Source organism: Larus michahellis, chromosome 2 (assembly GCF_964199755.1).
Source record: "Larus michahellis chromosome 2, bLarMic1.1, whole genome shotgun sequence".
Taxonomy (NCBI): Eukaryota; Metazoa; Chordata; class Aves; order Charadriiformes; family Laridae; genus Larus; species Larus michahellis.
The window spans coordinates 155,090,972-155,212,093 of NC_133897.1; the positions used below are offsets into that span (position 1 = coordinate 155,090,972).

The 121,122-nt window shown below is 42.5% G+C and overlaps 2 protein-coding genes across 4 annotated transcripts; one reads left to right on the forward strand and one right to left on the reverse strand.

Moving 5' to 3' along the window:
• Nucleotides 1-3,032: 3,032 nt before the first annotated feature.
• On the reverse strand, nt 3,033-17,399 carry DSCC1 (DNA replication and sister chromatid cohesion 1). Of its 2 annotated transcripts, none has more exons than XM_074577735.1 (9): nt 17,161-17,399; nt 14,366-14,534; nt 11,793-11,927; nt 9,216-9,306; nt 7,741-7,879; nt 6,710-6,762; nt 5,465-5,619; nt 4,753-4,901; nt 3,033-3,974 (listed from the first exon to the last, which is right to left on the reverse strand). In XM_074577735.1, exons 1-9 carry the CDS (start codon nt 17,328-17,330, stop codon nt 3,866-3,868), a joined length of 1,170 nt encoding a protein of 389 aa, XP_074433836.1. In that variant the 5' UTR covers nt 17,331-17,399; the 3' UTR covers nt 3,033-3,865. The 2 variants fall into 2 exon arrangements, with proteins under 2 accessions (XP_074433836.1, XP_074433835.1); XM_074577734.1 differs by having other exon boundaries at nt 5,465-5,622.
• A 14,757-nt stretch (nt 17,400-32,156) lies between these two features.
• On the forward strand, nt 32,157-111,086 carry DEPTOR (DEP domain containing MTOR interacting protein). 2 transcript variants are annotated; one of them, XM_074577736.1, is made up of 10 exons: nt 32,157-32,487; nt 32,670-32,765; nt 60,200-60,378; nt 62,383-62,506; nt 69,129-69,307; nt 84,139-84,324; nt 84,943-85,077; nt 88,196-88,266; nt 88,933-89,037; nt 108,047-111,086. In XM_074577736.1, the coding sequence occupies exons 2-10, from the start codon at nt 32,680-32,682 to the stop codon at nt 108,173-108,175; spliced, it is 1,194 nt and encodes a 397-aa protein (XP_074433837.1). In that variant the 5' UTR covers nt 32,157-32,487; nt 32,670-32,679; the 3' UTR covers nt 108,176-111,086. The 2 variants fall into 2 exon arrangements, with proteins under 2 accessions (XP_074433837.1, XP_074433838.1); XM_074577737.1 differs by lacking the exon at nt 32,157-32,487 and having other exon boundaries at nt 32,494-32,765.
• The last annotated feature ends 10,036 nt before the right edge of the window (nt 111,087-121,122 follow it).

Below are 121,122 nucleotides of genomic sequence, written 5' to 3' on the forward strand. Positions count from 1 at the left end.
TATTTTGGATTATTTTTTTTTCAGAAGGGTGGTGTGACGATGTCAGAGGCAGCCATAGGCAAAAAACATTTAAGAAAATGAAATACCAAAAATAATCTAAAGGAGGTATACGGGGCTGGATCATGGACTCGTGCGCATGCGCGCTGCCGGCCGCCAGCGCAGGCGCGGGGCGGCGCCTCAGGGAGGCGGGAAGGGGCCTGTCGGGGCTGGTGCTGGAGTCGCAGCTACCTGGGGAAGCCCCGTCCGGAGCGCGGGGCCTGAGGCCGCGGAACAGCAGCTCGGTTCCCGGTTACAGCCTGGGGTCGACGCCAAGCGCAGCGGTGCGCTCGGCTGCCCCCCTCCCGGTCGGTGGGGCTCCCCGCGGCCCTCGCCTCACAGGCCGCCGCCGTCATGGCGGCTGTGCCGCTGCTAAACTCGCCGGGGGCCGCCCGCCAGGCCCTGGACTGTGCGCACCGCCGGCGCCTCACACACACCTGAGCCTCCCGCTGCCTGCGCTGGCGCTCACAAGGGTTCTATGGCCAACAACGGTTAAATACACCTGGATGCAGGAACTAAGTAACCTGGACTTACTCAGGGGCCAGGGCACATCCCACACAGGCTCACAGGAAGGTACTTTTGAATCAAAAAAGGATTTCAGACAACAACGACGCTGCTAGAAACATGGCACAGAGCCGCAAAATGGGATTAGGGCCAATAACTTCTTCCCTCCCACCCTGGTGGTGCTGGGCAGCGTCTGTAGTTACAGATTCAGGAGGACAGAATATGAAGTTTCTCCATAACCTAGGCTTCATAGAATGGTTCAGGTTGGAAGGGACCTTAAAGATCATCTAGGTCCAACCCCCCTGCCATGGGCAGGGACACCTCCCACTAGACCAGGCTGCTCAAAGCCCCATCCAGCCTGGCCTTAAACACTTCCAGGGATGGGGCATCCACAAGTTCTCTGGGCAACCTGTTCCGGTTGTCTCACCACCTTCACAGTAAAGGATTTCTTCCAAATATCCAATCTAAATCTTCCCTTTTTCAATTTAAAACCATTACTCCTCATCGTATCACTACATTTCCCGATAAGAAATCTCTCCCCACCTTTCCTATAGCCCCCTTTAGCTGCTGAAAGGCTGCTGGAAGGTCTCCCTGGAGCCTTCTCTTCTCCAGGCTGAACAACAACAGCGCTCTCAGCCTGTCTTCGTAGGAGAGGTGCTCCAGCCCTCTGATCATTAATTTGTTCTATTATAAGCAAGTTTTGATTCACCTATTTTATGTTAGAATAAAACGCTTGCAAAGAAGTTAATGGAGTTAGCCCTTTTGGCAACAGCAGAAATTTAGAAACCATCATCCAATTTTGAATATCTAACAGGACTAATTAGAAGCACTGTGAACACATAGGATGATTACATGTGCAAAAATAATTTAGATAAACCTGAATCATTACTTTGGCATTATGATACACTATTCGTTTCACCAACAAAACCCAATGTAAATATACCCCCTTGTATCACAGACTACAAGACTAGTAATTCTCTTGTCTATTTCAACTATGGAACCTTAGATGGTGCGGCAGCAGTTATTCCAAGGCTTCCACATTCATGTAACCGCTGATCTCTGTGAGAGGGAACCTTCTGCCGCTATTGAAGAGATCACAGCTGTTGAGCTGTTGAGCCCAGGCCACGAACAAGGCAATTCCTCCCAGCAGAGCTGTTACGTGCCAGCCAAACCCCACACTCGTACAGCTCGGAGCTGTGGAGCACAGGGAATTGATCTTGCATCCATGGGCACGAACAAGCAGAGCTCAGGAAGTTGGTTTTATTCAGCTTTTTACATGTAACAAAGTTCCAAGGATGCACACGTCCATCTTATGAGTTACGTTTGATTCATAGTTTTTCCCCCAGCTCACCCTACATTCAGCATGCTAGCAATTCCAAGGTTTTTCATACCTTACATCTCAGTTTGATGCAGCAAATGCTTTTTGTATTAAAAAAAGCCCACCAATCCTACAATTGTTAAGTTAAAAAAAATAATCTGAAAAACGTCTAATATTAATCATAGAATGTGTTGGGTTGGAAGGGACCTTTAAAGGCCATCTAGTCCAACCCCCCTGCAGTAAGCAGGGACATCTTCAACTAGATCAGGTTGCTCAGAGCCTCAGCCAGCCTGGCCTTGAATGTCTCCAGGGATGGGGCCTCCACCTCTCTGCGCAACCTGTGCCAGTGTTTCACCACCCTCATTGTAAAGAACTTCTTCCTAATGTCTAATCTAAACCTACCCTGCTCTAGTTTAAAACCATTGGCCCTCGTCCTATCACTACATGCCCTTGCAAACAGCCCCTCCCCAGCTTTCTTATAAGCCCCCTTTAGGTACTGGAAGGCTGCTATAAGGTCTCCCTGGAGCCTTCGCTTCTCCAGGCTGAACAACCCCAACTCTCTCAGCCTGTCCTCATAGGAGAGGTGCTCCAGCCTTCAGATCATCTTCGTGGCCCTCCTCTGGACCCGCTCCAACAGGTCCATGTCCTTCCTGTGCTGAGGACTCCAAAGCTGGACACAGTACTCCAGGTGGGGTCTCACGAGAGCAGAGTAGAGGGGGAGCATCACTTCTCTGGATCTGCTGGCCACAGTTCTTTTGATGCAGCCCAGGATGCGATTGGCCTTCTGGGCTGCAAGCACACATTGTTGGCTCATGTCCAGCTTTTCATCCACCAGTACCTCCAAGTTCTTTTCCCCAGGGCTGCTCTGTATCACATCATCCCCCAGCCTGTATTGATAACAAGGGTTGTACCAACCCAAGTGTAGGACCTTGCACTTGGCCTTGTTGAACTTCATAAAGTTTGCTTGGGCCTACCTCTCTAGTTCATCCAGGTCCCTTTGGATGACATCCCGTCCCTCTGGCACTCTGGTTAACTGACAATTAAACTCTGGTTCACTGACAAATGCAAACAATCATTTCTAATGATTACAAAATTTCCATTTCAGGCACTTCACTTTATGACAATATTATAAAAATACCCTGTTTCACTGCTGTACACAAAATAATATTCCACCTTAAGTTTTCAAGGCACAATTTAAACGTGCATTTATTTGCCATAACAAAGTTTTAAAAAAAATAATCATATTACAAGGTTTTATAAGTTCTCTTTAAAAAGCAAAGGTAGCCTTCTGTAAAACATTTTACCACAGCTACATTCTAATGGCCATTATAGGAAGTTCATAACACAATGTCCAACTATTCTCTCATATCTTCACGGTTGATTGCAATTTGGTTTTTTGTAATATTTAAAAGGCAATTCTGCCAAGTGTTAAAGAGTCAAGAGCTTGTGCCAATGTTATACACAGAAATGACCATAAAAAGAACCACCTTCCAAAATTAAGACTAGTGTAGTCCTAGACAGGAATAACTTGTTCGTGAGCTTGTCAAGGTCTGCAGCATTCAAAATGTCAACACTGCAATGAAATGGTCATCTTTAAGAACGTTCACTAATGGGTAAAAGACTAAGCATTCCATTTTGCTCTTGAAATCAGTTCGATTGATTTAATTATTATCAAGGAGGTTTTATTTTTTAATGTCAGACTTCAGTTTATGGATAGAAAGCTGAAGTGTATTCAAGTAGCTTGGCTTCTGGCATAACTACAGACACACAGGAAAAAGAAGGTGGGCAAAGGAAGTGGGGCATGGCTGTTTACGCTATAGTTTCTTAGAAGACGCAAGCGCCCTCACATTCTACTTAGCTGAGCAGAAAACACAACTTGTGCAAGCTTAGCTCTTTAAACTCAAGAACACTGTATGATACCAGTTGACAACTTTCCCCAGAAGGCAGCAAGAAGCAACATTTGTTGTTACTCCAATTCCGCATTCTCAGTTCTTAAAACAATATTTGTTATGAGATGGGTCTTCTAGAATTATACACTTTAACACCATTCTGCGTTGAGGAGCGAGCGTATTTTGTCAGAAGAGCACCAACTGTCTGCTTCTCTGCACATAAGTCCCTATAGAGGAAAGAACGCAGATGACAAGGGCATTAGAGATATTCTCAGCCAAAATGAATCTGTGATATTTGTAAATATAGCAATAAACTGGATTAGGGTATTGGGAGAAAAAAAAAACACAACAAAAACCTACCATAACTGTCACATAATGTTTTAAATTGCCTGAAGTTTAGAACTTGGCTTGACATTTAAGTAACAGGCAAAACTACATCATTTACTTCAGAAACAAGGATTTGGGGGTTGTTTGGTTTTTTTTTTGGTTCTCTAAAGGGTTTCCAATCTAGCAAAATGGTTAGCTTTGAACTACTTAATTATATTACAATAAATTTAGAGCCACTCATAAAGGTTTGATGCAGTTACGTCTGGGTTACCATCTGTATCAGATCACATGTACCCTGGCTGGGCCTTCCAGGTAGCACTGTAGTGTGTGCGTTAACCACCAAAAGAGCAAAGGATACAGTATAGGAAGCACTATTGCTCTACAGTTCTTGTGTTGTAAGTAGAGACTGATTGTGTCAGGGGGTTTATCCTTTGAGTCAAGTCTCCCTCAATCAAATAAGACAGAGTTATCGCCCATTTAAATTTAGTAGGATCAGCATTTTACACAAGTTTAAATCCAATGAATACAGCTACAGTTCCCACAGCTAGATTCTATTCATATAGAATTCTTATTCATTTAAAAAGGAAAGTGGCAATCAAAGTTGTTAAGAAGTCAGCTATGCAAAAAGGGAAGAGTATAACACTAATTATATTTTAATATAAAGAAATATATGCTTACTGTATATAAGGGGTAATGTCCACTTCTGTCCACTTTTCCCGTATGCTGAATAAGCTGTTGAATCTTTCCTGATTGTCTTCAGGTAAGTCTTCTACTTTTAGCAGAAAGATGGTCTCTGGTCTTGAGGTTTTATCCACAAGAGCCAAGCCCTGTAGATAAGCATCAGAGAGAAAGTGTTAAGTAAAGACAAAACAATTAAAACTTCCTTCTTTCTGGCAATAATCCATACAAGTTGCCCTTTGCACCTCCAAAGCCGCCTAAAACTGCAGCAGAGGCAGAGTGAAAAAGTATCTTAAAGGTGCTGTTTTACAGGCAGTATTTGTCATTTCCATTATGACAAGGAGGGGGGAGGAAATTCATGAAGTCCCAACATCTATGTCTCCTCTGAGCAGAAGGATTTCCACAGTGCTTGCTACTTTACTGGCTGTCACTACAGCCTGCTTGACAACTGCTTCAGCTTCTGTTCTAGTTACAAGTACTAACTGTACAGCTGCAACTTTCCTTCAAACAGTGAAACATGCCAGACTAACAGAAACCTGAGCTGTCGTGATTCCAGACTACTGATGCTCCTAGAGGATATCATAAAATGTACTTTAACTCAAAAGCTGACAGAAATAACACAATCAATCCCCATTAATTGATAAAATATACATATGACACGTCAGTTAGCAGCCTTCCCACGAAAAAAATCCATGCTTCTTTATGTTTTTACCTTAAGCTGATCAAGCCTTGCTGTCATCCCTTCAGGGACACTTTGTTGCCAGACTTCTTGGAACTCTGATAGATTGAATTTAACTGCATTTTGCAAAAGCATTTGTGCTATAGCTCTGCATATTTTGTCTTCATGCATTTCAAAGTAAACCTCCCCTGCTGAGAAACAAAAAACAGTGTATCTTGGGTGCTTGCTTTTTGATAAAAGAACAGAGAACAGCCTCATATTACCGTTCTGTTCTACTCTTCTACAAACCAAGTATCCTGGTTTTTCTTTTCCTCAGGGAGTAACCTAACTTGGTATTACTTTGGATAAATGATGGTATCTTCTCATTCTCAAGAACAGATTAAGCAGAATATTACGTGTGTGTGCAGCACTGTCCAAGCTACAGTATTTATTCATATCAATACATGTTTTTGCTCCCCATCTTTTCCCCTTCAACAGTAACACTGTTTCTCCTACAGCTTTCATTCCTATTTCTGAATGGCTTGTTTTAAAGTGTTTACTCTCCGTGGTTGAGCAATTAAACAAAACCTTCACTCCCTTAATTGCCCTTATAATACGAGATGATGAAGGGAATAATGAGAATTTACTTTCTTCCACACTGACTTGGCTAAAATTCTCTGAACAATGTCAGGCATAAACACATCCTTCCACTTTTTCAGTTATCTGGGCTTCCTGCAATTCAAACTTGCGCCTTGTGAAACCTGCCTAAATATACTACAAAGTATTGTATGGGCTTCAGTCCAATAGTGGGACTATTGTATTAATCAATACAATTGATGGATGTTGTGGTGCTGTTCAGGGGACCAAAAGCAGATGTCTACTTCAGACAAGCTGAATTCAGGGAGATCTATATGCCACTGACTATTCACAATAGCACAATTAATTGCTTAGATGTGTGATATCCGAGACCTCATAAGGTATCTAAAGAGAGACTACATCTAAATTTTACAAGTGATCTGTCTTTGGTCACAACATTGTGGCTTGTGGACATCTAATAAATCACTTCAGGTACCTCTGATAGTTCCTGATTTTCCCCTGTCTTGTACAGCTTAATAGTCCTTTTTCCTATGAAACTTTCTCTAACAATTTTACTGATTTTTGGCTCGTTATTTGCTCCCTTCTTTTACTGGCATTGTAGCAAGTTAATTTGTTTGGGCCATCCTCACAAAATCTGCATTTACTCATGAATAACTCTTTCCTTTATGCAAGATTAAAATATGCTTGCTTCCCCAAACTTACCATCATCAATGTATTTCCTTCCATAGCTTAAAAGAATATGTTCTATCATCTCTCTGAAAAAAAATTCATAAATCAAGTTTTAAAAATGTTCATAAGGACATTACAGAAACAATTACCAAGATGAAGGAACAGGTAAAGTAAGAAAAAATAAGTCAAAGAAAATGGAGGATGGGACACATCTTCATGGCTGAAATGAACAAATTGATACAGACTTAGAAGTAAGTTAAAAGAGGAGAAAAAGGGAGAAAAAAGACAGACGGGAGTTAATTCAGCATGTTATCCCCAAACATCTGTTCCACTTTCTTGTTATAACTAACAAAGACTAAAAGGCGTAAGGAGAATGGGGAAAGAGAGACTCTTGCAATATCACTTCTTTCCAATGAGAAGTAACGCAAGTCACAAATTTGGCAGTTAATTTTATCACTCACTGAATAGCAGGCATTTTTCTAGACCTCTAGCATAAAATTACAGCCTAACTGCAGACACTAATAGTAAAGCAAGATTTCTTTTTGAACCAAAAGCCAAATAAATAGAAAATGCCACATGTTGTAAACGTAAGACTTTGTTTGAATGATAATCTTAAATTATTTCATGACTCCAAATGGCAATACAATGAACTCAACTCTTGAGATCTGAATTCAGTATTATACCAGAAAATATAACCCCATCTCAGACAAGAGGTAAACTAAACATATTTGGCTAGCTACAGCTTCAGAACAAGTATTTCAAGATGGTCAGTAATTTGTGGCTTAAGTACATGCTACCTCCATCATTTACAATTCAGCAATAATGTTTCTACTATTGAATCAATGGAAATATTACCAATAGACACTAAAATCAACAAACCTGTCTGTCTAAAGTATTAGTGCCCTTGTATATTTTTGAGCAAAAGAAAATCTATCATTAACACCATGGTAACTGGAATCTAGAGTTATAAGACTGTAATTCTAATAAATAATTAATAATGATTGCAATTAGTAATAGTTAATAAAGATTGTAGACAATTTTCATCACTAAAAGTAATTGCTTACCTGGGCTCTAAAGGTCCAAGTTCCTCAAGGCAGGTACGTAAAGGAACCTTACTTAAAGACCAGGACTCTGAGTCTATTAGCTGAGTCACGTGATTCAAGAGTTTCATCTCATAGTCAAATTCTAGAATTCGCCAGTATCCTGCGAAATAGAGAACCACAAAGCAATGTTAGAAAGAAAACATTAACACTTTAATGCTATTCCCCTGAAGATATATTACAGGACTCTGGACATTTAGGTCACACCTTTACAAAGCACGGTGACAGCATTCTGTCCTTTTCAGGATTAAAACTGAGAAAAAGAACAGAATAGCAAAAGCAAATGTAAAGAAGACAGAAATAAAATTATCTCAATTATTCAGAACTGTTTATGTAGATTGACTGCCATAGATACAAAGACACTACAAATCCCATCTCAAGATGAATCAGATCTGGAAAAACTAATAATTAATTCAGGCATAGACCTGCACAAACAGAACTGATTGCACTGGCACTGCAAAGTGGCAGTTCAGGTCCAGCCAAGTCCACAGAAATCCAGGCGTGACAAAGCAGAGACCTGGTACAACGGTGCTGTGCAGCTGTAAACAACAAGGAAAGTAATCTGTGAGCTCCTCACCTACCTAATGGGACAGTATAGAGAAGACAGAACAGGAGTCTTCCCAGTGGTGCTCAGTGATGGGGCAGGAGGCAACAAGCACCAGCTGCAACACGGGAAATCCCAGATGGTTATTAGGGGAATTTTCTCCCCTTGCAGATAGTCAAACATTGGAACAGCCTGGACAGAGGTTATGCAATCTCCATCCTTGGAAATGCTCAGACCTTGACCAACTGAGGCCCTGAGCAGCCAGCTCCAAGTTGGCCCTGTTCTAAAGTAGGGGTTTAGATCTGATAACCTCCAGAGCTCAGTTCTGCCCTGTATTATTCTATAACTCCAGGACTGCTGCGACCAAGTGTACAGGTAAGGGTTTGTGCTTGGCCAAGTAAAGGATGAACAGGACCTGTCCCAAGGTGAGGCGCTTGCTCCAGCCTTGCCTCATACGGTAGGAAGACTACTGAGATAAACCCAGTCTGGGAGGAAGAAAGGACTATGAAAGGGCTGGGGTTACCTAAGGATCAGCTGGTTTTGCCTCTAGAACTGCAGAAAGCAGTAACGACTCATCCATGAAGAGGGCAACCATCCAAAAAATATTCATGCTGTGGGTGAGATACTCTGACGCCCATGTTTGTAGAAGCAAAGAAGGAATTAACCTGGAAAGAACCAGACTGGTCGATGCCTGCTGGTTTACCTTTTTGATTAGCTTCACAGTAGCAGAGGATATAGGAAATATGTGAGCAGATCTTAGTACTTCAAAGGAACTGGCACACTGAAAGACGAGGATGTGGAATGGGCCTTAGAAAAAGGAGACGTGGATATTTTGGGGGAAAAAAAAAGCAGGGTTATTTCCTCTTAGGCAATAATATTCTTTAGAGACAAATACCTTCAATTTTGCAGGCATCTATAATCTGCAATTGGTGCAGTATTTCTTCTTCACTTGCTTGAATCAGACTTAACAAATCCTCTGTTGTATACTGCAACAAGGGAAAAAAAAGAAGAAAATAAAACAGGTTATCCTTACTCCTCCTTTGCTTCAGCAAGGATGCTAAATGCATTATAAGATATAATAAAAGAAAAAAGATTGATCTTTTTTTCCCCAGACTCTGAATTTTCTACTGTTTACCACACTCTCTGAAACTTTTCCTGTAACTTACAACACTTTCTCAAAGAGTTATTCAATATAAAAACCAGTCTAACTACAGGGAAGTCTTTGTGCCATGCATAAGTAATATACCTGTATTCCCAGGATGTCAAACTAGCACAAGTAGGCATCATAAGTAAAGCATCACAGCAAGAATGAAAAGTGAATGTGTTCTGTCTTTCCTAAATCACATATTTCAAAGAAATTCGAAGAAAAGGCAAAACAAGAATCACTTATCACTTTTGGAGAGAAGTCAGAACTCCAACTTAGTACCTCCAGTGAGGGCAAGCCTCCTCCAGCATGACCTCAACAGTTGTGTGTTGTGTTTTGGCGCTTGCTAACCAATTAGCAGACATGTAGCACAGACCCAGCCACCGTACATACAGCTCCCTGGAGCAGAGTTACTCCAGGAGATGGGCGGTTGCTGTGGACACTGTGGTAAAGGTTTAGGAAACGTGGGAGGAACAGAAGGTATCATGAGGAATGAAGTAAAGGGAAGGAACAGCAGACTTAAATCCATAGGAAACAGGGCTTCATCAATTCCTTTATTCACCTTACAGCCTTTTTAATCAACTCTAATATTAAGGTTTTGTTGATAATAGCATAAGACTATTTCCTATCAGAAAAGAAAAAAAAATTGATTAAGTTCTTGAGATATATTAGACTATGGGAACACAAATGGAACAAACCAACGCTAAGTCTGGAACATCCACATGTTAAAAAAGCATTTAATAAATACAGAAAAGTCTCCTCTTCCTGCTATGCCGTTCCTATTAGACAGTATGTTGAAACATCATCAGGCTAAGCAGCACTGAACTCACATCAGTTTTTCGGCAAGTGATGACCATATTATACAGTATTTTAAAAAACACTGCTAGCAATTTAGAGCAACTATATCGCCAGATCAGTATGCAAGTGTGTTTGCAAGTTAGATACTGCCATTCAGATAGGACCCTAGACAGGAGTCCTTGGCATTTGTTCCCTCCGAGGCTGGGCTAGCACTCCAACGGCTCTTTTACAAAAATCACTGCTCTCAGCTATGATGCTTTTATCAGCAACATCAACCTTGCAAACATAAAGTGGAATGGATTGACTTGCATCATGTCCATACCAGCAATTTCCAGATACGGATAAGAAACATATTAAAGACACTAACTCAGACGCATTCAATCATTTTAATATGCCTTACCATCTCACTGAAAAATCCAGGATTTTAATTTGGTGTATCCTAAGCAAGCTGTGTACTAGCCCCACATCACTATGCATCAGGCTTCCTTACAGTCATTCCTCATAGTGCGATAGTTCCTTATGGTTCCTTTCCTGTAGTTCTCCATGTATGATACAGTACGAACTGAGAACCATGAGAAGCTTACAGTAAGCCAGCAAAACACAGTAATTTGTTTTCAAACAGATTAAAGAGTGAGAATTAGTCCCACAAAAAAGAGAACTTTCTCATGGAGAGCTTTCGAATTAAAGTTCCACTAGTGGAATAGCTAAGATTCGTCTACATTTATCAGATACATCTACTTGTTCTTCAGTAAGCCAATAAATGAAACATTCTCCTTCAAAACAAATGGAGAAGATCAGTCCTCAAACTAGGCACTGATGTTTGCGGGGACGTTGACGTGTTTTTGTAAAAGTCATTTAATATTATCAATAAATACTATTTATTGCATATGACATCTTTTTGTGTTGCTAGCCTTTGTCAATGCTTATAATTTCTGGACAATTTAAGCCCTTTTCTCTCTGCCATCCTGTATTTTGCCGCTATGTCCTTCTATACCTAGACCGGAGTAGGTAGGAAAAATGAAAAGGCAATGCTGGGGGAAAGATTCTGAAACTTATCAGAAATTAGACTGTTAATCATCCAGAGAGAGGCAGCATTTCTCTCCAGGGGAGAAAAGTAACATCTATGCTTCTACATGCAAGCACACACAGATGGTTTGTTAGTATCAGCTTCAACCAAGCCTCAGTGTAAAATACTTTGGAGCAACCATTTCTGGTTTTTAAAGTCAAAAGGAAAACCAACCAAACTAACAAAACTACAGGATTTTTATAAGCCTTTTATCTGAGATCCTATGCTGCACAGTCCAGATCTCTCCACTGGTGATTAGCACTTAAAAAAAGGTTGCTTATACCTGCTACTCCATGGAAGTGCTAATAATTACCAAATTGTTTAGAATAGTAGGCTTAAAAAAAATTAACTCAAAGCAGCACTGTGGAACATGGGAACAAAGGTATTTTTCTAGTTAAGAATGTATCTTCACTTTAATTTGCCCATTATCAATTACAAGAAAGTAATTTACAGAGCTGACTTACCTTTGAAAACGTCGAAGTCTGATCTTTCCGACTATCTGGCCCTTCATACGGATCTTCCATTAAAAGCTTTCTCAATTTCTTCAGTTTAGGTCGGCATCTCCTTAATTCCCAGTAGTTATTGGAGAAGCCAGCAATCTACAAGAAAAAAAACAGTGGCTCCTAAAACATCTTAATCTACCACTTCGATTCAAAGCTTACAAAAAATTATCAGCAAAAAGTGTTAATCTAGTCACTGAGAACAAGAATTTATTAATAGGGTAATTACTTTAAAGATGAAACAATCATTGTAATATTTTCAATAAAAAAGTCTACCGCAGGCAATGAAGAATAAAAATCCACTGGTGGCTGATAAAAATATGTTCCTAGTGCACATGACAAAGGGAACACCTCATCTCTACATGCAAATGACAGAATATCAACATGGGATATATTCCTGCACAATTCTCAACATCTCTTTTCCTCTTAATACTAAGTTATATTACTGCCATAAAACCCCTCCTGTATTACCCTGTTTCTATCTTCCCCACTTCTTCCCGTGCTTGGGATCTACTTCGTTGTCTTTTTCCACCTTAATGAATCATCATACCACTAAGCTCAAGTAAAACAGACATTAACGAGACAGGAAGCTACACTTGCACACAACTAACAAGACACCTCTGTTCCTTACTCTAATTCAACATACAAATTTAAAGCATGCAACAGGAAGCACAGATGTAATCTATTCAAAAACACTAATCTAATAAAACTTTACCTTCAGAGTAATCCTGAGGTGTTTCATGGGGTACAGCTCAGACTTCCTAGAACATTCTTTGAAGAGGACAGTGTATCAGAGGCCTTTCAGCATTGTTTCTGCTATTTACCAAACCAAGAGAAGTGGGTACAGAATGGCAGAGGCAGAACAGGCTCCAGGTCTGTGACTCCTGACCCAACCACTAGCCCCTTGTAAAAAAGCCTCCATGAAAAAGCCTCCAGACAGTACTTTAAAGTACCCCAAATGCTTTACCAGGCTACTTTTTTTTGTTTTTAAAGTCATCCATTAAAAAAACCCAAACGGATCTTTAAAACATTTCTCCATTTAAATCAACCATAAGCAAACCACCTATATGTAGAAGAAGTCCTATGCAAATTCTAATACAGAGAAAGCTCTCCGTTTTTAATCTAACTATTCTGTAGCTTGCTTGGCACAAAATTCAGGTAAATACTAATTTCCTGATAAACTTCTAAGCTTTTTTTCCTCCATGTCAAATAGCATTTACCAAAGTGTTACATTTTTTTTCCTACCAAGTTCTTTTCTGAGCAATTCGGTAATGAACAAGAAGGTACTCTGCACAGAAAAGAAGATAAATAATTCTAATTTATAATCCAAAGCTCATAACTGGAGCTGAAGTGAATAAAATGGCAGATGCTTTGACTATGAGTGTTACCCTTGCAAGTGGTACAAAGAGCAGCACCAAGACTGCAGAAGAAAAGCAGTTAAGCCCCAAAATACTGAGTAAACGTAGTATCTTATGCTATGTTTCACAATTTGCAATGTCAACACACCGTGTAACATTTTTGAAAACATCAAGAAAGCTCTTAGAAATAAAACTCTAAAAAGAATTCCTTAGCAAAAATCACATTTACATTATGTTGACACACGTGACTTCAGAAGACTAGTGAGATCATTAAACATAGCAAAAAAAGAATATGGAAGAATATTACTTTCTCATTAATTTCTTTAGTTTGAATTAACTTTTTCTATTAGCTGAACTGATGACTTCACAGAAGAAATTATGCTGGTTTGATTATTACGCTCATCTAAGGACAAGCAGGATTACTCCTCAATGATGTCATTATATACATTACAGCAAATAATGACTTAATAATAATTTTTGCCTAACTATTTTTAGCAGAATTTTATTAACTATGCTTCAGAAGAGCACAGAACAATTAATTCTTTAAACTGAAAACTCTAAGATCATTAACTCCAACAAATCTTTCCAGATGCTGGTTGAAAGAGTCACCTCTGAATATATTTCTGTATTTAAAAAATAATATTCAGGCATGACATGGTATAATCTGTCTTTTGGCTAAAGCACTCCTAAGAATCAATTTGCAAACAGCTTATTTTAAAAATAGTTGCTAATATTGACAAATTAGATTTTCTTTGAAAGCTTTCAATACCTACCACAAGTAATTACGATCCACTGAAAATAAACTGAAGTTTTAACTTCTTAGAAACAATAATTATCATACATTATGGATAAAGTTCAGTGGCCTAAAGAAGGGCCCTAGAGCCATTTTGGATACCCTAAGGTATAGCGTGCCCCCTGTGTATAAAGCATATTTATAAAGACATCCTTCTGGGGCTGTTCAATATACAAAGAAATTACAGGAGACTCACGTCCTTCTGGAGTGGCAGCTCGAAGCTAGACCAATACCACAAGGCATCTAAAATGGCATTAGTAGCCTATGTTTAGGCAACTGAATCCCAGCTGGGTTTCACATAAGCATCTTGGATAAAATGCAAGAAATTATAGAGAATAAAAAAGTAGAGAATTAAAGCAAACAAACAAAAACCCAGAGAGACATACCTGTGAATGAATAATATCACAAGACGCTTGATCTCCATTCAGCTCTTCCGGAGTTTTGCAACCAGGAATAAACAGCAACATATTTGAGGTATCTGCTATTTTCATGTCATAAGTTTTATCTTTGCTGCACAACACTGCTTGTTCATCCTTTTCACCACGGATTACCAGGCTGAAAAAAAAATAGCCAAAAATAAAGATGTATTTATACCTCTGTTTCAGGATGAACACCTATTAAACTTGTCTGATATTTTTTCACATTTATGCATTGGTGAAGAAGTTATAAACTGCAGTTCAATTTGGTAGCAGCAGTCACAGTATACCAAAATATAAAGACATAATTGTCAATTAATCTAAAATACATATCTATTAATGTAAGTACATGTTTTTCCGCTCCTTTTTGAGTTTTCCCACTCTGAAAGACTTTGAAAGGTTTTTATACAGATCACAATCAAACCTCCTAATCTGCCTTTTCACACAAAAACCCCTAAAACACTGATTAGGTGATGCTTAAAGCCTGAACTAGTTCACTAATCTTAGAAATTAGATTACAACTAGAATTGTTGTTTAATAACATGCTTTAACTTGGTCAGCCCTGAAGTGGTCAGGCAGTTGGGACTAGATGATCATTGTAGGTCCCTTCAAACTGAAACAGTCTATTCTATTCTTTATGAAGACTGAAACTGGCCCATTGTGAAATGAGAAAGCAAACAGAAATTGTGTCTATTGTGCAGAGTCCTTCAGATTATTCCCTCTCAAAGAGCATACACATTTTCTTGCAAGTAATTCCAAGCAGGAAAGAAAACCATCGTCTAGAGCATTTCAGTACAAAGAATCAATGCAAACCCCCATTTTGAGCTCATATATTAGATTAAACAGAGATTCCTAGTGAGAACATAGTAACACTGAAGCAGGACCAGAAGAAGGTCCTTCCACAAGAGGGAATTCAGTTCCTCCCAGGCTACATTAAATTAAGTGCTCGGATTCAATTTAATCGAACTGTTCATCTTGCTTCCAAAAGCTTGCATGCATGAACAAAGCTCAGCTGTTCCGCAAGTGGTCCTCAGCGTGATTCAGGCCTCTAAGCAATGACACTTTATCAATATTGCACTATGGACAGGCTTAATAACATACTTCTCTGAGGACTATTTTCTTTAGAGTGAGTTCTAATGTTGTATAATTTTAAGTATTATGTCACTGGCATTGCAACAAAGGCAGAAATTTTAAAACAGTATCAAAAGCTTATATAGATCTATTCTTGGTCCAGAGTTAGATGTCCTACCAAATGCCTATGCTAATACTGTTACAAAATCATAGAATGGTTTGGGTTGGAAGGGACCTCAAAGATCACCTAGTTCCAACCCCCCTGCCATGGGCAGGGACACCTCCCACTAGACCAGGCTGCTCAAAGCCCCATCCACCCTGGCCTTAAACACTTCCAGGGATGAGGCATCCACAACTTCCCTGGGCAACCTGTTCCAGTGTCTCATCACCCTCACAGTAAAGGATTTCTTCCGAACATCCAATCTAAATCTCCCCTTTTTCAGTTTGAAACCGTTACCCCTTGTCCTATCACTACACTCCCTGATAAAGAGTCCCTCCCCAGCTTTCCTGTAGGTACTGGAAGGCTGCTGCAAGGTCTCCCCAAGCCTTCTCTTCTCCAGGCTGAACAACCCCAACTCTCTCAGCCTGACCTCATAGGAGAGGTGCTCCAGCCCTCTGATCATCTTTGTGACCCTCCTCTGGACCCACTCCAACCGGTCCATGTCCTTCCAGTGCTGAGGGCTCCAGAGCTGTTTGCAGTACTCCAGGTGGGGTCTCACGAGAGCAGAGCAGAGGGGCAGAATCATCTCCCTCAACCTGCTGGCCACACTTCTGTTGATGCAGCCCAGGATTCCGTTATGTCCTTTGCTGTCCTGTTTGTCTAACTTGTAGGCACCCTGCCACCCACCCAACCTCAAGAGTTCCAGTAGGAAAATCTGAAAGTCAGTGGGATTCTTTCAAGGACATAATCTCCTTTCCTAACCCTAAATTTTTAGGAATCTATCTTCATATGCCTGGCAAGAAACTGTCCTCTGTTTTGGCCGGAGCAATTTTTCCATGTTAAAACAAAACAAAACAAAACCAAACAAAAAGAGAGAACAGGGACCAATACAACAGCCTACAGAAGTGGGAAACTTTGTTATTGAAGTTGGTACTCTAATACTCCATCAGATTGAAGACTCTGGGAGCAGGACCCAAAATTGCTTTCTGGCCTTGTATTGCTGTAGCAATACTTAAATCGTCCCCAAATCCCATCTCCTCTTTTTTTTTTTTTTTTTTTCAATGCACACAACAACTGTTTTGCTGAAATAGCCTAGATGTGTTATAAATATCCAGCACAAAGTGCTGGATATGGTTGCTTTGTCCAGTTTTTTATGGAAGTTACTGGTTTTCCAATTAAACTGAGACAGGTTTAAGGGACAAGTCACAGACTTTCATGCGAACAGGATGAGAAGAATAAAAATCTGGAAAAAGCCACGTTTAAGAGCCACGTTAACGCTGAAAACGGGACAGCGGGAGGCCCTGCCCCACCTCCACCCGACTCCCTCACGCACGGGCAAAGGGGGACAACTCCAGCCTCCCGCCGCGGGGCGGGCCTGTCCCGGTCCCTCAGGCCCTCCTCGGGTCGCCGTGGTGGCCACCAGGCCCCAAACGGCGACGGGGCGGCGGTGGGGGGGGGACAACGGGCGACGGGACGTGTCCCGGCCCGCGGCGACACACACCGGCCTGCAGGGGGCGCCCCAGACCACCCGTACCTGCGTCCCGCCTCCAGCTCGGCGCAGAGGCCCGGCTCCAGCTGCAGCAGGCAGCAGTCGCCGGTGCCGGCCTGCGGGCCGAAGCTGAGGCAATGCACAGCCGGCAGCAGCTCCGCCGGGTTGAGTTTGGCTGTCTGCAGCGTCGCATCCACCTCCGCCCGGCTCCGCATGGCGCCCGCCGCCGCCTCACGGCCGCTCCGAAAGCCCGCGGCGAGGCGGTGCCGGGGGCGGGACGGCGCGGGAGGCGGGCGTCGGTTGGGTTGATTCTCTGGTTGACTGCGATGCGCCCGGCCGTAGTCGGTGGGGCGGGCGGCAACACTTTAGGGGTTACGCTGAGGGGACTCGCTTTCCTCAGCGGAGCGGCCCGGCCCAGCCCGGAGGGTCTGATCCGGGACAAACATCCTGGCCTCACCTCGAATACTGTGTCCAGTTTTGGGGCCCTCACTACAAAAAAGACATTGAGATTCTGGAGCGAGACCAGAGAAGGGCAACGAAGCTGGTGAGGGGTCAGGAGAACAAGTCTTACGAGGAGCAGCTGAGGGAGCTGGGGTTGTTTAGCCTGGAGAAAAGGCTAAACCTTATCGCTCTCTACAACTGCCTGGAAGGAGGCTGTAGCCAGGTGGGGGTCGGTCTCTTCTCCCAAGTAACAAGCGATAGGACGTGAGGAAACAGCCTCAAGTTGGGCCAGGGGAGGTTTAAATTGGATATTAGGAAAAATGTCTTCCCCGAAAGAGTTACCAAACATTGGAACAGACTGCTCAGGGAAGTGGTGAAGTCACCATCCCTGGAGGTATTTAAGAGACCGGTAGACGTGGTGCTGAGGGACATGGTTTAGTGGCGGGTTTTGTCAGTGTTAGGTTGATGGTTGGACTTGATGATCTGAAAGGTCCCTTCCAACCCAGACGATTCTAAGATTCTGTGATTTCTGTCTGGCTGCACTAGAGCCAGGCTGGGCTGCGATAAAATCCCACTATATGCCAGTAAAATGCCATAAAAATCCACAAAATGCCCTAAATAAAATATAGAATACAACAAAAACAGGCCCAATATGGGAGTCCCTGCCCATCTCTGACTGAGGTAGCACTCTCTAGGTATTCCCTTTCCTCCTTCCAGCCAGGAGGCTGACTACCCGAGCTGCCATTACGGGGCCTGGCTGTGGGTGGGAGGACTCCGGCATCACCCACCCCTGCTCTGTCTGTTACAACAGCTGTGGGGATAGCCTGAGCAAGGACAAGTATCTGCTGCCTCTTGTTGCCACATGATCCCTAGGAAAGGGATTGCACGGCCTCCACGGAGGGGTTCATCTCCCTGTGACTTGGGGCCCAGCTGGGTCCGTCTGCTTGAGGAAGCTGTGAGGAAGTGCCTGAGCTAAAGCTATGACAGATGAGTAAAAACCACAGGCAAGCGTGATTATTACAATGGAAATAGCCCACAGCTCAGAGATTCAAGAGGAGCTCTATTGACATCTGTAAACCATAAGATAAAAACAAAAGCGGAGGCTCAGAAGACAGCAGCTCAGCATCACTGGGAGTTAGTCCTCTGCAAGGAGCAGCATGGGATGCATCTTCCCCACCTCATCCAGCATGGTGAGCTCCCCAAACGTTCACTGAGATTTGCTGCAGGGCATATTAACACTTAGCCTCGTAGTGTGTAAGTCTGCTGTGTGCATTAGATAAAAAATAATTATTTTGTGCTCCTAACACCACATGACCCAGACAAAGAGGTTGTACCACATTTGTTTTGGAAACAGAAGCGGGAGTCAGTGGGATGGAGCTGGCTCGGTTCTGTACCCACCTGGCAGAGAGCAGCTGCTGTTATATGTGACTGAGTCAGGCATCTTCAGCCTTTAGAAGGTCCTTTGCCTGAGCGGCACCACTGAGACAATTGGCCTTGGAGAAAACTGACTGAAGTAATGAGGCAGTTACCTCTATCACATGTGCAGTGGCTTATTTAAAGACTCAGACATGTATCATATCTTCATATTTTATTTCAGTTATTGGAAGGTGAAAATACAGTCATTGTGTACACAGGAAACCTGAGGCACTCTGACTTTGGCTAGTTTCTACTAATGTATAGGTGCAAGCTGGTATGTGTACAGCCTTATTTGAGAATGTTACATTTTGTTTTAATGTAAATCTGTTCCTACACACGTCTAAGGTAAACCAGAAAATCACTGTTCTGCCAAGTAAATGCTCACACAGTCATTAACTCTTTAAATGGCAGCTTAATTATGCTGGTTTTAATTTATACCTTAATGTGTGCAATTTTCCAATGATCTTGCATGCCTGCTTCTACTCCTTTCTCACTTTCATTCTGCGGAATAAAAAAAGATATGCTGATATAGCCAAGGAACTGAATCCAAGGCATGAATTCATGGAGTTTGTATCTTAAGAGTTGTACTACGTAACAAAAACCCAGTGAGAAGAAAATCACTAAATGTTATTCACGAGTTGGGACTGATCTGTGGTCAGGAACATTTGTACTAGTTATTAATTTTTTCAACCAGTTTTGTTTATCTTACTAGTTCTGGTTGTAAATGCTTTTTATCTTGTTTCCTAAGGAGCTGAAACGTACATGCTTGTGCTGCCTGACATCTTTCTCTGCCTGTCCCTCACTTACCACTCTGGATGTTGCTGTTCAAGTTCAGGCAAATTTGGCAGGTAAAGTTCATAGAAGCTTTGTGGAAATCGGTGGCTGGACAATATATTGGAGCCCCTACTTAGGGGAAAGCAGCTCTAATCCATTCTGAGGGGCAGAAGCCAACTGGCCTATCAGCAAAAACATGCATAGAATTATAGAATCATAGAGTCATAGGGTTGGAAGGGACCTCTGGAGATCATCTAGTCCAACCCCCCTGCCAGAGCAGGGTCACCTTAGAGCAGGTTGCACAGGAACACGCCGAGGCAGATTTTGAATGTCTCCGGAGATGAAGACTCCACCACCTCTCTGGGCAGCCTGTTCCAGTGCTCTGCCACCCTCAAAGGAAAGAAGTTCCTCCTCATGTTTAGGTGGAACTTCCTATGCTCAAGTTTGTGCCCATTACCCCTTGTCCTGTCCCCGGGCACCACTGAAAAGAGCCTGGCCCCATCCTCCTGACACCCACCCTTTAAGTATTTATAAGTGTTGATAAGATTCCCCCTCAGCTGTTATTTTTCCAGACTGAAGAGACCCAAATCCCTCAGCCTTTCTTCATAAGAGAGATGTTCCAGTCCCCTAGTCATCTTCATAGTCCTTTGCTGCACTCTCTCCAGCAGTTCCCTGTCCTTCTTGAGCCGGGGAGCCCAGAACTGGACACAGTACTCCAGGTGCGGCCTCACCAAGGCAGAGTAGAGGGGGAGGATGACCTCCCTCCACCTGCTGGCCACACTGTTCTTGATGCACCCCAGAATGCCATAAATCTATAAGAAACATGTCAAATTTCTCAGGAAACAACTTGTATTATGCTTCTGTTTTCACTGAGAATGCTCTAGAGCAGCAACCTAACTGACAAAAACTGGTTTGCATAGGAACTCATGAAGTTAGTTTCTTGAAATACTGAAGAATCATGCAATGAATTTGGATTGCAGAGAAAATGAGGAGATACTGAACTCAATGTTGCTGTCAATTTATAAGGAAATACATGCTATGATAAGGGAGCTTGATAGGATCCTGAAATTATTTTATAATGATGCTATGGGATTATTTATTTGCTCTGGAGTTGCTGTATCACAAATGATTACTGTTTGCATTTTGAGCTGGTATGATGGGCTGAAACTGTCAGGGTTCAGGAGCATGTAATATCCTCGTACAAGCTGTGATGAAACTTTCCTGCAGCAGAATGGAAGAAAGACTTGAGGAAGGAATTAATTCAGACATCCCAATTTAACTGATCACCAACTGAAGTCAGTTCCCCCAGGTGCACATTTGAGGCTTTAAGTGACTGCTGTGAGCGTGCAGCTGAAAGGTACACTTCTTTTAACAGGTCTCAGTATAAGGTAGACTGAACTGCTAAACAGCCTGTACCCTCAGCTAGGCTGGGGAGGAAAGCCAGGAATGAAGTCAAGTCTCAAGAAAGATGAGGTTTGGTGTAGTTTTTCAATTGCCTAATGTTAATGGAAATTAGTGTTAACGGAATCTGGTTGACTGAGGTTGAGTGATGTTAGCATAACAGAAAATGGATTGTTGAAGATTATTATAGTCTTGCCTTTGAAGTTCCTGGCCCTGTATAATGTTTCCCAGGACTCAAACATCAAGGATGTGAACAGCAAAATAAATGAAGGGCAGCTGTGACAAATCAAAGAAAGGAAGTTCAAATAAATCCAAAACTCCACAAAGACATAAAACAATGAACCGCAAGATAACATAACAGAACATATGTTACAACAGTGCACGTTACCAGTGTCAGGCTCTAGTCATCAGGCAGCACGTTAGGAGGATGACTTCCCAGGTGTGATTTCAGTTCAAGAGCTTGGGAGCTCTACAGTAAAATGTAGTGAGAAAATTGGGCTACATGAAATGGTCTGTTTAAACGTCAAAGAAAGATGTGGACACTAGAAACTTCTGAATGTCCTTCAAAGCACAACCTAGGTAGCTGTGAAAGTAAAAATATAATAAAGCCAGCACTGGAAAAACTGGCACAGCACCAAAGTTGAATACTGTAACATGTTATCAGCCTGGTGATAATTACAGAATTCACAGTTACAGTTCTTGGAGATTATTCCACAAGAGAGGCTCAGTTTGATTAAAGCCTCACAAAACTTAGTTCAAGGGTTTATTTTTTCAGCTGAAATGGCATCTGCAGTATTTAAAATTAGCATGCATGTTATGTTTTCACCCATTAAATGACATATTTTCACTGTCTAGAAATACCTGTCGGTGAATGTGCCCATTTTGTTTCAACACAGAAGGTGACCGTGGCAGCTGGACCTGTAGGTGGGACTGGAGTTAGAGCACAAGAGCTCTGAACGTCGTTTCGGCATATCGCAGACTCCTGTGAGACACTGGGAGAATAACTGTCTACAATGAATGTACTACATTTCCTTCCTAGGGAAGCAAGAAAGAGGAAAAAAACAAACAACAAACAAAACCCAGGAAGTATATTTGTGACATTGTATAAATCCATCGTGCACACATATCTTGAATAATGATTTTCTAGTCTGTCTCAAATGTAAGAACTGGGGAATACTGCTGAAATGAACAGAAAGTTATGGATAACAGGAGAGAAGGCCTTTCTGTGCAACACATCGTGGACCTTGTGATATGTGGTAGAAGTCAAAATGAGTGTTATCCACAAAAGAGTTAGCCAAATTCATAAAGATTAGATATGCTTGTCTCTGTTAATCACAATGTTCAGGTTTTAGTTGTAACTCAGGACCCTAAATGAACTCAGATCCTCTAAATATCAGAGCACACGCTCTTCTGCTCTCCGTTGGTTATTGAGTTAGACGTATTTTTACTTTTTTTAAAGTTTCTTTTTAAAGAATAGCTAAAATAGCAAAGCAATGACTTGCATATTTTATGCTCCAGTAGTCCCAGTAAAACTGCCATACCTGATGATGTCAGCCAGCAAAGCACCACAAAGCAGAAGGTAACGTGTCCAAGACTCCATCAGGGAGAATTTCAGCCAATTAGTAGAATAACCAGATAGCTCATTGCTACCTCAGATAAGTGCTGTCTTGTCATTCTTAATAGGCCAACAGGGTTATATTCAGTTATATTCAAATTAGGAGAAAATAAACAGTTGGAACCAAACCTAAATATTTGTGTAAACTCTACAACAGCTTGGAGTATCTCAGTGACATAAAATTGGTTTTGTGCTGGAAACAGCGGAGAAGAGACACTGAAGCACAAAGCTGGAGAGCACATGCTAAAATAGCAGGGGCACAAACACCATCACCACAGTTAGGAAATGACTTTGAGAGTTTCACAGCTGCGACAAACAAGAACCCAGATGCCCAAATACTTATGGGACAACTAATGCTTAGATACCTGTTTCATTCTTTCGTCATTTCTCTGCAAGGACAGCATACACAATTGCAAACAAAGCCAGAGGATCAGTCATGCCACACGGATGTCATTCCTGATAAGGCAGAGTAAAACCTGAACAAGCTGGTACCCAGCCTACATTCATAGCTTCTCCCAGTCTCAGCCAGTCATCCAGGACATTCTGTGCTACAGAGTAAGTGTAAACGCTGGTGCACTGGGTGGGAAGGTGCTATGCTTTTTCTTAACCTTGGCATGAAAGAGCAGGACATTTTTTTCAAGAGTACGTTAATTATACGGACTTTCTAGATTTACAGTATATGACAGGTGTGGATGCCATTTAGTGCATGAGTACATGAAAATCTTTTGCTCCATCTACATTTTCTGGATAGATCTCCAGAGTGCTTCTACCATAGCAAAAATTGTAATTCCAACTCAGCTTATTTTTCTAGTCGGCAAAATTAACAGCAATACTTTACTGCGAGCCCTAAAATTTAATCACATAATACACCTGCTGCTAAAATAATTTGAAACAGTGTTATCATTAGTATTTAGGAGATAAATGTCTACAGGTAAATGGAATTAAATGTAATTTTTAAAAAATACTGTGTAGAGTGTTTTGTGGCTAATTTCAAGGCTTGTTCTGGAGACCTTATTAATAGTGACATAGTAGACATCAGTATGTGTCATGTGGCAAATTATCATCTCACTGCTTGATTAACTAGTATCTACATAGAATAATCTCAGAAAGTTTTTTTGCAGTTAATCTACTATTATTTTTGAGGCATTGCTAGGGCTAAGCATTACAAGTATATCCCAGCAAACTACATACCTATAATATCTGTATGAATCTAAAATAAATAAATAGTGTAATTAATGTGAAAACCATAGTCATATTATGCAAAATTTAAAAAAAGAAACAACCAGGAAGATGCATAAAAATTTCTATTTGTGAAGGGAATACAATGGAGGAGTAGAGTGGTGCAGGAAAATGACAGTGAAAAATAGCAGTATGAAAATTCAAATGAGGACGGTGAAGAAGCCAATATAGGAAAAGCTCATGTAACAAAAGGAGCAGAAGCCTTACACAGGGAAAAATTCAAAAAACAATACAAATGAGCACATCATAAGAATTCTGTCCAAACCCCCCCAATGTTGGCATGATCTATAAACTGCAGAACACATATCTGATTCTGATAAATTCCAGTTGTTTCTCTTGTTTCTGCTTGTAGGGCCTTCTAGTCTCACCCTCCTTCATGTTGAATAATGAAATTTCAGGCTGGACCCTTCCAAGAATTACCAGTTGGCTCAATTTTGTCATTCCCAGATTTCCTCCTGGCACTAAAATGTTAGATTAGCAGGCTGGACCCTTCCCATCCTGCTCCCCAATATACCTAGGAGTCCTTCGAGTCCCGTGTCCTTCTTAGTCCCAAACCATCTGCCTGACATGAAAGTGGAAAAAACTCTGCAGACATCTCTGCAAGAAACACTTTGTTCTGAAGGTTTCCATCTACCCGCCCTCATCAGGTATTACTAGGCCCTGTGCCTAATGCATGAATGATCCTGTATCAATTATATTTTTGATTATATTTTTGATTTTTTTTTCTGTGTAGATCCTAACCTTCTCCACCTGTAGGTTTTTTTATCCTGCTGCTGAATACTGGAGCTTGTCATGGGGCCAGACATTTTTCCATTGTGATCACTGTGCCAATGAGTAGGTGGAATTTTTGTCTTACAACTCCGTGAGTAATGATTAGTAGGGAGTATATCGCAAGGGATATTAATGTCTTGAGATGCTAAACAATTTGACATCATGTGGTAAGCTATAACCGGGACAACAGAAGTAACTTTCCATTCAATGGATGTTTTGGCCTCTCAGATCTGCAGTTACTCTTGACTCAGAAAATAAATTCATTGCTCGTACGGTCAGGAGAGAACCTTGTCCTCTCATCTTCTCCCCTCTAGGTGTTGGAGACTGGGGCATCAGCTTTGGCACGGACCTTACCTAACAGAATTGCCTTTCCTCGAGAAATTGTTGGGTAAGTGGATGATGAGGCTGTTCTCATCATGGACTGCTTCAGAAGAGATGTTGTGTGAGGCTTGAGGGGAGATACTGCCCTGTAACCCCTCTTTGGAGAGCTAAATGAGTTTCCCCCCACAGATTTAACAATTTGAATGACAGAAACATCAAAGACAATTAAGAAACTTAGAAATCTTTAATTAAAAATTCAGCGCAAGTTCCATTCCTGGGTGAGTGGGTGCTGGGGTCTGCCAAATTGGGTGACAGGAAAAGGACAGGTGTAGCCAATCCTATTCCATGGTGGGGACGTGCAGTACGTGGGTCTCCTGAGGTGCTGCCAGGCCAGTTTTCTATACTGACATCTTTAAGGGTGACAATTTGGAGGGCTCCTCTCCAGAGAGAGGGAGGAAAGGTCTGGTCTCTCTGCTGTTTGCTGTGGAGACAGGCAGCATCCACCTGCAAAGACAGTGTAATACAGAGGGGAAAAGCTCTGAGGGACATCACAAAGACAATCTATATCTTCCACCTCCTACCTCAGCCTGGCTCTGTTGCTGCTGTCTTTCTTCCAGCTTCTTCTCTTCCCTTCCTGATTCTCTCCCCCTCTTTTCTTCAGCTCAAGTCCCACTTCTGTTCTTAGTAGGACTCTCTTCTCCGCATTCCTTTTCTGTTCACTGCCCTTTCCTCTACCTTTTTATCCTCATTTCACCCCTCTTCCCTCAGTGAATGCACGTTGGTGAAGTTTTCTTCCCAGACACAAGTAGAGACTGATTTGCAGATGCTTTTTTTTTTTTCTGCTGAGACATTGAGAGCAGGACAGCGTTCCCACTGCAGTTCAAGAGTTTCTGCATTTCAAGAGACCCAAATTCTTCTGAGAAGACCTTGCTTTGCTTCTTGCTTTTGCTTGTCTGTTGGTGCCTCCTTCCACCAGATCCTTTGGTACCCAGTTTCCTGGTGCAGAGCTGCAGCAAAGCTCTTTCTCCATAAAGAATTCTGGTTCTCTGCAGCAACAAAAATACCTTATCTTTGGTTCAATAAAGGGACTGGTCATATCCAATCGCTTTTATATATTTCAGCACAATGTGCTATCTGATTTATTTTAGAAGCATGTTCTGCAGAGTTTATCTCATTGTTTCAGCACTCCAAGAAATCTGTAAATGTTTTGAGAACCCAGGAGGTCCCAGACAAACACTTCCTTGCAAAGACCTTTCATAAAAGAGAATGTTGACATATCTAGTATTTTACTGGCTTTGATTTTTCATTTTGACTGGCTTCGCTGGTTACTTTGGTGTTTGCTGTGGCAGGAAATTAATGGTGGAGTCAAGTATGTTTGTGTTTGTAATTCTGTGCAAAAGTTCTATGGTCTAAAGATTATTCCCTTATAAAATTACCATTAGCTTAATTTAACAGCCCTTTTCTTTTGTCGAACATCAGTTCACAGCAATATTCTAACAGGCATTTTCATATTTAAATTCTTGAAAGGACCACAGGGTGGCAGAGTGATTAAACAGATATCTGCTGGAAACAGTTTATTTCACAGGCATAAACAGACCGCAGTCAGGCAGGCCAGAGTAGCTGCTGGTGGTGATTATCCCAATGGAGCTGAGTGATGCTGTCGCTTTGTAGCGTTTCTGAAGTCTCGCAGCAATGGTGGCATCATTGCAACGTCAGCCTGGGGAGCAGCTTTGCTGGCGGGTGTTCCTCAGCTGCGGGATGTCTCTGTGTGTGCCACACAGCCTCACCTAACGACAGGATGTGATGTGGTTAAGGATGGAGACAACGCTGAAACCTCTGCTTTGTAGAGTACTGTTTGACAAAGACAGTTTTTCTTTATTGCAAGCCTCATCAATCATAGGGGAGTATGATTCTGTATCTCTTGGCAGCAGCTGTTTTGGCATCCTGTCAAGCTGCTTGCGTCTGTTCCTGCCACCAGAACCACATATCCACAGATAGGTGTGCACTGCATGCTTGCACCCACCGCCCACCCCAAACTGTGGCTGTGCCGCTTACTCTAGGGCATGGAAGAGCCAAATAGCCTGAGGCAGAGTGTGCTCCATCATGGGCAGCGTGGAAAGAGCAACAGCCAAAAGAAACTCAGGCTGAGAAGCAGCAATAGGTAGCAAAGGACTAGTAAGGAACAGTGTCTTAGACTGAGTCTCAGCTCATAGGTGTTGTCTCCCAAGGGAGAAAAAAAAAGGCGCCTGAATGGTCAGGGCTGGTTACAGTGAAGAGTCAAACCGTCAGTTCAAGCCACAGTGATTTAAGTAAAGCTTTTTGATCTCACAACCAGACATCAACACAGATGGAGCGGAGGGACAGCTTAAGAAGCTGCCTTTTGCCACTTAGCTAGTAGGTGTTGTCTTCACACTTGAGATGTGGTTTAGAAAGCAGTTCCTTTGCAGCTCTTAGTCACACGTCCCAGCTGACTCACACCTCCAAGCCTGTTCACTAAGCTGGATACTACAAAAGCCCCAGACTACAACCTGGGCTAAATATACGATGTAGACACAGCTCAGGCTGAACAAGTTCATAATTGCTATCAGTTAAATGCAGAATAAAATAAAGAGAAAAGAAACCAAAAAAGAACTACTGGAAATACATATGAAATCTTGAAAGGTTAAGGTTTCTGCCAGTTTTACAGGTGCTTTTTGACAGGTAAATATTTTTGTGATGCTCAAAATCAGAAATTATTACAAAACTACTGAATACATGAAGTAAGAGAAAATGGAAAATGTTCCAGGTATAACAGATAAATATAGGGACTTGAGTGTATAGAACAAATGGCAGCACTGGCATTTTGGTTTAGCAGTTTGGTTTGGTTTAGCAGACCATGCTGTCAACTTGAGTTGTTGGGTCTGCTAGTCTGATGTGAATTTCTGATCTTTTTTCTCATTGAAGCTGTTTGTTTCCATAAAATATTTATCTGTTCACAGGAGCAAGCACGAAAACATGTAGCCATCTCTTGGCCGTGCTTTAGCTGTCAGTCTGCACAAGAATCTCACTGTCTCTGGCCCAATGAGTGTTAGGACATTTAACGCTAAATGGAAAAGCTGAGTAAGGACAGGCTTAGAAAGCCCCTTTCAGATTGTCTCTGCCTATCTCAGGATCAAAATGCCTTTTTCTCTGCACTTCGGCTCACTATTATAGCGATTACCAGGTCAGTGTCACATGAAATGCAAGAATCTAAACAGATAAGAGTCTCACTGTAGTGCTGAAATGTTGGACAGGTTGTGCAAAATTTCTCCTGTTATCTCACCATGGTGGCTTTTGCAGGAACTTGGATGTTATAATAGAAAAAGAGAAGTTTAAAACATGCCATTTTTTTTTCCTGAAAACTTACTAACTTTTCCTGTGGTTTATCACAAGACTGAAATTAGCATGGCCAGATGCATTCAGTCCTTTGAATCACACAAGCACTGATTCTTCTGACCGGTTTCTAGCAGACAACTTAAATTGTTGGAACGTCGAGCAGCAAATGAGCAGCAATGAATGTAATCCATGCACCGCCAAGAATGGGAAACACTATTGTACGTAGCCTGAAAAGAGGAGGGGAGACTGGACAATACCTGGTAGTTCCTCTGGTTCCACTTGCCAGGCCCTTAGTGCTAAGGAAGTGAACCAGTTGAAACACAAAGACAAGGGAGCTCTCTTTGCAAATAAGCATGGGAATATAGAAAAAAAGTCCTCGCGCTCATTTTCCATGAGGGTTGCAACACCTACGTAAATGAAAGGCCAGCTTAAAAGCCAAAACCCTATTTTGTATTTGTCTTCCTCAGTAAGAGGGACCAAGTATTTTTAAATTTGATGTTTACATAATGCTGGCTCTTATACAGAAGACGTTAGGAAAAACAAAACTGTTAACCCATCGAACAGCTTACCTGCTAACATCTTTTCTCCCTCAAGTGCTTCACCATCTTTTGCATGAGGTGATCAATGACTTAATGATTTGTCTGTCATTTTCCTGTTTAAAAAGGTCTTGTCATCCCAGCAAAGGAAAGACAAATAACCTTATATGGGGCTCAGAAACAATACTATAGGAGAAATAAGAAGTGTACACATGATTGTTAATTTTTTCATATGAATGTCTAATGCTAAAATAATCCTGCAGAAAATTAATTAGTGAGACTACAGAATTAATTTATCAAATCTCAGGTTAATTTATCAAGTGAAAATGTAGATCGCATGCAATATTCTTTAAAGCAGTGAAAGCAATAGTCTGATTTCACTAAGTAAACATTCAGCATTTCAGCACTTGGGCATTTACTCAGTGAGATAAGAAAGTTTATACAAATTACTAGAATGTTTTCTAAAACCAATACTCTGATACAATGTCCCTATTCATGCATGATGTTCCACAGAGCGTTATGACCTTGGGGGTTCAAACGTGTAGCCTAATACCTTACTGCATGCCAGAGAGACTCCAGCGTCATCAAAAGTCACTGGAAAATACTTGATGTTCCCCTCATGCCTGCGGTACTGACTCTCCACCAGACCTATGCGGCTCTTCTTGCTCTCTTGATGTTGTGGAGGATGAGTTTTAAAGTGTCCCGGGGCTCTAGCTTCAAGCTCTGTCATGCTCTGGCTGAGCAGTGCCTTCCTGTTAGCCAACTAACTTCACCTCCCTTAACTCCGGCTGTGCTCAGGTAAAATGCAAGTGTGTATTCATATCTAAAATAGACATCAACTCCTAAAATTGATCCAGCATTTATAAAAGAGAAATGAATCCACTTTGCAGAGATTACCTCAGAGGGATGTCTCTGTCAGGATTTCAGGCTCTGCACGTGCTGTCCCACCTCTTAGAGGAGCATCTTAGTTTTGGTGGCTGGTCTCCCCTGGGATGAAGGGTCAAGACAATTTAATCTTTTGCTAGACCTTATGTTCTGTAGCAGTCTGTACATTAAAAACAAACAAGATACAAACATATAAACAGGCTATTTTATATAGCTCATTACTGGGTTTTGGCTGAAACATGACCCTTTGGGGTTACGTTAATTAACCATTTTTGGGTGACAGCAGGCTTGGAATGGCTGATACCCAATTCCCTCCTCTTAGGCACTCTGTAACTGTAAGAGATTTCAGTGTGAACATGTGGAACAAATTAAAAATGGGATATCAGTGCACAAAGGCAAACATGGCCATGTATAATCATTAAATAATTCAGTGCAGGAGCTTGCGCTGGCCTGCATTTCCCAATTGCAAGACTGTGCAAGGAAAGATAGGCATTTCAGGCTGCAGACAAGCACCCGGAGTCAAGTTTGTCACTGCCCAAAGACAGCTTCTTCCCTCTTTTCCACTCCTTCTTCCTCCTCTTTTGTTCCTGCTCCAAGCTGCCCAGGACTGCTGCACTTCGGTGCCAGCTCTGGTGCTTGTTGGACCCCACAGCCAACAGTACAGCTCTGCCCACTAGCCCAGAAGAAACTCTCCACTTTCTGGTACTCTTCTTCCTGTTTAGTGAATTGACTTTCAGCAAGTAGAGGTCTTAAAAGTGGGAAAACTAGCATAAGACACATTGCAGATTGTGCCGCTGGAGCCGAGAACGGTGTGTCCCCTTTTAGCCAAACCCAGGTGATGGAGCCAAGGGCTTACCCAGAAATGGTCTGCAATGTACAATAACGTTCTCTTGAAATTGTCTTTCCTTCAGTCATGTGATAAAGTGCTTGATAAAAATTACTGTGTAAATTCTTTGTCCTAAAGATAAGGTCAGATGAGATGGTTGTTTCAATTCCCTTTTTGTTTCCAGCTCTGTGAATCTGTACTTTGTATGTTTTCAGTATGAGTGGAATTAGATGGTGTTTGCGAGTATTCAGTTTAAACACGACTTCTGAATTTACAGCAAGCAAGCTCAAGCTGTAGTGTTTACAGTCTTAAGGTATCCGCTCTCCCTGGCCCATTCCATGAATGAAATAAAGGCAGATTCCGGTTTTCTCCTTTGCCACCCATGGATCTCTGCTGCTCTTTGAGACCTGCAAAGGTGCTCATTAAAACAACGCTACTGGGTTGAACCAAAGGTCTATCTAGTCCAGTATTCACCTCAGTGGCTATAAACAGATGCTTAGGGAGCAGCAGGGAAGGCATATATGAAACATCTCGTGAGTGCTTGCCTAGCTTCCAATTATTTTCAGCAGAGAGAATTTCCTGCGCTGGATGTGGCTGCTGCCTGCTTAGTAACCCTCTGTAGGTTTCTTTTCCAAGCACTTGTCGATTTTTATCTTGACTCTTAAGTCCTTTCTTTTAGATCCAGAGCCTCCTTTGGTAATAAATACCACAAGTGTACTATGGGCTGTGCAGAGAACCGCCTTCTTCCCATTGTCTGCAGCCTGGTTGCTACTAGGTCCACTTGATTCCCTCTTAGTTCTTCTCTTGATTCTGAAGTTATCGTCTTGGTCCTGAATCGATGTATTGCAAACACTAAAGCATCCGCAATTTCCATGCACATGGAGTACATGCAGGCAGAAATAAAGGCAATGAGTAGGCAATCAACATATATCTTAATCGCATGCGTTTGTAAATGAAAACCATGGCTGGACCACTACAGGACCACTGCTGCCTCGGGGGTCTTCTGCAGGAGGTGCCTCCTGTACTTTTTTAAAAAAAGGCTGTTGGTTTTTTTTTCCCCATCAAAACCGTTGACAAACACTGATCATGACCTTGCACTTTAATTCCCACTGCCAGGACTAAATGCTGAGAGAAACGCTCCTCTGCCCTTTCAGGAATTCTGCATCCGCTGTCGCCTGGAGACAAAGAGGTGAGGTGGGAAGGGGACCAACGTCTGAAAACAGCCCCTGGGGAGCAGGTGAGCAGAAATCGGGACGGTGGGAAAGCAGCAGCAGTTTTTGAGGGTGAAAATCAGGACGAATAGCTCCCTCTCTGTGTGTTCCCCCCCCGTATCTCTGAGGATGAGTGCCAGGCGCAGCGCGCGCTACCTGAGCGGGCGGCCGCAGCATCCCCAGCCCCGCAGCCCAGCGCCGACCCCCGCACCCCGGCCGCGCTTCTCCTCCCGCGTTGAAGGGCGGACTTTGCACGGGAGGGGAGCGCTGCGCTCCTCCGTGCGCGGCCCCTTCCCGCCGCCCCCCTCCCGCCCAGGGGCAGGCGGAGCGGCCGAGTTGCCCTCGCCGCGGCGGGGCCGGCGGGGAACCGGAGCCGGCCCCTTCCCGCGGGGACCAGGCAGCGCCGACCCTGCCGTGTGACAGCCGAGGGGGGACGCTGCTGCCTCGGCGAGGCTGGCTGCGGCTGCGGCGGCTGCAGCCATGTGTTTCTCCGCCTGCCTGTGACACAATAACACGGGAAGCGGCGCGGGGGGTGGGGGGGATCCGAGCTTGCCGAGGGGAAAAGTGACCTGCCCCGCTCAGGTGAGCCGAAGCGGCGGGGGACGGCAGCCGCTGTCCCCCACACCTCCGGTGACAAGCTCTGCAGCCGCCGGGGCCAGGCGGGAGGCGCTCGGAGGAGCTGCCAGCGGGGGCAGCGCGGACGGGGGGGTGGGGGTGGCAGGTCCCCCCCGGTCCCCCCTCACCCGGCGGTGCTGTGCCCGCAGGCCGGCGGCGATGGAGGAGGGCATGAGCAGCATGCAGCAGAAAGCGGCGGAGCTGGAGCACATGGCCGAGGTCCTGCTCACCGGCGAGCAGCTCCGGTAAGCGGTGCCGTCCCCCCTCTTTGCCGGGGACACGTCCCCGGGGGACAGCAGCAGCCCCCCTGAAGGCGGGAGGGGGGACCTGCGGGGCGGAGGGCGAGGGTCTGTCCCCTGCGGGGCGGAGGGCGAGGGTCTGTCCCCTCGGGCTTTCCCTTGCACCGGAGCACCTGCCCGGCTTCCAGCGCGTCCCCGGGCTCCGGCCCGCTTTCCGCAGCGCGGAGCAGGAGGAGGAGGAGGAGGAGGAAGAGGAGGAGGAGGGGAGGTGGCAGCCGGCGCTGCGAGCCCGGGGAAGTAAGTCACCGCCTCGGGGGTCTTCTGGCCCGGGCACCTTTGCTCCCCTGCGTGGAATTGGAGGCGCCTGGGGGGCAAGGCTGCTAGGATCCCTGAAGGGATCAACCGATGCAGAAGGAGACTTGCACCTTTAAAGATTAAAAAACCCACCCAAACAACCCCTGAGCGCGGGGAACCGCTCCCGCGCAGTCCCCGGCTCCCGCCGCCGTGCCGGGCGGTGACACTCCAGGGGGGGCTCCTTCTCCGAAGGACTCGTTTTTATTTTGCATCAGCTGGTCCCAGCAGATGGAAGGGGATCCCTACTGGCCGCACCAGCAGTAATTAACAGTGCTGTGCGACTGGAGTTGTGTGCAGCACAGAAACCGTTAACAAAAATGCCTGACTCAGTTAATTTTTAATATCTGTGATGTGTTTAGTGTGCCATCTGTACCCATGCACTACAGAGGAAAAAAAGAAATTTTAAGGCTTTTGGCTTGTTGTTGGAACATCTTGTGATTCAGGAAGAAAATTCCTATTATTGTGTGTTATATGTGTAACTAGAAAGGGACTGTAGAAATATTCTCACGCTAGTTTTTGTTTGAATTTTCTTGGAACTTTTTGCTCAAATGCCAAACAAACACTGCAAAATGATAGAAACGTTGCTTGATTTGGGAGGTGCCATCATTGCTGCTCGTACAGACACTGACATTGTTACTGGTCGTATCCATATGGTAAGGACCATTGTCACCCTGTGATGCACACTAGTGATACCGTGTTTGGGGAGTAAACTTTGCTGTAGTGGTCTGGCTCCTGTACACACCAGTGTCTGCTGCAAGCTTGAGATTCCTCTTCAAAGTAGCCTGAAGGGAAACCTAAAGTGACAGGGTGTACCAGCACACAGGCTCTGCATGGTGGACTTAGCGCTGAGTTGTTTGTCCAGGTACCTGGTAAGAACCCTGCTGTTCCTAATTTATGTCACTAGAAAATGAAGGTTGAAGGCAAATGCAAAATTTCTATTAAGATCACATGAAGTTTTTCTATATGCGTCATACTTAAACATAAAAGCACAAGCTTTGCAATCTTTCCCTAAGGAGAAGACTGAGGAAACTTCAACGTGTCTGGCTCCTAGAATCAGCTCAGTAGTGTCACAATCAAGTATAAGAGTTGGTGTCTTATTTATTAAGGTAATGAAACATGATGCTATTTTTGGGCAGGATGATCTACAGATATAAAATAATTATTCCCCATCCCATGAAGTTACCTATGGACATTCCCTTGCAAATCTGTAGGAAGTGGCCGAGATCTCCTTGGACTGTGGTCCAAGGACAACTCAGCCTGCATGTTTAGCTACTGCTGAATGGGAGGATCCGCTCTCCCCTCCAACCCTTTTCCTACTCCCCGCTCCCGGCTGCGTAGTCCCTCCTTCTCTGTCATGCCTGCTTATGTAATTCTTGTACTTCTTTGGAGCAGATCCAATGTGGTGAAGTGGTGGGTAGGTTAGTTTTCTGATCTGCTGACTGCCAGAACCCACAGGAGATAGATGGTGGGAATGTGGAGCCAGGAGCAAGAAGAGGAGGTAGTGGAGAAGAAGCGACACCTCCCATTTTGGCAGCAGTGAGCTGTTGGGTCAGCTGGAACCGTCTTGTGAAACTGCACCCAAAATTGCATTCTGTTTCTCTGTCAGCATGCTCTGCAGAGGGTTAGTTTTCTTCAGTTTTCCAGACAATAAAAGTCACAAAATATGCGATAGAAAACTGGCTGGTAGACAAGTTTTAGCCAACCCAGCATTTAAAGTTTCCCTTTTCCTCTCCAAGATAAGTGTATAATTGTTAGGGCTAAATGGAAACGTGGAGGGTTTTCAGGATCAAAGACAGGCTATCTCAGCAGCCTTTGGGCAGGCAAACAGATGATAGAAAACCAGCACACGCATGCATTCAAGGAAACATACTGTACTCTATTCTTAGGGATGCTTACAAATGCAAGATAAGCTCCCAGCGGGAGTGATGCAGCCAGACAGGTGATTATGGGTGTATTTGGGTGAAAGTGCATAGGAGCAAGTGTTGCATACTGCGAGAAGAATGCATAACTTAGGAGTAAAAGTGTAAAATGAAACTGCGAGCATGGTGTTGCTTACATAAACCCAACCAAATGTAGGTATTTAAAGCACTCTTGTACTAGACCAAACAGCACGTGTGTCTAATCTCAAATACTTATGAGAGCTGCTTGATTTAAATTCTTTACAAAGTTCTTTTTGCCCGTCTTGCTTCAGCCTCACATGTTGCCTCATGGCCCCCGTTCCTGTGGCCTGTTTTTTGCACATCTGTCCCTCTCTGGCAGGGACCTCCTCATGCAGTGAGGACTGAAGTCACCTGAGCAGCGCCTTGGTGAGCCTGGCTTTGCACAGGGGCAGTGCTGGTGGTGGGGATGGAAGCCCTCTGCCCCCTCCCCTCCCCAGGCAAATGCACGCTGGCTAGCGGAGGGAGAGGAGGAGAAGGCCAAAGAGTTTTTTCCTTCTTGTCACTGTCCCTCGGTTGCTTGTGATCTGTGTTTCTCCTTTGTGAGGTCAGGAGCCTCTGCCCTGGTGTGTGCCATGGCTGCTGGCACCTGGGGAGCTCGCTGCTGGCACAAGCTGGCTTGGGGCTTTCACCTACCAGCTTCGGTCATGAGCAGTTTGTGGGAGCTGAGGCCATGATGTAAATCCTGGTCCATGAGTGGGGTGATTTATGGAAAAAAACCACCATGAACTTGATCTATATTTTAGCTAACATGGTAAATTTTTACATCCAGTAGTGTCCTTTGCCTCTATACCCGGTAGCTGGCTAAGCAAATATCTAACTCTTACTTTTAGTGAATAGAAACATATTTTTTTAAAGTGAGGACTTCTGAAGTTTAGTTCTTGATGAGCCTTTAAATTATCAGGCTGAGAGCCTGATGAAACAAAGCTGGAGATCTCAACAGCATGGTACTTCAGGACAGCCCTTTGGCAGGTTCTCACTGCCATGCAGAAGACTAGGAAGAACAAGGTGGGAGCTGGGATGGGCACAATCCAGCTGCGGGCTCTTTAGGCACCACGAGCTCTGGACAAACTGCCAAGGCTCTGGCTGCCTGACAGCTCCAACCACCCAAAAACCCAGCTCTTCCCCCTGTTCTGCTGCAGTTCCAGAGAGCCTATAGCTGTTTGGTGGTGAGCTCGGTCTTTTGAGGTTATCTGCAATGGAGGTGCCCTTCAAAGGCTCCACAGGTTACAAGTGACCCATATGGACCTCTCCCCTGAAGTAACCATGAGCAGCACTTGAGAGGATCATGGGGCCTTCAGCTTCCTTGGGGCTGGGAGAGCCCTTCGAAGCCTCCACCCCGCTACGTCCCTGCCTGCAAACACTTGCCTGGGGGCAGCCCCAGGGAACCGAATGTCCCTCAGCTTCCTCGGTCTCACATGGTGTCCCTGCAGGAAGGGATCACAGCCTTACTGCTTTGGATAATCATCATTGGAAGCTTAATAATGGGAACGTATAACGGCACTACTGAAGTTGATGATAAGAGTTTTATTGGAAGCAGAGCGATTCCAAGTTCATTTCTCTCCTGGTCAAAGGCAAGAGGCTGTGCCCATTTCAGCACTGTTTGGCAGAAGGATTAAAGTATCTCTGTCTGGGTTTGAGCATTAACTTAGTTAGAGCTGATCTTGCAACCAAAAGCAGTCTGAATGGGCGTGTTTTGATATGCTTGCTGGCTGCCTGTCTTACAAGTCAGAGGTGCTTGAAATCTTTCTTGTCTGCTAATTGTTTCCTGATGCCAGATTGTCACCAAAATCTGGTATATCTTCCAAGAGTCCCTCATTTCTTGCAGAAAATGTGCCTAGTCATTCAAGGTATCTTCAGGCTTCAGTTGACCAAAGAGCAATATTAAAGAGCTCATTTTTTTTCCCTTTTAAATAAGAAATTGCTATTGTATATATGGTGCGGTTCTCTGTAGCAGGTCTAACTTGAATGACATTTAGTGTCTCTTCAGACTTTTGGATACCTCTTTGCGATCAGCCTTTACACGAAGCAACACCTTTCCCAATTCCCATTTCTGTTAAATAGTTGAGTAAATAATTAGTAAAATTATTATATAATACTAGGAAATATTATATATTTCCTAGATTATTATATAATATTAGGAAAATTATAAAAACAAGGAAACTTGTTAGATGAGACAGTGATTTTGATAGAGTAGTTCTTATAATTCAGCATCTTCTTTCTTTCTGCTTAGGGAAATATGAAGCATGTTTCTTAGAGAGTTTTCTTTCTTTCAGAAGAGACAAAATGCAAGATACAGTTCAACAGAAATTTGTTTGCTTTTTTATCAGAGCTTGTATATGAGTTTCATTTTACAAAGGCGGTTTTATGTGGTAAACAGCTATACATTTTGAAGCTGCAAGAGAAAAGTCAAAACCAGTTTTCACTGGTCTTCTGAAGGTCTCACTTCAGGAAGATTATCACTTTAAGAAAACTTCTTAATATATTGACATGCATAACTTTCAGAGTCATTAACTTCTGAAGGATGATAGCATCTACAGGTCTAGAAATTTTTTTCTTATTCTGAGCAACAAATAGTCAACCTTTTTCACAGTGGTAGGGTTCAAAAGTTCATTGGCATTCTAAGGTGCAAAGAACCCAGGACACATAACAATGTTTCTAGAGATATGTAATCAAGACAGCCTTTGCGTTAATGTATTGCTATAATATAGAAATATATTAACATATAGTTATATCATTTATTAAATGCTATCTCTGTGGTTGAAAGTATATTAAGACCCTAGTGATGCGCTACTACAACTGTGTAAGATTATTCACTAAAAGGAACTTAAGGATTTAAGATATATTGTTGTCTAGAAGTCAGTTCCTCTCAAGTCAGGTCCTGACCGATCTTCAGGTATTAAACAAGTGCATATGCCATTTTTAGATGAGATTTTGTGATCTGCCTAAGCCAATCTAATATTATACTTCCACCTAAAGGGCTGATGTGCTTTTCCACCCCCTACACCATGTTTTTGCAACTTTCTTAGTTCTCCAGCAGTGGTTGCATTTTCCTTAGCCAAGAGCTACTGATTGGGCTCAAAACTAGCCCTGAAAAAATAGTTTTCAGTCGTCTCACTTGGGAAGGCACTTGTCTGCTGACTTCATTGGGGCGGAAAGGACACAGGAGATTATATCATCAGATCTCTGTGGAACAGAGTGCTCCAGAACTCTCTGTCCAAATAATTTCACTTTCATTAATTCATTTTCTAAAATCAAGAAACCAAAAACTTGGCAATCTTTTCTGTGAAGTTCCACCAGAGTAATAAATACACTGAAAGAAAAGGTTTGAATGTGAAGGTTGGTAAAGCTGCAAAATTAAGTGCTCTGAAATCAAGAACTTTCCTGCTAACTCTACCCTATCGCAACACTTTCAATTATATATTTTATTTAATACAAAGTATTTAAATTTTATAAAAAGCATGTGTTCCTCAGATTAATATGTTCATTTTTCTAGAATCTTTGAGACCGGATGCACCTTCTCACATGTTTCAGTCTTGCCCGTTTGTACTAATTTTAATGACATCAAATGCCATATGTATATATAAGCATGCATGCATGCAGATACATACATGCATGTATATATGATATATGACATATAATATATGGTATATGTATTTGTATATATATATACATGATACATACATATATATATATGATTCCTGGGCCAGGAGTTTCAATTTCTCATGTCCTTCAGCAAAGTTTGTGGCTATTCAACATTTCTAGAAATCAAGATGTAGGGTTTTTGTTTGCTTAGTTCTTTCCTTGAAGCTATGCCTTTTAATAATGCAGTCGTTCCCATCAGCAGCTTTCCTCAAGCACAACTCAGAGATCAAGTAGTTAACAACGCATGTGCAAATAGCAATCACTCTTTCACTATTTACACAAGAAGGCGGATGTTGTATGAGTGGTTTGTGCTGTATATTTTATGTATTCTATTCCAGATGAAGTGAATCATTAACTTCTGTCTCAGGTTAGCAGAAATCAGCAGGCAAGCAAGAGATCCTGGATGTGGGTAGCACATGCAAGAATATTTTTTATTTATTTTTCATTAGAGGAACTTCCCATGAACAGGTAAAGGAAACTGTTCTGATATTGATGCTCCTGCAGGGAAGGCAGAATTAATGTGCCAAAGGCAATCTAGCTTTGCAGTCATTACACAATCCCTGCTCCTGGAGGGGCAGTGGCCATAGGCTCGCACTGTGGCAGAGAAGTCCTCAAGTCACTTGTCATTATTTACTATTTACTAGCTATAGCGCCTAGGAATTTGAGCTATTTATCAAGTCCCGGCAGGGGTAGGCACTGTATGCTCAGAAGAAGAATAAAGCGTTTGCAAAGGAAACCTTGGCTGCAGTTGGTGGCGGTTTCTTGCAGCAGTAGCAGGCTCTGGCCAGCGAGAGAGGGTCTGCGTGAAGCCACAGATCTTGGGGAACCGAAGTGAGACTCTGTCGGGATTGGGATTTCTGGTTTGAGAGATCAGGCACCGAGCCCAGGAGTGGCATCCCTAAAGCACAGAGAAAAATACCTCCCACGTGTGGAGATGCAGAGGTGATGCTGTGAGTGCCGGAATGGATGGGGAGCTTTGGGTACTGTGTTCAGGAAAGGATCTGTTTTTTCTCCCTCCAAAGTCACATCTGTAGAGTAAGAGAGAGACTGAAGCCAGGAGGGAGGCCAACCGGCTTTCACTATTGGATAAATGGACAAGGACTAGGAAGGAATCAGTGCATCTCACTTTAATTGAGGTATTTCTTGTATCTGTAGACTCCAGTACATTTTGAAGTGTAAAATTTTAAGAATTTCAGTTCTTTCTGTGATGTAAAACTTAAGAAAGTGAAGGATATTGTCACAGCCAGCAAACAGTAACCTCTCCGCAGTCCAGCTAAGTTCCTGACATAGACTTCTTCATCCCCATCACTAAGTGTCCAGGCACTGAGTGCTGGCTTGGGTGGTAGTTCTTGGCTTAGGGTCTGCTCTCAGGAGCAGAGATTCCCTCCTGAGGCTCTGGGCTCTTCTACCTTTCTTGCCACTTATTCTGCTTTTTATTTTCATAACCCTTGTATTGTGGCTGTGCTAGCTCCTTTGCCTTTTTCTTCCTGGGAGAGCAGACTTGTGTGAGTACTTCTGTTAACTGAAAGATACTTTTTTTCCTGTGTTCAAGGCCAGGGTTCAATACAGTCGTCTCCTCAAAATAAGCTCTTGTGGGAAGAGATTAAATTGATGAAGAACTGTCAAAGGGGAGGAAAGATTGGGTAAGAAGCAAGAGCTAAGCAGGTTTGGTTTGTGTACCTGGTCCCTGAAGAAAAACTGCATTGAGGCTCTAAAGGTTAATAATATGGCAGAAACTGCAAAGCTTCAGGTCTCAGCAAAACCGCTGGCATTCACTGAGTGAAGGATGAGCTTCACATGTTAGTCATGGGTTGTTGGTTCTTTTCTTCTTAAGCAAGAGCAGAACATAGAAACCATATATTTTAAATTATTTTAATGTATAAACTCCTGGAGTTAAATACAGCTTAAACCTACTTGAGCACAGTCTTACAACCGTAGTTACACGGATCGACTAAAACTGTTGGTACGCTTTTCTGGGCAAAAAACTGGCTGGATGGTGAGGCCCAAAGAGTTGTGGTGAATGGAGTTAAATCCACGTGGCGGCCATTCACAAGTGGTGTTTCCCTGGTGCTCAGTTCTGGGGCTGGTTCTGTTAAATATCTGTATCAATGATCTGGATGAGGGGATTGAGTGCACCCTCAGTAAGTTTGCAGATGACACCAAGTTGGGCGGGAGTGTTGATCTGCTTGAGGGTAGGAAGGCTCTACAGAGGGATCTGGACAGGCTGGATTGATGGGCTGAGGCCAATTGTATGAGGTTCAACAAGGCCAAGTGCCGGGTCCTGCACTTGGGTCACAACAACCCCATGCATTGCTACAGGCCAGGGGAAGAAGGGCTGGAAAGCTGCCCAGCAGAAAAGGACCTGGGGGTGTTTGTCGACTGCTGTCTGAATATGAGCCAGGTGGCCAAGAAAGCCAATAGCATCCTGGCCTGTATTAGGAATAGCGTGGCCAGCAGGACAAGGGAAGTCATCATCCTCCTGTACTCAGCACTGATGAGGCCCTACCTCGAATATTGTGTTCAGTTCTGGGCCCCTCATTACAAGAAAGACATTGAGGTGCTGGAGCGGGTCCAGAGAAGGGCAACGAAGCTGGTGAGGGGTTTGGAGAACAAGTCTTACGAGGAGTGTCTGAGAGAGCTGGGGTTGTTCAGCCTGGAGAAAAGGAGGCTGAGGGGAGACCTTATCGCTCTCTACAACTACCTGAAAGGAGGGTGTAGTGTGGTAAAAAGCGATAGGACAAGATGAAATGGCCTCAAGTTGGGCCAGGGGAGGTTTAGATTGGATATTAGGAAAAATTTCTTCATGGAAAGGGTTATTAAGCATCGGAACAGGCTGCCTAGGGAAGTGGTTGAATCACCGTCCCTGGAGGTATTTAAAAGAGGTGTAGATGTGGTGCTGAGGGACATGGTTTTGTGATAATTTGGCAGTGCTAGGTTAACAGTTGGACTTGGTGATCTTAAAGGTCTCTTCCAACCAAAATGATTCTATGACTCTATGATAACAGAATGGAGATACAGGTTTACAAAGGCAGTTTGCCTCCACTAGCTAGCAGAAGGAAAGCTGAGAAAGGCTTTTTAATCAATTTCATAAATATCAAAAAAAGTAATGGCTTTTAATTTTTTTATTTTTTTTTAACTGTTTGGAGATTTGACCTTTCCCTCGAATCCTACATTTTTCCTGTGCCCTTAAGCAGAAACGACTGTATTGTGCATATGCTTTTATTCCTCACAGCAGAAAGAATAAAACTGATCTCAGAGTTAAAGAAAAATAAAATATTTAAACCTACAGCATAGAGTGCTATATAGCAGGAGTGGATGTAATGCAACGTGCAGTCTTGCTCCTTTATTTTTTGAAGAGTCTAAAGCATTGAGTTGCATGGAAGCAAGGACAAAGGGAAAAGATAACGCACAGACTGTGCCACAGGCTCACTCAGGCTCTAAAGAAACCTGTGAAGCCAAAGGAACCTCCTGAGGCAGTGATCATCAGCAGGTCTGCTTCTGTTACGTATATTTCTCTGTTCCTCAGCTTGACTCTTCATCATGGTACAGCTACGCAGGGATCCAGGTGTGCCTGGAGCTAGAGAAGCGGAGAGGGCTAATAGTTTGGATGGCTAAAACTTCATGCTAGTACTGCCACTGCAAGCAGTGGTCCTCTCTTGCTTGTACCCACACCAACATAGGTGTTTCTTCCTCCTGGTTCACTCCTCTGTGCTTCCCCTCCTTTGGAGTGGCTTAAGCATCTCTGGACCATCACCACATGGTGACCTGCAGGGCTTTTAGGTGGCTGATATTTCAGTTGGGTCAGTTTTACAAACCGATTTGCTGCATGACCACATAAAAGCTTTCTCTGAAGAAATACAGGGGGAGAGATGGGTGCTGGTTTACCCCACGTCACTGTGGTTTTCTGATACAGCGGATCTAACTGCAGGCTGCTACTGCCCCGCTCTTATCACTTCCCTTGCACTGTGCACTGGCATTCGTCTGGGATCAGAAGTTCAGGGAACTAAAGCAGCTGAAGCCAAATAAAATAAATTTAACTTTCTAAACAGGCTCAGCGTGAGGTCAGACTGGTGCCAGCACTGGGGTGAGAGAGCCGGCAGAAACGCATGGTCAAGGACAGAGAGTGGGAACAGCGGCAGCAGCCACTGCTGGGTTTGCTTGACCACCCCCTGGGTGCTTAATTTGCCTAAACTCAACGTGGGTCAAACATTTGCTGGATTCCCATTAAAAAATTTCAGGCTCCGGTAGAAGACAGGCTATAAAAATCATGTTGAGTTTAAATGCCCAATGCACGTGTTGTTACTCGACAGCAACAGAAACTGTGTTCGCAGTTTGCCTATATTATTTCTCTTTCAAGGTTTATACCTTTGCTTCTGCACTCTCGTCAGGGTATTGTGCAGGAATAGAGACAAATACTGACATTTCATGTGTTTTGAAATTTGTACTATGTCATTTATATGACCAGCACATCACAGTGCTGTTTCAGAATGCAACCCCCTACCTTAATTATCAACCCTATGATTTTACAGCCTTCGTAGTTTGCTTCTTAACAGTGCCTCAATCCAGTAAATGCATTCAGATCTCAAAGATGCATTTACAAATAATTAAAAAATATGCCTGATTGGGCTTGCTAATTCCGAGCAAATATAGAAGCTGGTTTTCACATAACAAGGCCATAATTCTCCATTTCCTTGCAATTGTGTGGGCAATTACATGGGCTACCACAGCTGTGTCACAGGGATTTGCAGGCAGAGGAGAGTTTTCTGGTTTCTGTGGAGAACCAGGCGACTGTGGGTCATGCTGTGGGTTTTACAGCAGCGTTGAGCCAATGTGTTTAGCTGCTGCTGCAGAAAAGGGCCGCCCAACTCCCTTGGACTAGGGCTGCTGCTACTTGGCCTGGTGCATCTGCATTGGTGCATGTCCGATCCTGTGGTGAGCAGTCTGGGGACCTCAGCCAGCCTGCCCTTGTGTCAAACTAGCGCCAATGACAGTGCAGGAGATAAGGTCAGCTGGCCTGGGGTCAGGGGGTGACGAGCTCCACAAACTCCCCTTTTTACTGGGGGACCCCACAGCAAGATTGGCTTCTCATAGAGTCAAACCCTGATGTTAAAGTACAGCTGTGCCAGTCCAGGAGCCCCTTCTCCCCGCTTTCATCCATTCTTCCTCTGCTCAACCCCTGTTCAGATGTCAAGATTTTCATAGAGATCATAGCAATGCTGGGCAGGATTTGGGGGACTATATCCAGCTCTGTGTGTGTTTGGGTGAGGGTGACTCCTGTGGATTAAGGCAGCAAGCACAAAGATGCTCACCTGAAGATTTAAAACTGAATGGCAAAACTGGAACTCAATGGCCAGTCAGAGCAAAAGCCAATACCACCTGAGAGACAGTGATAGCAAAGATGGGAGCTTGAAAGTGAAAATAACCATTACAGTACTGTGTTTGATGTGACAGAAAAGGAGGAGGCAGTGGAAGGAATCAGGGCAATGGACAATGTTATTGAGCTCAAGAGCTGTGGAAACTATCTTTCCAAGAGCTTTCCAGCTAGATAAGATGATATTTGTCAAGGATAGTGCATAGAAGAAGCCTTGAGGTGTAAGATAATAGGGAAGGAGAACTTGGAACAGAAGTTTAAGTTTCTGGGGGAGAGGTGTAGCTGTCTTGGAGGTGCATTGAGGAATCTTGAGAGACCAAAGTTCTGCTGATAAGCAGCACTAGCACCGTCATATTTATCCTTTATGGATCTTATATAATCTACCTGGTTTGGGAGGATTCTCCAACCCTCAGTAACACAGCAGCCATCTAGCACAGTGGCCATTGACTTGGAGTTGTGGAGCTTTATGTGGGTTTGTTTTGTTGCTTCTCACTCTAAGGGGCCACTGCCAAAATGGGTATATTGCCGTAATGTTTCCATTAGTGTTCAGCTGAGCTGTTGTACCTCCCGTTGGCTCTGTGTTTGCACCACTTTCCTGCATATTGGGCCAAATGAGTTTATTGGCAGGAGTTAAAAAGAAGTGTTCATATGTTGTATCCGTTGCTCGCCATATTGTTACTCATGTCTTCAAAGCCTTGGGACTGCTTAAAGCAAGCCCCTGTATTCCTTTGTGTTTTGTTCCCACCTCTGATTTAAGAGACAAACCAAACACAAGGCATAATTACAATATAGTTCCTAAAACCAATGATTTTTAATTTCAATGAGTATTGCAGGATATTCACAGGAAGATGAAGTTGCGAGTGGTTGTCTGAGGAATCAGAGTCCAGAGTCCAGCACTTACTTACAATCATCTTCTTTCAGAGGAGAACATGACAGCACATGGCCAACATGTCACTCAAAGTTAGGATTGCAAATAATGGAAATGACTTCTGAAAAGATATTAGCTAAGCATTATTGATAGTGCTGATTGTCAGTGGGGGAACAATTTCCTTTCATTTTTTGCAGAAAAGATCCTTCTCTTGATAATTACACATCCTTCACATCCTTTTCTGCAGTAGCATATAATTGTATAGCTTAGAAATCAGGGCGATATAACAGAAAGCTGTTAATTGTTTCCTGATGCTCAGGATGTAATTAACTTATACTTTCCTCTAGCTGAAATTAATTTATTTTTACTAAGATGTAGAAAGAGTAACTCCTAGCTTAAATGGCTATTTTGCTGCTCGGTCAGTGCAAAGAGAGGGAGTTTGTGATGTGAAGAAGCTCATAGCAGCATTATCATGTGCAAATCCCAAAAGAGATTGTGCAAATACCATTTTGAGAATTATTTGGGGCTAGAAGCTTAAAGACTTGTCTTGGACAATTAAAGTATTTTCAAAACTAATAGCATTTGGACAAACTCAGACCTTTCAAGTCTTTTGGGAAATGGTAGAAATAGATGAGTTCAAATTAATAAGTAGATATCTGTGACAAGAAAAATGAGTCTATAATAGGAGCCATTTGTATCATATTGTTGCTTGTCTAATTAGATGAGGCGATGAAAGTAGGTTCTTAAAAGCACACTGAACAAAAGAAATAAAGCGAGGTTTGTTAAAAGCTTATTTTAATAAGCTTAATTTATTTATTTAACCTTAATTTATGCAAAATTATGCTATTATCTAAAATAGACAGCAAAAAGCTGTCTTCGTACAAGAAGCCCCCAAGGAGGGCTGGTTCTCAGGGTGGCTTTGGGCTGGAGCACATGATGTACAAGGAGATGCTGAGGGCAGGGTCTGCTCAGCCCAGAGAAGAGGAGGCTCAGGGGGACCTTGCTGCTGGTTGCAACTACTTAAATGAGAAGGTGTAGGGAAAGAGGAAGAGAGAGTCTTTTCCAAGGTGCACAGAGATAGGACAATAGGCAGGAGGCAAAATTTGCAAGGGAATTTCTAATTAGATATTTGGAAAGAATTATTCATAGTGAGGGGAAGTAAAAAAATTGGAATAGGGGCCCACAGAAGCTTGGAGATATATAAAACCTTGCCTGGACATGACCCTGAGCAACTTGTACTAACTGGACTAACTTTCAGTATAAGTTGGACCAGGTGACCTCCAGAGGTCCCTTCCAACCTGAATTCCTCTGTATTTCATGAAGGCATAGTGTAATGTCTCTTTAAGCTGTGGTGGCTGATGTTATCAGCATTTTTTACTGGCTGGTAACCAGAGATCATTATCCACTCAGTTGCATTGGTGGGAGGGCTTGTAAGAATACTTCCTAACCTACTTCAGTGCAAAATCGGCTGGGTTAGTTTGTACAACAGACGCAGTGATTGACAGTACCACTCCTTTCACATTGTCCAGCTTTTCAAGCAAATTTAAGGATGAGAAGTACATCCATTTCCAAGCGAATGTCTGAGGACTTTTGAAATCTCTCTGTTTCAACTGAGATTTTTATGCAGATGTGAAGGTGAGAACCTGATTTCCTTGACTGCGCTGTCTGTAGTCAGGCCAGGATTTTAGCCCGGAACATGTGAGATTCATGAGATGCCAACATTGCAACTCTTCCTGCCACCAAGAGAGCTTTTCAAGGTATCTGTGAGTTTATCTGTAGATCCATTTCTTAAGAACTTGTGAGACAGAAACCAAAGTGCGCATACTTAGGACATAGCGGTTTTGTATCAGTCCTTGAAGGATGAGAATAGAGATTGTGGCAGTGCACAGAGTAATGCATGCTGGAAGGCCAGTAGATCACATTAGTGCCAGAAATCCTGCTGGCTATGTCGTGTTGGCATTACAAGAAGAACAGCAATGTCAGGGCAAGCCACCTGCTTCTCCCTCCTCACCGCCTGCACGGCGATACAGCAAACAGATTGAGCGCTCTCAGATCCTCTCACGCTGTGCACAAAGGGCCCAGTTTGGGAGTTTGTTTATGTGCATAAATTCCTGTTTTTCCATAGTCCTTTAGCTCCAACTTTGCCTGTGGAAAGTGGATTTTCAGTCCCGTGTTGAGGGAAGAAGATACTGGAACTTTCTTCCCTTGGAGGGGTATGTCTTATCCAATAACCCATTTGGAAGGTAACGAGATATATTCTTTTGGCTTTACAGATGCAATCAAAGACATGATTAAATCAGGTGTGTGCCCAATCATTATCCCACCTTTTTGAAAATAATATTTCTTTCAACACACACAAAGCAGTGAGATTTATTGCTTTCTCTGTATGCCATTGTACTTCAGCACAATGCTGCAAGGCCTAGATCCTTTAAAAATGCTTAAAAATGGGGGGAAATCCAACATTTTAGGTTTCCATAAAGTGGTGTTTTTTCCAAGTGCTGTATTTTGGGCCTACTGTAATGAATCAAACAGTGGTGGTTGAAACATAATTGCTTGCATTGACTTTGTTTGGCTACAGAGGGGCTAGAGTTACTCCAAACTAATGTATTAAGAACTCCATGTGACTTTTTTGGTTAAATCTATAAATCAATACCAGCTGAAACAGTGTATCCTACATAATTTCGCATGAAATATGTTTGTACTCTGTGTTGGTTTCTTTTCTGATGAATATGGAACATCTGAGTTTATATGAGGCCAGTAACAACGGTACTCTTGGGAAACACATTACTGGGGCAAAGGAGGAAGAAAAAGGGATTGTGTAAACTGTTTAGGAGAAGCACAATAAACATGGAGAGAAGAATTTATTTAAACATATAGTGGCTAAGGAAAAGTTCCAGTGGACTGGAAATTGTGACATTTTTCTGGCTGGCTCAAGACTGTTCACAGCACATCTTTTTATCTAAAATATCAGTATTCCTCCTCAGAAAATGATAGACCTGTGGAAAAAGACACAGAAAGGTGTTGTCCACTTGATCAATGATTTCATATCTTCAGCAGCCGCAAACCTTTTTCCAGTTTCAGCAGTTCTTATATGCACATCCAACTTACCTATGGACTGAAATCTTGTATAGTCCAGCATTCAGAAAGCTCATTGTAGTTACGTTCAAATTAAGACCTAATTGGCACTGTTTGTATTGTGCTTTCGTAGCCAGGGTGAGTAATGGACAAAACCTTGGCATGCTCTTTAGCATGCCTCCATGTGTCTTGGTAGCTACAAGAAGAAGTGCCTGTGGTCCATCTGCCCAACTGTGGTCGTTGACACCACCTGAGGAGCAATCATACCCAGGCTCCTACAGATCCTGCGTTTCTTCAGGACAGGTGATGTCAAGGCTCATCTTGAGTAAACGGATTGGATTTAGGATTAACACACAGTGTTGGGCCATTTGCATTGACGCTAGGTGAATATCTGAGCCTGTGTAAAGGCACGGCACAGGCCCTAACCTCCTCTTGTCCTGTTGCCCATCTAAAGCCTCTCCCTGACTGCCTGTGCAACATGTGTTTTGGATTCAAGTTCAGGCCTGACCCAGAGTTTGGAGTATGCTGTAAACATAACCATATTGTTGTAATCTAAGTCTACCAGCATTCAACTGAGACAGATATCGTATGTAAATCTCATGCCGTTACTTGGTGAATAAGGGTCAGGGTGCATGTTCTGAGCTATTAAAGCAGTAAGAAGTCACAGGTTGAATTTCTTGTCAGAGAGCATAAATACCTGTTCACCAAGCTTTCTGCATGTGTGCAGCGAATTTTGCTTAGAATGAGAAATGGCAAACACATGGCCCAGCAATGGGAGCAAGATGTTCAGTAGAGCAGCAGAAATTCTCTGGGCACTTTATTGACTTATTTATTATTTTAAAGGAAAACTTCAATTTAATCTTAAGAGCAGAGGAATAATGCTTATGTAATATTTATCTTTTCAAAGCTCCTCTACTTGTGAACATTTAACAAGGCCTAATCAAACTAGACAAGATCGTTGATAGCATCCTGACAGAAGGAACTATTCATAAAGAGTGGTTATGCAGCAGCTGTGTATCTGTTCATATCATGTATCAGATGGAGGAAAATGCTGAGCTCATACAAAGAAACCACACGCAGGCTAGATTTTTGCAAAAATAAAATACTTTAAATAGAATTAGGCTTTTACTAGTATTTTTATTAATACATCTTCCTTAATGATAAAGTTCTTTGCTAGCCTGCCAGCATTTAAGCAGCGAGTAACTTCACGCCATTGAGTAATCCCTTTAAATTCATATACCGTAATTCTTCATGTTACGTGTTTGTATGACCTAGATAAAGAAAGAGATTTAAAGCAGATAGGATGGCTCTTTATCATTAAAACATTTGTGTCAGAGAGCAATTCTTTCTGTGCTTAAAAAATGAATACAGTAGTATTATGTTGCAGAACTGTTAAGTAAAATCATTGTTACCATTAGGCATAGATGCATTTGGAACTCATTCAGTGTAGTTTGGGGCGATCAATAGCTTTCCGAGACATTTTTCATTTTTTTCTCTGTAGATGGTGATTCATGTCTTCTTTTTCATTTGGCACTCGCAGTGAAACCTTATTGGGTGTTACAGGTTTCTCTTTAAGAAAAACATATATAAATGATCAGAAAGTTAATTAAGAATATACTGATTTGCTGCCTCCAGCTAGCTGTGAAGGTCATACTGGCTTATATTTTACACTCAAAGCAATGTTATTCTTAAGCAAACATGACAACTTAAGGGAACTGAAAAAGGCTATAACGTGAGTCTATTTAGGCTTCCGTCCTATTTTGATTTATTTTCTTTAATAATTACATATTCTATATTATTTCAAGAATTTTTTTTTTTAAGTCATGTGCCACTGTATAAAATTAGACAAATTCCAGGCTTGAAAAGACCAGGGTGTCTATGACTGTGTAGTCAGGTTCTTTGCGGTAGCTTCACAAGATCTAAGATGAGGGGCTGGAGGTTCCTGCAAACCTGGTGATTTGGGTTTCAGCGGGATGAGCGGGTGTTGCGCATGGAAAGCCAACCGAGCACAGACATGTAGAGACTTCGCCCAAGGGTAAAATGCGGAGTTGGGCCGTGGAGCTGGCCAAGGGATCCTCTGCCATTGCTGCTCCTTATGGCTTCTGCGCTTTGATTTAGCGAGGAAGCAGACCAGACCCTTGGCCTCTCTGCATGCTGCTAGCCAACTGATGGGTTTCCTCAGCCATTTTTTGACACAGTTGTACATTGCAAAGGTCATAGGATTTCCCTCAGACGTTGGGGGAAAACATGCCACTAGTTTGGTGTTGACTGTACGATAAGGACAGGCCTGTTAAATTCTTATCCTTCCTGTCAGCCCCGTTAGGACTGTTGTATGCTTGAACAGTAAAAATGAAAAACAAGTAATACTCTTGTTGCGAAAACAAGGAAGCATGCTCACAAATACGGACGTCTCTCATTGTACTTACAGCTCCTGTGCTTTGGCAAGCACATGAAGAATGTCTGTATGTGTCTGCATACTCAGTTTTACTGAAAACCTTAATATAAACAACAAATATCTTAATAATAGGCATCACTTGAATTTTTTTTTTTTTTAGCTGACATAAAACAGGACTTTAAAAAGGCTACAGGTCCTGGTAAAGTGCATTCAAAGGCCGGCCTCTGGTATTCCTCTGCCCTGTAGTGTTTCCAAGGTTGTAGAAATCAGTGTAAGTCATGTAGTTATAAAACACAGGAGGGGAAGGTCTTCTGCAGATTATTATGACACATAATCCTTTGGTATATTTATTACAGTTCTCTAAAAGTTATTTAAGTTCTTGCCTCAAGTAACAATTAGAAAATTTCACTCCAAAACTTTGTCTAATTTTTACCTTAGGATCCCTCAGCATCACTTAAATAGCTTTTCTTACACTCTGCTTTTAACTCAAGTGAAAGATTATAGACAATTCTATTCCTCTCACTTTTTGTTTAGATAAGGCTAGACCCCCAAGCCAGTATCTTTTTCTCTCTGCTCATGGGACTGGTTCATCATTTCTCATACCAGCATAGTGCTGCTTCATTGCATCCCTTTGAGCTTATTGTTCTTGAATGAGGATGGCATGAACGATACACAATATTTAGATGATGTACTATCATATACAATGACACAAACAACTGGATTTCCCATAGTTTGTGGAAGCACCTCTGTTAGTACAACCTAAGATTGCCTTTGGTTTTTGTATGGTCTCAGACCGTTGATAGCCTGTAGCCAGTGAAAGTTTAGCTACTGCTTATTCAGCTATTTCTTACTCTCTGTTGCTTTCAGCCTCCAAGTTCTCAATTTTCAGCAGAGCGTTTTGTTGCTATTGCACGACCCTGCATTTTATAGTCTCACCTGTTCCTCCATTTCTATTTTTACACCATGAACATCATCCCCTAACAATTTAATCACCTCTAGGTGATCCAGTCAAATGGATCATTACTTTTGGTGTTTAAAAATTTGCATCAGTTCTAATTTTCTTTTACAGTTTAGTGGTCAGTCACTGGATTTCAATAGACTTCTGCAAGATAGTGGAAAGAACTCCCTTGAATCACGTCTTCTGTCAGAATAATATCCTGCATATTGTGGTATTGCTAGACATAGGAGGTAAAAAAAGGCATGAATCGATGCCAAAATATGTTAATCAGTTTTTTTATTTAAAGAAATTCAATAGAGTGCCTTTTCTAGTCAGCATTTTTAACTTGCTGCTTTCACAGCTTCCTTCGAAATAAAAATAAAGCCCACTAATGCATTTATACTAAACATGAAAAAAGGAAGCTATTAATTTACAAGAGGAGGAGATAAACAAAGTGTGAGGGTTTTAATAGAACACACTGTATGTTGAAGGAGTACTGCATCTACATTCATTTTAAGATGAACCTACATATTTGTTGGAAGTGATGAAAAAGTCTTGAATCATAGCCTCAATATAAAATTCTGTTTGGTAACAATAGTACATAGTGCTAAGTATTTTATTAGTCATTTTATTACCTGTCAGGTACTGGCTATTTATGCTTAATGACGCTCATGATTACACAGCACAGTAATTGGTTAAGAGTTTTGTCTAGAGATGGAAAACAATTGCAAAAAGCAATTGATATGTTACTGCAGTATGACATATTTTTAATGATGAAGGCAGACAATCTTCTGCTTGCTTTCAGCAGGGTTGCCAAGGACCACTGAAAGGAGAGCAAACAGTTGGTGCCCCTCTGAGGAGCGTTATCGTGGCGAAGAGCTCCTGCAGGTCCTCAGGCTGAGAGCCGCCATGCCTGGAAGGACTTTGAGATCGGGGGTTACCCAAAGCCATAAAACATCTCAGGAAAGCTAGTTGTCACTCATTGACAGGGTGGGATAAATATCACAACTGCACTTGAGATAAGGCACTTGGCTAATTTCAATTCTCCCGTGAATTTCTTGGGTTACCTCCAGCAGATAACAACACCTTTTGCTGTTTGCAGTGCAAACCTGTTCAGTACTGCGGTGCTTTCTTGGGGTTATGGATCTGCTCTTCCCCATATGCTGCGGGAGATGGATGGGTGGGAATAGCTGTAGCAGTAGGGCTTGGGCTGTTTGACCCATATTTGCCCCGTGTAGTATTTCAAAGGAACATTCACCTCTCCCAACTATATTACTGAGATAACAGGTGTATGTTCCCTGACACAAATTTCATTGATTTTCACTGGCCTCCCATGAGACCTACACTGCAGGTTTCTATCTATAAAATACTTCCTTTATTGAGAGTGATTTTCCACATAAGCCCATGAGAGTCGGTGAGCTTTTGGGTACTGTGTTAATCCAGTCAAGGGATGTCTATAACAACAGTTGTCCTATGGTTTCTGGTCTGCGCTTTGAAATTTTGGTGGTTTATGGTAGAAGTCTTCAGCTTAGATTTGGGAAGACATCCCCGAGAAAATTAGTCCTCATGGTATTTATTGATTTAGTAAGCCTAAGAATATCCTTGCAATGGAGACACAGAAAAATCATGTGACTAAAACCTGGATGATGGACATAAGCAAAGATGGCTTGTTCTTCAGCAAAAAATGCATCGTTTCTTTTGGGGATCCACATAGTAGTATCACATAGATCTTGACCTGCATGCATTTGTCCCATGTGTGCATCCTAGCTCACCTGCACATGAATGAGGAGCACAATTATATTTGACTTCCTTATAGAGGAGAAGAACTGTGAATTCTGGCAGCTTCATCCCAGAAACCAAGCAGCTGGAGCAAGACACGCAGACTTCCACTTTCTTTTTGACTAGGGGCAGGTGAAGTAATAACTTGGCTGCATTTTGTGTTTTCATCTTTGTAAAACTCAGTTTTTTGCTTTCCAGTGAGACAGAAGCTCTCAAGGTTCAAGTGCGCAGGCAGTTGGAAATATTATTCATGTTCGTACACATTTTGGTGAAAAGTGAAATGAAAGTGAAATGGCTTGGCGGGCAGGGAGATTCACAGCTTCCTGTGGACATAAGGAGAAAGCGTCATTAGAGCTGTAACCTTACAAGATACCGAGTTTTCCTGCTTCCTGAAAAAGAGGTGAACAAATATTGTTCTGATTTGGTGATATGGTTAGACTACCCTCACGCGTGGGTATATCACAGCCTAAAGAGAAAAGTGGAGGGGAGTCAGCAGTTCACTGAGCACATTCCTTTCCGTATGGGGTCAATCCCTAGAGAAATGCCAACATAAACATTCCAAAACTTGATATAAAAGTCACCTAAAGATCCTGTTTGCATTCACTCTTTTACAAGATCAACAATGGTCTGCCGTGTTGCTTTAAATGAAGACCAGACACAGGCTCAAATTATGCACCTTTGCGGTTTAAAAATCTAAACGTTGGTTTTGCAAGTGGTCTCTAGTTTTATGACAGATCAATACAAACACACAGATCTAATTTCCTCTGCAGTTTGGAGTACTCACAAGGGAGGTTGTGGGTCTGAACTTATGGCCTGACTTTGTGAACTGAAAGAGTATCTCGAAGAGACATCATTTGGATTTCTTCCTAGACTCTGCACCGTGCCTGGGTCTGTTCCCCAGAGCTTGCTTTGACCCCCGCTGGTGTTAGTAAGGTGTTATGAGGATTGGGGATGTCTCTGTGCACGCTCGGGTGCACCCTCAGTGACCTTATTACCTTCTGAATTTATAAAAAAGGACTTCGTAAAAGACGCAGCCCCAATGTTTTATCTAAAGCCACAGGAGCACTGGTGGACCGACACTTCTTTGGAAGCTTTGGGCTTTCCTCTGCAGTGTGCCAAGAGATGGTTTATCTGAAATCTCTCTATCTGGCTCTGTGTTCTGGCATCTCCTCACGTTGACAACATGGCTGCGGGCAAAAAAGTGGAGATAAACACAGTGATTAGAACCGATATCAGGAGCTGCTTTGAAGACACCCTCTCTAACCCTGTTTCAGATGGTAGAATTCCTTCTTTGCTACAGCTACCAACACAGAAATATCTTCATCCTATTTCCAGTATGACCCCATGTTTTAAAGGGTATTTTAGCTCCTGTGAATATCAAGTAACAGAACTGAGTGATTGCAGAGCTGAAGCATAAATAGAAAGAGGAACAGGCAGCAGCAAACCGCTGACACTTCAGCTGAGACTTGGCAAGCCCAGCTGGAAATGCTTGTCCCAGCAATACACATCGCATTTGCAGAGTACCTTCACAACCGCCTCTCTGTACAAAGTTTATACTGTCACTGACCTATTTTTTTTTTTTTTCTGCTGACAGTGCAAAGGCAAAATTTTAGTGTAAAGAATATTTCATGTAGTTCTGGATTTTTCTGGGTGTGTATATGTAAACAAATGCTGCCATATGGTCACTTATTTTGTAATGAATTGGGTCTGCAGCTGAGCTGTGAGTTTTCACTTTCAGTGGGAAAGTGTCGCTGAGACACTTTGAAAAATGGCATCTCTTTGTAAGTATCTACCTGTAGATAGGTCATACACTTATGTTAAGAAAACAGCTAAACTTTGTGACTTCTGGGGGGATACAAACCTGTTCTGTTTCCAACAGAAAGGGGCAATTCTACCTGCTAGCAGACCATCTCTGATGTCCCTTGAGAAGAGGTGTGGAAAACCCATACTCTTTAGCCACCATAAATTGTCCTTATCTTTGGCAAGATATTTTTTTTCTGCCCATATATTATTGTCACAAAGGACGTCGTGACTTGCGTTACTTGTGAATAAGTAAATCCTTCTCTGACAGAAGTTCTAAATATATGAAACTGGTGAATGAATTTGAAGATGGCAGAAGCCACCTGCAGTGCTTTTCTCCTCTGCATATCACTATTAATTTTCAAGGGATCAAATACAGTTTTGTTCAGAGTTTACCTTATGGTGATAAAACTGAAGTAGTTCAATGCCTGCTGACGGGCAGTGCTCACGCTGGCATAGTCACTGAAACAGAGGGTATACGCTAAAGAGAGGTGTAACGCAGCAGTAACCCGTGAGCATGCTGGAACTCATCAGTGGCGGTTGAGCACCCTGGGGCAGGACATGCTTTGTGCTGTGACTAATTACAACATCAGTGTGTATTGTTCAGTAATTAGTGAATTCTGCTAAGAATATCCATTTTAAATGATCTCTTCACTGGCATTTTGGTCTTCCATTAAAAAAAAAGTTGTTCTATAACGAAGTATTCTGTGATATAGATGATATATATAATATATATGATATATGATATATATCATGATACCTAATATATAAATGTATCATATCATACAAATATTATGGACAGGCTGAGAGCTGGGGTTGTTCAGCCTGGAGAAGACTCCAGGGAGACCTTATTTTGGCCTTCCAGCACATAAAGGGGGCTTATAAGAAAGACAGAGAAAGACTTTTTAGCAGCGCCTGTTGCAATAGGACAAGGGGTAATGGTTTTAAACTAAAAAAGGGTAGATTTAGACTAGATATGAGGAAGAAATGGGGAGGCACTGGCACAGGTTGCCCAGAGAGGTCGTAGATGCTCCATCCCTGGAAACATTCAAGGTCAGGTTGGACGGGGCTCTGAGCAGCCCCATCAGGCTTAAGATGTCCCTGCTCATTGCCGGGGTATTGGATTAGATGACCTTTAAAGGTCCCTTCCAACCTAAACTATTCTATGTTTTTATGATGTATGGGTATGTATGATTGCTTCAGGAAGGTTAAAAATGGTAGAATGAGTGGAGGACAATATGAAAGTCCTCATACCATGTTGCCTATCGAGCATCAGGAGCCAACCTGTTCCCTGCACATTTTTACTGAGCCTTGCTAGGCTAAACATAGGGATGATATAGGATGTACTAGGAAATGGTAGATGAATTATTCAGAAAATTACTAAGACGAGCAGGAGGCTTTCTGTCTTTTCATGCATAGAGATCGGGACTGGATGGTGCTCTGCAAGATCTGTGTTAGCCAAGCACAAACTACTAGACTTAACAGAGGGAAATAGCTGGGTGAGATATTTGGACCGTTGTCCAGTTAGTGACATCATTACTGTCTTCAGACAGTGGCCTGGGCTTTTCCGGGGTTTAAAAGGAAAGCTGGACTCTTGTGCAGGCACTGCCTTTGCAAAATCCTTGCCCATTGGTTCAGAAAAAGATGCAAGAAACTTCAAAATGCTTTATTTCCCTGGTGGAAAACAAAATGCAAGTTTCATGTAGCTGTGAGAGCAATTTCTTCCCAAGTTAGTGCCTGCTTCTTGATTTCTAGGCGAAGATTTTGATTTTTCTATTATCGTGACTTTTCTGACAATTGGCAAAGAAAATGCGTAATGGCCCCTTGACAAATAACATTGTTCCTGATTAACTCTGAACACGTTTACTGCAAAGCAGGAGCAGGGTGTTCCGGGTCAGTCCGTTCCATGCTACACAGGAGGAAGGAACTTCTATTTGGAGTAAGAGTCCCTACATGTTGTTAATTAGGAGCAACTCCTGTTTAGACAAGCCCCCAAGAAAAGTGTTCTAGCATGCATGCTTGCAAATACAGACTGTCTGGATTTGTTGTAAGCATGAGTAAGAGCCATGGATATCAATTTGTGAATATTAAAAGGTTGAATATGCCTGTTACAGTTCACAGACAATTGCTTAAATGCTTTAGTTCTCATATTGTTTTCTGTAGGTAGGGGAGACTGTGGCCCCAAGTGCAAAATCTGGCAGGTAATCTTGAATCATATATGGAATTACATATGGATGATGCACTGGTATACACAAGATTGTTTCCTGGTGTTAAGCTATTAATTGTAGAAAAAGGGACAACTTCTCAAAGGCTTGTTGAATCAAGGTGTCCCCCCATCACCCTTGTTTTTCGCCCTCTCTCTTCTCCCCTTTCTCCCCTCAAACTCATCGGGGTTTGTCAGTGAGCTAATTCTCCTAAGCAGCTCCCGAGAAAAACTTCTTCTAGTGAAAGAAATGTGACTGCTGTTAAGTTAGGTCTTTTCCAGTCATCATGGGGACTAGCTGACAAAAAGTGATTAACATTACTTAAAGGCAAAACATCAAGGTCTTTCGGTAAGAAGCCTGTTTCCCAATGCCAAGGGATAAAGAATTTACCACTTCACTTGAGCGTTGGTTCCAGTGTATAATTGCATTCACCACTGCATTTTTTCCCTTTTTATCCCATTTGATTTGGCTCCTGGCAAATATTTCTCAACAAGAACACATTTTTAGAATTCCTGCCTAAACTTTTGATTTGCATACTGCAATATATGCTCAATAACTTTACCTGAGGCATTTATACTTGTAGTTTACACTAGGTACAATTTCAATTTATTGAGCTACTTCTTCTCCACACAGTTTGATTTTTAGCAGGTTTGTAGAGGTGAGGGAGCCATGACAGAGAGAACAGCATGCACCACCAGGGAGAAAATCTGAATTCCCTTTCTGATCTTTATTCCAAATAAATTAGCCTGGACATAATTCAGTGTGGATACAATTGCTATAGACTACAGAACAAGTTCCCACTTACATTTGGACATTGTGGGTAAATGTGGTTTTTCAGGTTTCTTGAGGCTTATCTGGTCATGCTCTGTTTGACTTAATGATTTCATAACCTCTTTGCAAATTTGGATCCACTTCAGCAAGTGGGTGGAGATAATGAAGATAATGAGATTTCCATGAGTTTTATGAATATAGGCAAAAAGGTATATGGTGGGATCCTATAAGTGCTCTGAGTGAGGAAAAAGGTTGTAGTGGGAACCCATGTCTTTTGACGTGACAGAGAAATTGAAATATTTATAAGGCCACCAAGTGCAGGAAAGCCTTCAGTCAGAATTTAAGACATAAATACTCAGTTCTGGGGCTCTGGGCTACTGCCTGGTGTGTGGAATACCAGACCCCTTCTGGCACACCCCTACATGGTGTTTGGACAAAGAAATTCGTAGAAGGAGGTTTCCCTCTTGTATCACATGAACTCCATCCATTTAGACCTATACCAATGACTGAAAGGTGGACGGAGCCGTCTGCATATGTATTACATGCTCTTTCCCTAGTTTTGTACAGATTATTGTGCAACATAAGACTGGATGAACAGTAACAGAACCTGGAATATATTTTAAATTTAAAGCTCAGTCAGACATGCTGATAATTGCATGTTCTATAATTAAAACTGTGTAGGCTTTTCTTTCTAAGTATGGCAACAGCTGTTAGAGCACATCTGGAAAATATGCTTTAAGAAAAGGTCTTTTAGCTCAGAGAATTTCACAGTGCATGGGATATTTACTAGCACTTCTTTCCAGAATACTAATCTGATTTATCAGTATTTTTAATATAAAAGTCTTCATTTTTTCATGATGTTTGCAAAGCTGGGTTTGAATTCATATCACAGTTGGGCATTCCAGTGTAGTTCAAGGCTAAATGCTGCAAAACAAAATCATGGCTTTGGTACTATTTTGAAGTAGAAGCCTACGTAATCCTTGCCTAAAGCCCTAGTAATATTTTCTTCATTGATTTCAGCAAATATTTCCTCCTTCTTTGATTACAAAGAGAAATAATTGTTTCATACTGGAATCACATTGAAAGGAAAATTGGTTTTATGGCTGGGCTCCTGTTCTGTGCTTCTTGAGGCTCATGTTAACACCCTTTTGTGCTGCCTCCCTCTCTAGGAAATAGAGATGGTTGTACCCCTACAATTATTATTACAGCATTACTCAGAACTTCTTTGAAGTCAGTGAGAGTTCTTCCAAGGTAGGATCCTGGCCACTTGGAAATGAATGGCAATATTTCTGTTTGTGATAGCAGGACAGCGTTGTAGTTTCTATGCTTTCTTCAGAAATGTTGTATAGACTATAAAAAACAAGAATTATTAAACCCCCATTTATTATATAAAAACAGAATTATTAAAATTGTTTCTTCAAATGGAAACGAGAAAGCAGAAAACTTTAAAAAACTTTTGAAAACCTCTATCCATTCATTTATTGATGTTACTCATTTTGTTTATTTGGAAAAAAATGATGAAAAATAAAGACGCAGAACCTTAACTAACAAGGTAATATTCTAATCAGGATCCTGCATTCTGACATAAGTGTCTCAAAACTGGCCAACCAACTTGCTTTCAAGACAATGGGGGAGATTTTGCAGATAGATACTATTTACCAATAATTTCCTGAGCGAGAAATCAGTATCCCTTTATTTAGAGTAGGAGGCAACTTTTTTATGCTAGATAACGTTGTGTTGGAATTTTAGATCATAAACGCTGTGCTTGTTGCACAGCTGGAGGCAAAATGCAGTTACCCAACCAAGGAAGAAACTACAGATAAAAAAAAAAGAATGAGATTAAAAAAAAAAATATCTACATCAGTGATACCACAAAATAAGAGTAACATGGAACGTATTAGTGGTAATGTGAGAAAATGAATTCCAAATTATTGACGGTTTAATTGACCTGCAGGAAGTATTTTAATGGGGTTAGTATGCTGTGCTGTTCTTCATTTTTTAATCTTTTCCACTGGGCAGAAAACAAGTTTTTCCAAGTATGGGGTTTAAAGTTGAAGGAAATGGTTCCTGGTGGTCAGACGCCAGCCCTGGACGTGTGATCACAGTATCACAGAATTACAGAATTGTAGGGGTTGGAATGGACCTCTGGAGATCATCTAGACCAAGTCTCTTCCTCTTCCATCCAACACCTGCAAAGCCCATCCTGTGAGCAGGGCTTGGGGGCCTCTGCTCCACTCTTGTCCCAGTCTTGCTAGCTACAAAGGTTCTTCACGCATGATATTCATACGGTGATTTGACCCCCAGGCTCCGACTGCATGAAGAGAAGGTCATTAAAGATCGGCGTCACCACCTTAAGACATACCCGAACTGCTTCGTTGCCAAAGAGCTGATCGACTGGCTGATTGACCATAAAGAGGCCTCCGACAGAGAGACGGCAATTAAACTGGTGCAGAAATTACTGGATCACAGCATTATCCACCACGGTAAATGCAATATCACCTGCTAAAAAGTTCTAAGCTAAATTTTATTAACTGTTGTGAAACAAAGGGAAATCCCACTCCTGGTCGGCAACCAAGGATAGGACAGGTATGATCCTTTCCCAGCCCAAAAGGGAGCATCTCCCTTGTACTGTGCTGCTCCGCAAGGTCCCCTGTGTCCCGAGGGACACGGAAAGGCTGAAGAGGTGTGGAGTGACATTCTCCGTGTCAGTACAGGTGGGGAAGGCACTGGAGACTGTGCTGCTGCTTCCCTACCTCCAGAGCAGCCCCAGCTGGATCCTGTCCCCTCTCGCCCCGCTGCCCTCACCTCCCGGCTCCCCAGAGCAGTTTTCCAGCTGAAAAACCCATCTGAAAAATCAGCCAGCAAAAAAAGGTCATTTTTCTCACGTGGATTAGTTCTCTGGCCCTGTCCCTCACACCAGCTGCACAAACATTAGTGCTGGTACAGCTGCAAGAAAGTTAGTGGTCCGACTGTGCCCTGATGAATTTTCTCCTAAACTTGTTGTCTACTGGAGATCTGTTCCTTTCGGCTTCTTGAATAACAATTTACACTGTTGAAAAGGAGACTTCCAATTCAGTGGTAGCATTTAGTTGCCTTTTGTTGCATAAAAAGTCTAGGAAGCACACAAACAAAGAAGATCCAAAGCCTTGATTTCAAGCGTATACTATTACCCATTTCAAAAAGGCAAAATGTACCATTTGTTTCTTTCTTAAGAGAAAACAGAGCAGCTGCAAACAGACGAATGTTGACTTTATGCAGGGGTCACTGTATGTGCAGCAATACTGCTGCTATCTGCAATACATTAACAACACCTTAATTAGAGTAAGAAATGCACATATTGAATGAGTGCCACTTCTACAGCTTCTGCTTGGCTATTAAATTAAAATTCTGGGTTGTTATGGAAACTGGGATTCACGGTAGATAGTTAAAGAATAAAGTAATTATAGGGTAGTCAAATCTGACTACTTAATCCTCTATTGAGAAAATGTCAGTGAAGAGCTGCGTGGATGCCTGAGTGACTTAATTTAATTGAGCAATAGATGTTTTATTGCTGGATGCTCATTTAAAGCATTAACAACCTTCAGATGTTTTCTACCTCAGGATCCAATTGCATGCTGTAACTTCCATACAAATTTTATATACATGTGTGTATATGTTACACATAGAGCAGGTGTTTCTTAAAAAAATTCATGTCTGGCACTCAAATTTAGTAAATTTATTTGCGAAGTGAGCTAGGGCAAATTCAGGTTCTGCAGGATGCTCAGAGCATCCTTTCAACTCCTGTGTCAAGTGAAAGGGGTACCAGTTCCTGCTCCTGTGGTGCAGAAGGTGAGCCTGTGTATGTGGCTGACAGCTCTGCTAGGGGCAGCTTGGTTGGGATATCTTTCTCATTTATTTATGTCCTTGCTGGAGCTCTGTTCTGCGTTTACAGGAGCTTATCGTCAGCTGCTCTCTTATAAACCTTATTTAGCATTTTGCATTGTGCTTCTGTTGTATCTGTCGTTTGCTACCTGGCACGGCAGAGCCATCGAGACAAATTTAAGAGGGCAGAAGGCTTTGATTTTGACTGTCTCAAGTTTCCTACAGCATCGTTCAATTGATAAAAGTATCTTTAATAAGTTTGCCAATCTTTAAATTATTGGGTGTTGTACAGTGCTGGCCTTTTAAACAAACAGGCTAACAGACTCTTTTCATCAGAAGGTTTTCCTGGTATGTAGCAGATGGATGCTTTTTTGCTCTTTATGTTTGCAGTAATACTCACAAAACTGATAAACACCTATCCCCCTCACCTAGAAATTTGGTTACCGGTCTAAAAGTTTTCTCCAGCCTTTCATCAGTTATTAGAATTGAATAAAGTTGTATGCTCAGAAATACAGGGGGTTAGGCTCCATATGTTCTTGCTTTGAAGTTCAGCAGTGATACCTGCTAAATGGATCCTCAACTCCTTAACATCCCTATGATTTTTTTTTTATTCTTCTACCTTTCAGTCTGTGACGAGCATAAGGAATTCAAGGATGTCAAACTGTTTTACCGCTTCAGAAAAGATGACGGGACGTTTCCACTGGACAATGAGGTGAAGGTCTTCATGAGAGGACAAAGACTGTATGAAAAGTATGTTGCATTCAGTAGCCATAACGTGTTGCTAATAGTACCACATGAGGCAAATGATCCTTGTTAATCTATTTTTGAATAGTCAGAGTCTTTCAAATCATGCAGGAATGGGCCTGGGTACTCCCCTGACTTTAGTTGGTAAGTCTTCTCTCTCTCCCGTTTCCCTTTCTCTTTTCTACCATGTTCAGTTGTAGCATTTTGTTTAAAATGAAATTGCTTTTTCTTATTCTCTGGGTTGTAAATACATCCTATATGAGAACCCAGTGTAAATTTAAGCCCTTGAACTTGAATTTAAGCCCTATTCTGTAAAAATAATTACTAATGGATGATTTCTCATGTAAAATTGTAATCACAAGTCCCAAACCTTTAGTACATCAACATGTACTGAACAAGTGGCTACATGTCTGTTGAGACTCCGTATCTTCACCAGGAGGTACGGTTTTAAATAATAGGTGAAATTAATCTTCAGTGTTCCAGTCTGCAAAGCTTCTACATCAGAAAGGTTATATTAAATGTAGTTTAAAAAAAAATCCCAGCCAAGAACATCTAATTAAGATTTGAAACAGACGATTATGCTGAGATACTGAATATCCCACTGGATTACTTCCGTCAAATAACTAGGCAGCTTAACCATACTTCCCAATCTATAATTAATGACATTTTTATTCAGGATGTAGAGATTGTGACACGGTACTTTCAAGCAAGAGTGAATAAAATGCATGTTGGCATATGCTAAAAACTAATGCAAAAGTTGTGATATGTTATTTACCAAAAAGCTTGAAGTATTGCTCCAGACTGAATCCCACCCACTCTCCTGCTTGGTTAGAGCAGAAACATGCAGCAGCCGGGAGAGATGCTGTGTCTTCTGGCTGGAGTAATTTTGTTTCCCTATTAGAATAAAGTACTCAGGACAATCCCAAGTTTAAAAGCTTGTTTTGAATATTGCTTTCAAGGTTAGAAGGCTCTGAAGGTCAATTTGGTGAAAGAGCAATAAAACTGAAATATAAACCAATAACTGTAAACACCTCTCCTTTTGTTGCGTCCATCATATAAAATTCCCTGAGACTCAGTGATTGTGACTGTTTAAAGTGAAAAATAATAATTGTATAAGACATAAGAAAATACACCACTGGAAAAAAATCCTTCATTGGATGCACTGGGACAGATGAATTAAATCACTCATCTCCAAAATCTGCGCTTTACTAAGCGCAGCATTTGCTCCTTTAGACTCTGTAACACACAGTGCCTGCAAGCCTGGCCCATGTTATGGAAAGCTAATCAGTGTGTCTACAGCAGCAAACCTTTTTTTTCTATTTGATTTCTGTATTTCTATTTCTGTTCTTCTGTGAGCAAAATCATTTTTTGTTGGTGAGGCTGATAACAGTCCTCTGCATGAGAGGAGCCGTGATCAGAAGAACTCTCTTCTGCCAGCATCTGCTTCCATCCCCATTTCTGAGTGAAGAACTGTCTCCAAACCAGTGTCTAGTGTCCAGTTTGTCCAATGCTGTATTAGCAGAAAAATGTTCATAACAGTATAGATTGTCCCCATCTTGGAAAAGGAGTTAATTCCAAAAGCAGCACCTATGTCTAAATATAACTGCATCCTCACGAGGTGGTTGCTCCTAGGCAACGTATCTAAAGGGTTCAGAAACTTTTAAAACCAGCCCTGAATGGTAAATATAGTACAGGTTAAAAATACATGGCATTTCAAAACCAGTCTGTGACAGTCAAAGCTAGTCAAAATTCTCCATGGATCATCGGAAATATTTTATATTCATGGGAGATAAGAATGCATACCTGGGCTATCTGGGCTTCACTTTGTTTATTGCAGCAAATCCAGCACGCAGAGCACTCAGATTTTGTTAGGTCGCTTGTCCATGTATGCTTGTTAGCAACAGCTCCACAGTTTCATTGGATGCATTTTAAACTCAAAATCTAATACTGAAAGTCAGTCTACTACAGAAAGAGTTGTGCAGTGAAACGTGTGTATGTGTAATATATCTGTTGTATCAGTTTGCTTATAGGGTTAAGACAGAAAATATTAATTCAGTGCAATTCAAATACTTATTAAATGGCAACAACTGGAGAAAAGTATTCATGCACAGATGCGAAATCACTTACCAGTGTATTCAACTTGTTTATCAAAATGCCTGTAGGCCTAATTTCAAGAGAAATGCAGCTATGCCAAAGGAAATCTATCTGAATCCAACATATTTTAAAAATCTGTGTCTAATTTTGTAGATGTTGCTGATCTTCACTAGGCTTTGCTAGTTTAAGATAGACATTATAATACTATTTCCTGCTCTGCTCCACCCACTGCATTAGGGCTGGAGTACCCTTACATTCAGAAGCCAGCATAGTTTGTGCTGGCCAAAAATTGCAGATGTGTTATCCAACACCAGTCCATGCAGGTTTGTACCCTCAATGGGCAAAATGAGGAAAATACTTCAGGAGGATCAGCGGGTTGTTGCATGGGCAGAGGAATGGACGCGTTAGGCAGGTTCCCTGAACTCAGACAGCTGTTTTGGGTAAATGCCCTGTGCTCTCCCCTGGGACACGGGAACATTAGGTCTGTGCCCACGGTGAGGAGCTCTCGCCTGTCTCCCTTCTGTGTGACCACAAAGCTTCTTGTACCCTGGATTCTCCTCTCTTGCGGCATTACCTCCTTCACCTACTGTGGACATTTTGGTGGCTGTACTTGTGCCATGAGAAGGTTTAAAATCAGTCTCTGCCTGTATTCTCCCTTCGTCTGCACTGAAAACCATAAATCAGCTCAGATTCCCTGCACATCATTGCAAATTTTGGTAATCCTTTCTGTGAAAATGCTCTGATGTTCAAGTTTATAACTAGAGGTGAAACCTACTGTTTTTCCTACAGCCTTGTCTGAAAATTGCTAAATAGTTTATTAGGTCCAAAGATTATATCAGTTTTCATACTCTACAGGACTGACCAGATAGATCAAATGAGATAAACATGTTTCCTGTTCATTAAGACCCTCCCTGCATATCTTAAATAAAACCAGCACAGACCTGTCACAGCTTTAAAAAAAAATAAATCAAGTTGTGCAGGCATCTTATTTTTATGTTTGCAGTTCTCAGTAGGTTTCAGTCAGGCACACAGGATTGTTGTTTCTGGTGCAGTCGGGTTTAGGAGCTATAAGTCATCTCATGGCGTTGACTTCAACCGAGATTTTTCAACCAGATTTCACAGTGAAAGAAGTGCAGATTTCTGGTTGTAATTTCAGGAAATCATTCAGATAATTTTGAGACTGCATTCTTTGAATCGCTTTCGTTTTAACTCATCAGTGGTTAATTTATCCTCTGGTGCAGTTATTTAGATAAAACAAGGCTAAAATTTTCTTTTGAAAAGGGTTTGAATCCCAGCATTTGGCTAAATACATTCCCTTAATGTATTTAAGGGATAACACCATTTTTTCGCAAAGAATATGTTTTGGCATGAATAGCCTCATGTTTTTTTGAAACAAGGATAAAATGGAAGAGATAGAGGCAGTTTCCAGTCCTGGGTAATGAAAGGCCAGGTTTTTGGCTGATGTAAATTGGTATAGCTTTGTTGACAGCCGTGGAGTTACAGTGATTTACTTCAGTTAGCGATGTAAGTCTATGGATTGCTGTTTCTGGGTTTGTTAAACCATCAATTTGTCGTGTCTGTTTGTTCACAAGTCCAAATCCTTTGCAGTGCTATTCTGGGCACACACAGAAGGGTGTGAAATGTCAAGCCGGGTTTTTTTCCACTTGATATTTTTCCAAATTTCTTTTGTGTCTCTGTAAAAATCTAACGATTAGCATCTTTTTTTCAAGGACCTCTCTATCTGCAACTTCAATGAGCTGGTCAACTAATTATAGACCTATCAAAGAACAATTAACACAACCCTAAGGATTTTTTATTTGGTGCCCACAGAGCCTGAGTAACAAATTCTGGGTAACCGTGGGGCAGATGGTACAGGTGGGGAAAAAAGCCTGGTGAATGAGACGCATTTAAAGATGGTCCCTTGGAGCTCTGTCTGTGTTGCATGTGGTTAGTGTGGGACAAAATGTTGCCTTGCATGCAGACGCTTGTAAATCAAAATATGAAAAAAGAATAAAGTCTTCGCAAGAGTTCTGGAGTCAACATTCTGTCTCCTGTGGCACATACTCTTGCTTTTGGCCTCACCCCCGACTTCAGCTAATTTTGACTTCCGTAGCTCTTACTCAGCTCAGAGGGGCTGGCAATGACGCACCAACGTCTAAACGAGCAGTTTGTTATATCTGCCGCTGACATACAGCTGTGGCTGAGCAGCTATCGCCCGGTTTGGTGATCCGCTGCCTGGTGGTCACATCCAGTCAGTTCAGGCTTCTGATTAGCTCTTGTTAAAGTCAAGGGAATAAATCTTTGAGGTAAAATCACGTGGGCTGGGTCCTGCCAAACCTCCTCATTGTAATTTCAAATTAAACTTTTCTCTGTGTTCTCATGGCACAGATTTTTCCGATGCCTCCCAAAGGAGGTGACATTATATACCATGAACTCTGGACATGGTGGCAGTTTAAGAAAGAGGTAGCCCCCGTATGGATTTATATGAAATTCAGATTTTTTTATCAGAAGGGCTAAGATTAAGCGCTTCCAGAATATTCCTGTTGTAGTTCAGCTGTGCCCTTAATTTCAAAATAGTTGGTGAAGGGAGGGGACTTATTAGTCTTACATGTTAAAAATAACCATGCCATTCTTGAGCTATTATTCTGAAAGTCTTACCACTAGTCTTATTATTAGCCTATAATAAATAAAATAATTATGAAGAAAAATTAAATTAATAAATAAGGATGCTAGGGTGCTTGGTCTCCCAAGAACAACAAAAAAGTGGGTTTCTGTATTGAAAGGGAGCAATTGTCATTTCTTCTTTCAAACTGTCAACCTTACTTTTGCATTAACAAAATACTGAGACTTGTTATTTTCTTTTTTTTGTACTGCATCATTTGTGTGCCTTACCTGAATGCAGAAGAATTTTATTAGTGTATTTAAGCCAGGTACATGCCAGGCACTAGGAGATTCAGAGACACCTCAGGATGTTCCTCTGAACTTTGGTGTTACACGGAGCCAACTGAGGCACAGAGACTCTGAGACTCAGATGTCACAATGTCTTCAGGTGTGTAATTCACTGATTGCAGCTGCGTCACTGGATGTTGGACGCTAAATATTTATCAGCCACCCAAACCACAGAACTACCTCTTTTCCTTCCTCTTGAATTTTTCTGCAGCTGTTTTAAAGCTTATGGGGAGAATTTTCAAAACCATCTAAATGACTTCGGGGCACAGTCCTGCTAACTGTAAAAATTAATTAGGAATTTTTGAACACATTAGTCACGATCTGGTGCTTTTGGGCTAATTTTGTTTCCAAGTTGATAACACATTAACTTTTAGAGAAGCTATAGAACTAAATAGAGGAAATGTGAAACTGAAAAACCTTGTTTTCTTTTAGGGAAAAAAAGAGAAAGCATTAACTTCATGCAGGGATATAAAGCCTAAACTTTTAGACTAAGCAGTTATAATTCACATCCTAAGTTTAGATTGATAGCTTGAGGGACTGGTCTTGTTTGTCTTCGTCAGCGACATGGACAGTGGCATAGAGTGCACCCTCAGCAAGTTTGCCGACGACACCAAGCTGTGTGGGGCGGCTGACACGCTGGAGGGAAGGGATACCATCCAGAGGGACCTTGACAGGCTGGAAAGGTGGGCCCATGCCAACCTCATGAAGTTCAACAAGACCAAGTGCAAGGTCCTCCATCTGGGTCAGGGCAATCCCAAGCACCGATATAGGCTGGGCAGCGACTGGTGCTGGTGGACGAGAGGCTCAACATGAGCCGTCAGTGTGCACTAGCAGCCCAGAAAGCCAATTGTACCCTGGGCTGCATCAAGAGAAGCGTGGCCAGCAGGTCAAGGGAGGTGACTCTCCCCCTCTACTCCACTCTCATGAGACCCCACCTGGAGTACTGCGTCCAGTTCTGGAGCCCCTGCTACAAGAGTGATATGGACATGCTGGAATGTGTCCAGAGAAGGGCCACAAGGATGATCAGAGGGCTGGAGCACCGCTCCTATGAGGACAGACTGAGGGAGTTGAGGTTGTTCAGTCTGGAGAAAAGAAGGCTCCAAGGAGACCTTATAGTGGCCTACCAGTATCTTAAGGGGGCCTACAAGAAAGCTGGTGAGGGACTTTTTAGGATGTCGGGTAATGGTAGGACTAGAGGGAATGGATTAAAACTAGAGATGGATCGATTTGGACTGGATGTTAGGAAGAAGTTCTTCACTGTGGGGCTGGTGAGACACTGGAAGAGGTTGCCCAGAGAGGTGGTGGAAGCCCCATCCTTGGTAGTGTTCAAGGCCAGTCTGGATGGAGCTCTGAGCATCCTGGTCTAGTGGGAGGTGTCCCTGGCCATGGCAGGGGGGTTGGAACTAGATGATCTCTAAGGTCGCTTCCAATCCTAACAATTCTATGATTCTATGATTCTATGATTTAGTAAGCCAGTGAAAGGTTCACATTTGTTTGCTTAATATCAGTGAGATTTGCCAGAATAAATCTGGAGTTGCTTATTTGAAGAACCATTTTTCCTACCAGATTTTCTCCCCCATACCAGGCTGATGAGTTCTGAAAATACTCTTCTGCAAGCCAGGGAAGAGGAAGGAGTCAAGTATGAACGGACCTTCGTGGCATCGGAGTTTATTGACTGGCTGATCCAGGAAGGAGAAGCCACCACACGGACTGAAGCAGAGCAGCTTGGCCGCAGACTTTTGGAGCACGGGATTATACAGCACGGTGAGAAATTTACTGCCAGGTAGCAAAAGCTACACCTTTTGTAGCACTTCCTTCGGGTCAAATCATGCGGAGGGGCTCTTGTCATAATATGTCCAAGTTCTAAATGATTTCAGGTAGGAGCCTAGGTAACTGTATTTAATAAAAGGGTCGCTTTTTTCAAGAGCTTGTTGTCTTAGTTCTGAAAATTCTGCCTCAAATGCAGAATTTGGGATTGTATAATAGCAACGTCAGGATATGGATGAAACTCAAAGCTCCAACACTTGTGGTAACTAGTATAACTTGCTATCAGCACTACATATAATTGAGGTAAATAGCTTTATAAGGATCAAGTAGGGATTAGAGCCGTAAAGAAGCCAAATTTTCTATGTAGAATGAAAATGACAGGTTCTGTTTGAGGACAGGCGCGGAGCACAACCTGATGCCAGAAAAGCAGCTTTACTCTTGGTCATGTTGCAGGCTCATTCTAGTATGTTCGGGCAAGAAAGGGGGTATCACTTTCAGCTGAAGTGTTATTATATTTGTCCTGGTGGCGTAACTTCTTTGAGGCAGAAATCGAAAATTTCTTTATGGTCCAGCACAATGTGGCTGGCAGATGTACTTTCACCAAGGAGGTCCAAGGGTGGAGGAGACAGAAGAAACAGAGGTTTCTCTCCATACTGCCCCAAGGGTGAAGAAATGAACACCCTGGCACTAAAACCCATTTTACATGTTGCCATCATCTTCTTTCAGTGCAAGTTGCCCTTCTTTGACCGTGCGTTTTCCATCATAAACCTGTTGCAGGGCCTCTGGGAGTGATGAAGGGGTGCCAGGAGATGACAGAACAAGCTGGCAGTAGCTGTTAGCTATGTTGCTTAACGCACAACGGGAAAGTAATCAGATCCTGGTGATCCGAATGTTGTCAAATCAAGGCTAATTCTGACAGACAACAAACAATTCACGGTATTAACAGGTTGTTAATGTACAAGGTGCTAGATTGACTGGGTTGCTTCTTGCTGTGTGAGAAAATCTAGTTTTAAGGAGTAGAGAAAAATGGGGGCATAAGGGACCTGCAGAGTTCCTTCGTGGTTGTAATCATGCTCACATTATCTTTAGCTTCCAATTACTAGGAGCTACTTCTGAATGTTTACAGTAATCAGCTTCCAGTTCTATAATTACGCCGTGGTTCCTATGATTTATAGGGTGCCAACTGCTTGGAGCTTGACAGACAGGGAAGGTATGCCACCCCTCCTCTTTATAGCAGCAATGATTTCATTCCTATTTTTACCCAAGCATTTTTTGTGTATGATACACAACGTAAACCTTCCTTAAAAAAAAAAGAGGGAAGAAAAAAAGACAGAAGTGAGATTTATGCTGCTATTGACACTTTTGCAGAGGAAATAAAGTCAGGACTTGACACTTGGTGCAAAGCTGGATTTACTTTGCTATTGCAATCTTTGCAGAGCGAAGAAAGTCAGGATGTGGCTTTTATTGCAGCTCAACCTTTGTTTCACTAATGAAGGCAAATGATCAGCAGTGCACATCGGCAGGGAAATAATTTTGCCTCCGTCAAGCCGGGTTTCTGGGTGGGATTCCCGATCGATGATGACCTGCTCACCTTCATGGGTTGCCCTGGCCAGTTTTGCAGGTTTATCCCCTGCCCGTCCCCTTCTAGCAGTCCATCACATGCCAAAGGGCTGTCTTAGAAAGAGATTTGAAACTCTTGAAGTGACCACAAAAGGGGCACTGGGACTTGGTTGATTGCTGAGGAAGTGGCCTTCTCACTCCAAGGTACCGTCGTCTTCCTCGCTCAGCTTTTACTGGGGCAAAGGTAACTCAGTGGGGATTTCACACTGACTTGATGGGGAAGCTGGAAGTAAAATAAAACTGAGTCCTTGAGATTTACCTTTACCAGTGGACACGCTTTGTGCAGGTTCCCAAGCAGGAGATTTCATTCTCCGCTGGATTTCACTGAAAATAATTGTCTAGATAGTGTTGGGAATATTGACGAAAGCAGTAGCAGAATTTACACAGAGGTGGTTTGGGGTTCACCTTAGCAAGTGGGTATGATCTCTAAGAAGAGAGCTCAAAATGAGAACTCCCAATACAGAATTGGGGATATAAACTGTAAAATGGCAGAAGTGGTATTCTCTTTTCCACCCCTCCCGCATCTCACTGAATTCTAGGTCTAATTAGAAAAAAAAAAAAAAAGAATAAGGTATTTTTCTATCTCTTAGTACAGTAAATTCATTTCACCATACTATGCTTCCTTTGTTTTGTATCTCATCAGCAGAACGAAAATGTTACTTGACACTAATTGGCATCCTTGTTGGCAGAACCAGCAGAAAGACTCTCGACTGTGCAGGAGTGGAGAATAAAACCTTTTTCTGCCCTAAAGGCAATCTTTTGCTAGCAGTATTGTTTGATATCCACAATATGGAATAAAATAAAGCTTGCTCTACTATTCTTATGAAGTATTTATTACCTTACCTAATGCAATAGAAAGTAATAGAAATAGTTGCACCAAGTTGCCAATCTCAGTAGCAATTTTCCAGCCACAACTGAATTGCACAATTTATTTTTACTGATACTGACTTTCATTTCAATTACTCAGAGAAGCTCTCTTCTGCAGCTGAGGTACTGTATTCAAAACAGCTTCCTGTCACATTTATCTTCACTTTAATTGGTCAGACACAAACCAGGTTTCACAAAGGAAATAAACAGTGATGCTAAATTTAAAAAGGAAAACAGCGGTTTAAGAGGAATTGTATAAATGCTGTAAAAACATCAAATGTTTCAGTTTAAAAATAATCTTCCTGATCTCTTTGGGCATATATAACTATATGTATTTCCCCTGCCGTACATGAAAATGACAAAACGTGCTTAAGTGCTGAATTGCTTCCTTCCAAAATCCCACTGGCGCATACGAACAGTAACCCACAAACCACCACTTGCACAAATAGGAGCCAGATGTCCTTTCCTATGGACTGGTACCCCCAGGTACTATGGAAAAATAAAAAAAAAGAAAAGAAAAAGTATCAAGGTATTATGCACTGTCCATTTCCTGCAGGCTGTTGTTGGCAGTGTAATCGCCAGTGGATATTCTGCATTTGTGAACACTGTCTTCACCAGAGTACAGGAATAAAGATTGCGCGGAGAATTGTAAACATGGTGATGCACATTCAATAAGAGCTGGGACAACAGGTGCACAGAGCACATTTCTCAGCTGTAGAAAAGCCCATTTCTAGTATGGTGAGGTACGCAGAGCTTTGTAATAAGCCTTTCCTCCCGGAGACTGGATCTTTCCTTGTTCTTCTTCATACGGAAATGGTGATACCAATTAGCTACTGTGGTCAAAATTCACGTGCAGCAAAAGAAGAAGGAAATTCTCTGCCAGCTCCAGAGTAGATGAGGCCAAAGTGAGGATGGGCTAAGGGCAGGCAGAGGAGAGCATGAACATCCACACACAGTCACAGCCCTTGCTCAGTCTGGAAAACAGAGATGCCGAGATGCCCAAGGAGGAAAGAGGGTATCCACAGAGCTCCTTCTGGCATCATTTTTTGGCTCATACTTGCTTACGGGACTTCCTGCAGCACCTACCCTGCACCTGCAGCCCCAGTAGCAGCGCACCACCGACATGACAGGCAAAGTCCTCCTCTCCTCTTCTGAGGACTCTCTGGATATGGAAGCTGGGGGCGTGAAGAAACATCTGCCCGCCTTGCAGAAAGGTTTAAGGTCTGGAATCTCAAGTGATAAATACTTTCCATTTTAAAATCTGGTTAATGCTGTTAAGAGGAAGCTATGCCTTCTTAGGATAGCACCTGCACTTTGCAAGACGAATATTTGCATTTCCACTGTGGCAGCAACCAAACCATAGCACATTTAGAAACACTTTTCAATATGTTGTGTGGAGCGTAAGCACGCAGCGATTGCCCTGCACCGCAGACAGTATGGCATGTGCCGCTCTCCCGGTTGAGCCTGCGAGAAACGCGGCTCTGAGCTGCTCCCCTTCCCGTGCTAGATCACATCCTCTCTCTTTTGCTGGTGCTGTTTCCCAAACTGCTGCTTACCTTCGAGTGCCCAAGCTTGGTGTTATTTCCTCTCTGACATCCCTCCAGCACCTTCCCCAGGCAGTGCCCGCGCCACGGGCCGGCACGAAGAAGTTTGCACGGCTGCCCACTCTGCTCCAGGGGGGCGGGAAGCAGATTCCCAACCTCAGACCGGCAGAGGAACACGTGTGATGGGTCCTGAAAAAGCCGTAGACTTTACTTTCCTGAATGAGCGAGGGGCGGAAAAATCTCTTTTGGAGATGACTGGCTAGCAGGTATCTTTGAAACTTTTTATCAGTGCTAAGATTTTATAGTGGTAGCAAATATGGGGTAAGGTGTTTTAGGCATGACATGGGTCTTTTCTGCGCCCACCCCCAACTAGAATACCTTCCAGCTTTAAAAAGTTTTATTAAGTTAATGGCACTTGGCCAGAGCTGGTGTATTCAAGGCAGGCACACGTTCTGCTGGCTTAGCACAGAGGCAGGTGCTTACCACCTCTCCAGAGTTAATCTTTTATCAGCAAAACTCCACTGTGCAAATTACTTTCAGAGATAGAAACAAACATTTTGTAGTGACTTAGCGAGAACAGTAAATATTGGCATATGCTATCTCCCTATCTCTGCAGAAAAGTCTTAAAACATATATTTAATTTTCCCTGTTCTTTGCAAGGACTCTGTACCTTCATACAGCAAAATTGCCCTTAACAAGGCGGTCACTGCATTTAGTTTTAAGCATCAAGTTACACGATGCAGTTGAAAGTTTATTGTAATTGTGAAAGTAGATTAAATACCTAACAATGTGTTATTTCTTTTGCTTTTGTTGAAAAGCTTTCTCTCTATATGAATTGTAAAGTATGTGTTGTTACATTAACTTTAGATGTCCAGTTCCTGATGATTAGCTGACATTTCTTACTTTGTAAGTGAAAACTTGCTGTATATGTGAAATATATACTTCCTTAATTTGAGATTTCTCTTTGGAACCTGTTTTCTTGGAAATATCAACTGCAGGTAGCCATTTATAAGTGCCATTGAAATTGAACCATCCCATAAATCCTTGACTTAAATGGTCATAGGTTTTCTCCTCCAAAATTAGCACATGGATTTTTTAATATGAATTTTGTAGTTGATCTAATGCCTGAATCGCATCAGCTTTTGCATCTATCCAAGCATTCATTGTGTGTACTCCATGCAAAAAATTATAAAACATCCCATTTTTACAGATGGTGCCTTGATTTATCTCAGTAAAACACAAGCCTTCAGTTAGTCTTTGAAGTCCTGCAATGCAACTTTGTTTTTATTATAAGCCCTGTTCCCCCTGAGCCGATGCCGCGCAGAAGCACTCGGTTGGCTATTTGTGTGGCAATTCTTCCTCGGCGGTTCCCATACGTTGGGACAGTAACCTCACCCACAGTAATTCAACTGCTTATGCCAAATCTGGAGACCACTTTGCATATTTTACGTGTTTTTGCCCTTGTAGGAAAGTAGGAGAATAAGAACTTTGCATGTGACTCTATAATCTTCCAGCTTCTGATTCTATCAACTTCTCATTGTGCTCTTCTTGCAGTTGTCTCTCTCTGAAGCAGGAATGAGTTTGGTTTTTGAAAGACCCACATGCCCTATGCATTATGTAAATAACATGTGAAGACTTCTTTTCATATTAGCTACCAAATTCTATTTTTCTGACAGAGAATGAGTTTCAGTTTTTAACAGCTGCAACAGAAAAAAAAAAGATACCCAGATGGGCCTTTTCATCTTCTGCTTCCCTCGCCACAGACTGTACTTTCCATACTTTATTTGGAAGCAAAGAAAAGCAGTTGGCTATGTTCTGTAAACTTGCTAAATTAAAGACGATAAATCCTCATATACAAACTGAAAAGACTGCTGAAATGCGTGTGATTCAACACGGGCTTTTCATGCTAGAGTAAGTCGCCGTGTATTTGAAAATAGACTGCAAATAGATGGCAAACCTACTGGAAAGAAAATGTGTACAGAAACACTTATCTGCATACCTATTTTAAGGCAGCTGAAATAAAACGTTAATGCACTGAGCAGAGCATACTGCTTTAATATGAGCAGGATACTCCGTATTTCAGTTCTCAAGGAACTTCTGGCAGTTGTCTGTCGTAACCCTGATGCTTTAAAGGCAGAATAAAAGTTGTCTAGACGTTTTTTGCACTACGTGGATATACCACAGTTCATTGAAACAGCTCGGGGGACATGCTTCTCTAATTATACCACAGCTTTTTTTCTGGACCTACTTATAGGTCGAGGACCTACTTACTTCTGGACACGCTTACTGGCTTCACCCTTAGCTAGGATGAGCTGGAACAGCTCTCTGGATTTCGTATTTCAGGGCCAGGGTCTGCCCTGTTTTATATGAGAGGGTTGGTGGAAACTAGAGCAATTCAAGCTTAGATCCGTTGCCCATTCAAGGCAAATTCCTTGTAATACAAATGAGAAAACAATACCATTTAGTACAGCTGCAGTGCCAAGAGTTTAACATGCTGGTTAAGTACATTCGCAGGTGGGCTTATCTACAGTGTACATAGCATGTATACATTCATAAAAGGGGGAAATGCAAGTGTTGTGTTTATATGGTGCAGGGAATCCAACACCCAAGGCCCTGTGCTCGCTGAACATCTGTAGTCTCTCTTCCTTGATTTGAGGGAGCTCCAAGCAGGTGGAATTCATCAATGTGTAAAAGGAAACTAATATGAATAGGTGCCATTATTGAAATGCATTTGCAGATGCCAGATTAGCTTTAGAAAAACAGGAAGGCTCTGACAGGAGTGGGAAAAGCATTGTCCAATGCAGAATAAAGTGTTGGTGATACTCCTCTGGCCGCACGTGTGTTGGTGCGAGGCAGGAGTGGAAGATTGACGTGCAGGAGTGGTGGGTGGTGGGGCAGAGGTGGGCAGCGTGGAGCCGGGGCGAGGACGAGCCGCCAGCCCATGCGGGTCTCAGCAGCTGCTCGGTGTTTTCCAATCTCATGGGCTCACTCTCCCTCGGTGAAAGCCAAAGTGGACACACACAATTCCACTGTTTCTCTGGCAAGGGACCGAAACCGAGCTGGCGAAAGGCCTGAGGCACAGAGGAGACGGGCTCAGCAAGCTGCTATCCATGGACAGAGGCGTTTTTTTAAGGAACCGTTATTTTACGGTGTTGCTTTGTTACCTTCCCTTTTAAGCACTGGTTCTGCTTAGGAGAGGGGAGCAAGGAAGCAGAAGGACACGGGACTGGAGACCGGCCCTTCCCTGGACACGCTTTGGGCACTGGTGGGAGCTGCTCGGGCTGTGCCATCCTTCAGATAAACCAGCAGCCCCCTGTCACTCCCTGCAGCCCACCAGCGTGTCTTATCCTGCATCCTCCTCCTTCGGCGCAATGTCCTGCTGCTTCAGAGGTCAAAACTGGTATGGTCATCTGTGACTTGCTATATAAAGGTGCAGACCATTGCAACCAGTGATAGTGAAGGTCCAGAATCATAGAATCATAGAACGGTTTGGGTTGGAAGGGACCTTAAAGATCATGTAGTTCCAACCCCCCTGCCATGGGCAGGGACACCTCCCACTAGACCAGGCTGCTCAAAGCCCCATCCAGCCTGGCCTTGGACACTTCCAGGGATGGGGCATCCACAACTTCCCTGGGCAACCTGTTCCAGTGTTTCGCCACCCTCAGAGTAAAGAATTGCTTCCTAGTATATAATCTAAATCTCCCCTCTTTCTGTTTAAAACCATTACCCCTTGTCCTATCACTACATGCCCTGATAAAGAGTCCCTCCCCACCTTTCCTGTAGGCCCCCTTCAGGTACTGGAAGGGGCTGTAAGGTCTCCCCGAGCCTTCTCTTCTCCAGGCTGAACAGTCCCAACTCTCTCAGCCTGTCCTCATAGCGGAGGTGCTCCAGCCCTCTGATCAACTTCACGGCCCTCCTCTGGACCAGCTCCAACAGGTCCATGTCCTTCTTATGTTGGGGACTCCAGAGCTGGACGCAGTACTCCAGGTTGGGTCTCACCAGAGCGGAGTAGAGGGGGCAGAATCACCTCCCTCGGCCTGCAGCTTCGAACTGTGCTTAATGTCATTTTAATAGAGGAAACTACCTCAGTAAAAAGATAAAGTACACTTGCGAATAGGCTGGGGCCGCTGCCTCGTGCAGCGAAAGGCTTGGAAATGTGTTAGGCACGGCTGGAAAGAGTTCAGTGCTGCTTTTGTCTTTAAGTGAGGAAAGACATGACATATCAGCGCTGAGAACTCCATACACTCTGCTAATGCTTTTATAACCTCTTCCTCTTAACCCCAGCACAAGCTCATGCTCACACAAACAAACAAGCGCACACTTCAACATGTCCTTCGCTCTCTCGAGAAAAGCTGCTCAGCCGGCTCCTCGGGGAACTTTGATCTCTTTCCCACCACTCCCTCGACGCGGAGCAGCCGTTCCCCGGCTCCAGCCGCGGGCTCTCCTGGTGACAGCCTTGTGGGTCTGGAGACGTGCGGAGCAGCTGGAGCCCATCGCTGGGCCTGGCCCACCGGGAACTGCAGCTTTCGGCTGGTAGAAAGCATTAATCACCGGTGTAAAGATGTACACAGATTATCAGCGCCCAAAAACATGGGGAGTTGAAGTGGTGGGAGGGATTTGGGGGAAAAGCCAGTTATGAAAATAGCCTGATTTTTAAGGCATGAGTCACACCATTTATTAAAATAGGCGTTTGTACTTTCTAAAGCCTCCTCGGTTCTATGAAATGAATGTAAAGCTAATATTTCTCTCTCTGCTGTGCATCAGCCTCCTTGCAAAAGAAGAAGAGGCTGTTTGAGCCCCGTGCAGATCCCAGGATTTTATGTCAGCAGCAGAAGCTGAGAGAAGATTTGCGCGGACATTGCAATTTATATTTTATGTTTCCGGGCAGAAACTGTGAAGCAGCCAGGCACAAGAACCACCAAAGCTGCCACATTAGGTGCTCCCAATTTGAGAAATGCCAAAATAAATAATCGGGTTTTTCTCTTCTTAACTGTAATGTAAGTGGGGAATGACCAGCTAAAATCCTTGCCAATGGAGTGTGCAAACTCTATGGATAGATGAGACGGCACACAAATAATTGAACTCTAATTATTAAATGGTCATTACCCCAAAAGAGATGTGTTTTCATGTAACTGATGGTGTAACTAGAGGGCGATACATCTAGGAAATGAGAATACAGGCTGCGCTCGCTGGTGTGAAGCGATGCTGTGCAGGGAAAGGAGGATGTACAGGGCACAAATCGTTCCCAGCTTCTGCTGTTTGCGCAGTACAGCTGTATTAGCTGTTCCTGGGAGCCCGAGATGTACAGAAAGGAGGGCAGCAAGTAACAGAAGGGGCGGGAGGTTGTAGCTGGGAGCGTGCCGTCTGATAGCCGGATTTTAGGGAAGATGAAGAAAAGTCTGAAGAGGACTCAAGGAGGGCTAGAAAACGAGTCAGAGTTTAAGGGGTGTTGTTTATTCAGCTGATCAGAGATATGTTTGAGAGTCGACTTCATCCCTTCACAGACTTCTTTACAAAGATTTCTGCCCAGATCTTATTTAACTTTCTGATGAAGGTGTGACAAAGTCGAGGGATTAGCAGCTAAAGTTAAACAAATCCAGCCTCGAGTTAAATCTTTATTGCCTGGCAGGGAAAGTAACTGAAGGCTTGAACAGCTCGTAAGGGAAGAGTAAAGTGGTCATTACAGGCTGCTTTGAAGGAAGATTAAACTATAGTTTCATAAGGTTAAAAGGCAGTTTTTACATTCTGTTTCTGGGAGAAATTTTGTGGGAGATTAGACCGGTGCATTGTGACCATACCACCAAAGTTTGACATAGGTGACTCTGAATTAATGTTGGTGCCTTTCCATCCAGGACCAGAAGTTCTTTTAATTCACTTTTGTGATTTTGGAGGTTTCTTTGTCTCTTTGGTACAGTTTCTTTCATAAGGTGCGCATCGTACCAGGAACATGTTGCCACATGAGCACCTGTGAGTTAAATTGGATTGAAAAGCCCACGCAGTCACCCCACCTTGCTCTTTACGTCACCCTCATCATGTACACATACAGGTCCTGATCCTCGTCAGCCACGGCCCGACCATTTAAGACAAGCTGAAATGGGTGCCAGTTTGCTTTTCTACGCTGCATTATGAAGGGCAGTGAACTAAGTCAGGAGTAGTTAAGTCAATCCCTATCCAGAGGCAGCACCTTCCATGAGAGGGACAGATAGTGGGAGCAGGAGCCTTGTTGGGCACCACGAGTTTCTCTGCTGCTGCCTCTGAGTCAACGCTCCACGATAGCTGGAGGTAACAACCTCGAAATCACCTTTAAAGAAATCCCTCCCGAGCAAGTCTGCGCAGCCCTCTCGGCATCCTGCAATCAGCTTGGAGAAGTTTTTCACTCCCGCTGTTCTCTGCCGATGGCAGCGCAGCAGGGACCGTCGGAGCAGGTGAGCGCGCAGCCGTGCCTGCCCCGGTACCTCTCGCCCGGCGTGTGCCAAGTGTAACAAAACCAACCTTCTGTGCCTGCTCTGCCTCCGGCATTCACATCGGTGTGATTTACCAAGGGTGAGGACAGGCGGAACTCCTCCTGGCTAACGCTGTAACTCAGCCACCGCACCTGAGGGGCAATTCAGAGACAGCCCGCACCCGTGTCCGCCTCCCCCGCCTCAACCACTTCCTTCTGATCCGTGGTCTGGAAATCCGTTCTTTCCACACCATTCCAGATACACTCACTCTTAGGCAGAGTCCCGGCAACGACATTTCATCCCAAATCGTGAATATGTCACCAAGTCGATGATTCAAAAAAAATAAAATAATAAACAATTAGCCCCATGGGGCACACCAGTAATTTTGGGGAGATATTTTATTTGGTGATGTATGTACAAGGAGGCAGTTTGAGCTAACTACTCCTGTCTATTTTTTGAGCCTCTCCTTAAATATGCATAAATACTACCTTTTAGTCAAGGAACACGCAGAAAGTTACCTGGTGCTACGAATGCGCCGTTTGCTCAAGCTGGGGCTGCACGCTCTGATTCTACCGCTCACGTGAATGGTGAACTATCAGTAGCAAGGAGGAATTCAAACTATGGAAATTAATGAGCGCTCCAGATTCTGTACTGATACTACTTGTCATGAATATTCTCGCTACAAACCCTTTGTTGTGTAAATCGTATACAAATATTCCACAACACACAATCATTGGTCTTCTCTTTTCCACTCATGTTCCTTTATTGTCTAAAAATTCACCCTTCCGTGGACTAAAATAGTTACCGCAGGGGTGAATTACTTCAACGTCAGACCTAAACTTTGCTCTTGTAAATACAGAATGTTACGATATTTCAGTCAAAACAAGTATTGTTATTCTAAAATATGTTTAGTAGCTTGGCATAAAGAAGTTTATATTATGTAGTTTCATGGTGAAGAATTATTCTAGAATTTCAAGCTTCTGTAACACCAGCGTGTTGATCTCTGATTATCATAATTTCTGAGGACTGTCAGAGCACTTCAGTTAATGACCCAAACGGAACGGAATAGTTTTACTTAAGAACTGTAATGCCATAATATTTAACTTGAATCAGAAACCATACTGATATTTTTTATACTGCAAATGGTTGGCAACAGTGATTCTGCTTCCAAGGGAGTATTTGTCTTTCATTTAAGATTATGAATCCAAGTAGTGTGCTGAATAAGTAGATCTTATTAAGTTTCAGGGAACTCTCTAAGACGTCGTAAAAAAAAAAGGGTTTTTTTGTATTTGCGGCAGGTTATTCTAATAATGTGGTAGGATATTGCTGGATATTGCTACTTTTACTCATTGTGTCAGTGGTCTGAAAATGAGACCGGCAGCTGCGAACACCTACATATTAACTCTGCGTCTGATAGGAAATCCTCTGGTGGATGTAGGCAAGTCTCCAAATCTCTCCTGCATTTCCGTTCTTCAAAAATAGTGATCGTTAGTAAGTGGTGTTTAATAGTATCGTGTGCTATATGTGTCCAAAATGATGAGCGCAGCAGCAGTGTGTGCCTGCGGTATTCAACATGTCGGAACACAGTAAGGAACTGCTTGCAATGCTAAATCTGACTTAGCAAAGCCGTTTTGCTCGCAGAGGATGCGTACGGCTCATTCGAGGAAACAACAGGTGGAGCACCAAAAAGGAGCCAAGTGGCACTGGCTCTTCCGAAGCTCTTCAGCAGAACCAGGCAGTGGAGGTAACAGGGGTCTTTTCTGTAGATGGTACTGGAAACGTCGCAGTTTGTCTGACTGGCATGAACTTTCTGCTTTCTTCATGAAAAAAGGTAGAGTTTCAAAACTCTAAACCTTTTACTGAAACTCTAAGAAATGTCCTGCAGCCTCCGCCACGCTGCGGGACTCTGGGGCAGACGGCCTGCGTGGCAGCTTGGGCACAAGCACGTGCAGTTCAGAAAGCTCCTGTGTCCTGATTATTCCTGGTGTCCCAAAGGTAAAAGTCCGTTTGTACGGTGTCCCCTCTCTGAGTGGCCCAGGCAGGCAAGAGACGTGCTTCTTTGCAAGATGAACTTACGGTCTGACCCCATATGGAAGTTTCCGTATCTGTATGGAGGGCTGTGCCGAGGACAATGGCTAGGACTGGCCCCCTCTTTATTGCCTGGATGAGGATAACTGATTGGACATCCCTGCCATGAATATTCTCTCTGAAACCACCAGCTGATGCAGAAGGTGGCTGGGCCTTTTCCTCTTTGAGGCTATACCTTCAGTTTACACGCACCAAATGGTGCTGGAAGTTAATGTCTACATACAGCCTTTTTTGGCAAGGCTACCATGTATGTGGGCTACTTCTGTGGAGCTCATGGTGAGCAATCTGGGACACATGGAGGTATTAAGAAGGGAGGAGAGCAAGAAAGAGTGTGATGGGGATGAGGACAAAGGGAAAGCGGACCAGCAGGACTCCAGACTCTGGACCTGGGGTATCACCTTGGGCCCCGCTGCTTTTGGACCCCACGTGCTGGGCAGAGCTGAGGCCAAGGTGGAACTTCGGTGGCTGCAGTAGAAGGCTGAAGCCAAATGACCAAGTCATGTACTCAAAGATGTGGCTGATGTCCGAGTGCATATTTATGTTGTTGTTTACACTTTACATATAAATATGCATAACCCACCAGTTCTTATGATTCAGTATTGGAAGAAATGCAATTTATAAACTAGGTAAATCCAGAATCTAGATCCCTCATGGAAAAGGTCAACTGTGGGAAATAATTTCTGTGGCACGTAATCACAGGAGCTAGGTGAGGAGATAGAACACGCAGCCAAAACATCTATTGCAGCTATTTAAGATGCTGCGGTACTAATGCAGGGAGGGCTCCAGAGAGCTTTCCTACGATCAAGCCCTGAAGGAGTCAGAGCACTCTCAGGACCTGGCACAAAACTCCGTCCAGCTGCTGCAATTTTCGTCACTAGAAAGGTGCAGTGCCAGTGGCAGCGAACACGCAGACGTTACGGCGATGCTGCAGCCCGTGGGCTCGGCACTCTTGCTCTGACACCAGCAACCTGGGATTTGCTCTCAGTGTCAAAACAGGTTGTAATTAAGACTTCATTACGTAAGAAATGATTTTTGGCGGGGTGCCTGTTCCCAAACCTTGCGTATCCGTGCGAAGGGGAGGAAGTGGCCTGCAGGAAGCGTCTGGGACACGGCGTCTGTGGTGAACAAGACAGAGGAAATACACAGGTCTCGATCCTTTGCTGCCCTGTAGCTCCGAACAAGCGTCAGTCAGAGCCCCCAGGGGCTGCCCTGCACTGATGAATTTACAAAAAGCTCGATGTCAGGAGGTAAGTCTGGTCTGTGGTGACCAGCAGCACCAAACGTCATGCAGAGAGAGCATGTGTGGAGATGGACCATTCTGCAGCCTGTCGTGGAAAGATAAAGTACTTCCATTTCCACTTGACAAAAAGAAGTGCTTGTCATTAATCAAGGTAGTGTAAAAGATTCCTCTCAGCAGTGGCCACTTTGTTATCAGCACTATAAAAGCTTGTATACTGAGGCTACCCATGTGAAGCTGACCAACAGCATTCTGGCTTGTATCAGGAATAGCGTGGCCAGCAGGAGCAGGGAGGTGATGGTGCCTCTGTACTCGGCACTGGTGAGGCCTCACCTCGAGTACTGTGTTCAGTTCTGGGCCCCTCTGTACAAGAGGGACATTGAAGTGCTGGAGCGTGTCCAGAGGAGAGCCACCAGGCTGGTGAGGGGTCTGGAGACCAGGGCATATGAGGAGAGGCTGAGGGAGCTGGGCATGTTTAGCTTGGAGAAGAGGAGCCTGAGGGGAGACCTCATTGCCCTCTACAGCTACCTGAAAGGCGGCTGTAGAGAGGTGGGTGTTGGCCTCTTCTCCCAGGTGAATAATGACAGGACCAGAGGAAATGGTCTGAAGCTGCGGCAGGGGAGGTTTAGGTTAGATATTAGGAAGAATGACTTTACTGAAAGAGTGGTCAGGCACTGGAACAGCCTGCCCAGGGAGGTGGTTGAGTCACCATCTCTAGAGGTGTTTAAGAAACGTCTAGATGTGGCACTTCAGGGCATGCTCCAGTGACAGAGATTGTAGGGGTTTGTTTGGGGTTTTTTTTTGTGTGTGTCTGGTTGGACTCAATGATCTCAAAGGTCCTTTCCAACCATGAAGACTCTATGATTCTATGATTCTATGATTCCTCCTCCTTCCGAGTCCGCAGAGGGGAAGAGGAGACCTCCGAGTGCTGCTTCCTTACAGCGAGGCGTGTTGTTCCCACATTGCAGATAGATGTGCTCTCATTTCAGTCCTACCAGGCGTAGACCTTCTATCCATTTCTTTTCTCAGTGTCCAACAAACACCATTTTATGGACAGCAACTTGCTCTATCAGTGCAGAATGAATTTCCGCCGGCGGCGGCGACTAATGGAACTCCTCACTGAGAAATCTCGCTTGATGCCAGAAAGCCACGACAGCCCGTTTTGCCTGCGCAAGCAGAACCACGACAACAGAAAGCACACCAGTTTTCTCTCAGGTGACTCATCAACTGTACTGCTGTCTGTAGGGCAACTCCCTGGGATGCCAAACAATCCTTCTTGGGCGAGGGGTTTCAGTGTTTAGCTGAAAAAAAGCCGAGCAGGGTATCACGTGCCCTTGTTCACAGGGATTGTCCATTCACTCAATTTACAAAGTCTTTAGCTCCCTGGGATGGTTTTGTGCCTGTATCAATAGCATGTCAGATGCTGATCAAAAATCAGTGTCCATGAACAAACAGAACTGGTTAAAATCCCTCCAAGCCCAAAGTAATCAGTTATATATGCTGTGTGGAGTTTTCAAGAAGAGTAAAAGTGAGGGGAAGGGGTCCTGCAGCATTTGTTGTGCAGCAATATGAAAAATGGAAGAATTTATTTCCCTATATTTAAATGCCTCCTAGAACACACTGCCACGGGGGCAGTTCAGCCATCGTATTAGCTACAGCATACCTGGGTGTATCATTCTCGTGCAGTGACTCTTCAATGTGAACCACACTAACCCCTTCCCAGTGCGCTCAGCGAAAGGCTGGCTTATTGCTATTGTTTTAAAGAAACCAGGGAAATGGGTTCAATAATTAATACCAGTTCCCTTTCTCTCTGTCTTTTCTCTCTGTTTGTAGTGAGTCCCACCAAGGAGATAAAGATCGTGTCGGCGGTTCGGAGGAGCAGCATGAGCAGCTGTGGCAGCAGCGGGTACTTCAGCAGCAGCCCGACGCTCAGCAGCAGCCCCCCCGTGCTCTGCAACCCCAAGTCCGGTGAGCACCAGCATCGCTTACGATGCGCAGGAGCCGCGGCGCAGGCATCTGGCCGGGGAGAAGGCGACATGAAGAATGCCTGGCATCGCCTCTAAGTTTATCTTGTCAAGGATACATTAAAAATTCACAGCGTCACAGGTTTTGTAGGCCAGAGGGGACCATTATCACCCTCTAGCCTGAAGTCCCGCTGAACACAAGCCAGACGTCTGCCTCCAATAATCTCTGCATCAAGCCCGTAATTGCGGTTTGAGCTGCAGTTTATCTCTTAGAGGACATGCAGTCAGGGGCCCAGATTTGCCTCTTCATTGCCAAGCTCTGAACCCATTCAAATCTCCTCCTAGAGACATTCCTTTGGTGCAAGTCAGAGGAGAGTTTAACTATCCAGTGGCCGCTTGAGTTGCTATGAAATAGCCCAACTCAGAAAACAGCAACCTCTAAAAAAAAGAGGCGGCATTGTTTCAGGCTGTCAGGGACCATTTCAACGTTTTTGGGTTTTGTTTAGGTCTTACACCGGTCTGTTTAGGAAGGTAAAAGTAGTGTTGAAGCTTATTTTCCTTTTGAAAGGATTTCCTATCCCATGCCAGAAGGTTAAACACACCCATTCTTCCACAGTTCGCTTAAAATTGTTTCTTACCGTACATCTGGGAAGGGAACAAAGAGACCAGGATAGATATTGTTTCAGCTTCTCCATTTTCCTCAGAAACAGCCCTGAATTTCAAAGCAGAGTCCCCGCTGCCCTTCGTGCTCCTTATTATTTCAAATTTACCGGGTCTGTGCCGACAGTTGTACAACGGGGGAGGCTTCAGTGGCTACGTGTAAGCTTTGCTTTCAAAGGGATGCTGGCATTTGAACTGATTACTAGAGAGTGCCTCAAGCACTGCATGAATCCTGTTGAAAACATTGACAATTTACTCAGGAGATGAGTGAGCTAAAGCGCATTTCATTCCTGCTGTGGAGAGTGGCCATCAGAAAGAAAGGCGTAGTTATAGGGACATTTCCTTCTTTCTCCTTTTAGCACATTTCCTTCCCTCTCTGTAGGCTCTGCTGGGCATTCAGTATGGGGTTCTAAAGTAAAATAATTTGAAGGACTCGGTATGATTGCAGAAGCCATGACCCCTCACACCAGACCAGCTGTCCAGCTTGGGGGAACGCTCAGCGCTGGTGGCCATTGCATCCTTGGAGTACGCTGCTGGTGGGCGTCCGGCACCGCTTTCCAACGTGTTTACCCCCATAGGCAACGGGTTTGCCCCTATGTGAAGGGTGCCACAGTATCACGTTGGGGCAGAATATCTCTCAGGTATACTTCCCAGAAACGCTTTGGTAGATTTTGTATGGGGAGCTCTTTGGCCCCAGTACATCCTTAATTACATCCTGGAAATTGTTCTGGGACAGATAACGCAGCATTCGTACGCTGTCCGTAAATGTGTGTGCTATCTGAAGTATGCTGACTATTCCATTCATTTATGGTTCTGATTATATGTGGAGCGTCAACCCATGAGTAGTGAGAACAAGTTTATTTTCATGCAGCTACTTACACAACACAGAAAGAAAAAGAGTCGACTGATGTTGCCCTTGCATAAATTCTTTTTTTTTTTAAAGAAACTCTCCTTTACAACTAATTTTCAAACTCTAAATAGCTTTAGCAGACTCATATTTGAAAGAAGACAGCAACAGACTTAGACTTATTTTTAAGAATTATTCAATTACTGGCAATGTAGGGTAATTTCTTCTGTAGCACAAGTACAGGTCCACACGTCGTCTCGCTCAGGTTAACATAAGGCTGTCAGATGTAAATGTTATGGGGGAATTCTTAAACCTCTGCTGGACTATAAAGTGATTTTTTTCACAAATAGCTTCGTGCTGTCCAGACCCGGAGTATGTCACTGAACTGCGTGCCAATAAACACAAGGCAGAGGTATATTTATTGTCAGATGAGTTCTCTTGCAGGCAAACGCTTCAAAAAACCCCAGGTCATGACTTGACCAGTCATGTAGAAAAACAATCATGAAACAAAAAAAATTTCTGGAGGTATAATGAGGGGAGGCACGCAAGGGAGTCCCGCCTGGATGATTTACCTGATTCTGACTTGTCAAATGAGCATAATCATTCAGGTTTTGTACGTTGACCAGGTATGCTCTGCAAAGTGTAACGCTGGCTAAATGACAGTTTGTCAACATCCACGGGAAAGAAAAAAAATCCGTATTGGTTCATATGCTAGAATTCTCCCTGCTCCCATGAATGGCATTAAGAAGCTCGTGAATGTGCTCGAATACCATCTGTGGGAAATGTTATCTTCCACCTGTGACCGAAAAGGCAGACATCATCAAAATTATTTATCGCTAAAAGAAAAGCAGACACAATTTTAGAGGTGAAGCAGGCAAACATGGCGAACAACATATATCATCCCGTTGTCCTCCACCTTGTAACGCATTTATAGACAGACAAAAACCGGTATGCAGAATGGCATCGATTTGACTTGGTAGAACTTTGCATTTACTTTGTTCAGGGGAAAAGTACCCCGTGCCATGGCAAGGCAATGGGGAATCACCTGCAGAAAGTCACTGGTATTTCCTTTCATGTAAAATCCCAGCCAGCTGTAGATTACCTAGGCTGTCCCTGGGTGAGGGGGAGTTAGCCGTCTGTGCCTACAACTGTAGAAATCTCTTCGTTGGGGTAATTCCTGACTGAAGCAGAATTTTCTTATTACTCGATTCTGTGATTCAAACCCGACTCGGATGAACTAGCAGAGAGCACCCAACATGCACAGAGCGAGCCGGGAAGAAAAACTGCTCCATGCCAGGAAGGTCGGTCACTTGTTTCAACACAGGACACGGGAACAGCCGCTTCTGATGTTTGTGATAGTGTTTAATGGATCTTGATTGCAGACAAGAAACTCTGTTGGCTAAATGCCCGGTTTTTCCAAAGATGTCGTCATTAGTACTCAGGGTTATTCTGCAGTCGTTGGCTCTTTCACTACGTTCAAGCAAGTCTGCAAGAATTGAAAGAGTGCATGGGAAGTGGGACCAAAAATGTGTTGTATCCAAACACTGTATCGTATTTATTGGGAAAAACTCCAGAAGAATGCTTATATTGAATATTCATTTATGTACCTCCGCAGTATTAAAGAGACCTGTGACTGCTGATGAGCTTTTGATGCCTGGAGCCCCATATGTAAGAAAAACTTTTACGGTACGTCTCCAGTGTTTGTCTTTATTTTCTGCATGTTGTATAAATAAGGTAATCCAAACAGACATTTTCTGATGGGATAATTAGAGCTTATTTGCATTTGCTGAGGTTTGTACTTTAAAATCCCAAACTCCGTTATCAGTACTTCCACACATTTCAGGTCTGATTCTGCACTTGTTTATCCTGTCTTTATGCCAATGTAGTACTGCTGCCTTAAATGGAGTGTAAAATTACATAAAGCTAGTAACATTTGTATTACACAAACTCATCTAGACTTTATGCTCCTAATAATACTTGCACTGCAGGAGTGGATTACCTACCCAAATCAAAGTTTTCCACTTAGATCTTTCTCGACTATGATGGGACAGAAGTTTTGATTCATATTCACTATTAGAGAAAGCCTTTCTGTAAAGACATTTTTGAACCTAGTCATTGGGAACATTGCTTCTTACAGTCTCCTAGTTCAACAAAAAAAGTTCATTAAAAGCAAGAGGATTCACTTGGATAGGGCCTTTCCCACGAGTGATACAGCAGCTTCTACACAATGTCCTTTGCTGTGTGTTGGAAGTATAGAGATGTTGAAATTATATCTTGAACCATTTAGATGTTACCCCCTTGAATTTCACCGAGCTGCCCGAAGGTGATCACGTCCTTCTTTTCTCTTTCCAGATCGTCGGGGATGCAGTGGGCTGGGGCTTTGTGGTGCGGGGGAGCAAACCCTGCCACATCCAGGCCGTGGACCCCAGCGGGCCGGCAGCCGCGGCTGGCATGAAGGTGGGTTTTCAAAATGGGACGATTTACTGGGGGTATTTGTGCTGCTCAGTGAAAGTCTTGGCCTGCCTGTACTTGGGGAGGGAGAGTTCCTTTTGTTTCCGGGGTTGAGGATCGTTGTCTCGGTTTCAGGCATCTGTGCCCAGTGAGTTCTGCTGCCTTTCACCCCCCTCCTGCTTCTTTTCTTCTGTCCTTGAGATTCTTCAAGTCCCCTTTTCACATGAAACTCAATTATCCTTTCCAAATTGCTTTCTTGATCCTTTCCCTTCCTTGGGTATGTTTTTTTGGGTATTTTTTTTTAGTTGGTTGGTTAGCTGGTTTTGGAGATTGGTTTTCTTGTGGGTTTTGGGGTGGGTTTTTTTTGTTATTTTCACCTTTTTCCAACTCTGCACAATTTTAGCCTCCCTCCTCTTGACTTCGCAATTTATGTGGTTGTTGGTGTGCAGCTCCTGGACTTCGCCTATATAGAAATCATAGAGGTCATAGAATCGTTTTGGTTGGAAAAGACCTTTAAGATCATGGAGTGAGACCGTTATCCTGATGCTGCCAAGTCCACCAAAGAGGACTTGGAAGTACAATAGGAGGAGGCAAAGTCAGACATACCTACTCAAAGTGAAGCTAGCAAAGTAAAGCAGTTAAGATTCAAGACATTTTGGAAGAGGAATACATGATACTTCCATATCTCATAAGAGTTTAAATCTTTTCATACACGATTTAAGAATAAATAAATAAATAAAAATTCCATGTGAAGGCTTTGGTACTGCTGATGCAGAGCCCATTGACTTACCTGTGGGTTTGGATCACGTTCCGCAGATATCTGTGGATTACTCGCTCTCTTCTATAGCGGGAAAAAGAAAAGCAAAGCATTATGCCAAGTATAGATAAAAGCAAGAGTGGGAGACTAACCGCTACGCTTACTCCAGTGTCCAGGCTGGGCCAGACACAAAGATCAGCTTATGTCATGTTTTATTGTATGGTAACAACACAAACGAAGGTTTCAGATGTATTCCATGTGCAACCCATGCTTGCCGCGAATTTTGTCCTGCTTTCCAGTTTATCTCCCTTTCCTCTCACACTCACCCCGGGTGTCCCTCGCCCGTATATTGACACCCACCGAGCTGGAGGCAGCGTGCGCTGCCACGACTCCAGGGATGAGCATCCTGCCCATCGCACGGTGCCGTGGCACCCTCCTTAGCAAATGCACTACAGGACTTTCCTCTCTCTGGCTTCTGGGCTTTTTTTTCACGACACTTGTTAAGAATGTCTTTGAAACATTTCCTTTTTCTGAGTACGGGCAGGCAAACCCCTGGGAGGGGGAACGGCAGCTGTAGAGCCTGTCGGTGCAGGCAGCACCCTGACACATCCTGCTGGCAAACGGCTTCATTCTGGAGGGAACTGGAATTTTTTATTTGTTTTGTACAATATCTAAATATAATATACAGTTAAAATTTCCATATGAAGAGCATCATTTTTAAAAAGTAATCCTGCCTAAAATTTAAAGGACTTAAATATGAAAATACCGAATTTATTCGTGTGTATGATCTGTCTCCTGAACTTGGGAGTTTAGTATTTTACAGCATCTTTTATACTCTGAATATAGCAGCTAGCAATAAAGTAGACCTATTCTGAAACCTGACTTGTAAAAATAACACTGTGGTGTCATGTGTATAATCTTAGAGATTTCACGTCTGAACGCAGTCGTCAGAGCTGAATATAGCGGGTCTTTGGGTTGTTTTTACTTTTGGTTTCATGTGAGAGCCCTGTGACTACACACTAGGACATTTTAGGTAAGCGGAGTTCTTTCATATTTCGCCTTTGAAACTGGTTTTATGTACCAAATTATGTCCTCGTGTCTTCCATTCGTGCTCTCCGTGTGCTCACATCCTCTGATGGGGTTACAGAGGTTTACCCGAACCATTCAAGACAGAAGAATGCAAAATAGTCCATTATCCTGAGGGGAGCAAACAGTATTTTAGACAGTAAAACTGTGATATGTTGCCTTGAATTTGCACAAAGGAGAGATCTGATTATTTGCAAAGATGCTCTCTTTATATAAAATCACGTTTAAGAGCAGAACTGCACATAAAACGTTATGGCAATATATTAGTAGAGTCCCCGTTTAAACACCAAAATTGGTGCTCCGTTTTCAGAAACGCTGAATACCTTTAGCCCCTGGTGAAGAAATGGCAGTTTTCTTTGAAAAGAAGTGGTTTTGTTGAGGTGTTCCCATAGCAATAGGTATGTAAATTATAGTGCAGTATTTGAAATTTTAAAAAATCTGTGTCACTTAATCCATCTGTTTACAGAACTCTTCAATCTGGCACATTTAAAGGAAATGGTATGACAGGCTTTAGATGACAGTTCCTTGAAAATAAGCCTTCCCCTGTGTGGAAGCCGCAGGAGGGGCCCTTTGCAGACAGACCATTGGGCAGGGTAACTTCTGGTGGGCTGGTGCAAGAGGCTTTTGTCTGCCAGTGTTGCTCTGAGCGCTACACCAAAGAAGCGCTAACAAGGAAAGCTGGCGATGATGAAAAGGGCAAGAATTTGAAGAAGAGCCAAGACTTGGCGTTGCAGTTTGCAGAAAAGTTCTTGGCAGTAGCAGCAGGGTTTTTCCTCCTAAGGAGATGTATCCAGTGTAATTGTTTTTGGAAATGGCTTTATTTGTAAAGCTTGTGATTTTGCACTTCTCTCTCTTGGAGAGCACTATATTCCTGTCTTTGCATTACGCTGGACAAATTGTTGAGAGAGGACTGCTGCCTACAATCTCATTGTAGGACCTCACTTTGTGCCCATAAAACTCTACTGTGTATTATATAAAGCAGTAAACGTTTCAGGCTCAATCTACCTGAAGGACTTTGGTGTCTTGCTTTCAGTCTGACCTTGGCTGGGTTCCTGGCCTGCTCCAAAGTGCCGTGAATTGGAAGTCCCGGTAGAAATCTCAATGAGCTTGGGACGGAGCTGTGACCACACGCAGCGGCTGTGTGGTGGGCACGGCGCAGGGCAGCTGGGCTGCACAGGCACACCTCTGCGTGGCAGCACTCGCCATCTCGTTATACGTGACATCCTCTTCTGGGGGAAATTTGCAGACAATTTAATTCTGAGACAATCCCTACGAGCATGGTCTGCTGCAGTGGTGTGAGAGGGTGTGATGGTTTTGGCCTTAAGTCTTGATACCTCTTCTGGGGCTGGTAAATAGGATTACCATTTACAATCCGAGGTTTCAAGTACAAAGCTGAGCAAATAATTTAATAAATAGCTTGTCAATTAGCTTTATTAAAGTATTTTTAGACCTGGTTTGCTGAAGTGCGGTTGCCTGTGACAGCGTGGTGAAGAGCGTGGTTGCTGCGAGCGCATGAACAAGTGGGAGCTGGAGGCGACGCAGGGCTATGAAAGGAGTCAGTGTTGTGATGTGTTCTTCTAAGTTATTTGCAGCTCTGTTTTGCTGTCTGCTGTCGTCAGCAGGGGAAGACAGGAACGGCACGATTTTGAAGTTCCCAGGTTGCTTTAATATTCAGTATTGACTGGCTGCAAAATTCAGGTCTCTGTGGACGACACTGCTAAATACTGCCACTTGTCAGGAAAACTCTTTTCCCCCTCTTTTCAGTGTTTTATTCTGTAAATTAATTTCCATTTTTAAGGTACAAGTATTCTTTGAAAAGTTACACAACTTGACTTCAAACTAGTGACTTAAATTCTGCATCGCGCGTTGTTGTTAGTGTGACATCCCGCAACGGAGCGGGACAGAACGAGCAGACGTAGCTTAGCGTGAGGCTTGTGAAAGAGACAAATTGATCACTCATTTTGCTGATTATCTGTTCTTTCCTTTGGCTGGGGAAATCAGCGCCCAGCTCTAACCTTTGCAGAATGCTAAAGAGTATCTGTCTCCTTAAACTGGTTTTGAGCAAACTGGTATTTATGGCTGTTACACCTAAGGTCTTTGTAGCGCACAAATTGCCAATGGCCACTCAAGCTTTTCTACCCTGTTCTAGTTCTTCTTCATTTCAGTTAGTAGCAGGGTGTTTGGGGCACCACGTATGGTCACTGGTAGCAACCCTTTCTGTTTTGAGCTCTGCTTGGGGATTAGCCTATGCAGTCAGGATCATCTCAGCGTGGTTCTGCTCTCCTGATCTTTAAAACCTGGCACAAGGAGGAGGTCAGCCTCATAAATTTTGTGTCTGTGCCATCATCTTCTGCATTCACAAATGATTATTTCAGGTCCGGGTTCTCAAATGATTTCACTAGCAGAATAAGAGCCAAATCTCAAGTGTAATGGAGTAGCCACTGTTTCACGGAGCAGATTGCTGTCAGGTCCATCAAGCAATCAAGCTCAGTCTCCCTGTAATCAAAGGAACATAAGTACTTTCTGATTAGTCCACAGAGTCCAAACACTGCCACAGTCACAAAATATTACAGGCTTGTAACATAAAGGACTCAAAGCTATGCATTCTAAGGTGCCAAGTGGGGGAAAATGAACCCAAAAGCATGTGATGTCAGAGGAATCGCCAACGCCTTCAATTCCTGCAATAGGAGGAAATTTGAACTCTGAGATTCTTGGGAGGCTGAACGTACCCCATGCTGCAGAGAAATGCAAAACCCACTCCACGTCCTTGTCAGTCTGACCCCAAAACTGGTGATTGCTTAACTGCTTGACAAGCAAGATAAACCAGTCTAAAAATCCTAAAAATCCATAAACTATTCCCCCAGGAAAAAAATATCCCAATTATGGCTGTGGCCAATCTCCGATGTATTACAGGATAGTGGGAGAAGTGAAGAAGCTTGGACATTGTAAGTAAGAAACTCCTTCATAACTCCTAAAGGCAGCCTGGAATGTATAGTATATAAAGAAGGCACAATGAACATGCCTCCATTTAACCCTCTCCATGAAGGTTAGTAAGGAAAGGGAAGATCCCTCAGCGTGTGGTGCTGGAATTCTAACCCTTTAAAGCACTGGGGAGATGCTCCAGTGCTAATTGAAGCTATCCGAAGGGTACTTTCACTGTCTCATGAGACTGAGCTTTAAATGGGAAGATGAAGTAGGTTTGGATAAATATTTATACTGTGCACTAGCATATGGTGTTGTTGAAGCAGATGCAATTCAGTCTTAGAATTCTTATCTTATACCAACATGTTACTGGTTGTAGAAAAGCATAAATTACATGAGTTGCCATCTGTTTTCAATTACAGCATGAAAACACCGAGGCAGGTTGGTATTTTCCTTTAGCTGTGTTATCGGCTCGCTGCTGAATTTGATAATTACATTAGAGTGAATTCAGAAGAAATGTATTTGGTAATGTGAACACTCAAAAAAAGTTGCTGACAAACTGCTTTCATAGCTTGTCCATAAATAGAGAAGCAGCAGAGCTAAATGCGCATAGCACTGCGTGCAATGAATGCCACTACTGTAGGGCTTGCATATAGATGTATATATAAGTTCCAAACACATCTCCATGAGTGCCTCATTTTCTGATAGTATTTAATTATAACTGATAACATAAGGGTCCATTCTCCCCCAAAGAAATGTGGAAGCTGTATTCAAGCACCTATGACTTCAGAGAAATCTAATTTTAAGAAATCAGATTTGATATTTTACCGTAAAATCAACTCTGCGTTTGCAAAACCAAAGAAAATTCAAACAAGTTGTAGCTCCGTCTTTCCCTTTATGCAGCTGTAACCAGAACCTCAGATTTTATGTGCTACTATTCATCCCAGAGATTGGAGGGAGTGAGCTGAGGAGAGCAGCCATTAGCCTTGAACGTCTTCTAAGTCATACTCAAAAAGAGTGGTTCTCACATTAGGACATGTTAAGAGCACAGTAAAAACATAACGGTCAACAGTGTCAATGCTTTTATTTTTCTTTCATTTGATCTCTAGTAGAAATCTTTCTAAATGACTCAAAAAAATTAGCAAAGCAGCTGTGTTACTCAGTAGCATGATGATTCAACGGTAGTTGGAAGAGATCAAATATTTGTGAATGTGAAAATACTCAACTCTGCCATCGACACACACACACAAAAAAAGGATTATTGGTTGGTTGTCCTTGACAACTGCTTAACAGCATGGATAGCAGTCACCATACTTTCCTGATTGATGCATGAACCTCTGCCTGCGCGTTCCTACTCTGTGCCTGCCTTCTCTTTTTGGTCTGTGGTCGTCCTTTGCTCAAGGAGTTTGCTGGTGAGCTGTGGTGATGCCTCTGTAACTGTCCCAAAGTTTCCATTTCCAGTAGATGTGTTTAATTAACCTCAATGAGTACTTCCCAAATTTTTTAGAGTGAGGCCTGTTACCACTTTTCAATAGGTTGGACCTACCCTAAAACTGTGTTACTCTAACTATACTGGGGTTATTGCCACCAAAATTATCATAGTAACAGTTCTACGAGTACTGGGCAGCAAACTGCATTACATCCATCTCCTCTTGTCTGAGCATTTTGTGAATTCAGCCCTCTCACCAAACTAGGGGCTTCTCTTACTGAAGCAAAATGTCATTTTGGGAGCTGCATTCTGTGTCGCTGCCAGAATTTTGTCTGGTTGCCAAAAGGAGATGAGGTTTGGCAAATCTCTCCTGTGCTTTCAATTCAGAATACTACAAGTGCAACAACAGAGTCCTTACGGCCTTGATCATCCTTTGCATTAGCACCGTGTCTTTAGGTTGATTGAAATCATTAAATGTTTTCTCAGCAGTCCCCCTTTCCCCTTGTCGTTGGGAATTCCAGTGTGGCATTGGATGAGCTGCTAATCAGTCTCTCTTGTGCCCCTTCGCCGCACCAGCTCCTCAGTCTGTTTTATTCCTCTTCCATGGTGGAAGCGCTATCATTGTTGGGCCTCTCTGAGTGGCAGGACACTGTCTTAGAGACAGTGGACCACTGGGCTGCTCATTGAACTTGCCCCATGGTGGCCACATGGGAGACACAATTTTGATTTGGATTCTCTTCTTTACCCTGCCACAAACCCTCTGTGCAACTACGTTGACCATTTTCCTAAGAAAATGCATGGATATTCTTGTAAAGTACTGTGGGTGGATGGAAAATGCCAACAAATCTGACATATTGAAACCAGTACAAGTGAAAAGCCTCCAGGTTTGCAAAAGTTTCCTCGTGTCTCCTGGGGCTGTGGTTCACAGCGTACGGTCTAGGTTTCCCAGTCTCAGAGCAACACGTAGATCCAAATTTACAGACTGGATCTACCAGTGCAGCAATGTTACATGGGCGCAGGCTCCGCTGAGTTTCAAACTGCAGTTTGCACAACTGTCCTCTTTTCTAAGCCATCCTCCTCCCCGCCCCCACCCCCCTTGAGAGTGTTTGTATTAACTCCAAATACTTTCTTTGTGACATACCGCCCTGCCATCCCTACCCAGGTTGGTGCTGTTCTGGGGGCAGAGACTTTCTCTTTCCAATGCTACCATATTCCCATCTCCGCTAATCTTTACCAAAACTCTTCTCTGTTTTGCTCTGTTTTCCACTAATAAATCATTAGACTCCAAGTATGACATTCTGGTTCTTTTAAAGCCATGATAAAGCTCCTGGTGTCTTCAGACATGTCAGAATTTCATCCTACATTCCTACTTTTTTCGGTGGATCTCCATTTTTCTGCTTGTTTCCTTGATTTGCCTTGCCTCTTTCCACACAGAGTTGTTTAAAGATCAGTTTGTTTCGAAGACATCTCTTCCGAGGCCCCAGTTGGATGGTTAAGTGAACTCCACCCTCATGCAGATGTCTCCACCAAGTAGATGGGGTGCGGGACTGCACTTGTGTCAATGGACTTCAGTTCTTCTGAGTCAGTGGGCTTAAAATCACCTAAAACAAATCAGCCAGCTTTATATTGGACAAGAGACTCGGTGCTTCCTGTGTATATCAGGGACTGTTATATCATAAAGAAATCAAAACTCCACATCTGAAGGGTCACCCCCTTGAAGTATAGAAAATACGGGACAGATCCCCTCCCACGCAGACGGGCAGGGCAGCACTCAAACATCACTCCAGCAGGATGTAAACCGTGAGCTACACACGCAAAAGAAAACAGAGAAAAATTCTTTTTCTGATTTTCAGTCCTGTTTTTGAACAACAGGACCTGTGTTAGTCACTATGGAGAAAGGAATTAAGGCAGTGGGAATTCCTACATAAAATATAAAAGGACTTGGTTTAGCTTTTTGAGTATAAATTTCACCTTTAACAGCGAATTTCCTTTTTTCCCCTAAACTCACAGGACACAGGTTTAGCAAGGTTTTACTTGCTTATCCCAGGCCTCAATTTTGGCCTGCAGAACAGTATTAGATTTCCAATAACTCTGTGTGATTTTTTTCTAAAGACTCTTTTAGCAGAGAGAGAGTTTTACTGGGCAATAAAATGACTTTTTTTTTCTTTTTTTACAACAACTGAAACCTTATGCAAATACAGAAAGTTTCATAATACCTCAGAGCTCTTTCTTCTGCATTCGCAGCAGTGTGGTTGACATTAGAATTGAACTTGTTTCTAGGCCGGTCACCTAAAATGCTGTCGTGCAGCAAGTGACCTGCTGTACTTGTGTCTGTACATTGGCTCCTTCTCATCAATAGCAAATACAATTTAGAAAAAAAAAATTGTCTGCAGGTTTGTAATTGAAGGTCAGTGGATTTTTTAAATTTAGTCCCATTATTTTAGTAAAAAGTAGGTTTAAAAATTCAAGTAAGTGGAGTTGTATGGCAGGATAACCCAGATATCGGAACACCCTGCATTTATGAAAGTGCTTTCTTGATTGTTTCTGAAGTCTTACAGCTGTAGCTATTCAGAGAGAGAGAAAGCAGTCTTGGTTTCAGCTGCACTGTAAAACAGGGCTGTGCTTGTGTTTTGATACAGCTTAAACCGAGATTTAGTGCCAGCCAGAACAGCTGGGATCTTACCCTTGCTCAAGCTTTCTTGGGCTATTGCAGGTCACTCTTAGGTAGCCCAGGCTCTCTGAAGAGAGGATCGTCAGCTGAAAAATTTAGCCCATGGCTGGATTGCAGCAGAATGGCTGAAACTTTAAAAAGAATATCCTAAGTGTCTATTAAAAAGACATAAAATTAGAGGCCGGTAGAGCAAAATACTGGCATTTTGAACTGCTTTTGCTCTCAGTTGAGGATGAAAAGCATTTTGTATGATTAGGCTTAGTTGCTTGAAGCCTGGAAGGGTTCCTCAGATGCTGCTGGGTTTACAGCATCGTGGCTGCGGCAGCTCCCTGCCCCGAGCGCTTCGGGGATGCGGCTGCTCCCCGGCCGCCTGCTTTGCAGACCCTTCCCCGCGCTTCTCCCTGGCTTGTCTTCTTGCTGCTGCTCGAGACACAAGCTGGGTCCCTTTCATGATATAAGCCAATGATTCGGGAAACACGTTGCGTTAAAGCCAAGGCTCTGTTCAGCTGGTCAAACACATGGAAAAACAATTGCACTTTTGTCTGTGCAAACAGAGAGCAGCTGTTTGTCTGAAACAGCGCAGACCGTCCCTGCTCATTACAGCCTTGATACCGCGGGGTGCTGAGGGTGCCCTGCGTAGGTCTGGCTGCCCTCGTAACTCCCGTGTCTGGGCTGGTTTAGGGACTGTTTTTCACTAATATGGGCCCTAAATGAACTACGTTTCATTAGTTTAGCTTAATCATATTTGAACTTGTAAGTAAACTGATATATAGTTTTTAAGTTCTTTACTCATTATGTGTGGTTTTTTTTTAGCAACTCTAGTTTAGGTGTAGATATACCAGAAAAAAAAAAAAAAAACCAAAAACAAAACCAAAATACTAAAAGGTCAACCCAAGCATAAAAAGACACTATTTCTAAGCTAAGATGGCACCTTCTTCTGCTACTGCTGCAGTAGTTCACCCAGAGCCACCTTTAGCCATTCAAGTTATTTAACATTTTTCAGAGTTGTTCTGTGGTAGGTATCAAATTGCAGTATACAATAAAAATGCTTATAAAGTTAAGCATGCACTCACTGGTTTGCTTTTGTGATGTGGCCCAGTCCAGCTCGGCTTTACCTGTGGGTATTTCCCGCTAGAACTCAGATTCAGTCAGTCATTTTACACACCAATTCCCAATTAGGGCCATGAGAAGCAGTGACCTATATTTCCCTCCTCCCTATTCATGGAAGGTTTGCATTTCAGAGTATTAAGTCCTTACTATTATTACCCCCCAGGTATCTACAGATAGCTTTAATTGACCTCCGTGAGTAATTCCTGTTCGCTGTGTCGGCGTTTGTCTGATCGCTCAGTCAGCCCGTTGGGGAAACTCTGCCGCCGCAGAGCCAGCACTTGTGTGCCAACCGAAAGCTGCCCACCCCAAAACAAGAGTTGTTCTCATGGGCTGTTAGGTCAGCTCTTTTTCCCCTCTAATTTGTCCACCCTATTTGTGGAGTTTGCGCAGCAATGGTTTCATTCTATTCCCAGTGAAAAAAAAAAAAAAAAAGACTTGAATTCCCATTGATTCCCATCAGTGGGGGAGGAGTGAGACGCGATCTGAACCAATGGTGAGACCCTTTCAGAATCTATGACTTAATTTTATATTATGTGAACTATTGTATTATGTCATAATATATATTATTTTATTAGATGTATTTATTATTTTTACATTATGTAGGTTTTATAATATGTTGTTTAATTTCTGATTTTTTTTTTTTTAATTAGAGGCCTATGAGTTTGGAATACTATAAAAAAGTCAGCTCCTTTTTTAAAATAAAAAAGAAGTATGTAATGAATGTCTGTAATGAACCTACGTAATGAAGCCTTGCTCAGGCAAACCGTCCATACCAGACCAGAGCCACAGATCAAGATGGAGAGCCAGAGTTATACGCTTATGTCTGTAATTCTGTAAGTGGAGTTGGTTTTCTCTGCTGTGCCTTGTACCATGCTCTGCTGGTACCCAGTTTCTAGCCCGCCGGTGGGACAGTGGGCCAGCTTAACTCTGGTGTAAAGATTGAACAAGAAACGCGTCCCACTAGAGAGAGAATCCTGTGTTTATGCAAGACCTGGATACTTGCCGACTCCCACACCACCCACTCTACAGCCAATTACACATTTGCTAGAGATATTTACAGAGCTGAACACACAGCTGCAATTTATTCTGTTTCATCCAGTAACCTCAGTTATGTTGAAAAGAACATTGCATGATTTTTTAACCTTCCGATGACATGCAGTAGGTTTGGAATTGTTAGGTTCCAGCTTTGATTTACTAATCCTAGCAAGATTGCAGGAATTCTTAAAAAACAAACAAACAAACAAATAAAAGATAAAAATCTAAATGGAAACATAACTTTTAGGACCTGTGATTTTCATCTTTTTCCTCATTCCAGCGCGACAATGTAAAGCTCAGCAGAGTGGGACCAAATACTTCAGTGCTGCCTGTGTTTGCTTTGATTTAGAAGGTTAGTCTTGCGTCTTAGGCTCCTCCGTGGCAGCACGTTCAGCGTCTCTGTGGCCTGGGCTCTTTGCTGAGCACGGGGATTCCTCTGCTCTATGACTATGGGTTACCTATTAACACAGAGGAGCCCCTGCATCAGCATAAATGCAGGTTGTCTGTGTAAGGGTGTAAAAGACAAAGTTGAGCCCTGCACCCTCTCTCCTCCACTGTTGTTCTTCTGCCTCAGATTTCTCCACGCTTGTTCCTTTTACCCTAATATCTGTCTTGCCATTGATTTCACTGGGACTTTTAGTTATCTGAAAACTTAAGCTGCAGTTTACTGGTCTGAGTATAATCTACTGCCAGAAAGGCTGGTCCTATCTTCACCTCCTTTTCATCTCCCTCTCTCCCTTTGCCTCCAACCAGATACGTATCTATTGCCTCCTTCCTCCAACCGTGTCGGGCACATCAGGGAACTTATTTTGCCTGGAGACAAGTCCTTTCATTTATTTATTTTTGCTGGCACAAGATTAAAAGGGAGTGGTGCCTGGCTTTGGCGCGTTGCTCCCCAGAGCCAGCACAAAGGGACCTCAGGGGAGTGCAGGCACCAAGTCCTGCTACCAACCCTCCTCCCCTTCAGAAGAGGTTTGATAGCAGGATGGCAATTCAGGCCAAGGGCATCTGAAAGTGTTGTGGTGTCCCAGATCAGGTTACTGCTTCAGCGTTTAATAAACAAACCTTTTTTCCCTGTGTTTCTTTTCAAAGTAAGATACGTAAGCTCTTTAATTCCTAAGGAGAGGGAAACCTCGTCCTCTGGTGTTGTCACTAAGTGGTTTGTGTACAAACCCATGGCGTGGTGTATGAGGTAGAAGGCGATGATGTGGTAATTAGCTCAGAAGATTTCTTCAAGTGATGTAACAACCAGCAGGGGAAACCTGGATTGTTACTCGCTTGTAAATACTCCCTTTTAAACATTAACTGCAATAAAAAGTAGAAATGGTGCTGATTTTTGTCCATTTGTGACAAAATAACAGCCTTAGATGGGAGTGCTGACTTTCGCTCCTCTCTGAAGTCCTTCATGTTTCATATTTAAATTAGATTTAAAAAATGATGCCATGATTTCGATCTGCTTGCTTGAGAGCGCAGCGGTGCTCGGGAGGCGGGAATGGCAGCAGCGGTTCCCAGCATCCCCAGAGGAGCAAGGGGAATGCGGGGGAGGGAAAATCACATTGGAAGCATAACTCTTCCTTTAAAATGTTGGAAGCGTGCAAGCGTGCATGTCCTCTTCCTCCTCTCTGAAGGCTGAAAGCTGTGTTTCAGATGTTACATTCTTGCAGCACCTAAGCCTTCTCCAAATTTTGCTGAAATCTGTCAGCAAGGCAAGAAAAGCCAAAGTGGATATATCGCCTCTTTAAACAAGCAATGGTAAAGAAGGTATTTCCTTTCTTTGCTTTGCTTTTTCCTTCTCAGTTTCAGCAGGTCAGTAACCTTCACAGGTGAGAGCTGTGGCCATACCACAGGAGTCAACCAGTAAGTGTTCTACCTTAGAACTGGCCCAGAGTTTTAAAAAATATCTATGAAGTGTGGAGAGCTTGATTTGTTGGGTATTCTCCTGAAGACATCTCCAGATCACTGACAATTGCAAAATGTTAATCCTTCAGCCCCACTTTGGGTGGGTGCCTGTAAGGAAGGGTTCTTACTGACAGCACGGCCTGATATTTAATAGAAATCAGGATCTCGCAGGTCTCCTGCAGATTACACATAGAAAATAGACGACTTTGCTAACCAGACGTGAAGAACCTTGCCTCTGGAAGAGCACAGTGAGTTTCAGAATACCATAATGAAACAATTATAAGCTTGAGCTACTCAAACTGGCCAGCTGATCCTTGTCCCTGCAGGATTAGTAGGACATGAAAAACACATTTATTTATAATTACTGAGAGGGTATCTCTATAACAGAAAAGTAAGCAGGCTGTAATGGATTTAATTTTCATTTTCATTTAGCAAGAAGAAAAGCAAAAGCACTAACATCGGACTATTCTTTTCTTTTTGAAATAGTTATATTGTCGATTCTGCTATCAATTTTATTCTGTAAAATTGTCAAAATATACTTTTCTTTAGACAGCTCTGAAAGAAGTTATACTTAGAAGCTTTTATTTTAGTTCTAGGAAAACTACTGAAGAACTTTCCAGGGTTGAAAATAACTCCTACATTTGCTTGAATTCATCATTTCTATTTGATGCTAGTAAGATTTTTTTAAAAAGACCAAAAAGAAACCAATACATTTTTCCATGTATTTTGGGAACGGCTTGTCTTAAAGTAAAAATTATCTCTGTGACTTTGGCGTCGCACCAGAAGAGAAGAAGAAATAATAGTCAAGGGACTGTGTCCTAAACTATCGGATAACTATATGTAAATCAGTGTGCATGCAAATTATGAACGGAGCGAAGGGTTAAATCCAGTCTGTCTCACGGTGGACAACTGAGCCAGCCCTGATTCACACACAGCTTTCCCAGCAACTGCATGTTTCTGTGCAATGTCCTAATAACTTTTGAAGAACTTCGGTTTCAAAGGGATCTGCTTTGGAGCAGGACGTGGCCCTGGTTTGAGCTGCCAGCTGCTAGAAATCTGTTTCAGATCTGCACAGAGTCCAGGGGTGAAATCCTGTCTGCTCCAGAGCGAGAGATTAATGCAGGGCTGGATTTCACTCTCTCTCTCTCCAGCATTTTTTAAGATTTTCCTTCATGCAGTTGCCACATGTACAGTAATATTCACACCTTCAATGGAAATGAATTGTTGGCAACGTTTTCAGCATCTCTTTATGCTGTTAACAGCCAATGCCAGAGCAGCTATCAGTGTCAAAGAGCCCGTGGAAAACTTGTCGTTTGGTTGACCTTGCTGGTGGTGGAGGAGAAAATTCAAGTGTGCTGGTAGAGACTTTGTGCTTTGCAGTCTTAGACCCTGAGTGGTCCCATTACTGCCCAGATAATTGGATAAAATACTGCTGAAAACCAGTATTTTTGCCACTATCTTTAATGTGTCATTGCATAATCTAGGTTTGTATCCAAGAATTTCAAGCCTACATTGTATTTGGTAACACTGATTTCTTTGGTACCTATTTGATCTGTATTTGTGTTTATGCTCTTTCTTCAAGAGAAGTTAGCAAAAACCCAAAAAGCAGAGTGGATTCCAGATACTGATCCTGATGCTGAAATGTAAATGGCCAGTGATGAACGGTTTGACTCACTGCATCTGTAAAATTAAATGCTTTTTTTAGGGCTGTCCCAAAGAACTTTTCAATCTTCACTTAATCCAAAATCTGTGTGGAAATTTCCAGCTTTTCATGATCTGTGAATCTTCTTCTGAGAAGTGAGCCTAGTAACAGAAAGGAAAATTGTTCAGGTTTGGGTTTTTTTAAATATTAAATTGAAAAACGTCCAGCAAGTGAGGCCTGGGTGCACAAGGACAGGTGACTAAAGCCTATAGTGCAAACAGTGTCTGAATATCCAAGGATGTAGGCTAACGGCCTATCCTCAAATAATATTCCTGTCGCATTCATAAATATTAAGGTCATCCTGATGCAGAACGCTAAGTAAGAATTAGTCACAGGTATGCGATGTTTTTCTTCAATAACTGGTAGTTGCGCAATTCCACGCCCACGCCGGCAGCCGGTCTCTGACATCCCTCGGGAGCATCCCACAGTCATCCTCACCGCAGCCCTTCATCGGCGCTGGCTCCACCTCCACGGGCGATTCTCCCGGCAGGAAAATCAGGGGGTGGGGATGGACATCTCCAGGGCAGCTTGGCAAGACAAAGGAGGGGCCGGCAGCCAAAGCTTGTCGTGGAGGGAAGAGCAATAACCAGTGAGGGGGAGGAAGGGTTGTACAGCTCCAAGTACAGCACAATCCTGATTTTGGCCATGAAATGTTATGGCAACTAATGATAATTCCTCTTCTTGCCATCTTCAGTTTGATGATAAATGGCATGAGAAATCTTTGCAAACTTCTTTAAGCGATAGGTTCCCAGACCCTTTCTGTTCAAACATAAGCCCAAAGTTGAAGTTTTCCTTTTCCTGGGAACACCTGGATTTGGTTAAACCGTCTGTACGTGCCAGTGAAAACCTGCAGAAAGACAGAGGTGCTTTTTCTGCTGTCCCTACTTCTGTGAGGTGCCCTATGCCAAGGTGGCAAATTGAAATACTTAACCATAAATGTTCATTACTGTAACATTTAAATATTCAAAATTAATTCAGGGGGCCTTTTCATTTCAGCGTTACTTTATTTAACTGTTTTGGTTTCTGTGGTTTTTAGATCACCACATCCTGACCAACAAAATGGTCGGAATTTATTCTGGGCTTTGTCATTTCTTGAAGTCTGAGGGATAAAAATGGATGCTTATCTCCTGTCAAGCCCCTTGGAGAGCTATGAGGAAATGAGCAATAAAAGGCTCTTTGAGGCTCTTTTAACTCTAGTTTATTATCTATTATAGTTACTGATGTGTGGAAACCAACAGAGAAATTTTACATGTTTATAGTTACAAAGCCCTTAAGAGCTGTAGCTATGAGCTGAGCACTTAGAGCTTTTTGAAATGTGTTTTTATAAATGTAACATTAAATCATCGCGATTTTGTAAACCATTCTCCTTAAGAAAATTCCTGAGATAATAATATGTGGGTTGATACACTCAATCAGGGCTGGTTTGTGGGTACTCGCTTCCTCTCGCTCATTTTGTAACTCCACCAAGAGAGCAATGCCCAACGAGGGATTTTTTGGGGCAGGATTGATGATGGCCAAAATGCCCGAAGCAGCGCTGCCGCATTGCATTTCCCTTGCTGGATGCAGCGCAGGATGGAAAACCGGGGTGGGCAGAAGAAAACTGGGTGAAAAAAGGCACTCGGCCTACCAAAGGGCTCAGGTGCAAACGTCTCTCCCCTCGTCAGGACTGGAGGATGCAGGAAATGGCTCCACATTTCTTTATCCCTGAGGGAGCTGGATCTGGAATTTGCAGATACTCAGCCCTGGGGGGCACTGGCCAATTAATGGCCATGGAGAGAGCTTTCTGCCCCCGGCGTGACTGGCTCTTTATTATCATCTCCTGCTCCTCATGGGTCTTTTTGTACAATTTGAGGACAGAAGTACGCCCTTCTGTGCCTTGTCCTCCTCTCCACATTTCTCTTCTCATCTGGCTTGGGTGGACTGTGTGCATCTAATCCTATCCACTGGAAATGGTGAAACTAATAAGCCTTTTGGATCCAGTGCAAAGGACAGCACGAAGGGGGCTGTTCTCAGCCCGTACGCATTGTTGATTAATAATACTGCCCGGGGCATACATTAAAACAAACACACTGAGAACGCAGACGTGTCAACTCTTGTCTTTTGCGTAAGAAATTCACTCTTTGGCATCCAGATTGCTGTTCACTATTGTGGTGCCTGTGTCATCCACATTCACACCATTGCAGCCCTGGTGTGAGTGGTTGGTCTGGAAAGTCTGTTCCTCTGCCAGGGATGTTCCCCGGAGACCCCCGAATGCCCCTGACATGATCCAGCATGCCGATTTATCCATCACACGCTTACATGCCTGTCCTGGCCAAACACGAGTCCCATGCATCGGGATTCCAGTAACTCGAGAAGTCTGAGAATATGCAGCAGTAAAACAAACGTCAGCCATTCAACTTCCAAAAATTGCATTAAGCCAGAAGAGACAATGTTATTTCTGCAGGTCTGTTTTAAATCAACCCAAATATTATTCTGGAGCCAGAGCTATAATTCAGTAAAACTTGATACAACCTTGGAAAGCCATAGAAAGCATCAGGAAATCTTGCTGGAAGTTGAGACCTATAGGTACTGCAATAATCTGCATTTTAAACTAAATAGGCATGCCTCTGAAATACTAATTGAGGCACACGGCAGAGGATGATGGGTTACCTTTTCAGCCAATATCCTTAAAATTCAGAAGGTTTTGTCTGCGTGCAAAACCGGAACCATTTTCCCAATGCTACTTGCAGCTGAAATATAGCATATGAACTTACAGGAAAGATACATCCATACTGCCATGGAAGTTGGCTAAGTGGTATTGCTAATTGCCATACTTTGATGATCATTTAGGCTGCCAGTAAGGCTGACTTTCAGGATCTTCAGCTCTGCAGAGGAGTTCTGAGGGTAAGGGCTAAGGTCTGCCCTCCCTTCAGGGACTGCTGCCGCTGCTCGTCCTGTGCAGAGGCTCTAAGGAGCAGAGATTAAAATCATCGGTGGCTTTTTTGATGAAATGTTACAGTTTTGGATTGGCTTTGCTTCCTCTATAATTTTCCTTAAATGGAACATCGATAGCTACATTCTGTACATTTTGCACAAATACGAATTGAGTTTCAGCACATGTTTTACTCGAGAGGGAAGGTAACTGCCGCACAGAAGTTAAATGACTTGGCTTGCGAGAAAATCTGTTTTAGAGCTAGCATTGGAAGACACCCGAGCTGCTTCCTACCTCTCCTGCGTACATTTCTCTGTTGTGTTTCTGCCTAAATAGGAAAGGTAAAAATATAAAATAAAGCATGAAAATTCCTAGTGTCACTCACTTGATAGCTTCTTTCTTACAGACTCAAGATGACTTATGAGTAACATAACCTTCTAGTGAATGTATTGTTTTCACTGAAACATCAGGATGATATTATTGTTGCTTTAGGCTCCATATTCTTATCATTAAAAACACAGATCTAGACACTACACATTTTTGGCCTTTTTACCAAATAGTATAATATTATGATTAGATACAAAGAAGGCTTAATGTTTTTGAGGAATCAGTAATTTCATCTTTCTTTTCCTCCTCGGTTTTTTACGTTTATGTGACTTTTTCTCTGATTAACTCTTTTAAGATATTCAGTGGTGTTGGTCAGAATATTTCTATCAAGTGTTTCTGGACAGAAAACAGCCTCTGATGATACAAGACTTTCAATGTTTGAATTTGTGATGGCTTTTAAAAACAACATACTAGCATATTTGAAATGAATTTATGAGCCATACTTGCTGAAGAAAACCAAAGCCTGCTCACATAAAAATTAAAAAGAACTAAATCTGTGTAGGAATATCTCCTGAAAATGGCAGTGACATTTTAATCCGTCCTAGCATTGACTTAATCTTCCACGATATTATTTCCTAGAATTTGTATCCTTTGGATTCATGTTGTACCGGTGGAAGTTTTAGCACTGGATCTAGTGAAGTTATCATCCAGACTTTGCCCTAAGCCTGGAAAAATGATCCATATTTTTACTGTGACTACCAAGAGCTGTCTCAAATGGTTTCTATGAAAGTGTTTAAGACAACCTAAGGATAACAGGCTCTTTGCAAAGGCCAAAGAGCTGTCTTGTCCCATATTATTTGAAAAGCACCACTGGTATCAGAAAATATCATTGTTATAAGAAAAAAATCAGTTATGAGAAAAATGATTGATGTAGAACCTCAAAATTCCACAGATTTGAAAGTTGCAGTGATATTTCAAAAAATTTTACAGAAAAATTAACTTTGCAGATTTAGTCTAAGAAATGTGTTTTTCCTGAGTTCTGAATGAGATGGTGTGAAGAGTTCTGGAGGTTTTGCATGCCCAAGAGTTGATAGTACATCTGTGTAAATAAGCTTACAAAAAAAGTCTAATACGTAACTTTTTTTGCTGCTCACTTTTCTCCTCAGGTTTGCCAGTTTGTTGTATCTGTCAACGGCCTCAACGTTCTCCACGTTGATTACAGGACAGTGAGCAACCTCATCCTGACTGGCCCTCGAACAATTGTGATGGAAGTGATGGAAGAAATAGAGTCCTGAGAAGGAAAAAAACCCTCTTACTGGATATTTTTGTGAGAGAAATAGCAACAAGCATGGAGCAGCATGACACATGGAAGCAGAACATTGCTGTGTCTAAATAGATGATTTTGCTTTTAGGGGAGGGGGGCTCTCTTTCATTTAACAATAATAGCACGGTGATTATGCTAAGAAGTGAACAATAGATACCAGCATATTTTCACTAAGGACTTTTCTTTGCCTGACGGAGACAAGGCTAAGGTCTTTAGGTTGTCTGTCCAGTCACGTCTGCATGGGTCAGAATGGTTTTCCACCTAAGAGGCCGTGCAGATTTCCTCACAGTCCACCACTGGATCAAAGCACTTCAGGAGATGAAAGAACCAAACACTGTGGGTGTCACAGGTGGTTTGCATGCCATATGTACGTTGGTAAACATCAGCTTTGTCGCAGGAGCACGTGCTGTCACGGTTGCTCTCTCCTTGGGCCGAAGGACAGCTGACTAAATGCTGGCTTGATTGCAATCGAATACAAATGAACTGCAAATGCATGAAAAAAAGGTGTCCATTCTCTGTAGAGGATACTATGGTATGAATGTTTGGGACTGAAAGAATACACGGATTAGTCTAGAAAGACAAATCATGCAAATGGAAAAGCGTGTGGTACTTATACAAAATCTGCCTTTGAAAATCAGGCTTTTTATTTAGATGCCTACACACTGGTTTAGGTGCTCAAGTATAAAATGCTGATTTGGGTTTTTTTTCCTTATCTGTAAAGGAAAGGTGCCTCAGCCTTGCTGTTCATCACTTGGGAGAAATTTTGGACACCTTTATTCCAAGAAGAAGAATAATATTTGGCAGGTTGAAGTGGGAAATTCACAGTGTTAGCACTAGCAATGATACATCCAGACGCTCCAGACAAGAAAGTACACTTCAAATTGAAGCGATGTACTTGAATGTACATTAAGCTTGTTAGCACTTTCCGATCATCAAATGTTTTGCCAACTACAGACTTGCCACATGAGTTGCATTTGACACTATTACTAATAAAACATTGTATTTAACTGACTCTTACTCTTTTTCCAACAGTAGGATTTCTTCGTTGATGAATCAATGAAACAAATCTTCTTAAAAATGTATATCCAAATTTCATATTCTGCAGAGTTAGGTGACTCCTCAGCTTGATGGTAATTGGATTTCATGGGTTTTATTTGATCTTTGAACTGAATACATACGTCCTTGTCCACAAAAGTATAAATATATATTGCAAACTTTCTCTGCTGTCTAAATTTTACAACTAAAGCTTGACTTTCTATATGAGCATACCACAAATCCTTCAGTTTTGGGGTGGGGAAAGTATTTTTTCCTCAAATAATTTTTGAAATATGTTTTGTATTAAAAATTGTTCTCACTAAAAACATTGCTCTTGCAGTATGTTTTTCACTCACTCAAGCACTTTTACGTCAGAGATACAGCAGGTCTTCAAAATCACATATGCCTGAAGCTTTGTAGGTAGAAGTCCATGTGCTCTCTGTTTCCGATACGGAATATCCATGGTTGATTTTACACCATGAAAACTTCTCGTATGCCACTAGTATGCAGCAGTGCAGGAAGGTATAAAACTGCAGCTGCTAACTTGATACTAACCAGGCAAAAAAAGTGTTTGGAAGATTCTTCCAAAGTGTCATTTAGCATGACAGTTGTTTATCCTTATTGTACCCCCCAAAATTTGTGTACACGTATATAACCCATAGCAGATTATATTCTAGAGTTCATCTAAAATAAATACTTCGGCACGTAATATTATAGGAGATTGTAACAACTGTCGATAGTATCCACTAAGAATGGTTGGAAAAAATCCTGTTGTCCCAAAAATGTGCCAGTATGCTAAATGTTTTTGATTTTGTGAATCCAGGAATGCTTCCCCAAATACTTCTGTTTTCTTTTCTTTTTTTGCTTGGGTTGTTTTGGTGGCTTGGTTAGTATATATTTTGTACCCCATTAAAATATAAATTCTACATGTTAGGCTAGGTTAAATATTAAAATGTGAAGAATTTTCTTAGCAAAATGCTAATGATTCTCTCTAATGCCATCATGGATTCTTCCATCTTACATCTCTTGCCTTAGTTAATATTCTGCTACAAGTTCCCCGTAGCTTACAGATAATTAAGAAACTGGGTCAGAATTTAGCTTAATAATGCATCACAGAGTGCACTTTAGACTTGAGCAAAAAGAGTGGGAATGGGGGCAGGGAGAAATCTGTGCGTATTATTATGTTACAGATTGGAGATGGCATTTTCATTTGCAAGTTACATTAGTCTCTATCACAATTTGAGCACCATTACTTGCCTGCTGTTTAATGGGGATTTCCATATTGTGTTCTCAACTTGATTGGCAATCCGGAATTTAATTAATTCTTTCCCTCTTCAATGCGACAAAGGTATTCAAATTATCCCTGCAGTGAAGTTTTGTAGTTTGGAAAAAAAGGATGCAACGTTAACAATTAAGCTATGAAATGCATTACTTCCAATTAAATTGCAGTTTGGCTGCACATAGTGATACATACCCTCCGAGACAGCCCGCAGGAGGCAGTGTCAAACTCTCATGCGCTTCAGAGGGCACGGAATTTTGAATATAATAGAGCACCTTGCTTCCTGCAAAGTACCAGGGGAAACGTGAGATTACTCACAGAAGTAAGGCATTTCAAGAGATGCATGAATATCACAGTGTGGACTGAAGCAAGAAACCAGAAAGGGTAAAAAAACCCCCTGGCATCAGCAATAATAACTTAATTAAAAACACAGGTATATTTGTAAGACTCCCTTATGTGATCACATTTTTGGTTACTACAGATCTTGTGAGATCCTCTAATAAATCTTTATGCCTTAATAACACAGATTAGTGCCACTCCTCTGCACATGTACATTTGCAAGTCATTTATGGAACACCTTTAAGCAATATAATAGTTAATTAAATTCAAGTAGCAGTTAAGCTAATTGGAGCATTAATTCAGTGCAATATTTCTCTTATTTTTCTTCTGTTGTATTTCCTACAAAATGCGTAATTTTGATTATCAAGATCAAACACCATATGTATACTATTCTCTTGGTATTTTCTTTCTTTCCTCGTTATATCCTCACTAATAACTCCAGAGTGGTAGGGATGTGTCAAACACTGTCCCACGGCTACTGGTCTGATGGTCAGCAAGTCCCCCTTAGCGTGGTCCAGACCTCTGAGAAAACTGGATGAATGTAGTTCAGAGAATAATGTGAGATCAGAATTTGGGGACAGGGGTGCAGGCTTTGTTGTGCCACTTGGCCTTAGGACCAGAAAATGGTCCCTGTACCAGTGTGATGTATGAACGTAGACAAAGCCAAAGAGTAGTCTGAGGATTAGGAAGAAAAAGAACGAGTGACTGACCTCTTTCTTCATCTGCACTGACAGCTACGATGCATGGAGGTTTCCTTTTCCTTGTGGATGGAGACAGAATGATCGGTTTATGGGGTAATGCTCTAATAATTTCAGATAACACTGAGAATTAAATACTAACTTTTAATGTTAATTTTGCTAAATAAGAATTATTTTAGAGACAGGAAAAACTGAGACAATATGGTTTGCAAAAATGTTTGCCTAATGCAAGACAGACTGAGAAATCAATTGCTGCAATTATGACCATTTTCTTCACAGTGTATAATTAGAACTAGACCACTTGTATAAGTGAAAAAGCATGTGCATGTCACATGCATAAGTAACGCTAGACCACACCACTCTTCAAACAAAGTGAGAGAACTTCTAACCTCTTACAATAAAACCGCCATTAAAGGTTTCCATAAACCACACTTTTTAAATTTGTCTTTATCTGGCGAGTGATGTGGCTTATGTTTTTCACTTATATGTGCTGCTTATAAAAACAGAAATAGTAACTGCTAATGATAAATTCCTTTTCTATACACACAGTGAAGATAAAAATATCACTGATGTTCCAGAGAAGCTGAGTGATTTTAAACCATTAGATTGCTCTACAAACTTGTACATAAATAAATATTTACACATCCATTTTTAAACTGAGCCATTAACGCAAGAGATAATCTAAGAATGTCACAGAATGTCACAGGACTCAATGATACAGTGAATTTATACTATAAAGACGGTGTTTCACATATAGGTAGCCTTTACGCTTTCAATTCCTCAGCTAAATTCAGAAATACTCAGATGGGAATAACTCTAACTGTCAAACTGAATGTCCGCTAGGAAAATGGCTGCTGTTTTGCAGTTAGGTATCCATTCTCGTATTGTCCATGGGAGCTGTGAATTTCCAGTACTGTTGAAACTCAAGTTGCATAAACACACAGTTAAAATTAAAAGCTTATCTTCGAGAGCACGCGTTTGAAGCTGGCACTGTACACGAGGTAGCACAAATCATTGCATTGCCTCTTCTATAAAAATGCTGCCATACAGACATAGCTTCCCATCCTGTAGCTCTCACTGAACTTAGAGTATGACAGTTGCCTACTGGCTTTTCTATGGCCTTGTCAAATAATAATCATCATTTCTTTTCAGAATTTGCAGGTGATTAGAGCCATAGGAAATTATCTTATTTTTACGTGCGACTTCTTGCTTCTGTTCCTAAGGCAATTCTACCCACAGGCCTCTACAAAACGGTCTCTAGATTATTGTACGTGGGCAGCTAGTGGTATGGAGGCCACTTCAAAGGGGTATCTACATCGTGCCTGGGCAGCTGAACACCTTCTCTACTGGGAAATGCTCCCACTGCTCCAGCTGCTGCTGCTGCTGCTGCTGCTGCTACCTGCACCCACGCAGGCCAAGCTGGGGAACACGGTGTAAAGGACAGCCCATGCCCACCAGACGGTTTTGCCTGTAACAGAGATTTATGGACATATTTCATTTTCTTTCCTATTCTTCTACTTCTTTTGCCACCTAGTTAACAGTGGTCCTACTTTCTGCTTCCAGCTCAAAAATTGGTTCTTGAAGGTCTTGGTGACCCTGCTTTCTTTGTAATTTTTGCTAGTTTCTTTTTGAGGGTCTCTGTATCATGATCATCATCATCACTAGCTTTTCATAAATTAGCAATGCTTGTTTATCAAGCCTGAGATTTCAGGAAAATGGGTGAACTGGCTGCTGCTTTATTGTCAAATGATAACTAATATACAAGCAAAGCCTTGAAGTAAGAGAACAAAATAAGGCAAAGTTACTATACTTATAGAATCATAGAATCATCTAGGTTGGAAGGGACCTTTCAGATCATCAAGTCCAATCATAAGCCTAACGCTGCCAAAACCACCACTAAACCATGTCCCTCAGCACCACGTCTACCTGTCTTTTAAATACCTCCAGGGATGGAGATTCCACCACTTCCCTGGGTAGCATGTTCCAAGGCTTGACAACCCTTTCAGTGAAGAAATTTTTCCTAATATCCAATTTAAACCTCCCCTGGCCCAACTTGTTACTTGGGAGAAGAGACGGACCCCCACCTGGCTGCACCCTCCTTTCAGGTAGTTGTAGAGAGCGATAAGGTCTCCCCTCAGCCTCCTTTTCTCCAGGCTAAACAACCCCAGCTCCCTCAGACACTCCTCATAAGACTTGTGCTCTAGACCCCTCAATAGCTTCGTTGCCCTTCTCTGGACCCGCTCCAGCACCTCAATGTCTTTCTTGTAGTGAGGGGCCCAGAACTGGACACAGTACTCCAGGTGTGGCCTCATCAGTGCTGAGTACAGGAGGATGATCACTTCCCTCGTCCTGCTGGCCACACTATTCCTGATACAAGCCAGGATGCTGTTGGCCGTCTCGGCCACCTGGACACACTGCTGCCTCATATTCAGCTGGCAGTCGACCAACACCCCCAGGTCCTTTTCTGCTGGGCAGCTTTCCAGCCACTCTTCCCACAGCCCCTCTGCTCCCTCTCTCCATTCTGCCCCGGCTGCAGCGCAGCCTCCTAACCAGAGCTGGGCTTAGAACCACTGCAAACTGTAAACAACTGGAGAATGGAACCATCAGGATTTATGCTTTCTTCCTCAGGTTTTAGAGTATCTTGTATTAAACAGAAAAAAAAGAAATTTCTCCCTCTATTCTATTTTTTTTTTCCAATCAGGAAGTGCTCCTTTTCCCCCCTTATGTTTCCAGTGGAACTTGTGATGAACAGAAATCATACTTTTCTGTTTGTAACCAAGCATAATTCAGGGAATACTAGTTCTTACTGCACTTCTCAGGCAAACCTCCACTGACCCTCCCTGGGAGAATTTTACTCGAGTAAAACCTGTAATATGATGACTATTACTAGATTGTAGCTGGAAAATACATAGTATGTACAAACCATTAGTTTTTGCAAACAAAAAAAATAATTCAAGCTAGCTTGTTTTAAAATTCTTGTTGATAGTTTTAAATTAGAAGCAAAACGAGTGTTGAAGCCAGAAGGGCACCCATCAGGCAGGTGCTGTGATAGGGTGTCGTATGGAAAGGTTTTTGTCCAGTTACATTTCTTAACAGCATCACAGAGCAGAAAAATGTCATAATTTTATGACTAAACTAACAATTCACATTCCTAACCTTGTCTTCTCAATAAGAACAAAGTTATAATTAATACCTTTGCATTTAAGAACATCCAAGCATAAACTGCAGTAGATAAGAACATAGTAGAGATAACGTTTTTTGTGAAATATTTGTTTCAAATGTAACAAGCTACCTGAAGAAAACATTTCCTTTAAAGAAACAATTTTCATTCACATTGTAAAGTAATTAAAACTTTTTTCATATCTGCAATTTCTAAAATCTTTATAAAATATTTATATATGTGTGCAAACACTTCGTGTATCGACTAAAAAGAAATACACGTGCAGACAAGCAGCCTTGACTGAACAACTGCTTTGTCAATGGAGTCCAGCAGTGGGGCTAAACTGAGCTCTTCACGTTTATTAGCAAAAGTTTAATTAAGCGTGATGTTGAGCAAACCCTGGGAAATACTAAGTGATTGCACTCAGAAGAAGTGCTTAGTAGTTTGCAGGATCAGGAAGCCATTTAATTTCTGCTCTAACAGCCTTGCTTTAAGTGCAAAGTATTTCTAGAAACAAGATAAGATTTTCTGAAAATTCATTTAAATATTGCAGCTGGAACCCGCTAGGTTTTACGGGTTAACTTGGAAAGGAAGAAACATGAAAGTATTTAAGATCTTAATGTTACGTTTTCCTGTTGCCTGTTTTGTTTTATAAGTGTTGTCAGCCCAGCTGCTTTTTGAAGATAACTTGCTGCACCCTTTTGTTTGTTACTGCAGTTTGAGATGTGTGTGTGCTTTGTTTGTTTTGCCAGAATCAACAAGATCCTGTTGAATATTAAAAAAATTCAATATTTCATTTTCCATGACACTCCAGCAGGCAAACTGTCTATTACAAAATATACTTAAAAGAAGCATTTACAAAAGGGTGCTGAGTTATCCTATTAAATGTTTGATTTTCATGATAAAATATGTATTACACTTTTTAAATTTTGTTTCATTACCCACTATACATGTATCTGCATGATTGTATTATTGTTCATTCTCCTAAGATTATTTTCCGAGGGTTATTGATTCACCTTCCTGATAACTGCATCAGTATTCCATTCCAGAGATCATTTAAATATAAAGCTTCTTGACCTCATCTCCTACGTGGTTACAGTAAAATATCCTCTCTTCTGGTTCTGTTGGAAATTGTATTTGGAAGATGAAGGCACAGAAAACGCTTACCTTAAATCTTGCTGATTACCATTTCTTTTGCAAAGCACAGACAACGCTGTCTTAATGTGCAGATCTTCAGGAAGCCACGTAATACTGGAATGAAAATTTTATAATTAGGGTCAAATTGTCCACATTTTAAAGGCTCTTTGAAGATACCCTTTTCCAGTAGTTACCGTGATTAACTCCTAACAATGGGCTTGTAATTGCAAAGATGACCTTTGGCACATGGGCTAATGCAGTGCTTTTTTATCTGCAGATAATCTGAAAAAGCATCGCAGCAGGGTGATGGCATCTCCTTCTACTTATCTAATTGGAATCTGAACTCAGAAACCAGGGGCTTGGCTCTGTTGCATACACGTCAATGTTGAGTCAAAGATGCTTTAGGGTATTTGAAACATTCTTATGGGACAGAGAGGACCTATGGGGAAGCCCATGCCCCTCGAAATCACATCTAGAGACTAAGTCCCAGAGGAGGTCTTAAATACCGTAGGATACTTCAAATGGCACTAGACATCTATGTGTGAACAGCTGAATGACATCCTTAATAACCACCACTTAGTATCAGCTAATTCAACTGTCTTGCTCCTGGTTATTTTATTGGAGTTACCCAGCTGTATATTCAATTAGGGCTGTTGATGGGAAAGAACTTCCTGGTTTTCCAGCCAATTCTCCGAGAAGTCATTGCACAATTGTATGATGCAGAACTGACCGCGATGATGTGCTATTATTAAATGTCCCAAGAAATGTGGGACATTTCCTCTTATGCTTTTCCTTTCCTCTTATGCTTTTTGTCAAGTTGCGAAGTGGCCTCTCACCCAAGGATATCTTGGTTTCTGAATTGTCTATCACCAGTCAAAGGGACCAGAGACAGTTGAGCTGTAAGCTGTACATATAAATGATTGTACATAATTACTCTATGCCTGTTTCAGCAGACTCTTCCTGCTTTTGGGGTGTCACTGTTTTCAAGTTGTCCTGAAAAGTACTAATTTCACCCAAGGAGTCACAGCAAGGCAGCAACCTGCTTCCGTTAGGGAAATGAGATCATAAGAAGGAGCAGCAGCTACTGCTGCCACAGCAGATGGGAACAGAGGCAGCAGGAGCTGAGTATTTCAACTTAAACCTCAGGTTTATTCCACTGCTTGCAATATGGCAGGTATTGTAGCTCTTAGGTGTATTTATATATCTCCCATACCCTTCAGGGATGGCTCTCCCCACTGTGTCCCTTGCACCACAGTCAGCCACATATCGCAGTGTTTGACACCTCAGCCCTTGGTAGAAGGGTAGCTTCTGCTCACCCCCTGTAGCAGAAGGGAGACTGAGGCAGTGTCCAAAACCGAATGAGGAATGCCAAGTGAAATTTATAGAGAATTTAGGTGCTGACACAGAAAAAAAGTTCATTAAAAATACCTGTTAACACACACACGTGTTTAGAGGGCCACTAGCACTGAAGATTTCGCCAGTAGTTACCTAAGGTGCTGTGACTGTATGCCCTGCTACCTGGCTCATACATCTTCACGTTCAATAGGTTTTACAACTGGCAGCACATCCTCAGGTGCTCCACTCCCACATCCACCACTCTCCAGGTGTCAGCAGGTGAGCTCCTAGATCCACAGCAGAGAAGGTAAAACCCACACAGGCAACCCACACAGGAAGCCTGTAGAGAAGGAGAACTGAAACTTGCTCTCTCAAGACCTTGGCCAGTTGGCTGCCCACTGGACAACCCTTCTACTCCATGGACTTCAGAGGGGAAGCACGGCACACACCCTGTAATGCAGAAAGACAGCAATCCCCTGTGTTGACTGCAACCCATGGGCTCCATGGCTGTGGAAAAATATTACCCCTCATGTATTTGGAATCTTCCGTAGCTTTAAATTTTTTATTTGCAACCCCGTATGTTCAGTTTTGGCAGGCTCTCATCACCAGTGTGCCAGGTTCCCATCATGTGCAGTCAACCTGAGAGCTCCTCAGCTCCAAAGTCCTCTCCGAGCTCCTCTCCAAGCTCCTCTATCTCCCAGCCTTTCCGAGCAGCAAGCCTCAGTGCCAAACTCTGCAAGCTGCCGGAGGGCTGGATCAGCCCCTGGTCCCCAAGGTGCTGTACAACCTCTCAGCACAGCATGTGGGAGGATGTGCAGGCCAAACAGCAAAACACTGCCTTGCGCAAGCGTCCCCGCGCCGTGCAGCCAGAGCCATGTTTACCCAAGCGAAGCCACAAAAACAGTCTGCGGTTGGAGGAGAAGCCGGTCGTACAAAACAGCCTCGAGAGCACATTCAGTTCAGGGCTTGATTTGTCCGGCACATTCCTGCCTATTGCTAAAAAGCAAGCGTCGGGAAGCCCACAGCCTTCTCAAAGGAATAACAGCATAGCTAAATAATGAGTATTGCTACAGATCATATAATATTTTTAGTAAAATAACGTAAGTGGGAATTTGTAAGTAAATATGACAGGTTAACATTCTTTGAACTATGACAATTATAAAATGTGAGTTTCACTCATGTAAAAAGACTGTGAATTGTGAAGAGTTCAGATGTTTAATTTTACCTCTATCAATAATTCTAATTTTATTACTGGCATTAATCACATATAGAAAGCCATATAAATCTTACACGCTTGCTAGGCAAGTGAAGAAAATTAACACTAGTTTAACCAATAGTGTTGAAAATTCTTTGAGAATGCAATGAGGCCAATGACAATAGTGAATATAAACGTTTATGTTGAGCTTCTGTTTTACTTACCCACTTGAAAGTCAGGAATAATTCTATTAACTGTACAAAAATGACACTTGACTATAAGAGTAGAAGCAAAATTACAGTCTGACCTTTTATTGGCAGGTTAATTTTAATAACGGAAAAATAAAAGACAACTCTTATTTAGGAAATAATTTTGTAAATCTGAACTGGACTTGCCCACCAAATGCAGCCTTGGTTTAATATGAAGTATTATTCAATGTGAGAAGCATGGACTTGACTATGATAATTCTCTAAATCACTCAAAAAAAAAAAAAGACAAGAAAAAAGAGAGCAGATGCTCATTGTGACTATGCCAATACAGAGTTATGCTGTTCCACTGATATACAAGGTGGTTATTCAGCATCGCTAAAGCACCAAGTCTTGTTCAGGCACCTATTTTAACGGGTTACTTTAAGTGTGGCACACTTTGCTCTCACCTAATACTGTGAACCCAGAAATGAAGCACAGCACTGCACTCTTACGGTGTTCACCTGTTTGTTCCTCTGCTGAGAAAATTTTATATACTATGAAATATTTTATAAGTTTTATGAGGAAAATTTTTGAAAATGAACAGAATGTACATAGCAATCTGAGCTTACGTGCCCTATCTTGTGGTTGTAATTCTTTCTGAACATGGCAAAAGGCCAAGGGTGGAATTTTTTTAAAAAGATAAAATATATGAAGAATGTACCACACTGGAGAAACAAAGCTGGTCTTTGCTTTTTCCAGTTATTTCTTTTTTTTTTCTTTAGAGTGCAGGCAATAACTACCCAAGTTTTTAAAACTATCAGCAGATAAAATGCAGAGAAAATGAACTTCAGGCTGTAGAGAAGGGCAGAAACATGACTTTAGGAAATGTACCTTCATGCTTAACAGTTGATGTCCGTAACAAAATGCATCATTACCGCCTGTTCCTCTTGTACCAATACAGTACAGAAGCAGGTAATGGACAGATATCTGGACGGCTCTGCATGACTTGGTGGAGAACTGCTCAGGGAGAGCAGCTGCGTGTGAGACTGAGCCTGAAGCTTCCCCAATTTCAAAGGTGCTTATAGCTCTCTCTGAAATAAGCTGATCCCATCCTCCCTCTTCCCTACCAGTGAGTTTCACTCCTGATTTTAATGGAATACAGTCAAATCCCAGCTAAATTGCTTTTATCATTACACAGGTTCAAGCCCTCATTGTAGACTCCAAAATGTTTGCATATCTCAGGTCCAGTGAAGAATCATTTTACTAAGGAAGGCTCATTGCCTCCAAACGCCACTCTCCTCCTATTCAGCTTCCCAGGTAGGCTCTCCAGGCTGGAGTTTGAAAAATGATGGAGAGCAGGGAAGAGGAGAGGGGGAGCTTTCCAAAGATTAATGTCAGTCAAAGAATAGTCCAGCTTCCCTACGGAGAGTTACCTGTGCTATGTGGGAGGTAGGGAGGCAAGTTAGTTCTTTGGTTGGCATTGGGAAAAAAGAATTGAACACGACAGAATAGAATCATGATCCATCTTGATTTAATTAATCTGCTGTCTAATTGTCTGTATGTTCAGTCTCTTACACAGGCTAATATTAGCTCTAACAAACCAGCATATGCAGAAGCAATATGAACATACGGTTTGTTACTACAAGGACTCATATGCTCGCGCCTCAGTGCAAAAGCATTCAGAGCTTCCAGATTGTAAGGACTAATTCTCCAAGTCAAACCTTTCTAATATATGTTCCAAACAGCAGTAACTCCTTTCCATGTGCTGAATTATTGTTATTATCAACAACATAGTGAAATGCCCAGTGGCCTAAAGCAGATATTTTGGCTATTCTTCCAAGACTGCAAACTTTGGGACAGAGATTTTGTTTGTGCTAGATAGTGAAAAACATCTCTTATACCACCAGTGTCTCTGAAGACTGCGCTGGAAGAAACACTGTGCTCTTCAAGGCTTTATTTTCCTCAGGGCCCTGTTGTAATCTCATTTACCTTAAGCACTGTGCGAATTTAAACAGGCCCTGGACAAGCTTTTTTCTGTGAAGCATAAGATAAAGAACATTACTATGGCCAGTGCCACTATTACAAGGACATTTAAACTTGCGTTTATGAAGGTTGCCACCAGTAAATTAAAGATTACAATAGGGCCCAAATAGTGATAATCTAAAGGAAACAGCAAAGAAAGAGATGACATCGATTACAGTACTTCGTCAAAAAGCCTGAGATGAAACTCAGTCACTACAGTGAAATGAACAAATACCGGAAAATGGAGTAGCATCCTATTTTTACCTGGGTTTTCTGAAGAACATGAATTGAAGTGATGTTCAGTGCAAGATCCAGATACTGCAAAAACTTGCACAACTGCATAAAATATAGAGTGTTGAGAGTAAGGGGAGGGGGGGGAAGGCCAGCCCCAAAGCTTTTGAGATGTTATGTGCTTTTTGTGGTTGTAGACTACTGCTTCTCCTTTTTTTTCAGCGTTCGCATTCTTTGTCACAATACCCTATAATTCTTTAAGTCGTCAGATCAATCGCTTTGGAGCATAATTACTGCTG

Coding starts and splice junctions, on each gene's coding strand:
- DEPTOR (XM_074577736.1), top strand. CDS start 32,680: ATGGAGGAGGGCATGAGCAGCATGCAGCAGAAAGCGGCGGAGCTGGAG. Junction 60,379..62,382: donor TCACAGCATTATCCACCACG/GTAAATGCAATA, acceptor TCTACCTTTCAG/TCTGTGACGAGCATAAGGAA. Junction 89,038..108,046: donor CAGCCGCGGCTGGCATGAAG/GTGGGTTTTCAA, acceptor TTTTCTCCTCAG/GTTTGCCAGTTTGTTGTATC.
- DSCC1 (XM_074577734.1), bottom strand. CDS start 17,330: ATGCGGAGCCGGGCGGAGGTGGATGCGACGCTGCAGACAGCCAAACTC. Junction 11,928..14,365: donor GTGATATTATTCATTCACAG/GTATGTCTCTCT, acceptor TTTTTCTTGTAG/ATTGCTGGCTTCTCCAATAA. Junction 3,975..4,752: donor GACATTACCCCTTATATACA/GTAAGCATATAT, acceptor TTTCCTCTATAG/GGACTTATGTGCAGAGAAGC.